The 142,272-nt window shown below is 45.7% G+C and overlaps 5 protein-coding genes across 5 annotated transcripts; 1 reads left to right on the forward strand and 4 right to left on the reverse strand.

The window, feature by feature from the left end:
* The first annotated feature begins 30,780 nt into the window (after positions 1-30,780).
* On the forward strand, positions 30,781-42,236 carry ITM2A (integral membrane protein 2A). Its single transcript, XM_074147123.1, has 6 exons — positions 30,781-30,971; positions 35,369-35,503; positions 35,735-35,923; positions 37,295-37,405; positions 38,521-38,671; positions 41,152-42,236. The coding sequence occupies exons 1-6, from the start codon at positions 30,888-30,890 to the stop codon at positions 41,238-41,240; spliced, it is 759 nt and encodes a 252-aa protein (XP_074003224.1). The 5' UTR covers positions 30,781-30,887; the 3' UTR covers positions 41,241-42,236.
* A 12,509-nt stretch (positions 42,237-54,745) lies between these two features.
* GPR174 (G protein-coupled receptor 174) lies at positions 54,746-65,201 on the reverse strand. Its single transcript, XM_074147124.1, has 3 exons — positions 65,100-65,201; positions 62,172-62,244; positions 54,746-57,527 (listed from the first exon to the last, which is right to left on the reverse strand). Exon 3 carries the CDS (start codon positions 57,113-57,115, stop codon positions 56,132-56,134), a length of 984 nt encoding a protein of 327 aa, XP_074003225.1. The 5' UTR covers positions 57,116-57,527; positions 62,172-62,244; positions 65,100-65,201; the 3' UTR covers positions 54,746-56,131.
* An 8,236-nt stretch (positions 65,202-73,437) lies between these two features.
* LOC141464721 (putative P2Y purinoceptor 10) lies at positions 73,438-78,844 on the reverse strand. The gene is made up of 2 exons (XM_074147794.1): positions 78,665-78,844; positions 73,438-75,134 (listed from the first exon to the last, which is right to left on the reverse strand). Exon 2 carries the CDS (start codon positions 75,082-75,084, stop codon positions 73,969-73,971), a length of 1,116 nt encoding a protein of 371 aa, XP_074003895.1. The 5' UTR covers positions 75,085-75,134; positions 78,665-78,844; the 3' UTR covers positions 73,438-73,968.
* A 6,944-nt stretch (positions 78,845-85,788) lies between these two features.
* Positions 85,789-86,802, reverse strand: P2RY10 (P2Y receptor family member 10). The gene has a single exon (XM_074147868.1). It carries the CDS (start codon positions 86,761-86,763, stop codon positions 85,789-85,791), a length of 975 nt encoding a protein of 324 aa, XP_074003969.1. The 5' UTR covers positions 86,764-86,802.
* Positions 86,803-130,109: 43,307 nt separating this feature from the next.
* On the reverse strand, positions 130,110-131,635 carry LPAR4 (lysophosphatidic acid receptor 4). The gene has a single exon (XM_074147655.1). It carries the CDS (start codon positions 131,633-131,635, stop codon positions 130,589-130,591), a length of 1,047 nt encoding a protein of 348 aa, XP_074003756.1. The 3' UTR covers positions 130,110-130,588.
* Positions 131,636-142,272: the final 10,637 nt, after the last annotated feature.

A 142,272-nucleotide genomic window follows, 5' to 3' on the forward strand; every position in this document is an offset into this window, starting at 1 on the left:
CTGTGAGGGTGGTGAGACCCTGGCCCAGGTTGCCTGGAGAAGCTGTGGCTGCCCCATCCCTGGAGGGGTTCAAGGTTGGACGGGGCTTTGAGCAACCTGGTCTGGTGGGAGGTGTCCCTGCCCATGGCAGTGGGGTTGGAATGGGATGATCTTTAAGATCCCTTCCAACTCTAACCATTCTATGATTCTATGAAATACCTATAATGAGCTGGCAACAATAAACAAAACAATGGAAACACAGAAGAATGCTAAAATGCTGATATAAAGCACCACGCACACGTCCACATGCAATCACCTTTCCATGGGTGGCGTTGAAGGGGCAGAAACTCAGGGGGGAAGTGGTCCTGGAGCCAGTGGTTCTTGGCCACACAGACTAGAGTGGAAACTTGCATTATTGGTAATAAAAATATAAAGCATATATGGTTAAACTGAAGCCAAAGCAGGCAATCTGTGCATGAAATACTGGCCCAGGCTGCTCAGAGAGGTGGTGGATGCCCCATCCCTGGAAGAATTCAAGGTTAAGTTGGACGGGGCTTTGAGCAACCTGGTCTAGTTGAAGATGTCCCTGCTCATGGCAGGGGTTTGGACTGGATGATCTTTTAAGATCCCTTCCAACCCAAACCATTCTATGATTCTTTACCGACATTGGGGTTTGGGGGTGCTAACAGAAGGGTTTGGGGATGTTAAGACAGGGAGTTGGGGATGCTGACACAGGGATGTTGGGTGGTGCCATCACCACGCACATTTTGGGACAGCTGAGGTCTTATCACGCGCCTCGTAAAACATCGCAGCTGAGATCCAAGTCTCCTGTCTGCCATCTTGAGGCAAGACCGTGCTTTTTCTTAAGCCTCCAAATCCTGCAAGAGGACAACTTCCCCGCAGCATCGCAGATGCTGGATCCGAAACTTGGTCTGTGGCCCTGTTTTCCTGTGATGCTCATTACTTGTGAGGTTTAACATGAGTGCTCCCCGGCACAGGCACCCGGGCAGGGGGTTGGAGAGACAGCGCAGTGGGTGTAAATATAAAATACTCTGGTTTACTGTTTTGCAGTAAATACTATTTCCTAGTGAATCCCAAAGACAGCACGTGCAGCCCATCCTGCTCAGCTGAGAGAAAGCAGCGCTGCAGTCGGGTTATTTTTATGATCGGAAAGAAAGATTTCTTTCTCTCTGTTTTCTTTTGCGGGTGCTCTCTAGGGTGATAACATGGAATTTCCTCTGAAACTCGAGCAGGGTGAAGGAAATTAATTTTCCCTCTTTTTTCTTTTTTTTTTTTTTTAATATATATAAATTATTTCGTATGCCAAAATGCCTGTAAGTTTTAAATTTAACCAAAACTATTCTCAGCAGCGCCATTGCCATTGCTGGCACGGGGTCAGGACCGATTCAGTTCTGCAGAGGAGGAGAAGCTCTCGCGGTGACAGGCAGCGGGGACAGACCCTGGGCTGGGCTTCCTTCTTTGCAGTTTCTGCTCTGAAAAGTTTTACTGGAAAATACAGAAAATTAATTAATATTCCTGTAGGATGAAGGTGTAACGTTTGCCTCTAAGAGCTAGCGACCGCTTAGGTTTATTTAACTCCGGTTATTATTTAATTCACATTTTATAAAACAATCATTAAAAAGAACATGTATTTTAAGCCACGTAATAGAAGTCACAGGGAAAATAAAATATTCCCAATTTAATTTCCAAAATGAGTGACTTCGTACTTTTACAAGCAAAGGGAGAAAGGTGTATCAAGAGAACAGTGATAACGGGAGGGTGAGTTAAACCACAGCGACCGGGAGCTGGAGTGTCGCTGCTCTCAGCTCTTACGGCCAGATTTACATCACGGCTCCTGCTGTACGTTAAAACACTCTAATACATTATTTTGCATTCAGTACTATTTACGCTATTTGGTTTAATATAAAACAAAGGGAGGCAATGCGGGGTCCGTGACCAAGAGCCTGATCCGGAACTGGCCAAGGGAGATTGGATGGGGCTGGGAGAGCGGGAGGCTCATTTCTCCCCCTCCTCCTCCCTCATTCCCTCGATCAAAATTCAGTGAGACATTTGTTTTTTTAATCGCCTGTGCTTTTTCTAAACACCAGCAATTTGTATTAGTTTTTATGTTAAACTGGAATATTTGAATAAAATGACTTGTTCACCAAATTATATTAACAATAAATGCTTGGAGCATCAAGTAATAAAAATTATTGTAATTATTTCCCAGATTTTTCCTAAAAATATATTCATGTTATAGGAGCTTTTTGGCCAACTCTTCTCTTTTTAATTAAAATTATTCCTCTTTTCTCCCTCCCCTCATTCATATTTTATGTCTTTTTCTTCCTGATTCTGGGTTTGCCAGTGTAAACTGTAATTAACTCCATCAAATTTAATCACTCAAACAAAAATTTCCATGAAAACACCGGAGGACCAGCCTGAACTTTCTCTGCCTTTTCCTCTAAAGCTGTATTGATTTTTACAACAGGCTGGAGGAGGTGAAGCCACAGCAATTTTGGGTTATATTTGTCCCAAATCAGTCATCTATCCTAATATTACATTTTGAGGCTCTGTCGGAGGTGGCCGCTGACCAGCAAACCCTGTCACTTGCTCCTTGATTTTTTTTGATTTAATGCATTTATTTTCTTTTATTTTCCTTACGCTGCAGCCTGTTCCCCTCCTGCCCTGGGAGGGTTTGCTTCGCCCACTGCAAAAACACTCCAGACCCGACGGGAGCTGGGCAGAGAAAGGCGATATGAGGAACACGGGTTTGTAAACTTATAGTTTCCTCTTTTTTTGTTTTCTTGGTCGATCCAACTCCCCGCGCCGAGGGGCAGGGCTACGGTCCAGGGCAGGAGATGGGAATCTACCTCTGCCCTCTGCGAAGTGTTCAACCCCAAGCTAAACCGACAAAATACAGTATTTCCACCTACTGTTAAAACCCATCGCCTCCCTTTTTTATGTTTTTTTTTCAAAAGCTGGTTCTTATTTCGTAAAGTGGCCACTTCTGAGGAAATTTAAATAATTTTCCTTTTCTCCTATAATTAAAAAAAATTAAACTAACAGAAAATGTTGCAATTTATCAAATCCCTGACATGAACCAGCCTGATTTGGAGGCATCTGTATTACTATTTATTTACTCAACACCCCATGAGCCGCTCGTTCCGGCAGCCTGCACCACCCAGGGGTGCTCCGCCAGCATCTCCCTGGGGTTCACGCCGCAGGAAAAAATCCCAATGGGACCGTTGGAAGATTTCCTCTATGTTTTAATCATAAGCTCATCAAAACCTCAAGCTCTTGACTCCCACATTTGCATCTCTGGAGCTGCGGGGATGGAACGAGTGGGGCACGGGGCAGCTTAATAGCTTAGATAGAAAGAAAATTGTCAAGATGTGCAAGATACGGAACCTGCTAAGCGGCCTTGGCTTTGTGCCCCAGTAAAAAGGTTTTTCCTTTCATGGCCTTTCACAATACCACAGGTTTTTTTCTACTGAATGGAGCCCTGAAAGGAGTAACTCTAGACAGAGTGAAATTTTCCAATCCTGGAGCCCTTTGCCTGCCCTTTAACAGCTTCCCTGTTATTTTTGCCCTACGACGAAATATTTTTGAACTGATGAGAAGAGAACATCCGCTTCTGCCGGGATCTGAAAAATACTGTTTCGCGAAGGGAAGCAGACCCTGGTATTTGAGTTATGGACCCAAAACCAGGGGAGACATGCGAGCGCCGTGCTTCCTCCCTGCGCCAATAAATGGGGGTAAAAATCCATCTGCTGGGAGAGCAAGGATCGCAGCAGGGTCTGCCGATACAAAAAAGTACCAGGTTTTCACTAATTCCTGAGCAGAAACAAATGTTTCAAACACTTGGTATGTGAGTTATTTTACTCTTTGCCGATGTGTGTTTTTGGCAACAGGAAAACAGGAAACCAGCTCGGAAAATAGTAACGAAATGGAAACCGAGATGGCAAAGTATTTCGGTCTGGGGAGCTTTCGTTTTTCCAATATGCGAACGCGGCAGAAGCAGGACTGTAAACCAATTAAAGGCAATCTAATTGGAGAGACTTCTCACGGGGGGAAGAGATCTGGCGCTGCAGCAGCAAGCGGCGAAGACAACACGAGCCCCAGCACCTGCGGAGGTTATTGCTACCAGAGACGGAGCGGGGACTGGATGCAGATGTGCCCCGGCGTCCCCCTCCCTCCCTTCGGCTGCAGATACGGGAGATGGACCCATCGTGTCATGTTCTTCCTCAATTATTAGGGAATTTGAGGCAGGTTTTTAATCGCACTGGTAGGTATTTTGGAAAGGTTTGGGTTTAGGGCTGAATCCTGCTGGACTGAGCTGGGAATTTATGCCATACGTGGTCCTTGCACCAGCCCCCAGCAGCATCCAGCCCGGTATGGGGGGATAGTCTCTTATGGCAAATGGGGATAGAATATAAAAAACACCAAAAAAAACCCCAAACAAACAAACCACAGAACAGAGAAATAAAGTGAGTTTGTGGGTTTTCTTGATTCATATGCACTGGTGAGTCTTCACAGCACAAACCAGCAGGGCTGGACTCTGCTCCCCAGCAAGTGAGCAGCCCCGAAAGTTATTCCTCCTGTGCCTCCTCTCCTTGTTTCTCTGATGACTGAAACACAGTTAAAGCAAAATAAACCCCCTTTCACCACCTCTGCTCTCCATTCGCATGCAGCGGGACGCAGACGGGTTGACTTTGCTCCTGTTTCTGTTCGGCTTCTCAGCAGTTTTATTTCCATGCCACCTCCTGGATGTCTGTAATGCCGGAGGGAGCCGCAGCAGAGCCGGGAGGGTCGGGTTGGGCTTTGCCGTCCCAACCTTCCTACTTGAGCCCTGGTCAGGGCTACCTGTGGGATTTACTGCTCATTCCGCACCCTCAGGAACCTTTCTGGGACCCATTAGTCGCATTTTGCCCATTCTCTTAGAAATTCTTCTGGCTGTAACAACTCCCCACATAAAGCATCTCTCTTGTAAGCATTTTTTCCTACTAAGAGTCCTTGCAGAGACTCCTTTTTCCCCCTCGGCGCACAACCCAGCGAGCACTTACAGCCCACTTTGAATCCTGAGAACTCACCAACAAATTGCTTCCACACTACACCCCAACTTCAAAAATTGTGCAGTACAAGGGTTAACCAACTTAAACGTTTAAAGAGTCATGAAATGGACTGTTTCCGCTTTCCATCTGGCTTTTATCAATTTTAAGTCGGTTTCAGAAATACTGCTACACAATCAAAACACACAATCTCCCTAGTCAGATAATTCAATTTTATAAATGAATTACTTATGTGCCTATAAGTAAATACATTCCTCGGCAGGGAGATATTGACTGCTGTCAATGAAATAATGAAGTCCAGGGGAAGTGGCCGTGGCTGGAGCACTGTCCTCTCGGAGATGTCTTTCTGGGGTGCAGTGGGACCAGTGGAACCCCCAGCACGGTGGGGGACAGGGGCAGAAAGGAGGGGCTGCCCAGCAGGCGGGGACATCTTCAGCCACCACTGAGGACCATAGTGTAGACCACGAGCAATATCATGGACACGAAGGGGTGATGGACTTGACTATGTCTACGATTTGTGGTATCTGGGGGAAATGTGTTGAAAGAGATAGTTGAAAGGCCCAACCCAGAGGGATGAAAACTGTAAAGGTGAAGGATGAGTTGGATAACAGGAACTGCCTGGGGTAGGTACCAGTTGGATTTTATCTTGTCTTTTAACCATCACTTTAATAGGAACCAGGTCATTGCATTAAGTTGCTGGAGGAAAGGCTACCTTGAGCACGAGCTGATGCTGCCAAGACCTCATATAGAGTTTCCTACCCTGGACATGCACCTCCTTGGACTAATCCTTCACTTTTTCAGTTATTTCCTTTTTCTCTTTTTCTTTTTCTTTTTTTTTTTTTTTTTTTTTTTTGACACCATCTGAGCAGTCCTGGCTGATGGGGTCGTTTCATCGGGAGCTTTGTATGGTCTTCTGCTGGTGCTTCGTCCACATCAGCAGCAGAGCACGGGGTTTTTCAAACTCTTCTCAAGCCCCTGCAGCTAAAAGCAGGGTTGCGCTGTGGAGATCCATACCATAAGCTGTAACATATTCCCAAGAAACGTGGAGCTCTGCTGAGCAGCAGGATGCAAGCACATCTCCTGTGAAGCAATGGCAGACAACGACCTGGCAACAAAATTCACATCCTACCCAGAACAGACCGAAATGAACCCCACCACTGGTCCAGCCAGGGTCTGGAGCACATAGGGTGCTGGGGTTTACACCAATGCTCACTTCCAGTAGCAATTTCAGCTATGGAAGTGGGCTCCTGTTGCTTTGTACATGCTTCTCCATTATTTTCTTCTGGTCTCCAAAGCAGCAGGAAGGAGGAGAAGCAACGGGGTCTTGTAGCAAAATCCCCATGGAAAGACGCCGCAGCAGCGTGGAGAGCTCTGCAGAAACAGCTCCCAAAGAGATGGAATAATTTTCTGGTTTGACTTCCTCGGATAGGGAGAGATCCCTAGGCCAGCTGAGAAAAGCAGCTACCGTCCTGCTGCGTCCTCAGCTCTGCTCCACAGGTTGGGAGGACTGTGGCAGGTCTGTCCCTAATCCAAGGGCAAACTGACCTTGAGGTTGCTCCAGCCAGGCACATCCTCTCCCTCCCAGCAAATCCGGCACATTTCTGCATAATAATGCAATAAATCTTCTTTGCTGAGGGGGATTGGGAGCAAGGGTGATGTTTGCTCTCCTACGCTGCGAGTCAATTGCTAAATAAATAGAGTGTTGAAAGCCTGGAGAAATTCGGCGACAACTCTTCAGAAGGACAATTTTGGGGTGTGTGTGTGTGGGTGTGTACAAATTGCAACCACAAAATCTGCATTCACATTCTGCATCTGCAAATAATTGTAAGCATCTGTAGTGCCAGTGGGTGGGGATGGGGTAGGCAAGGGTGAAAATACACGGGCGCGCTCCTCTGGATCGTTGTCCAAGGTGTAAAAGTTTGGACACTAGAGGGAAATGGCACACGCCAGGGAAGAGCCACCATCACACATACTCTGTAAAGTGCCCAGGAAATGGATTCCTCAACGGAAATAAGAAAAATACCTAATTAAAGAAAGTAAGGAGGTGAAATTGATAAAATGAAAATAAAATAAAATAAAATAAAATAAAATAAAATAAAATAAAATAAAAACCAGTTTGTTTTTGAATGCAAACTTTGGGTGTGCTTAAATGTTACGAAGCAGACTTGTAGCACTTCTTATCCCCATCCTCTCTTATCTTAGAGGGCATCGACCCGCCAGAAAACACAGAAAGCAGTACTACGTGCATCTTTTGAAAATAACTTCTGCCTCCTCATCTTAAAAATGCCAAATAAACAGGGGCCATTTTCTCTTTCGCCCCTTCTTTTGGTGCTGGCAAAAAAAAAATCTTTGATGCTCAAGTCCTATTTTTTCATCTGAGAAGCTCTATGGGCGCTGACAGCTGACAGGCATTTTTACAGCCGTTATGCATTTGGAGGGTAATATGCATATTTTGGCACTTTCCCGTAGAAGGGAACTGAAGCACCGTCTTGCCAATAGCCCACTAAATTACACCTCCAAAGGTTATTTTTTTTGCCTTGTGATGGCTAGATTCTTTTATTATAATGTTGCAGGAAAAACTGGCAGAAGTACAGTTCGACATTGCCCGAAGAACAGCTTCCGAGCAATCAGCTCTCTGCAAAGTTCAGGAGGTCCTTATTTTCATGGGGGAAGTGCTTTAATCAAGATTAATTTTTTCCAGTTTTCAGTAATCGGAGCTCTTCCTGAGTTTTCCTCAGCTCTGCTTTAGGATGAAATTATCAAATTTCCATGGCAATTAACGGAGAAAGTTTGAGCATAAGGATAGTTCTGTACAATGGATGGCAGGGAACAAGTGACATTAGGTGGGAAGATCTGCATGAAGGATCTCTATGTGATGTTGTCCCATAAAATGTGTCACTTTGCAACGTGTAATTTTTACCCAAGGTGTTGCTGACCTCCTGATGCTCATGTAAATCTGAGTTCTGCTCTCACGTGGTGCCGTGCTGCTGAAAATCCGAGCCCTGCTCCCAGACGCTGTGGTCCATCAATAAGACTGAGAAGGATTAACAGAAGAAAGCAACTTTGACCCGGATTTAGGCTTTAGCTGAATATCTGCCAAATCTCCTTTACCTTCAAGCCACCTGGTGGCAAAGCCCTGGTGCAAGCCACCAGCGTGGGCTGAGCTTTGCAGGTGATGGGGGAGCAGCCGGGGTGCTCACCCCCACCTTGGCCGCAGCCACCATGGTCTCCCCGAGGTTGGAACGGGTACTGGGAGATGTGGGGCTGCCGGGCACCCTGCTCAGAAAGTCCTCTCTGCTGACACAGTGTCTGAATGTCCCTTCTGGGAGGACTCGACAAGGTGGGTCATCTGCCATGTACCCCCCCCGAGGGAGAGTACCCCGAGCTCTGCAGCAGCGGGGAGAGGGAACGGGGGACTGAGGGAAGTGGGGAAAGGAGTAAAGGAAAGAAAAGCGGTTTAGTAAACGTAGAAATTTGCAGAGGCTTGTACCAAAGCAAAAAAGACTTTCCTGTTCTGAACTTGGCAGTTCCTGGGTGGAATTATTATTTGTAAGAACATGGAGAGCCCTGGGGGCCGTGAAACAGCTCAGGAATCCCAGGAAGCTCATGAGCCACCTGGAAATGGGATCCCCCAAAATGCTATTTATTATCCACTCCATTATTAAAAGTTTTGGTTGCACTGAGGCGGCAGAAGCAACAGCATGATGCAGATAACGACGGACAGCACAGAATAATTTAGCTGAATGATTAAACTGCCATTGGGAGTGGTTGGCTCACGCCTGGAAAAACAGATGCACTTGGGATCCCGCTGCCTGCTCGCATCTTGGCGGTGGTTTTCAGAAAATGTGGGAGAAAAGAGTGGCCGCTCCGTGGTTATACGCCAGAGCCCTCCTGGACATGCAGGAGCAGACAAGGTTGGGCTTCTCCAGGCTTTGCTTTGCCTGGAGGGGAGACAAAGCCAAAGCAGGGCAGGAGAAGGGCAGCTCCAGGCACTGGCCTGAAACCAGAGGCCGTTTGTGGGGTCTGGGCGCAGGAAGGCAGAGGTTTTGTCAGCTGCGCTCCCCGTGATGCATATTAAAATACAGCTGCTGGATCAGCAGGGCTGTTTCCTCCCCCTGCCGGGTTCTGTCGCTGCCAAGCCTGAGGACACCCCAATCATCTTCTCTGCTTCTCTGCCAGCTTTAAAGCAGGACTTAAGCCATCCCCATTCCAGCAAATCCTGTTGAATGGCAGAGGTGTCCACGGGACGGCGGGGAGGGAAAAGGAGGGATGGGGAGGCTTCTCTGGGGCTGCAGCTGCTGCAGCTGATGAAGTGATGGCGGGGAGGCAGTTGCCCATAAATAACGCACACTCAGGTCGGGAAGGAGGACAGGGCAGCCCGAAGAGGTACCTATCACTAAATCAAACATGACAGCCCTTCCCACTCCGCCCTGGGGAGCAGGAGGGGATGTCAGGGGCTTAAAATTGCCAGTGATGGCCCAGGAAAAGCAGCACCACCACACTGACCCGTGCCCAAACGCCATCCCATCAAACCCAATCCCCCTCTGACACTGGCAGGGACTGACCCCTGCCCTGAGCAGCCCTGTCCTGCGTGGCAGCTGGAGATGGGATTTAAAACACACGTGTGCATCCAGAGCCCAGGGAAACACCCCCTAATTCTGTTGCAGGGCTCAGCTACTCATTTCTGAAGCTGATGAAGAAAAACGACCAAAATATTTAGAGGGGGAAGCTACAGGAGCTTGGGTTGGCAAAACACGTGCTGCTTCGGTGGGGCTCGGGTCCTGCTGGTACCCTCCTGTGGTCCACAGCAGGGGCAGAGCTGTCCCAGCTCCACAGCTGCTTATGCAAGAAGCAGGAGGAGACTGCGTGGGTCTCTCCCTCCCTTATGCGATGCAGCATCTGGAAAGGAGGAGAATTGCTGCTACGTGATGCAGCATCTGGAAAGGAGGAGAATTGCTGCTACGTGACCAGTGAGCCACCGAGAGCAGCTCAGGAGCCAAGAGGGAGGGTAAAGAGTAGAACAACTCAGCATCTACTGCGGGATTAGAAAATAGATTCAAGGAGAAAGCTTTGCAGCTGTTTGCTCAGGACTTCAGGCATTTTGTCTCTGAAAGACATTTCGAAATAATCACTTTCCTCTTTTAATGCAAGTTACAGTCGCATTTTGCACGAGGACATCTGCCTTTGCAGCAGTCTTTGGCAAGGCAGGAAGGTGCTCAGGCTGATCGTAGCCTCCGTCCCCTGGGCGATGCTGTTTGCCCCAGGAAATGCCCTGAGTGGGGTTTGGGGAAGCAGGGGGGGGACGGGACTGCAGTCAGGGTCACCATGCCCAACACCACACAGCCCCAGCTTCCCCCTGCGACGTGACCAGCAGTGCTGGGCTCTGGCACACCTCCTTTAAGAAAAAATATTATTTAAATGCCTACAAAAGGCTTCTCGTGTCTTTTTTTTTCTTTTCTCTTGCCTTGAAGGAAACGGTGTCCCCTGCCGCGGAAGCCACCTGTGGATGCAGCCCCAGCCCCAGGCTCAGCCCGTCGTGGGCTCTCCCCGGCCATATGAAAGACATTCAACCCGGGATTGTGTTACCCTGTAGTAATTCACTTACAGTTAGCAAACGATAAATCCTTGCACAGTTGGTTGAGAAATCTGGGCTAAGAAGGTATGGAAGTGTATTATTAAATCCAAATGGCTCTACAGCCCAAGCCTGTCTTATTCATTTCTTAGCAAAATTAACAATATTGCAGGGCATGATAAAGTGCAGGGCTGTAACTGCTGTTCCCCAGGTGCACCTTAAATAAAGTGATAGCTTTTTCGGTGAGGTTTTTAGCCTGATGCTAACTGAAATCTTCAGTATTTTTCTTCCATTTCGGTGTAACTCCTTAAATTCCTGTCCTTTTCTGTTCAGGGTGGCTGGTGGCAGGATGGTGGCTTCAGAGCGAGCCTGTGGCTGCCCTTGACACTGGTACGAATCACAGCTTTGCAAAGCAATTTGGAGCAGGAGGCTTCAACCTCTGTTGCAAAAAGAATCCTTTAAAAGGTGAATTTCAGACAACAGCGCAAGCTTTAAGATACGCTCAACAAGCATCGTGCAGGTGGGACCACGAGTCCCTCAGCTTCCAGATGCGGGATGCTCAGAGGTGTCTCCTCGATTTCTCATGGCCAGGAAGAGATGTGTGAGCCGACCCTTGGTGGGTCCGTTCCTCTCAGCCAGCGTCACGCTCAAGTGAGCTGCTGCCATCAGTGAGTTATAATACAGAGCGGAAAAGAGCAGAAAGCCGCTAAGTCCTGACATTTGCCCCTTATCATCAGACATTTGTGCTGGCTTATGACTTTCTGTTTATCTCCCAGCTGAGCTGCTGGCTGTGTCACTAAGCAGTAACCTTATCTGTTCAGCCTGTCCAAAAATAGTCCGGGTTCAGGTCAGCACAAAGACAATATTTTGGCCTTTGCTTCAGAGGGAGGTAAAGACTGAAGGATGAAAACTCAGGGACTATGTTGGCTCTGACTTGCAGTGAAAACGCCTATTTATCCGACTTGTTCATCCTCATCTATGTCCGCATTTTAGTCATACAGATATAATCAGTTCCCTCGGCCTGGATGACTTCTTTAGAGGCTGAGGGTCTGCCAGGAGCCCAGTGCAGCCCCCCAAAATCATCAGAGCTTCTGACAAGGTACCACCAGCTCGATTTACCCAAGGTGGCAGGGGTGTGAATCCCAGGTCTGAGCACCACGGCTTCGGTAACAACTTTTCTCCACAATGTCAGAGAGAGAAATGAAAGAAGAAGTATGAACTGGCTCTTTGCTTCCATATTTTCATGAAATATTTTTCTAGTTCTGCTGACACATAATGAATGAAAAATATGAATCAAGGTGATCAGTGCTGTAAAACATCAGCTCTCTGCCCAGATCTCAATCCGTGCCCCGTCCAGACTTGTTACGAGGCTTGGAAGGATTCAGGTAACTTTTTAAGGTCTGCTTTTGCCAGCCTCTGTGTCTTTTGGCTTGGCTTAAGTCCAGAAGGAGCCACGATGAAGGCACTGGATGGAGCATGTGTTTCCAAGGATGATGGCAGAAGGATGTGGCCTCAAGTTTTGTTTGCCAGCTTTTGGCATAAGTAGCCCCTATCTACAGGCTGAGGACCTGCACCCTCAGATGGCAAGGTGTCCTTCTGCACACATTTATCATGCAAGGAATTTCACTTGTATCAGAAGTCCTGGGGACTTTTGTGGGTCATCCTGCATGAGCAAAGCTGCCTGAATGAATAAATGATTGCAGATTCGGGATGTCACCAAGGTGGTTGCTGGTATTCTGGGATCTCTGGGAATCGGGTTCAATCCTGATGCGGTGACATTCGTATCGACCAAGTCACATAGTGGCTGATGCCACTCCAGTATGTTTTTCATAGAAAGCATCCATATTATGGCTTGATGCACGTGGTGCTGGGGTTTCTATCTGTAAGCTGTTGCTTTGTGCGGCTCCGTTCTTCAGCGCTGCTGGCCCACACCTGGCCAGCCCCCCGAGCACCTCAGTTATTTTAAACATATGGTAAAGTCCATCTCCCTTCAGCAAAGCACTGAAGCACATGCTTAACTTTTAGCTTAAATTTACAGGGCTGTATCTTAAATCGATGGGACATTCAATCAATGGGATTTTTTCCCTCATATGGACTGTAGAACCAGAATTTAATAGGGAAAGTCAGGGGGGTTTCTCCTAAAGACTTAGTTTATAAAAATGAATATTATAGCATTGTTTTCAAGCTTATTAACTGTGTCATACTGTTATTGCTTTCAGTCATTTTTTTAGAAAACAAATAAACAGCAAGTATTTGTCAGTCTCAGCAATAAACTATAGTGGCAGCAAACTTAATCTGGTGTTAATTAGGCTTGTGGAAAACTAAATCAAGCATCAGAAACCACAGATTATTTTAGGCTTCCTCTAGCATAAACACAAAGGCTTGAGGATCCATAACATATTATTTTTGTTGACAGTTTTCCACTTTTCCCCCAATTTATTTCATGTATCGGATAGGCTGCTCCTTGATTGCTTTTAGCTCTGTCTTCTTTTGGCCTCGGTGTGGCAGTTTGTTAATCCTTCCTATTTTTGTGTATTTAAGCAGGATTACAAACTTCAAATACATTGTAAAAGGAACCTGTATACAATCTTTCAAAATCACTTAAGTGGGCCAATGACAGAAGTACCAGCCTTGCAAGCAAATACAGAACATTTCGGAAATCATCCACAGTGTTTATTTATAAGCCATTTTTAATTACTTAGCAGAAATGAATGAAAGAACTAGAAAATGGAAAACGACAGAGGGTTTTGCATTAAGTTACAGCTCACGGAGAACAAGGGAGTGATCGCTGTGCTTTCAAGTCGAGATGATTTTGCTGTATAATTATGGCCTGCTGGTTTATCGACAAGCTAATAAAATTAAACTGCGACCTACTTTGGAAATAGCACGGGGATCTCTTGAAAGGCTCCATGAGGCACAGAGACATAACAGATGTCTCCACCTAGGGAGCAGCAGGTAAAGAAGATGGGTAAGTCACAGAAAATTCACTGAATGATGAATTTGGGGCCACAGAGGCTGAGAGAGCTCACTCAGACACAAAGCCAAGATGAGGATGCTCATGTTCACCCTCAGCACCCGCATTCAGTAAGGTGGAGCTGAGTCAAGGACATCGCAGGAGGCGAGAGGAGCGTGCAGAGCGCTCCCTAATCTGTACAAAATGGGAACCATGAAGCTTCAGAGTGGGGCTGCAAAGAAAACGGAGCTGGCAGTAACTTGGTCGGTAACCATCAGGCTCCTGAGCCGTAATGTGGTTGGGATTTCTTCAAGCTGCTTCCCAAGCTTCAGCCTCCAACGCGATCCTTGCACCCGTGGGTGGAATTTGTGGCAGGTGCCACTCACTGAAGGGCCATCTTGCCAGCAAGTTTTCTTCTGGGAAGGGTCACTAGTGGGGTACTTTAAAATAAATGCAGACACAGCAGTTATTCAGGGATTTCAGCAGCTCCCAGGTGCTGGCTGTAGGCCCAGGAGCAATTTGGTGATGCTGTGACGCCATACCGAGGACAGGGACAGTTGCAAGAGACAGCCTGAGCAGGGTCGGGGTGGTGGGTTTCCTCCAGATACGGGACTCCCTGTCCTAACAGGAAAGACATCCATTTGGAAAAACTCTGCCCATTCCCAGCATCAAAACAGAGTGTTTTGTGGATTGATCCCAGGGCCAAAGTGACGGAGCAGGCACACAAAGTGTTGGTATTTGTTAAAGTGTCCCTGGAGCTGCATCTCTGGGGCCTCCATTGCTGCAGCATCGCCCGGCGACACACAAAACAGGGCACATGATGTCACAGGAATTCAAGGATCAGTAAACAGGTAAAATGCATATAAAATTCCAGTTTACATGAGACCGATGAATAATTAATCAGTAACAAATAAAAAAAAAAAACCAAACGTGAAAGAAATTCAATCTCGTTTCTAAAATCCTGACTCAGCGGACAAAGATGAAGAGCAGTACGTTCCCACCAAATATGAGATGAGCCCACAAAGATTTGTTCTGACCATTAAGGCACAAGGATGGGAAATCTCTTACAGATGACGGTGGTTTACTCAACAGCTTGAACACATTCCTTGTCTCGTTATTCAGCAGCGAAGCTGGAGGTCAACCTGTCTCAGACGAGCTGACGTGCTGTGCAGACAGACGGAGCAAAGTTCTCCACGAGCTGCTGCGACCGGCTGGGAAAGCGCACTGGTTAGAAACCAAAATTCAATGCTTGCTGTCCTTACACATTTTATTTATCATTTATAAATAAGCGTATGGTTCTGACAAGTGCCATTTAAAGCTTGCTCATTCCCAAAAGTAAGGAGTCAATACTGTGACTCCATGTTCAATGAGTTTTCCTACCAGGCTGGAGGGTGAATGAGATTAGTGCCAACAAATCCAGGAGGAATCCCAAGTTATCACCTCTCAGGAGAGGCAATGGCCACCCTCACACTGCCAGGGCACCATGGTTTCTCTTCTGGCTTCCTCCAAGCCCTCTCCTCTCCCCTCCCCTCCAGCATCACCTGAACCAACTCCAGATGGGATTCACCCAGGTCTCATCTGTTACCAAATACCACGAGAGCAAAGAAACATCAGCATCTGAATTAGGATGTTGGGAATTTAAAAGGTAATTAAGCATCTTTAAAGGTTTTCAAGGCCAGAGGAAAGGTCAGAGGTACCCACATGGCCTTCGCACATGCACACCATGTCAAGTTCATCTCTCCGAGCAGCCACCCCAGAGAGCTGAGCCACTGCCGTGACTGCCTAAAAAGCTGCAAAAAGTGATGCAAACAATATTTTTGGAGGTGTATATGCAGGTGCATGGTATGCTCACCTGTCATCCAGATAAGACAAGTTCTGCTTGGCATATCTGTAGGGAACAAATGTGTGAGTGCGGGAGAATATGCTAACAGGGAAGACAGATGCTGCAATGCCACAGATTTACCTAAAAAGTGTTTTATCCCCAATTCCCACAAGAAAGTACAAGACAGAGCAGGCTGACAGAGCAGGAGAACTCCAAGGGCTGAGGGCTCCGCTCCAAACCCACCACAAAATACTAACATTAAATCTTTTTTAATGGCACCTGAAAGTGAGCTGTTAGAGCAGGGGGGTTTCCTCTCCTGTCCCCCGAGGGTGCAACGCCATCTGCTCGGATGGAGCAAGCCGGGCTCTGAGCACCCCAGGTGTTCCGGGAACACCCGAAAACCACACACCATTTCATCCCTCCCATCCTTTCCAGTCGCACAGCTCTAAAGCTGTTCAGATGACCCTGTAGATACACAAGCTGTTTTTCCTGCTCATGACAGTGTCACGAAGCATGGGAGGGATTTTCTGGCCCCTCAGCTGTTTCTTACTTTGTCACGTCTAACCTTAACCCTGCAGTTTCAAATTCATAGCTATTTGGCTGGAATAATTAAAATATCCCTGCTTTTTAGTTTAGTTTTCTTTACTACGACATTCGCTCCAACATATGTCCACACTAATATAGGTTTTTTGCATAAGGATTTCCTTGGTTTTTTTAAAAAAAGTAATTAAACATTTATGCACAAATGCTGAGCAACAACACAAACAGAACAGCATGTGCAGTATTTCCAGGGTAAAAAAGACAAGGTTTATCCTCACATTGCCAAAAACTGTGTTTCTTGTTGATGGCAGCTGAGCCAGGAGAGGTGCTGTGCTCTGGCTGATTGTGCAAATGTGTGTGTGTGGTGTGTGACAGCGGGATGGGCTCTAGAGGGAAGACCTGGGGGCCTGGGCAAAGGGTCCAAAAGAAGTTAAAAAAAAAAAAACAAACCAGTGAGAAAACCCCCAAACCCATATATTTTCAGATGAGCAGCCCCATGCCACCCCCTCCCTGCCCACGCCAGGACAACTGGGCAAGGCCAGCAGACCTGGAGAGTGGTGCCAGCAGAACTGTGTCAGTAATGCGAGCTGTGCATTCCTCTTATTAGACCTTCAAAAGTGACATTTTTTAATGGGAAAAAGTCATTTTAGCTCATTTCTAAGAGATTTCTTATGGCAACCCCTGTTCTTGCACATTTGACTTAGGGGTTTAGGGTTACAGAATCACAGAATGACATGGGGTTGGAAGGGACCTCTGGAGATCATCTAGTCCAACCCCACTGACAAAGCAGGTCCGCCCACAGCAGGTTGCACAGGAACGTGTCCAGGCAGGGTTCGAATGTCTCCAGAGACGGAGACTCCACCACCTCTCCGGGCAGCCTGTTCCAGGGCTCTGCCGCCCTCACAGGAAAGAAGTTCCTTCTCATGTTTAGATGGAGCTTCTTATGTTCAAGTTTGTGCCCGTTACCTCTTGTCCTGTCGCTGGGCACCACTGAAAAAAGATTTGGCCCCATCTTCTTGACACCCACTCTTTAATTATTTATAGACGTTGATCAGATCCACCCTCAGTCTTCTCTTCTCCAGACTAAAAAGACCCAAATCCCTCAGCCTTTCCTCATCAGAGAGCTGCTCCAGGCCCCTCATCATCTTTGTAGCCCTAAATCATCTTTGTAGCCCTGTAGTTACCAAGGTATTCAACTTAATAAACCAAGACCTGCAAAGAAAAAACATCCCAATAAAGTAACAGAAAATTGTCCGAGCATTTCTAACATTGTTTAGCCCCAGACCGATGACCGATGACTGATGACCGATGAGGGTGATGAAGGAGTCATCCTTGTGGCCCAGGCCACGCTTCATCAAGGATTTGCAATGGGTAGAAATTTCTAGCCTGACAAAATCACATTCCTTCGGCCTCTACGGAACATGAAGAGGCTACATCACATAGCAATGTAAATATGTATTATGCATACACCTCCACGTGGGCACAGGTTTCTTTGCAATTCAGTCTGCAAGAAATTTGTGTGAAGCAACAGAAGTAATAACAAGTGGTGGGGCAATTTTTCACCTTAAGCAATGTCCAATTTCTGAGGTTGCTGCTCCCTCACTTATTTAAAAAGACTTGAGGGTATTAAACCTGGGGACTGCACTGAGGAGAAATCTCAGCAGAGATAGTTATTTCCCCTTTCTCAGTGCCAAAACCCCAGTTTCAGGATAGCCCGAAATGGGCAGTTAGAAGGATATATCTACAACAGCCCTATGTACTCTATACATTAACACTTGCATTCAGACACCACCAGCACTACCATTGCAGACCCCACTTTCCCCCAGTGTTGATCCTTCCTTGAGTTTCTATTCCCATAAAAGTTAATATTAGATTGCCTGAGAAAGAACGGAGCGTTCATTTATCGGGACAAGATGGTTTTCAAGCTGATTTGCATTAATTTTGAAAGTAAGATTTTTTTTCTTTTTGTTCCCGTTTCTTTCCAGGAAAAACTGAAGTCATATGAGAGCAAACCCTGCCTTGCCTGGTTTTGATCACTTGGCATACTTAGAATCAAACTCCTCAAAGTAAATATTTCCTATGAAGATCATTAAGGGTGCGACCAACATGTAAGGAGCAGCGACATGAAAATACTGCTTTAAACCTAATACCACATCATGTTGCATTCATTAGTTCCTTGACATTGTAGCTGGAACAGGAAAAAATAAAAAGGCACGGAGCAGAACGATATTTCAATTTGTTAAATGCTTCTGAATCAGTACAATTGCCCCCTTCCCCCCCCCCAAAAAAAAATTGCAATAGTTTTCCATGTGTTTAGCAAAGGCAGGAGCTGCCTGTGCACTCAGGGATACACTTTTCTGGGTGGGTGCAGGAAGGCAGGAGGGTCCGAGAGGTCGTGCTCAGCTCCTCACCATGCCAGAAGCTGCGACCAGCGAGATATCCAACGTGGGTACCCGAGATGCCATTTAGGGGATGATGCCTTGCTCCCTGCATCACACAAGAGAAATAATAACTTTACCAGGATAAAATTAGGAGCTGGGACAGCCCAATCCCGGAGCTGCACCATCAACTCCCGGGCGGCAGAGTCAGGAGGTCCCGGGGCTCCCCGGCTGGCTGGGGTGGATGAGCGGGCAGGGAGCACCCAGGGATGCCAGCCACTGCTGCCCAGGACGTGCTCCGGGAAGCTTGCCAGCTCCCACATGCTAAAAACCAGCCTTATTTTATATTTAGCAAATAAAAACAAAAAAAAAAAAAAAGAAGATGACGCATTCCCACATGGTGCTGGAGGAAGGAAGATAAGGCAGATGTCCCCCCTCCTCCCCGCAGCCCAAGGAAAGCCTGTGCTTTATCTGGAGGAGGCAGGGCTGCCCAACTCCTGCTCCCAGGAGGCACGGTGCCAGGGATGGGGTTTTTTAGGAAATAACGCAGCAGTTTAACAGCAGAGAGAGTGGCCAAATGGCCCTGGGCGTGAGCAAGGTGATGGCCACCCTGGCCGGGCTTCAGCGCTTCGCTGGCTGGTTACGCCTTCCCACTCGTAAACCAGCTTTTTAATTAGAATTTCTGCTAACTGATCAAAAATAATTCATAGTAATAATAATAATAATAACAATTTTGCCATGCTTTGTACCGTGGATACAATTCTAAATGAAGGACTTAAGGAGGCTAGAAGAGAGACGCTGGCCAAAACCGAATGCCAAATCCCACATTTTTGCTAGAGGGTTTTCATACAAATGCGCTCAAGCACTACCCTATTAGGTGGAAATATTCAGGAGGTCAGGATACCCGGGATATGTCATAACTATCACAGCTCTGTCTACTGCTCTAGGCTTTCCAGTGTATTAAATCGAGCTTAGGCTGCACGTGAGTGAGACGACTCCTTGGGCATCACTGGTTATGGGGGCTGGTTAGAAAATGCACGTTTTTAATTAATTAATTAATTTCACGAGGAGTGAGTTTGCTTTACTTTGCCACAAGATGGAGCCTTGAGATTAAACCATTTGTTTGAAGTCTGATTGTTATTAAAAAAAAAAAAAATTAAGCCATATTTAAAGATGCGTGTTTAATTTTCTCAGATGATTATCTGTGTTTTTTTTTTTTTTTTAATGAATCATATTTTTCATCATCTCTTATTAGTCAGGTATGAGGAAACTCTGAAGACTCTGCCAAAATAGGTGCCACTCTGCCATAACTCTGTAGAGGAAGATGTTGAACAATGCAGCTTTTCTTCTTCAATAAGAAATCATGCTCCACTATCATGCAATATTCTGGGAGGGGATGAGCTGGAAGAAGAAAGAGCACTTTGTGGAAAAGCTGAGGCACCAATGAGGGATAAAAGGAAGATATTTGGGAGGCAGAAGGCTTTTTTATTTTTTTCTCCTTTACCTTGTGGTTCAATTTTACTTCTGCAAAATCCCCTAGTTTTCTCTGTCATAGTTATTTCTGAAGAACAACAGAAAATTTTCAATGCAAGTATTTTACTGAGTTTCGGCATTTGATATCAGCAGCAGAATTTAAAAGAGAGAGCCATCCCAGCAGCATGTTCCTCCCTGACCTTTGTCAACAGGCACTTTCGCAAAATATAAAGCCTATGTGTATAAATTTCATTTCCCTTTTGATTTTGCTTCCCTTCAGCCTGGGGGAATTGAGCTTTTTGTTTTGTCCGTGCTTTTCTGGTGGGTTGTTTTCTTTTTTCTATTTGAAGTTTCCGTGGAAAAACTGGGAAAAGGAGTGAGGTTTGGATTTTTCTCTGAGGGCATCGGAGCTTGAGAAAAGTCTGAAAGTGGTTTTTACAGGAAAGAAAACCAAAAACCTTCTGCATTTGGGCGTCACTCCTGAGAGTGATAGTTGCAGGGCTCCAGCGGTCCCCACCCCTGCAGGGACTTGGGCCAGCAAGGAGAAGAGTTGGAGGAGAAAGGAATTTTGAATCCAACTCAGAGTTCAGCAGAAGGCAGGGTCCAATACGGCTCGTTGTGCTCTCTGCATGGTTTTTTTTGTGTTCGGGAGTGACAAGGAAATGTCTAAATTCAGTGAGGGGAAGGCAGATTGACAAATGCCGTTAAGTAGATAATAAGCTGATGAATAGCCCCCCCGCTCTGGTCGTCACTGGGAGCCAGGGCTTGCCTGGGTCACTGCGAGGACCATCCTCAAGGTACGCAGGATCAGGGCATGGCTGTCCACAGTCTCAAAGAGCTTATCCAGCAGCCCCCAGGCAACAGTAGACAATATTGAAGTGTCTGTGGACCTCCTGTCCTCCTCACACCTCTCCCTGGTCTCCTATCTCCCCCTGTGCGTGGATCCCAAAGGAACGGGATGGATCAATGGTCTCTCTTTTGAAATCCACCCTTAGCATCGCTATGTCTAGATCAGGGCAGAGCAGCAAAGGCCTGAACCCCAGATGCTTGCGATGGGCTGAGTGGACAGAATGAGGTGCCGGACCAGCACATCCATTGCTGTGGGCAACACCATGCTGGGTTTCACTCCTCCAAGCTTCCCAGTACTCTGCAAGCCAGCCTGCTGCCATCCCTTCCACGGAGCTGTGGGGTGACCGCTGCCTGTCGCCTTGTCGAGGAGCAGGCACATTTACCTGGCTGGTTTTTCACGTGGAGTATGCCCCATTCCCCTGCCTGTTGCAAGCTGAGGAGCGTGGTTCCACTGGGAGAGGCTGGGAAGAGAACGGGGACCTTGCTGTGGCCACCACAGAGGCAGGACCAGGCAGGCGTCCTGCAGGCAGCTGGAGGACGCCGCAGGTCCAGGCGTTGGGTAATCCCAACCAAGCAGCTCCACCCTTGGAGAGGCCTGTGTCTTTTATAGATAAAATGCCAACGCCCTTCCGTGTGGTTTCTTGTACCAGCTCCTTTTTATGAAAAAAGAAAAAAAAAAAAACAACCCACAAAAAACCCAGTTGAAAATAATGACTCAGTTGTACCTGTACACAACCCTTCACTTTCAGGCCTTGTAAATAATTTCTTTGCCTTTATCTGTTTTCTAATGGCAAATGTCAGTACTTCCTCAGTAAATCGGGGACTCAAGGAGACAGTGATGTGCTCAACTTGCGGACGCTGAGGATACTTCCTTATCATAAACGAGGCTCCGAAACCGCCCTCAGTCCAACGCTGCCTGGTGGCTGCAATAGCTTGCACAAAGGGTCAGAACGGATATCTGAAGGGCAGAATATTTTTAGAGAGCACTGGATTTTACGTTACAGCAATCCTTCCTTCCCTCTTTCCCCTTCCCCTAAGTGCTGCCCTGCACCAGTTTCCCTCTTGTGCCACTTGTTCTTCTCGCCTCCCCAGCTCTTTCCCGTGGCCAGCAATTTCCCAGCCCCTCCTGCCTTGCTCTTCAGACCGATTAAAACATAGAGAACAACTTCATTACAGAAACAACCTGTGCGGTATCTTTGGTGGAATGACCATTTATAACGTCTGCCTGATGGAAACCAGGACTGGGGCTGCACCTTATCCTCTCAGTACAGTAATTGAACAGAAACTGGCCTCAGTTAATATTATTTTTCAATAAGTCTTGAAATGAACCAGACACAGTTCTGCTAATTAAGGTGAAAAAGCAGCTCATCCAAGAAATGGAAGCAATGCTCTCAGCAAGCAATTCCAAAGATGTATCTATTTGTTATACTCCGCGTGTTTATTATTCCCAGGAGGTTATACAGGATATAAGTGGAAGAACTTCTAATCCTGTCATTAATTTCCGTGGCATCTTTTCATATCAGCAAACTCCACCCAACTCTGTTGAACGACAGTAGCTAAATTTCAGGAGAGCGGTGATGCACACATGTCACAGGGTTAAATCTGGATTCAAGACGGCATCATCTCCAGGCCTCCAGCATATGGGACAGAGTAAAGGGGACACAGTAGGGGAGATCGTGCCCTTCACTAATGGGAATATTCACTTGGGAAGGAGGAGAAGAAAATAACCTAGAAATAAGGTCATTGTTCTCCTGACGGCCCCATGGGAAACTCAAGTAGTGCTAAGACTGAACTAATTTTCCTGCTGAGCATGACAGGCATGTGGACCCCTCTTCACATGGAAGCAAAAGCAGAAGGCTGCCAATAGTGGAAGCAGCTCAAATCTCTTTGGAAAACACTAGAAATCCCAAGAGAATAGTCTGTGAAAAGTCTTGAGCCCTTTGGGCAAATGGTCCTGTGTGAATTCCCAACACACGCATTTCGAGATTATCGTTGCGTGAAGCTGGGACATAATTTGCTTCCTAGTTTATCCCAGCATTACCAAAAGATGAAACGTTGCACCATAACTGTCGAGAACTGTATTTCTCTGTGATGCAATCCTTAGAGAAGTGGAAATAAATACACTGCTGCCTCGGCATGGGTCCTTCTTTAGGGCGACTGCATCATCACCTCCAAGAAATGGGCCCGAGCACTGAAACAATTGACACTAGAAAGAGCTACTAAAATTTGCAGAAGAACTGAGATTTGTTTACTCAGATAAAAGGGTCACTTTCCTGGAAACACTTCACCCTATACGCTCAGTTGCATAGCAAAGGAACAGCCCAGAGTTAGAACTAGGGCAGTGGGAACATGATCTCCTCCACACCATCGGAGTTAAGAGACCTGAAGGTATGAAAGGAATGGAAATGGTGCCAAGGAGTAGAGCCAACACATTCCAACACAGGACTTTGGGTGTAAATATTCCAATCAGCCCATAATACAGTTGATTTATTATGGTTTTTAAAATACTAATTAAATGAATCAGAAACTCAGAACATTTTACCTAATCACTGTGTCCACTGTGGTGGCCTTGCAGAGTGGCTGATGGAAAGAGCAGCCGAGCCTCAGCCCAGAGGTACGTGAGTAACCTCTGGGCCAGCAGAAAGCCCTGAGGTACAGGTGGGAAAAGTGGCAGATCCTGCATGTGGGTCAGGAAAAGCCCCTGCCCTTGTACAGGCTGGGAAGCTGCTGGGTGAGGAACAGCCCTGCTGGAAAGAACCTGGGGATTACAGCAGATGCCAGGTTGAACATGAGCCAACAGCGTGCTCTTGTCTTCAGGAAGGCAAACCACAGCCTGGGCTACGTTAGGATGAGGGAAACTATTACCTCCTTCTTCTTATGAGACCTGGAGGCTGCCATAAGTGCAGGGCCTTCCTGCACCTCAAGAAGGACATAGAGACACCAGAGAGGACCCAGTGAAAAGATACCAAAATAGTCAGGGGTCTAGAGTGAGACCTGACCTACAGCAAGACCTGGTGGAGCTTGGTTTGTTAGTCTGAAGAAGGAGAGGCCAAAAGGTGACCTAAGAGCTGTCCACAACTACCTGAAGGGCAGTTACAGAGATGCCAGAACCAAACTCTTGTCAGCAGTGCCAGAAGATGGAAACAAGGTGCAAAGGCCACAAGTTGTGGCTTGGGAGACACAGGTTGGACATTAGGGAAAAAAAATCAGTAGGAAGGTAGTGTAGTACTGGACTAGGTTACTCAAGCAGGTTGAGGAGTCTCCATCCTTACTGTTTTTCAGGATTCAGCAACACAAAATCCAATCTAATGTTGGTCATAGTCCTACTTTGGAGGATGGACTAAAAGACAACAGAATTCACTTCCACCAAACATTCCCGTGTTTCTGTGAACTAAAATTCAGGGTAATGCATGTCTTTAACATTAACTTGGTGAGATTTCAGTATATCCTGAATTTTTTCAGGATATATTGCAATCCTGAAAGTTTGCTTTCCTTAAAAAGACTTTCTAAACTGGGGGGCTTCATACAAAAGTGCAATAGAAGAAAACTCTAATCTTTTAGGGACTTCATAATTCCACTCCTTCAAAACGCAAATGCTGTTCATTCTGCTGTCTGCTGGAGACCTGACACATTCAAAAATAGCATCACATGGGGTCCCATCAAAGACTTCTAATATAACCAGGTGTCTCCTCAGTATGAAAAGATTTCTTGGAACAGCAAAATAAAGTACCGCAAGTTATTTCACGTATCACGATGTGGTATCTACCATATGAACAGAAAATACGTTCTGCAGTAAATTCTGTAGTGTGTAAAAATGGTGTAGACAGTAGATTTGTCTTCCCTTAAAAAAGGGGGGGGAAAAAGCCATCTTCTCAAAACCAATACATTTTTAAAAATTAACAATTTTCTTAGGATCTGTTTTGACAACATAATATTTCGCATATGGATTAAACTCAGTCTGTTTATGTATGTGCTTGTGTCTGTAGGAGCCCTGGGGTGTCTGATCACGCTTCTTCCTCTCTGCACCGTGAAGAGGAAACTCGTGTGTGTGTGTGTTTGTGTGTGGACCATCACAGGCTTCTTCCGCTCTGCATCGCAAAGAGGAAACGCAAGCTGGGCTCGACAGACCTGCGTCCTACAGAGCCAGCTTCCATCGTCACCCAGGGGCAAACTTTGTTGGGGCTTTGCCTCTCGGAGCTGTCGGTGCCTTTGCTCACAGATAAACACCGCCAGCGGATACCGCTGTCACCTGCTCCTTAACAGCAAATCTCAACCCTCTCGCGCAACTTCTCTGACAATCTGCAGAAAAAAAAAAGCAACAAATCTCTTTAACTGACAATATTTGAACTCCGGGCTGCTGTTAGGACAGGTGTTCTGCGGTATTTCTATTTTTGACAGTGTAGGCTTCACGCAGATGAAAAGGAACACCTGTATTCTAAAAAAAATGCCCAGAAGAGTAGAGGAGGGTGAAGGCTGGTTCATTTTCCATAAGTCCTTCTTTTTTTGAAGGTTCACATTATTTCATAAGGTAAAAGAAGCAAAAGGGCAGTGTAACTGGTGGCAAAAAATGGTAATCTTTCTCATAGCAAGTACGGGGGTGATTTTTGTTAGCATTAATGGGCTAAAGTTCAGTAAGTAAGGTGATACAGTAGAATATTTTGTTCTTTAAAGTTCTTAGAAATTATTTATATTGTTATGATATCTAAAATACACACCTGCTCTTATTTAGATAGAAAACTGACAGAAAGTAGGGAGTTATTTGCAGGAAAGGTGCCTCTATAATTTTCTTACAGCTTTTTTGCTAACTAGTTACTACCAGTTCCAATTCTGATATACCTCTGCGTGATTAACAAAACTCTGCTAAAGCCCTTGAAAGATTCCCCTGTGATTTTTTAATCCCAGCTCCAAAACCTTCTATAGCCTCTTACCGCAGTGCTCAGACTGGGTGCCCAATTAACATCATCCTGTGAACAAGAAAACTCTCCAGCTGGAAGGTTGTCTCGCTATAAATCCTTTATTAATGTCATATTAACAGGTAGAGCTACTCGATATGCAAGTGCATGCAACACACACGGATGTAAACAGCCAGACCAAACCAGAGCTCTCGTTTCCTTGACTTCTTTCAGAACTGTGTCTTCACTGGAAGCCTTAGTCGATGTTTTAACCGATGATGTGCCCACGCAGCAAACGTTTTCATAGTTCAGGCGTTATTTTGATGAGGCCAGAACAGAGCTGCCCTTGTGTGCACAGCCGTATCGACACGTTGCGAAGTAAAAACCCCACATAACAAGTCAAACAAGCTACACCAGTCACCGCACAGTTCTGACAGCACATTGGGAGAACTCTGCCAACCCAGCTCTGTGGGTCTGGGAACATCTTCCCACAGCCACGGCTTGGGCTTGGCTCTATTGGTAGGCAAGCACATGCCGAGTTCAGCACAGTTTGGGGCAGAAGAGCCAAAAAAGGATGTACCTATGTCCATGCTCATCATTAAACTAAGTTCAAACAATGACTGTGGCCAACATGGGGTTGTCTGGCTGCCATTGAGAAGAGGTTGGCCATGACAGCGATGCCCGCCAAGTCCCAGGTGCAGGTGGGGGCTCTGCGTTTCTCTGAGAGACGCCCACCCCGCAGCTCTCACCCGCAAGCAGAGATTAGGACACAGAGAAGATGCCAAGGATGGAGGGGTGGGGTTAACCCCAGCACTTTCCCATGTAGGGTTTCTAACAAATACCAGCCCCTCATCAGCCCCGTGGCTCTTGCTGAGTCCGGGGGTCCGTGGCCCAGCAGCACGGTGCCACCGAGCAGGGCAGCGAGCAGAGCCCACCGTGCCGGAGGGAGAATGGCCGCCACATGCCACCCATAAGGGTGGGTCTGGGGGGAAGTGTGCCCAAAAGGAAAAAGGGGGAACCCGAGATGACACCCCTCAATGCCAAGGTAAACATGAATCTGCATCCAAAAATGCCTATTTGGTCAGTTCAGTAGGAGACAGCTTGAGCTTTGAGTGTTTATTGGTTTTCCTCTAATTTTGTGTTGAGCAATGCTTTTTTAGACCTGCCAAGGCTCTGGGTTCCTAATTCTCTGGTGTAATTCTGCTTTGCCTCACTGCAGTTACACCGGAGGTGGATTTGGCCCTTTAATTGTTTGGGGATTGCTGATCGCTCTTGGGCGTGCTGCTTGCTCGGCAGATTTTCTGGAGGACTGGAATTTCTTGTGGAATTCTGTTCTGTGAGGCAATGGCTGTGTGGGCAGGGAGTCCTCTTCACCATCGGTCTGAGCACAGCCACTAGAGGATGTGCTTTTGATGTCCTTGCTTAATTGGCAATCACCTCTTCGTCTCTGCCTCCTTCAGGCTCACTTTTTGGCTCATCGCTTCCATGGCTTATCACTACAGAGAAAACAGACTCGTGACTTTCCCCTGAATGGAAACAGGCTATTTTCCATTTAATTAATATTCCTATTTTGTAACAAGGCAATCAGTAGCGGTGAGTAATGTATGCTTTTTTTTTTTTTTTGGCCACAGATATTAATCTGATACCGCTGCAGCGAAGGAAAGCACAGCAGGCAGTGAGGGAAGTCAGTGGAGCAAACACAGCACTTGCTGTCCACAAACAGAGAATCCTCAGTCAAGGGCCTGAATTCATCTCAACCCAGTGGGAAAAACTTGCTGTTACAAAGGTTTACATTGGCAGCTCTCAGCATGACAGTTCCGTGGTCTGAAACACAGATAGATTCCTGATGAAACAAGAGTGAGGTAGAAATGCAAAGGAGGTCTGAGGGTCACCGAGCAGAGAAGGAACGGAGACCGTGAGTATCAGAGGCAGAGAGTGAGAGAAAGAGGGGCTGAGGAGTGGTGAAGGAGGGATTCTTAGCAAGAGAGCTGGAAAAGGACTGGAGGCAAAAAGTAGAACTTCAGACATCTGGATAATCATAAAACACCAAACTTGGAGAAGGTCTCCTTTCGGAAATGAGAAAGCTTGTAGTTTCTCTTTCATTTTTAACAGTCCTACCTGACGTACTTACTGTTTACCTTTCGTTGGCCTTCTTTCAGTAATTCTGCCACTCAGAAGAAAATTCAATTGATAGATGTAGTGTGTATTTAAAACTATCATGAGTTGCATGTATTAATTATTGTCTCCTTAGGTGTGCCCCCTTGATTCTGGGCTGGGGCTCCGCTGTGCCATGCCCCGTGTGTGTACAACGCTCCGCGCAGGGGACAGCCCTGTCCCCTGTCAACTCCTGCGATGCGCAGCGAGAGCACGAAGTGCACGCGGATTCAGGGCTAACAAAAAAAAATTGCTGAACGCCGAGCTGCGTGCGAGTGACCCTTGAAATGTAAAACGTGCCCTTACACGTCTTGCCAGAGTGATCACAGCTCTGTTTGAGCTAGAACAATATACACCCGGCTGAGGATTATGCACAAACGTAGGAGCATCTCCTGCTTCAAAGTCGGAGAACACTTTGCAAACTAGGACAAATATAATATCATATTATTCCCAAAAGGCAAGGAAGTATTCTGCTGGCACACATGAGAAGGAGAGAGAATAAATGTGAATGCAGTCTGTGTTTTTTAAAAAGTACATTACAATAGTTAAGAAATTCATAACGTAGTAAAAATTAAGCTTAGCGCTATGCACAATTGCTCAAAAAGATGCTTCAGGTGGCATTATCTACCGAATCGGTGAGTGGTCCAGTAAAAGATATTACCTCACCTTATAAACCTTGCTCTGTAATATTCTCAGGCTGTCTGAGCTACTTACATCATCACTGCCGCTAAAAAGGGAGGTGTCAGTATTTAATGTCACTTTTAAGAAATACAGTTCGGCTTCTCTTTGTGAGCAAGCTTAAAGGTAACAGAATCATAGCCACTATGGCACACCATTTCACCCTTCTTTTGGGGCAAATTCCTCCAGTCTCTAAGACAATCTAGTCTGTATATTTGTTAAATTTTTAAGCAGTGTTGCTTTAACATTACAAACACCAGAAGGATTAAAAGGATAACTAAGGATAATGGGATAATCTCTTGTCTTTCAAGGTGATAAAGATGATCTCGGAATAAATACCAGTGAACTAAACCCAGGGTATTTTAGTAGAAAGAAAAATCAGAATTTCAGAAGAAATTCTTAATCAAAAGAATAAGTGATATTATTTATTTAGATCTCTTGGGATTTCCAGGCCTAAAGTGCAGCCAACAGATGGCAAGTCTGAAAGAAAACTGGGCCAGTACTGGGAGGCTGATGCAACAGCATTTTACAGGTGATGTGGAGGAGTCACCCATGGAGATCTCTAATATTTATTCAGTCTAACAGCTTGATGATTTCAGGATGGCAAAAACCCCCAAATTTTCTTATGCCTACGCATCTCAGGCTGGAATTTGTCCTTCCCAGACAAATCTGGTATTGTAACTGCTCTACAAAATACAGTCTTTGCAGGAGGAGCTTTATTTGGAAGGAGTTGTTACTGACTGGATTGACAGTTATTATCAGGTGTGTAAGGATAGGAAGAATTGTTTGATGATGCCGGCATTACTTTCTCCTGGACTCTCACGAGTTGTGAACACATTAAGATTGTCACAGATGCTACAAATAGAAATGCGTCAAAAAAACCCATGACAAATCTTAGGAGAGTTCCGGTTTTGCAAATTCAGCAAGTGCAAACAAATGTCAAAAAAACATATATTTTTAAATTTTTGTCAGAGCACAGCATTTCAAGGTGTGTCCACCTCTTGCAACAGCTCATAGAACACAGGCAGTGAGCAAGCCGGGATGTACAGATGCTAATCCTGATAAATAGCCAGGGTCTATTTCAGTTTTATTTCTGTGTTCTTGTTCAAGTAAAGGTGTTAGGTAACTGGAAGATAAAGTAAATTTGTTTAAACACGAAGTAATTATACTAGATTAAGGTACTGAAAATTATTCATACAATTTTTAAACTGCCAGGTTGTAGAGTACAGATATTGCATCGGCAATACAGGAAACTTACTTAATATGGTTTTAAATCTGTGTTTTAGGGACTTTGAGGAGAATATGGCTTAGCTTATTCCTAATATGCTAAAGCTAGGAAGTATCAAAATTAATTTTTCGCTGGTTTCTTGGTAAAATGAAGAAAAAGTGTTTTCTGTTACTAGACAAAGTCAGGTTAAATAGACATAAAAGACTTTGGTCTTCTCTGACTTCAGTCAAAATTCTTATTAACATGAAAGGCAGCAATATCAAATCTATGATCTTGAAAGGAAGTAACAGTGGTGCTGCATCTGTAGAATAACAGGAACATGCTTTGAATGCTGGAATACACGCTGCGTTTTGTTTACACTTAGAAGAATTACTTATTGCTATATTTGCATAGTGCTCAGTTCTGTTTAATTACAGCTGTCTGCGAGGAAGAGTTCAATGGTGTAGGCACCAGATTCAAACCAGATTTCTTTCTAGAGCCATAAAGTCAAATTCTAGTGAGACGGACACAGTCTTTCATCTGTATGAGGGCCAGGATCGTTTCAGACAGTCTAATACATAGAGCCTTTTCTTCTTCTCCCCCTTTGGAGACATTAAATGAACGGTGATGCCTCGTCTGTCTCCTTGGCTGTTAAATATCCCTTAGGCCGTAATTTACAAGAGAAGGGAGGCTCCTTGACTGAAAATATCCCCATCCCTGTCCCTGTGCCATACTGAATGTGGCCCAGAGATGCCTCCTTTTCACCAGCGATGCGCTCCCCGGTGTGAAATACAGAATATTAGACGTATGTAGGACTGTCTGCACAAATGGTGCACAAAGCTACAAGGAAATAAAACGACTGATGTGAAGGCGGACTAGAGAAGCATGCAACGAAAGCCGCTTGCTGCTGTCCCCTCGCGGCCTCGCCCTCCCCACACCACTGCCAGCCCTCCCACCCCCCAGATTTCAGGCTGATTTTAGGGTGCAGGTCTTTTAAGGCAGGAGTTTACTCCCTGCCCTTGCCTGGGAAGCTCCCTGTGCAGCCACGGAGCTGCTCGGCCTCTAACAAGGACAGCCGTGCTGCTTCTAGAAAGCTCCAGGGGACTAAAGGCCGCCCCAGGCCCGCCTGAGGGGCCGCCATGACGGGCTGCGCCTCAGGGCCGAGGCAGCGCGCCCGGCCTGCAGGGGGCGCTCTTCCCTCTCGCCCGGGAGGCGGGGCTTGGCGGCGGGGCGTGCCCTGGGGCGTGGCCAGCTGGTCCCGCCCCGCCCCGCCGCCCGCAGGCAGTTCATCGGGGAGGCGGCGGTGCGCAGCAGCGGAGCCATGGTGAAGATTGCCTTTAACTCCCCCTTCGCTCAGAAGGATGAGCCCAAGAAGGAAGGGGCCGAGGCGCTGGTGGCCGATAAGGTGCGGGGAGACGGGTCTCTCCGCTGCCGGGTCGCGGCAGGGGGGGAGCGGGGCCGAGGGACGGCGGTGTTGGGGGGGGCGGTCAGGAGGAGGTGGAAGCCGCCGCCATCTTCTCACGGAGGCAGCGGGTCGGGGGAAGGCAACCGGCAGCCCGCAGAGCCCCCGGCTGCCGCTCCGCCGCTCCCTTTGGCGCTTCCCGGCGTTGGGGCAGCTTTCTAGCTGGGGGGCGGCTGCTCTGCCATCAGCCCCGGGGTGTGCTTGGGGGGGTCGCTCCCCTCAGGGCCGCCGCCGTGAGGGGCCGTCGGGCGGGCGGTGCGGGTCTGAGGGGGCTCGAGCGCCCCGCGCTGCCGCAGCCCTTTTGCCGTGCCCTCGCCACAGCCATTTTGGTAGCCCTGCTGCCGGTCGGGAGGCCCCGGGCGGTGCCGAACTGACATGCCCGGGGCAGGCCCGGCTGTTTATCAGGCAGCTGGGCCCCTGCCAGGGCCCTGCTTCCTGACGGGGCTTTAAACCAGGGCCCTGCTTCCTGACGGGGTTTTAAACCTTCGCAGCCCGCAAGGAGGGTGAGTCCTGCGCCCTGGCGAGCTCCGGGGCTCGGCTCTGGCCGGGGAAAGTGCTGTGCCCTCGGTGGCAGGCTGGCTTCTCCCCCAGGGAAGAGCTGGTTTGTGTCTTCCCAGCAAATAAAGTGGGTTAGGGCTCATCTTCCGCTCGCTGCTGCTGCTCTGAAACCTTCGTAGGCAGCGAGTTGGGAGAGCGGCGCTGCGGTGAGGTGTCTGGGCTTCTGGTATGTCTGGCTTAAATGGAGAAACCTGCTATAAAGGGTTTTAAATAGAAACTCAGGCAAGTACTCTGTGGTTGGCTTTTCCTTCCTAACGAGTTGCCGCGTCGCTGGCTTGAATTGAACTTTCCAAATCTGTGGGAGACTTTATTTTGAAGATGTCTTGCTTAGCTGCTGACGTTTTTAGTCAGATGAGGAAGATCAGCGTATAGGTAAATAAATCAGTAGCTCTAGAGGAGGAATATGGGATGGACTGAGTTTATTCGTATGAGAGAGTAGGATTAATAAAAAAAAAAACCCAAAAAACAGAACACAACACTTGTGGACTTGGACTCTAGTGTCTTTATTTCCCCTCCTGCGCACTTCTGTAATCGGGAAAGCAGCTTGTCTTCCAGACTACAGAGCCTCTGCCTCTCTTTAAGTAACCCCCTTGTAAAAGGGGAAGGGGTGCAGAGTGGTGTTACTGCTCAGTGGACTCTTCTGAGCTCTAGGAGTTGTATGTGTGCACAGTTAATACAGTAGCACTGAATTACTAGATCAAGAGGAGAGGGAGAAAGTAGTGAAACAGTGTCAATAAAGGAGTAATTTAAATTTTGAAAGTGTCAGTAGTCTGGCCAATTTTATGTAGAACAGGCTCATCAGCTACTCCTGGGGCAACTTGTTACGTATATTCTTGCTGGCCCTGTACCAGGCACGTTCTGAGCATAATAGCTCATAGAATGATTAGAGTTGGAGGGGACCTTGAGGATCATCCAGTTCTAGCGCCCCTGCCATGGGCAGGGACACCTCCCACTAGACCAGGTTGCTCAAAGCCCCCTCCAACCTGGTCTTGAACCCCTCCAGGGATGGGGCAGCCACAGCTTCTCTGGGCAGCCTGGGCCAGGGTCTCACCACCCTCACAGCAAAGAATTTCTTCCTAATACCTAACCTAAATCTTCCCTCTTTCAGTTTAAAACTGTTAGCCGTCATCCTGTGGGTCCCCCCTGATTGAGAGTCCCTCCCCAGCTTTCCTGTAGCCCCTTTAGGGGACTGGAAGAGGCTCTGAGGTCTCCTCGGAGCCTTCTCTTTTCCAGGCTGAACCCCCCCAACTCTCAGCCTGTTCTCACAGCAGAGGGGCTCCAGCCCTCGTAGCATCTTCGTGGCCTCCTCTGAACTCTCTCCAACAGGTCCAGGTCCTTAACCTTATTAGAACTAATATGCACCTAGACCCTTTCTTCTCTTCTCATGATAGCTACTCATGCTGCTTTTTTATATCTGTCACAATATTCTATGTGTTTGCAAAAGTGTACGTGATTTTTTTTAACAACTCCTCACTCTGACTTAAGGGCTTAGAGTTGCCTGTAAACATCAAGTTCACAGTTTTACTCCAAGACAAACTTGTTCTAGTGCTTGTTCATGTCTCCTTTTTCTGGAATATTTGTGCAGAGCAAACAAGCTTAATGGCTAATGTTGGCTGAAGCAGCATGATAAAAGTCCCCTAGAATATCTGCACAAAACACTTGAGCTTGCAGAATACTCTCCCTGCAGATTCTTTGGAGCTGACTGTGTCAACAGTGTCTCTTGAGCTAGCTGCAGATGTTAACTCAAGTGATTTTTCTTCTTCTGCTCTCTTAGTCCTAGTTTGCTTTGCTGGTTACTGTGCAACTTAGAACTGCGTTTTCTTTGCAGGCTTTTTATGACTTTTATTATTTTTGAGCAGAGGCTTTGTAACCTACTGGAGCAAAGTCTTCATGTTGTGTTCTCTTATCAGCTGTCAACTCTTTCTTCTCAGGTTCAGGCTGCCTACATAGCTTCTTAATATGATAAATGCCTTTGCTTTGTTTGAAATACGTGTAGTGCAAGTGTAGCTAATCACGTCGACATCATTCAAGCACTGGGGCGTCAGTATTGCCAAAACCTGCTGCAGACTGTTGTGTTCAAGTAATGATAGGCTAGATGAGTAAGGTACGGAAGGGTGAAGGCGGCAGATTATGAAGAGAACAGCATTAACCTTGATCTTAAAAGCCAGTTAACTCTGAAAGACGGTTTTCACATAATGGCATATAAATGTGGCATAATTCTGACTTGAAACTAGTTTGGGGTTTTTGTTTTTGACAAATGCTTAACTAGCCAATTGTAGTGGCTTATGTCTCGCTGAACCAACATTTTTCCGTTTGGAGGATGCGAGAGTGGAATGTAGGAGTATTGACTTTCGCAAAACAGCTTGTTTTTTTGTTTCAGTAATTGCATAGCTGATGCATTTGACTTTTACACTGCTATATCTTGCTGAGCAGGGAAATATGTGCAGCCTTTGTAATAATACTGTGGCTTGTTGTGATCGCAGGTTTTTTAAATATGTTTGTTTCTACAGCAGTGCAAATAGTGGGATTCAAAGAAAGGCCGTGGAAGCTGCTGTGCTAAATCTATCTACTGACTCTAGGAACAACACAAAGAAAAAGATCTTTTGCTGTGAAATCCAGTTTTTCTTCCTGACCAGTAGAAAGAGCAGGTCTTGAAAGTGACCTGCTAAATACCAGAGTCATGAATCATTAAAGAGACATACTTGACCAAATATATCGATTATCTAAACATTTGGGGTTTGTTCCTGTGTGTTTGTTTTTTAAAGACACAAAACCAGTGTGTGTTTGCCCAAACGGAGTGTCATTTTGGATTGTTTGGTATTTGACAGTACTTTTGCAGTTCTTCTCTCAACTCGGCTTGTGTGAGCCTTTCACCTGGAAGTCTGGAAAGGCACTGAAAGAGCTCTTGTCATTGCAGAGCTACTAGTGGTGTCTGAATGGCAATCATTATTACACAACTTACCACCATGTTGCGTGATAGTGATAGTGGTTTCCTCTGGAAGCAGTAATCTTCCCTTTGAGAGAGCTCTTGGCGGGGGGGAAAACAAATCACCAGACTAAAGAGATAAGTTTCAGGCTGCTAGAAACAAAACTTCCTTGGGGGTTGGGTGGAAGGAGGAGTATTTTGAAGCTGCAAGGTAGGATGCGACACAGGGACTTATTTTTGTTTGGCATAATTTGAAGCTGCATTTAATCTGATGAGTCCACTCTTTCATAGTGGACTTCACTTGTGCATATTACAAGTTCTAAAACTTAAATGTTTGTGTCCGATGTTCCTCAGCTAATAGACAAAGTTGCATCTTAGCTTTTTCTGTTAGTCCTGCTTTGTAAGGAAAAGTAATGTTATCTTATTCCGTCTGATAGCAAGAGGAAGATAGGAAATAGGCTATTGGGAAGAGGCCTGAAAACACTGTGTCCCTTCAAACGACCTTGCGCTACAAATCTTGCTTTCCTTGTACTGTATTGCGGCTGCAGCGCTGTCTCTTTTGTTACAGTGATTTAAATTTCTTACACCTCAAATAGTTTCTTGATAAAGGTTTGTCTAGAAAGCATCCTCTAACTGAGAAAATATCCTCTTTCAGTGCTGTTTGAAAACTGATCTTAGTATGATGCAGTATTATTTCATGTACATGTTTTCTTATTATATGATGCTTGACTTAAAATTCTCACTGCACACCTAGAAGAAATAGAAGATGATAGGTCAAGGTGAAGCAGCAGAGAACGGCTTACTTTCAGTTCTGAGAAGCTACGCTTTCTAAGGTCTCATCCCCCTTTATTTAAAGGATCCAGAAGTTGCCACCACACGCGGAGGTGAAAACTCATCTGGAAGATGTCTGTTGACTCTACTGGGTCTAGCATTCATCTTGGCAGGTGTTGTTGTTGGCGGAGCCTGCATCTACAAGTACTTCATGCCTAAGGTAATGTGAAAGTTCTCTTTTCTTTAAGCATCGCTGAATAATAAAAGTGTAATTATAAATGGATTACAACTATAATAGAAAACCTCCAATAACTGGGACATGAGGACTGCTGTGTCCTTTATAAAACCTCCAGGTGTGACAGATGTGTACTTTGTCATGGCATAAGTGTTAGAAATGCAGTTGTAAAGCAACATTCACTGTAAAAATAACTAGCCTTGCTCTTACTTTCAGCATAAGGTGTACCGTGGTGAAATGTGTTACTTTGAAAATGAAAATCGTGATCGTGCAGTGGAACCATATTTCCTCCCTATTGCTGAGGAAGCCGACATTCGAGAAGATGACAACATTGCCATCATTGATGTGCCCGTTCCAAAGTTCTCGGACAGTGATCCAGCAGCGATTGTTCATGACTTTGATAGGGTGAGTATGTGTGAAGCGATAAGAAATAACTATTCTTGTCTCTCACTGGGAGACTGTGGAGCAGATGGTAATCAGAACAGCTCCAGGGTTTGCATTCTTGGGACTTTTAAAGCTTACTGTCAGTCCACGTTTCTCTTTGGGGATGGGTTTAAGTGTGGGAAATCTGACCCTTTTAACTGTATAATCGTAGACTTCTGCAAGGGAGGAGTGTTACAAGAATGTTAGACGAGTTCATACCGACAGTGACTCTAACTGTATCGTTTCTCAGCACAAGGCATCTCAGTGCTATGCAGCTTTAGATGTTGTTGCCCATAGGATATCTGGAAGTGACACTTGCTATTTGGTTAAGAATCCTATGTAAATGAAAGTGAGGATAGAACAGTGTAAATGTGAGTTACGAAACAGGGAAACTGAGGATTCGGTCAGAGATTGCTGTAACGCAGTTTTGCACAAGTGTGGGCTGCTTCTCCTTGGATAAGTGAACTAAAAAAATCACTTCAAGTGGCTGAAACCTAGAACTTGAAAATGCCGTGTTAGTTGTATGAAGTTTCTCTAAAGTCAAGACGAGAGAATGGTTTTAATTTGACTTTTTTATTAAAGTTGTGTGGATAGTATTAACAGTTACCCTTAGTCAGCTGTAAAAGCTCTTGTAGGTTGGTTGTGAGGCAAACCTTGGCAATGCAGATACAATCATGGTAAAGACACCAGAACTGGCCTCTGTACGTGCTGTCTTTTAACAGTAGCATGGAATGCCACGCAGCCAGGCCATGCTGCCTGTGTTCACGGTATTTGCAGCTTTTATCTGTGTTGTCTTGATAGAACCTTGGCTATAACTTTAAGGATTCAGGCAACTTAAGAACTTCAGTTTCTTCTACCTAAGAGCTGTGCAAAGTCATAGTAAAACAAGTAGATGCATTCATAATTTTAGTCCCTGCAGTTCTTGCACTCAGTGGTAAATCTGGTGGGGCTTTCTAGAGACTAATACTTTTTCTGAAGAACTATTTACAGGGAGTTATTGCTTATCCACAGTTGGATACCTTTTGTTTGCACTGTCCTTAATTGGCCTTCTTCAGCTATGACAGCATACTCCCAAATACTTTCTCTGTATTAATACAAACTGTACTCATTTAGAATTATGATAGAAACCGCTCTCCCTTCTGTACAAAAGTCCTGTTGTGAACCATAAGTTATAACCACTTTGTTTGCAAAAGTGGTAATAGCTAAATTCTTACACTGGATAGTTCATGAATGCATTGCTTTGATACCAGCTGTGCGCCGTCTCCAGCTTTTTGAGCTTCCTTCTTAGTCCTTGTAGAATTGTGTTCTAATAATCAAAGGCTGCAATTAATTGAAAACTTCTTTTCAAAATAGCTTTTGACAGCATATCTTGACTTGCAACTGGGTAACTGCTACGTGATTCCACTGAACACGTCCATAGTTATGCCACCAAGAAATCTGATGGATCTCTTCGCAAAACTGGCGGTACGTGGAAACTTTACTGTTTTGTTATGCTGACAAGATCCCTTTTGATAAGAATTCTGGGTGTTGCTCCTGAACTACTGTCTCTTGCTAGAACAGTCCTCTTGCCATCAAAGTACATAATCCCCCTGGCTCAGTCACTGTACTGAAGTTAAGGCCAGCTGTCAGTGTATATTATGTTGAGTAGATTCATGCTTAATGCTCTTATTAATACCTAGCTTTATGAAAGCTGAAAGCAACTAGCAAATAGGTTAAATTTAGCTATTATAAAAGAATTTGATAAAGCTCCAAATATCATTGAAAGCCTAAACCTGAAAGTTACTACCGGAAAGCTGACTTGCCCCGTGAGAGTTTTAATGAAAAGAACAATGTGAACTTGTTCTTCTGTTCTTTTGGCACTGTAGTTATGGGTTCATCGCCAGCACTTTGACTCTTCAGTGACTAAAACTTATTTTTTCCCAGAAGACTTGCTTGTCTTACGGGTCAGGTTGATAGAGCTTGCTGCTACTTTCAAATTAAATGCAATAGTGAGCTATCGTGTACCAAATGTGCTTTTCAAAAAAGTTATTGACTCCCCTGCACCTAGAGCTGGAGGCCACCTGATATAGATTAGCTTGTATGATTTTCATGAAGACAAGCTTTAAGTGTGTCTCCATGCCTCCATTTTTAGGAGTTGGTCCTGAGGGGTGGGAAGTTTCAGTTGTGCTGTGATTATGTGGTGAAGACTTAACTTCTGTAGGTCACACTGCTTTTACTTATTGTATTCAAAATATATTGCCTCAAACACAGTAACTTTAGCAATACTTTTTCTCCTTTTAACTGCAGACTTTGTTGCATACAAATAAACTCCAACAGGTTGTATTTATGTTTGCTTCATGTGAGGCAAGTAGTGTTATGGTTAACTGTGCTTTGGATGTAACTGCAACTGTTTGAAATAACCTTTGTCAGTTTTTAACTTCCCTGGTATGCAGCTGGTTCAAGACTGGCATATCTTAGTATTAAAAAGAAGGAAAGCTGGAATCTAGTGCTTGAAGCCCTTCCAAAGCAAAGAGTAAAATGTAGTGATGTGTATCCGTTGTTAACAGAATATTGTTTCTCAAGGTTTTTTTCTCTTTTAGACTGGCTCTTACCTGCCTCAGACCTACCTAGTCCGTGAAGAAATGGTGGTTACAGAGGAGATAGATAATGTGTCTGATTTGGGTATCTTCATCTACCAACTCTGTGTTGGAAAAGAGACGTTCAGACTTCAGCGCAGAGACCAGATAACGGGTAAGTCCCTTTCAGAAAAAAAATAATCTGTTGTTTGAGTAGGGAAAGGGTAAATACGTAAACTTCTGGATTTTTTAGACTTGGAAATGTATGACTGCTCATCATGAGCTGAAACTAACCATAGAACTCAAGGGTATTTTCCCCTACTTTCAAATATGTATCTGAAGTTTCAACTGAACATGACGAGAGAGAGTTTCAGTTATGGTATTAGAGGTTGCCTGCCCAAACCAAATTTGAACTTAAGCTTATTTCTGTTCCATTTTTTTGGTTGAAGCTGTAAGTTAGGTTGGCCCCAAATTCATATAATCCATCTGATAATGTGAGTCTGTGTAGGTGCAGTTTAGTCTGTCACTGTCATATCTAAAACTGGGTTACAGGAGCACAGAGCTAAAGCATTATCTTCTGGTTCATTTGCTCTGGGGGGAAAAAAAAAAAAATTGAACATCTAGCTCCGGACATCCCAGACTTCCTCTCTAAAAGAGGAAGAACACCTCATAGGAACTTCTGAGCTCAGTTTCTTTATTGCCTATCTCCTTGTGCCACCCCCTGCTGTTCTGTGGAAAGGATCGAATTTGAGGTGTCAGTGGTTTTGACACACTGGGAGGAGGCCTGGAGTACAGAAATCTGCTGCTATGAATTTTAGTTCACTGTAGTTCTCAAAATATTTCATAGTTTACTGCTCTCACCAAACACATAGCAAAGTAATCCTTTGTCAGTTACAGCCTTTCAGAATGCAAATGTTTGGTTTGTCAGAATTCTCTACTCTGGTTTTCCTGCCAACCTCTTAGGCAAGAGTTTCCTCAGCTCGGTTACAGCTTGCAGCATCAGGAGCCGCATCTGCTGTTTGGTAGAGACTACAGCCTCTTACTGGATGGAAGGCTCTGTATGTGCGAGCATAAAACTGGTCCTGTGTAGCTAACGGTGTAGGGCACAGGAAGCAACAGTAAATGTTGCCTTTATGGGAGGGAACTTGTGTGTCTCTTAGACTTGTTCACAAAAGCGTCTTCACAACAGCTAAATTGACTGCTGCTGTGACTGAAAGACTATCTACAGACAATACTGCGAAGAGCGTTCATGATGTTTCCTTAAATCATCTTGCTATAGCATCTTGTTGACATCTTCACTGCATAGTAAGAGGCTTGTACAGAATACTTGCCCAAAAGGGTTCTAGTAAATGAATAATGGCTCTTGGTACAGTTTCTGTTCTGTAACTAACCTTGTTTGCCCTTGGAGGAGGAAGGGAGGCAGGAAATCTAGTCAAATAAAAGACTTCTGCTGAGGAGAAAACTGTTCAGGGGCAAGACTTGTCTTGCCTTCCAGATCAAATTTCTAGAACGCCTTTCTTCTAGTGTGTACAAGCCATGCACATGTAAACAGTTAGACTGAAATGGATAAAATCATGTAAGTTCTGTGGAGAAATATTCTCATGTAGCTGCTGCTGCGTTGGCTCTCCGATTTTTGTAGAATTTGTGGGTTCATCTGTAAGATCAAACTGACCTCTGGTTCTGCAGCAGTTCCCTGGAGTTGTAAATGAAGGCATGTGAGAAACTGGACAGGTTTTCCTGACTGTTCAATTATGAACCCATTTAGATAGTCACTGGGAACTTGTAGAGGCATTAAGACTGAGATGAATTGAAGGGCAGTCTATAGTTTAAGTTTATAAAAACTAAAGCAGTGCCCTGCTGGGTTTGATTTAAGCGGTAGTGCTCCTGCTTACTCTGAACAATTCTCTGCTTATTAAACAATCCATAAATCTTTCTTCTCTGATTTTTATATATTGAAGTATTTCTGTTGAGCAGCTTGTCTCTGATGGCAGGACTGCTATATTCTTGTCTCCTAACACAGATTCACAGCTGATACAGGTGAACCGCCTATGTCAGATCCGATGCTGGCATGTCCCAAAACAGAGAAAATAACTTAAATAGTGTTAGGAAAAACTTCAGTAAGATCATCAGCTGAGTGGCAAATCCTTACAGGGCTCTTGTCAAATTGTAGGCTGCACTATAGTTGTTCTGTGTTAATACATATTGGGTGTGGGGAAACACTGATAAAGAACTATTTTATTTTTTTTTCCTGCATCCTCTCTAAGTTTTTGAACTCATTCCCTGTAACTTCAGTCTGTTTTGCTTTTTCTTTGTGGTTAGGAAGAGCTATGAGAAACTTTGCCAAAAACAATCTATTTAGTGTTGTGTCTTCTATCACTAAACTGGTGGCAGGATACTGGAAAAAAGTGTGTGCTTGCTGTGTCCCCTGTGCTGTATGTGGTCCCCTCTTCTGCTGTTACCATACTGAAAATGAGGGAGGCTTTCTCATAGAAAACAAAACTGTTATCAAGCTCTGGTGGCAATTCATGGCTTTAGAAACATTATGTACTGAATGGTTGTGTCTTGCTGCTGTTCATAATGATACAAAACTTGTAAATACTTGCTGCTGGATTCCAGATCTGCTTCATTCAGGCTCTTGTCTTCTCTCGTCCCCAGGTCTGCAGAAACGTTCAGTGGAGAACTGTCACTCAATCAGACACTTTGAAAACTCTTTCGTTGTTGAAACAAAGATCTGTCAACAGTGAAAGGTGTCGGATGGGAGGTGACTAGTTCACACCTTCATTGAGAAGTCTGAGCATTAGACGTCGACTTCTTAAATTAAAATGTGCAGTGATAATCAAAAGCCTTATGCATTTTCTGTGTATTGCTTGTATTTCAAAAGACAAAGTCACCATTTCAGCTTTCTTTGATCCTTGGTATAACTTTTTAGTTGTCTCATGTAAAACTTAAATTTGAGTAAGGTTTTTTTAGAAGGTTAATATCAGTTTATCTGTTGAATGTGTTTGATTTAGTGTAATCTGGGAATGGCAGAAAAATATATATATATATAAAAAATGTTAACCAATTCCTTGGCTGGAACCAATTCTCTTCACCTTTCACAGAATGATTAATATTAATAATCTGTGGTTTGCACATCTTGTGTAGTTCTGTAGAATAGCTCTGCACTCCGTATCCTGGCTAAAAAAACCTTCTGATGAGTATCACTAAAGGTTTATTTTAACTACCATGTGAAGCATGTAAAATCCAACCTCAGTGATCACAAACCTCTAGCACCTAACACTACCCTCTTTCATTTTGTGCAATTACTGTATTGATTTCATATGTATATTTGGAACCTTCCCCGAGCTTACGTTTAATTCTTCTACCTTGGTTTGGTTTTGTGGTATTTAGTTGTTAGATTCAGATAGAGTTGCTCTTAAAGCTTGTCAGTATTTTTGGTTATGAATTGGTTTATCCTGTAACTTCCTATTTCAAGAATCTGTTCTGGTATAGCTCACTTGTGAATGTGACTGTAGTTGTAAACTTAAACTACTCTGGCTTATATAAACTTTTTAGATCAACTTTTTATGAGCAAGTAGCATTACTACTGCAGTCAGAGCATTGTTCTTTTTTTTGAAAGCTGCAGTATAAAGATAATGAAGAGTTAGCCTCCTGCAGTTGATGAACTTGAGAGTTTTATTAAGGGACTTTATATTGGCATAAATTCTGCAACCCTATAATAAATGTTTCTCTAAAATGTTGGTGTTTGTGTGATTTCATGGCGCAGAGGCAAGTACATGGTACTCTGGTATATGGCCCAGGTGGGGGAAGTGGTGGTTTTGGGCCTGGGCCAGCATGTGGTGCTCTTACTCCTCTTACCCTCACCTCTTTTTCAGCTTGTGAAGCCAAATTTCCTCTTCCTGTTGCTGTGGAAATGCTTTGTGGTGCGAAATGAACTTGGGGAGCAGAGGGAGGAAGAGACATCTCGCTTCAAACTTGATGCCCCAGTGGTCAATTCTCGGTGCTGTTCAGGGCTGTAAGTGGCATCCACTGAGCATGGGGGTAGTAACTGTCAGGTGTGCTATAGAAAAGGAAGGATGTACTCCATAATTCATCCATTTGGGTATTGGTGTTGATGAGGCTGGTGATTAAAGGTTTGCTTGTCTCTGTGTATTTGTGGCAGTGTTAATGAGAAGTCTTTTCAGCATACTATAATACACCAAGACAGCAGAGGGCTAATCAACAGCTTATTGTAGCACCTCTCAGTGTTCACCCCTGAGCTTTGTTGTGCTTTAAGTTCAGAGCTATGAGAGTGCTGCGGTGAGATTCCTGTGACTGGTTGCTCAAAGAGCCAAAGTGTGTCTTTGAACCCTTCTGGCTTTCCTGGAAAGTAACTTGGATTATACAAGTGGTAGTACAAGAATGGGCAGGCTTTCTCTGCTGAGAAAGAGGGAGTGAGAGGTGACTATAGGAGTAGCTGCTCTCAGTCATTGTGAAGCTGTGCAGGGTAAAGAGAGCACAGCTCCCGGGCAGCAGGGAATTCTGCTGCCATGTCTTGGAAAGTTAATGCAGCTCTTCTCCTGAGGAGCATGATGAGGCAGAGGATGTGCCCCAAAACTGGAGCTTTGGTCTGCTTGGCTCTGAAACAGTAAGTGTAGGGACAGTATTTCATTATGTACTTAACTTTACTGGAGTAGAATGCTGTGGAAAGCCCTAATTATTGTCACTGGGAGTCAGGTATGCCTTTCTGAAATGGGTATGTGTCACTGGGGAAAGTAGCTGCGCTGACAGGTTTCTGCTGCAGGCTTGCTGTGTGCTTGGGTGTGAGAACCCAAGTAAGTTACTGTTGTGGTGATTTCCTCCTCCTCCTCCAGATTGTCTGAGAGGATAGCGAGGGTGGGCTGGCTGTCTGCTCTTGGTAGCCTTGAGTAGAATGGTTTGGAAATGTGTTAGTTGCAGAGAGCAAGAAACATCTTGAGGTTTGACTTTATTGAAAACAGAAAAAATTGAAGTTCTTCCTTCCAGCTTTGAGCGACTGTGCAGCGGATGGCTCTCTGGGAGCCACGTAACAGGAATGCCAGCCGTGTTTCCAGATAGGCCTGAAACAGTTCGTCTTACCTTTGTCTGGTAAAGATTTTAAAAGTAATTAAGTCAGTTCCTTAAGAGCTTATTAGATGTTCTAGGCAATAAGCCAGCATACTCAAAGGGACAGATTGTTCTTACCTGCTTGGTGCTCTTGCGTTGAGAAAGTAGCTGGAGTTTCGATCGTGCATGGGATGAGCGAGGCTTATTACCTGGCCCTAAGCATTTTATGCTGGGGGTGGGCAGTCAAATTGAAGCACTGCCGTTTTAAGGTTGCTTCTATGAAAACATCCAATATTCCTGGGATCTTCTAAATGCTGTCTCAGTTTGAGGAGCTCCTGTGCTCAGCTGGTCTGTAGGAAGCAGGAGTCATCCTTTGCACCAGTAGATGGCAGAGTCAGCAAGCACTTGGGCATAAAGTGTGCCTAACTGATAAAAACTTGGTATATTTATTCTAACGTACAGACTTTCAGGTATTTTGCTAAAATTAAACCTAAAAATGGTTTGATGAAAACTTCCTCTAGGTGGTCTTTGCTTAGTTTTTAACTATAGTAAAGAACATTTGAATAATACAGCTGTAACCTGGGTAAAACCCTATTAAATAGCTGAGTCAGACTGTGCTGTAGATGTGGGTGTGGTAACTGAAGGGATTGCATGACCAAGATGCAAATGCAAACTTATTTACTGTAGTACCTTCTGTTTACAAGTGTGTTTACTGAAAAAGCAACCCGTGTGCACAGGACAATCAGCAATATCTCTGCGCTTGCTTATTGACAAGTTACCTTTATGCTTGTTTGTATGTAATTTTTCTGATGCAGTTTATTTAGATGTAAGCTTTAAACACCTTTATGAATGTTGAGCTGACAGTCCAGTGCTTTGGAGATTCTTCTTCCAGCATTACACGTGAGGGTGTGTTTTTTTTTTTTTCAATTTTAAGTACTCCAATCAAAGAGAGAACTCACAATTAAGAACAAATTTCAATTTGTTACTTGGAGGAGATGCCATTGACCTTTTTAGAAGGCTGATAGCTTTCTGTCTGAGTGTGACTGGTAAGACGTGGGGGGGTGGTGGTATATGTGACAGACACTTCCATTAGAGTAGGTGGTAATCTACACCAGAACTGCAGAGTTTCCTCCAGCCTGACTTGGTAAAAATTCATAGGATTTAAACTGTTTTTTTGCATAGAAAAGTACCTTGCAATGAAGATCCAGGGAAGAAAAAATGGGGGCAGCATTGGAGACCTTTGAAAGACGTACCAAGGCTTCAACCTGGTATGAATCGAGCTTTAGTACCTCAGACTTGATAAACATGTTGTCTAAAAGTGAGATGTTTTTCACAATAAGCTCAACTCTATCCTGTGGACTGTTGCAGTACAGCTATGCTTAGTATGGTAGTGAAAAACTCACCTCGCAGCCAAAGTCACAGTGTGTGTGCAGATGCCTGGAGGACTTCAGCAAGACTGGACAGACTTCTGTGGACTTCATTAGTTCTTGGCATCGCAGGGGAAAGCTACCAAAAATTCAGATGCGCTCAGCAGAGTTTATGGTGAGTGATGGCAGAAATATGAGAGCGCTGAAATCAGCTCTGAATTTCCCTGAGAAAAATTCTGGTTCACTGTTTTTAAATCATCCCTCCTGTGTCTGGGGTTGGTTCTTCCCCAGCTGCTTCAGCTCTGCCCTCAGCAGGGGGGGATGAATTGCATGGTCCTCTTGTTAATGATCGAGCAGCTGCCAGCTTTAGATTTTGTAGGTGGATGATTTTGCTTCTTGGTCTCCTCTGAAGTATTCAGGAAGGCTAGAATGAAAGAAAATACTACGGTGTTTAACTAAAGTCAGCTTCCTCTGCCCAACCCCTTGCCCAATCTGTTGCATTTCATCTCACTGCCTTCTAACATGCCCCGAACTAAAAATCTAGAATAGGGGAACGTTTGTGGGGCCAGATAAATGCAGTGCACGCAAAGCCTCTGCGGTGGCACGGGAGCCGGCCATGTGGCTGAATTGCTGCTCCGGGAAAGACTGAGCTCGAGGTCAGGCCTGGAAGGATTAAAGCTGCTTTGACTGTTCTAATTTTGAGCCGCGTGGGGGATGGCTTGGCTGCCAGCTGTGGTGCAGAGCCCAAATGCTAGCACTGATTGAAGCTTCGAGACTGCAACCAAAATAATTATGATATGTGTAATTACAGTTGAATTATTTCATTAAAATTATTTCTTCATTATGTGTATATATTTGTGGTATTACCTAGGCAATATGAATGGGTGTATTGCCTGCCTTGAGAATAATTAAGGACTCTCCACCTAGCACTCCACATCCAAAGGGAATTATTTCTTATAGTTCAACTATTTTGTTTACTTCAGCCTATTTTCTCTCTTTCTGTACTGTGACACCTCGGAGTTCCACATTGACAAATGTGAAAGTGAATTTACTGTCTTAAATCATTCTGATAGTGGATGTAGACATTGCGTGTTACGGAAGCGTTCAGGTTCTCACAAGCTGTTCCATTTTAGGCCTTGTTGATGTTTGAAGCTGTTCTGGGTTAAGCCCGTGTGTGGACACCTGATTCTGGAACAAGGAACTTCCTTCCTCCAAACCTAATCCTTTGTTGGAGTGAAACCAGGTGCTTTTATTCTGGAGTGAGAGCGCCGGCATGTGGGATTCATCGGGAATAGATCCATGATCAAAAATTCCATGGGAGGGAAGGGAAGTGTAGGGCTTTTTGGTTCCGTGGGGTGGTGGTATCAATGGTAACTGCACGCTCTCACTTGACGGTAAGTAATGTAGTACTTTGGTCTCTCTGCACTTGGTGGTCGTAGCTTCTTTGTCATCTCATGTTCTTAGCCCCTTTCACTGGTTAATCCTTAATGCTTAGAAAAATGAGAGGGATGTAGAAGCCACAATTTGGGCTACCCTACCCTTACTGATGTGTCTTATTGCCCAGTGTCAAGTTGGAAGCAGTTACGGCTTTCCCTCCTCAACTCTTTTTTTTTTTTTTTTTTTTAAAAAAAAAAAAAGTTTAAAAAACAAGAAGGGGAGGGTGGGATCAGACTTTCATACGAAGTAAACCATAGCACATTCCTGCTCGTGAGCTGAGCTACAACTGCTGGCTTCTCACTTAAGGTTCTAGTCTGAAAAGAGATGAGAGCATTTCTGCTTATCTTGTACATCTGTGCTGCAGAGCGAGCTGCTTTCCTGGATGTCTGAGTCCTTTCTGCTCCCCTCAAAGCTCCAGCGTTACTCCTCTTGACGATTCACAGCCACCCCAGAGTCAGGTGGACACCTGGATGGCTGCGAAGCAGCAAAGACACCCCGAAGACACAATCTCCTCACGTTGCTGACTGACTGAAAGTGTTTTCTATGGGAGAAGTTTGCTTGGGTGGAGGTGGTTCAGAAGTAGATGTGTGTATGGGTTGGGGAGAGCGTGCACCTAGAACTGCTGACTGCTGGGGTATTTCTGAGGCCCTGTTTTCACCATAGATTAAGACCCTTGATTTTTCAGTAGAGAAATGACTCATACTAACTGGAGGGAAAACAAGGTTTTTGGCTGAGTTCCTTGATTGTAAGAGAAAGAAGTGAACTCCAGATCTCAACAACTTCTGTGTTTATTCTATAAATATCCTATTTGTAGATATACTTGATATCTGCAGTATCTATTTGCAGGCTCACAGTATTTGTTATTTTTTAATGGAGGTAGTAGTTTCCCTCTACAAAACTCTTCTTTTTGCTTTCTCAGCATCGCTTAATTTTTTTCCTCTGCTCTGTTTTCGTTGTTTTCATTTACTTTTAAAATTTTTTTCCTAAAAAAACAACGAAACAAAAAACACTAGCCCAAAAACTCTGGTGCTACAAAGAAAAGATGGGTCCTCGCTGCAGAGCTGGGATCTACAGCAGGACAGTGATGTTCAGGTGAGTTGGTGCCTGTGCTCTGAGGCTGGGCCTTGATCTTCTGCAGAAAGGCATCACCCCCTCATAGGGGAGATGGTTGGAGGGGACCTGGTTTGTCCTGTTGCTCTCTGTTCCTCACAGAAGAGGTTGTGCTGAGGAACACGGATATGTTCTTCAAACCTGTAAAATCTCAGCCTTGTGGCGTTGCTTTTGCATTCATCCTTTGCTTTTGAGCTCACAATGTTGTGGTCCCCCATCTGGTACTTTTACCAGGGGCTACTTACTTTGTTCAATGTGAATGGAGACAAACTCACCCTCATGAGGCCCTTGCAAATGCTGACCACCAACCCCCGAGGGCTTGGCACTGAGCTGTGGAGAGCCTACACGTGGTATGGCCCAGCGTTAGTCTTAGACCTGGCCTTGAGCCAGTATAGGATTACCTTCCAGTTGCCAAATACGATTCAGAGTAAGCTTCAGAAGCGCGTGTCTGTTGCATTTTAGTGCAACAGACATCTGAGGGCAAAACCCATCCGTAGCAAAGTCATCAGTGGGGCTTGAATCTGGGGTTTCTTCTGTGTTTAGTTCAGTGCTTGTGTGTTGTATTCCACCTGCTTATGTCTATTGTTTGCAGTCAAGTTTTTTTTGTTTCTTTTCGGTCTGGTGTGAAGTTGGCTTTAGTGCTGCGCCGTTGGGTGCTGGCAGTGCTGCCTGGGCAGCAGCTGTATCTCCAAAGGGATTTTTGTGTCCAGGATCAATCTTCCCTTATGCGTTGTGGCATATCCCTTCCCTTATGAACTTGTGGGTTCTGACCAATTGCCAAATAAAAAGCTCTTGGGTGATGGGAGAAGATCTTAAAAAGAAGCACTTTGCAGCATTGCCCACGTTACATGGCTGCAAAGGGTTGCAGATCCATGGGAAGCCAGGCGGTTGTTCGGAGCTGTCTTGTATCCCAGTGAGCAGTGGGATTATTTGCCCAGCACCAAACCATCCAGCTTCCCCGTCTGTGGCAGCTCTGCAGGTTTCATCCCCCTCTATGTGATGGGCAGAAATACAGCGTGGTGCCTCTGGCCCCGGCAGGAACAGCACCCAGGGGCCGAGATGTGGAGGGGTGATCTGCTCCCTGGGGACACTGTGCCACATCCCTTTTACTGGTCAAAGGGAACTGCTTAGCTTGCTCGGTTGTGAGAGATTTCCTGGGATTTGTAGCAATATTTTCTAAGGACAGCCCCATCCTGCAGCCAATGTGTCCCCTGGAGCCTCTCATAGCCTGTGGCTTTCTTTGAGTGTAACATAATGGGGGGCTGGAGGGTAAATACCTTCTTTGGTGTCCTGTAGGGAGAATGTGGCCCTGTCCCTAGCTGGTGGCTGCTGTAGAAGATCCCACCGAACCAGGAAACAACCAAAGAGCTTTTGAGCTAGATGCCACCAGGGGTTTCATGTCCCATGGGAGACACCGGGGCTGGGTCAGTCAGGGACAAATGAACCCAAAGGGAGAAACTTTGGGTGAAGGAACTCACAGAACAGCATTACACTGGTGTATTTGGGCTTGTGATGGTGCTGTTCTGGGTTTTATAGACTGTTAACCAACAGGAACAGGCTGGGATGTGGGGCTTTGATGGTTAGCGTTAACTCACTTAAATGAGAAACCTCTCATTAAACTAGAAACTCAAAGCCGTATGAGTTTTAGCTTCTGTTTTACGTAGGTCTCCTGGGAACTTTCTCTTGAGCTGCGTAGACCTCTGTCTGACCACAAGGAGTTACCATTTCTTTAAATAACAATTATGTCATGTAATAGTGGAGTTTGTGCAAGATAATGGCACTGAATCACAGGACTGATAAACTTGCTGACAGCAGATTAGAGTAACTACTCAGCCAAGACAGGAGTTTGGGTGGATTTGCGACTTTAAAAGAGTTTTTTCCCTTGGGATTCCTGGGAGGGCAAGTAGGGAGGTGGAGCTGGCTGTGGGTTGCTTGGAGCAGACCCCTGGCGGCTGCACGTTGGAGTTGGTAAAAGCCATGACCTCTGCTTAGCTGGAGCCCCACCAGGATATTCCCTTCCTACATCACTGTTGAGCCCACTGGGAAAATGAGTTCAGAGAATTGTTAATTCTCACATATGTTATGACAATCTTTATGTCATTTGTGTTCATCCTACCTTTGTTGGTTGTTCTGGTTCTTTTGTGGTTTTCTTTTTTTCCCCTGAATTCTAGGTTTAGGGTGGGGGGGAAACAGAGGTGGAAGGAAACTTGAGCAGACTGGTATCAAAAAATACAATCTTGATGATTGCACCTCAGCCACTTGCTGACTGTGGAGGTACCTAACCTCTGAGAGGCTTCGTTTTCCCCCTCTTTTTATACTGGGACCTCTGTGTATGCTCAGAGCGAGCACTGGCTCTAACTTGAGCTGAGGACTTTTTTTTGAGGTCTAACTCATGCTGAAACAGGCTCTGGGCACATCTGGGCATGTTGCTGGACCCACTTTCTTAGAGGTAGCTGTTGATGACACTCTGTCATCAGCCAGACATGGACAGGATGGAGATCCCTTAAAATGGAGCTCTTAACTGCCACCAAAAAAAACCCACCTAAACCCTGCCAGCAGCTGGTGATGTTTATGGAGCGTATCCCGTGTTGGTTTGACGTAAGGTACAGAAATAGAGCTGGAAGCAGGAACAAGCCCCCAGGTCTTCCCCTTTGAGGAGACAACACCAACCACCAAAAGTCATGTTTGTGTTTGTTCCCCGTACCCAGGACCAGGCTACTGGGCTGCGATCTTTTCTGTTTTCTCCTACTGCTTTGGTGCAGGAGCAGAAACTGTCCTCGTACAGACTAGCTAAAGGCATTTTCCTAGTGAGGGGAAACAGGGTTTCAAATTCCCTCTTAAATTAAGGAGGAATTTTAACCATTTTCTTTCCTTTTTAGGCAAGGACTGTACTCCAAGGAGGGGCAGTGACAGCATTATTGCTTCCCCACGTTTTAAGACCAGGGTATGCTCCGCCTGGAGAGATTCAGGTGATGCTGAGTCATTAGAAACAATTAATCTAGCCCTTAACATATCAGATGGATGTGCCTGACCCTGTGTCAGGTTTCTGGCTGAAAGTTTCTCTCTGAGGAAGAGGATGATGACAGTCCTGAAAGAAGATATATTGATGCTCAAAAGCAGTCTCTGTTACAGCTGGAGATTATTCCTGAAAGCTGTGCAAGGTTTAGGAGCCTGTTGGGCCAACAAGCCATGCGGTCATTCCCCTTGTAGCTACTGGAGGAACCATGAGAAGAGAGAAACAATAGAAATCTCCTCTGTGCTTGCCCTGGCTCTGGTGGATCAGACCCTCGGAGAAGGGTTGAGCCTTCAGGAGGCTGCACCGAGGCCACCTCTTCACATCAGCTGAGCTAATCCAAAAATCGGATGGTGTCCATCCCTGTTTCTTCCTGAGAAGGTCAGTGTTTTCATTAATGGAAATTAAGGAGGAGTCCTTGTATGGAGTTCAATCTCAGGAGATAAGGAATGATGGAAAAAGTATGAGAAAGATAAAAACGTTTTGGGGTAGCTTGTCACATCGAGAGACTATGGATGAGTCTGTAGTAGAGCAGAAAGCATTAAAGAAACACTGGAGGGAAGAACTGGTGAGAAGCAAAACAAAGATCCCTGTGCCTTTGACTACTTGTTTCAACTGGAATGTCTTGTTTTCACCCCGAGTTTCCCAAATACTGTCCTTTGTGGCATACTTTTCTTTTAATTTGAAGAAATTGAGAGTCTTCCTGTATTTACTTATTTCAGCAGCGTTATCCGTGTGGGTAAATTCTGAAGTGCGAATCACTGCGATAGAGAGAAGGGTGAGTGAAACAGGTTGATCCATTCTGTTCCCAACAAACTCATTACAACAGTGAGCAGTGGTGCCAAAACAGCTGTTGCAGAAGTTTTGGGTTTTTATTACTGTTCTTGTGCTCTTGATGGCCTCAAGTAACTGGATCAAAGTCAGATCTTCTGACCACTAACGTATATCGTATTGATCACATTTACGCAGAGCTCCGTTTATCAGCCCAAATGCTGGGTGGAGCTCCTTTCACTGAATTGAATTTCACTGAATTTATTTTAGAGTTGGAGGGGACCATAGAGATCATCTAGTCCAACTCCCCTGCTGAAGTAGGATTGCCTAGAACATGTTAGAGCCTTTGCCCTGACTTACCTGGTAGCATGAACCAGGCACTGTCCAAACAGGCCCAGCTTATCTGCTCTGTTTTTGTCAGGGTATTTATCATCTGACAAGACAGTATCTCTTTTTTTTTTTTTTTTTTTTTGTCTTTGTACAAAAAAAGAGATGAGGTTGACTTGTATCTGGGTCACTCGCTGTGGTTGTATTTATTTTTAGTTATTGATGTCTGGGGAGTGGTGTCCAGCAGCGCTGTGTTTGATGCTGTGTGCCTTTACGGCCAACAAGCTGTTTTTTTGGTGCTGGGATGATATTATTTCTTAGCCTTTAACAACAAAGTAAAAAAGGAAGTAAACGCTGAAGTTAAAAGTGCGAAAGTTTGCTGCTGGTGCAGCCTTAACCAGAGCAGGGAAATCTAACAGTGGCTACAGAGAAATGGGGAGTTTTCTCAGGATATTGAGCAACCAGATGACAAAATAGCAGATAAAATCTAGTGCTGATAAAAGGAAAGACATGTACAAGGGAACAAAGACTGTGCTTAGGTAAGAGGAGCTGTAAAACAGCTCTTTTCATGAAGAAAAGAGATCCTTTGAGTTATGTGGACAGCTGATGGACAATGGCTGGTGATGGCAGAGGAGATGAAGAGGACATTGGAAAGCTTGGAAGGATCTGCATTGTGGCCATCACCACGTAGCCCTGTTCCACACCCGGGAGGTAGCTGAGGGTCCTGAGCATGCGTGAGACCTCGCCTCCGACGAGGCATGAGTTGTGCAGAGGAGGTGAAAAGGGAACCGGTGGCTCATGGTGCAAGAGGAAGGGACACCTAGAGATGTTGTCAGGTGGCCGGCTCACAGCAACAGCCATATGATTCTGAGCAATGTGATTAAAAGAGGGAATTCATTGCTAGCGGGCTTAAGGGATTGGTGGGTGTTGGTGTATGTTGGTCAAGCGGGTTGGAAAAGAGCTTTTTGTGACTGCTTTGGTGGTCTCTGGCCTGGCCCAACGCAAGCATCTTGTGAAGGTGTAAAGAGAAGAACAGGAAGAGGGGCAGGCGCTCGTTCCCACTTCTGCAGAAACCTTCACTTGCGAGTACGGTTTTAAGTCTGAACGTGCCAAAAAAAAAAAACCCAAAACCAACCCCCCATCATGCCTCTTCTCATAGTGACAATGACACAAAGGAAGCTGTGAGAAGCGGGGCCTGGGGTGTGATGAAATTGACTGCAGCTGCTGCAAGCGGTGCTGGCGCTTTCCGTGGCGCGTGGGTTCAGAGGCGCGCGGATGTGTGGGAGTCGATGGAAACGGGGGGCTGCTGTGATGTGCGGCTGTCGGAAAAATGCCGAGAGCTCTGCTTCCACCCAAAACTGTGTCATCCTCATTCGCCTCGTGTCATGTACAAATAAGACTTCCCGAAAAACCTTGATGCTGCTTCTCAACAGCTTAAGGTCCCCAAGCATCCCCAGGGACCTTCCCCGGATCTGCGCTGTTGCCACAATACCTTTTCTTTTGGCCTAGCACAAATTAAACCTAACTCTGTGTTAAAAAGCCACTTTTCACTTCAGCACGGAGTCCGCCTGGTGATGTTTTTGGCTGAGACCTCTGTGCTTTGCTTCTCGGCAATAACAACCTTTTCAGGGAAGAGCTGCTTCTTGAGCAACCAGAGGAAATACTTCATGCAGAACAAAGGGGATGTTTTGGGGTGTTTTTTTGCTCTGTTACATTTGCATTCAGGTTCCGAGTCCAGTGCTGCAGAGGGGATTTATTACTCGGAAGGCTTTCTGGAGAAAAGATTTCTGTGGGAATATTGGTTTCTGCTGGCTTTGACCAGGCTAGTGGAGAACTGCAGCCAAAGCTGGATAATGTCCAGCTGAAGAGTGGGGTCTTGCCTAGCACAGAGCTTAAGCTGGGCAAGAAAAGGGATCAAACAGTAATTGCTCTCTGCTGATGCAGTGGCTGGGCATTATTTGTCTTTTCCAAACCTCCTGTGTGCCACGCGCCATCCCCACTTGAGGCTTTCTTGGGTGGCAGAAATGCAGCAGAGCATCTCTCTGCTGGTGTGCGATTGCTCCAGGGCTCCAGCATGGGCTGCTATCATGGATCCCAAGCCATCAACAGGCCATGAAAATACACCTTCTGTTAATCTAAGTAATATCTTGATTCTCCAGAGGTCTGTGGCAACAAGACCTGTCTTCAAGACCAGGTTGGATGGGGCTTTGAGCAACCTGGTCTGGTGAGAGGTGTCCCTGCCCATGACAGGGAGTTGGAACTGGATGATCTTTAAGCTCCCTTTCAACCCAAACCATTCTGTGATTCTATGATCAGCCAAGGACTTGTGAAACCTCTGTGATGGAGAATGTGGCCCAAGCAAATCCCACCTGGAGCTGAGTTGCTCCTGAATTCGGCTCATGTGAGCTACCGCCACAATTACACCCAACTTCCTGTAAAAAGAGACCGTTAATACTGATATGAATAAACCCTGTTGCTGTGGCAGCGGGGGAAACGGCTCGTGTCGCACCCACACTGTTTTCTAGGGGGGAAAACTGAAGCTTCCTGAGGTTTTTCTCATTGAACAATTTCTGAACTTCTGACACTGCTTTGTGTAACATCTTTTCCCCTCAGAAGCTAAAAGTAGCTCTGGGGGGAGGGGGGTTGTATGGGGCCATCCTGCTCCCCTCCCACGTGCCCAGAGATGGGGACCAGCGGCCAGAAAGGACGGTGATGGGCTTGTGCTGGCCTCTGGCTATAGGAATTCATGTTGTCTTGGGGGCAGAGGAGCTGCGGCAGTTTGCAGCAGTGTGTTTTGTCCCTTGGCAAGCCAGCGTTTTGCTTTTCTCCCCAGTGCAATAAGGAGGTTAAAATAATTTTGAAAAGACATCTAAAATATTCTATAGGTGCTTGAGAGGTGTCGGGGATCCAAGTGCTGCCACATGTTGGTCCCCACAAGCATGTACTGGGGATACAAGCAGATACAAAGGGGAGAGTGGGCCAAGAATTACTTTAAATTATTTTTTTTAAGGATTTTTTTATCATATACACCAGGAAATAATTTATTTTTTTTCCTTGCTATTAACCAATTACAGCGTGCTTCATGGTTTCCATGAATTAGCAGCGCTTACTCAGCCACCACGCTTGGGTACAGACACACTGGCTCAGACTCCATAGGGATGAGGTGATGGAGTTTTGTTTTATTATATAGAAGGGCTCTTAAAAAGATAAAAAGTCTTTCTGTGTTCCAACAGTCTCTGGGATTCACATAATTTTTCTACAAAATATATATAATTCTTTATAAATTAAATCTATAAAACAACATTTGCATTAAATAAAACCTAATACTGTCACGATTTTTTTACACTTTGAAATGTAACATTTCAAATTTTCACAGAAAAATAAATTTTGCAAGAAGGTGCAAATGAAATACCAGTCAAGCTCAAAGCTTCTGTTGTTTGATTTCAAAGAAATTATTCTTAAAAATACACCCACATTTGAGCCTTTCTTTAAAATCTCTTGTAGCCTGTTGGGTGGCACCTTTGACTCTGCTTACAGTGAGTTCAGTTCCCAATACAGTAAACTTTAGAAAGGTTTGGTTCCTCTGGCTCTGTTTTAATCACACTGCTGTTAACTAAGAGTAGATGTGGTGGCGCAGGGTCAGTTATAAGTGAAAGGGAAATAATTTGCTCCATCTTTGGTGAAAAGAGGACCCGAAAGGCTTGAGGGAAATCCAGCCTGAATAAATACCCTCAAAGCAGAGCCCCGTGGTTAAAGCTTATCTGAGGCAACGATATGGCTTTGAGCCATATGGATTTCGAGCCAGAAATGGGAACTGGTAGCAGAAAAATAGTGTCTGGACACTTCAATGACTTTGTGATTCGGGGTTATGGCATTTGCTCCACCCCGAAACAGAGGTTTGGTTAATTATTTAAATGGCAGGTCCTTTGGGGCCACCTTACGCTCCTTGATTTGTTGTCAACATGGCTTGAGGCAAGCTCTTGGTGCTCTCCACAGAAATTAGTCACTGCTGGATTGTCTTTTGCTTCAGAAATATATAATACTATGTCATCTACTAATTTTTATGATCAAATTCTTTCTGTATAGCCAGACTTGAAAATCTTTGCTGCCTCTTGCTGAAGCCCAGGTGCTTCAGGACATGGTCAAGGTGATCAGGACATGGCCAAGTTGATCAGGACATGGCCAGGAAACGGCCCCACCAGTGACAACGGGGCACAGCATCACTTCTCGCCATGGGTCTGTGTCCTCCTCCTACTGCCAAAGCTACCTGCTCCTGGCTGCCCAGCTTAGAAATAGGGCCTGTGGGAATTACACGGTGTTATTTGTGTTCAGAGAAAATTTGCAACCGAAGTATTAAATCAAAATATTTTCAGTCAGGTTTGGGTTTTGGAGGTTTTTGTTTGGTTTTTCTCCAACCCTCACTAAAATCAGCAGAAGCTTGTTTGAGTCGTTGCTCTCAGTGTCCTGAGGGGGGAAAAATAATGGGCCAAAACTCCAAATATAGTGAACATTTGAAGTCTTGGCAACCATTGGGGGAAGTTCAGTGCTAGTAGTCCGTGGCGTCCTCCCTGAGCACGTCTCTGGAGTGTTTCCTCATGTAACTGAGGTTGTGAAGCTGGATGCTGTCCTGCAAATCCTGCCTGGAAAGGCGTCTCCTGAACTCCTCTGTAGTAAAGTAGTAGATGACTGGGTCCACGCAGGAGTTCAAGCTGGCAAGGCACAAAGCTACAACGTGAAACACCGAGATCACCTTCTGGACGCACCTGTTTTTAATCGTATTGGTTTTGACAAAGAAATCCAGTGGAAAGCTGATGTGATAAGGTGCAAAGCAAATCAGAAATACCAAAGCGCAGGTGAGGATCATCTTTAAAGCCTTTTTTTTCTCTCCGAGGTCATGTGAAGCAGAGTTTTTTTCTTTTAGTGATAAGATAGTCTTCCAGGAGCAGTATAGGATGATAAGTAGGGGTGTTACAAACCCCACCAATTCACCTATCGTCATCATCACAATGGAGGTGGGAAGGCCAATGTTCTCTACGGGGAGATCCACAAAACACGTGATGTTATCATTGTCCTTGTGAAGTCTGAGAAGTGCGAAAGGCAAACAGCCAATGCAGACCACGATCCACCCAACGATGCTGATATACACATCGCAGATGCGTTTGCAGTCGCTGAATTTGAAGGGGTGTATAAGAAACAAATAGCGTCTTACGCTGATGCAAACCAAGAAGTAAATGCTTGCGTACATATTGACGTACTTCAGGTAGAAGCAGAACATGCAGAGACCTCTTCCGAATTTCCACGTCCTGGTCAAGTAGTAGAAAATCCTCAGGGGCAAGGACAAAACCTGTGATAAGTCGGCAATGGCTAAATTGATCATAAATATTACGGCCCTTTTAGTCTCTTTCATGTACCCGTAAAAGACCCACAAAGCTAATGTGTTTCCTATTAGTCCAGGGATCAGGATGAAAGTGTAAGTGATCGCATAGTAGGGTTTGAGGTCTGTTTCGGTGCAGGTCGAACTGTTCATCATGGTTGTGCTCCAGATCCGAGCTCAGCCCTGGCATGATAACATGTTCCTCACTCGTGTCCTGCAGCCACGTTCTCCTCGGGGGGTTGGTGCTTAAATTAAAAGGTTCAGCCCTGGCATCCGTGTGGGAGGCTTTCGTTACCAGATTGTCGTGTCCACTCTGGGGAGGAACTTCGTTATGTGGTGTGCGGGTTAACTAAAGTCCTGCTCGTGTGCTTTGCTCATGCTCTTTGTCAGAAGTTACCGGACCTCACTCTAGTGGCTTGTAGGATTGATGGGGAGGGGATCTGCACCTAGAAGTGCATTGTTGTGTGCCGAAGCAGTCGATGGTTCGTCACTGGAGCTGCACCTCTGTCACCTTTCGGGTGGCATTTTAGCAACTTCTCTCAGTACAGGAGTTTGACAACTGATGTGGCTGAAAGACAGAGAGGTGCAGTTACAACACTGCAGGGAGACACGGGTCTTACAAAGCAAAAGGTGTGGGCAAACTTGCTCGGTAGGAGCATCTCTAGCAGAAACCTATTGGCATCTGCGGTGGTCAGCTCTTCTCCCACCTAACAAGTGCTATCCCTCGCCCAGTGGAGGTGAAAAACCACTAAGGAATGAATAGAAAATGTGTTTAATTGCTGCCACAAACCAGCAGCATTGCTGCCATGCTCTACCACCAAGCAGAAGTCACCCCTAGTTGCAAGGTGTATTTAACTTGCTGCCACGTTTCTGACAGAATCACAGAATCGTCATGGTTGGAAAGGACCTCTGAGATCACCGAGTCCAACCATACACACACAAAAGAAGACCCCCGCAATCTCAGCCACTAGAGCATGCCCTGAAGTGCCACATCTACATGTTTCTTGAATACCTCCAGGGATGGTGACTCCACCACCTCCCTGGGCAGGCTGTTCCAGCGCCTGACCACTCTCTCAGTAAAGTAATTCTTCCTAATATCTAATCTAAACCTCCCCTGCCACAACTTCAGACCATTTCCTCTGGTCCTGTCATTATTCCCTTGGGAGAAGAGGCCAACACTCACCTCTCTACAACCTCCTTTCAGGCAGTTGTAGAGGGCAATGAGGTCTCCCCTCAGCCTCCTCTTCTCCAAACTAAACATGCCCAGTTCCCTCAGCCTCTCCTCATGTGACTTGTTCTCTAGATCCCTCACCAGCTTGGTAGTTCCCTCTTTCCCAGCTCCAGCTTTTCCAGCCGCAGCTCCCTTTGGCCACGGTTGCGTTGGTCTCCCCGTGCCCAGCCCAGGGATGCTCTCTGGAGTGCCGTGCCTGCATCCCTCCTTGCTGCGGCCAGAGGGATGCTCTCGCCTCACACAGCACTCATGAGTTTAATGCTCCCCTTGTCTTCTCAGGAAAGCCCTTCAGAAACTTCCCACCCACACCACGGCTATAGGTGGCCGAGGAGACAGAGCAAAATCAGCTCCTTATGTAAATGAGCCTGACACACACGCCTGAGAAATGAATATTTTTCCACCAGCGCAGCCACTGCTGCTGCATTACGGAGTGGAAGTCCCAAGTCGGTGGCTTTCACCAAACTGAGGTCAACTTTTTCATTTATCTTTCATAAATAGAACATAAAGCACCCTTGCGTGCAAACAGGGACAAACAGCCCACTTGTTAAATGCTTTTTTTGCTGAAGAACTACCTGCATTATATTAAATTTGACTTCCTCACAGCTGCTTTTTCTAAGCTTTTCTCTTACCCGTCTTGCACGTGTGACTGCTCTGGCTGTTGGAAATACCAGGTATCATCACTAAGGTGACTGTAGGTGGACTTTATTTTAAAATTGTTTGCATGGTAAGCATCTGGTATTCTCTGACAAAATGTTTTTGTCTCTCAGACAAAAAAACCAACCAACCAACCAAACAAAACCAACCCCAGATCTGATAAATACAGAAGAAATTCAGATATCTGTCCAAACTCTCTCTCTTTTGCTTCAGCATGAGGAATTAACCTACAGGTCTAAGTGGGAAAAGTTTGTAGGTACCAAGCAAGATGCCAACGGCACATGTATAAAGGTAAAATTCTATCCTGATGCAATCCCTGATGTTTTTTCCTGCGCTTTGAGGTATAGGCATTAAAATGTGAGTATTTATTAATGAAGCCAATGTTCAACGCTTGCCAGTGTGATTGCAGCGAAACTTTGAAGTTGCTTTGGGTGGAAACTGAAAATCTTCTACAAAAGGAAACATTTCAGGGGAGTTGGGGAGCTTTTCTGTGTCTATTTGTGTAGTTTCTCTTGCATACCATTGAGTAACAAGTCCAATGAGACTGAGATGTCTTCCTTTCTTCCAGGGAGCCAGCTTCTAACATAACCAGTTGAGCAAAACGGCTCGTGAAATAATCCCGTTAAACTTCAGAAGCTACGATTAATAAGCCATAGAGTTAATTAACCTGCTCTTCAAAAACTCTCCAATTCTTTTATTAATTCTCCACCCGACTTCCGATGCACAAACCTGCACGACCAATTCTAGAAACGTGAGTAATCTCTTCGTCATGCAGGAAAACTAATGGGTGCTCACCTACTCGTTAGGTTTTATCACTGGTGGGTAACTTGGGCCCAGGGCTTCAGTTTCTATTTGCTGGAGCTTGACTGGCACAAGTAACTGGGAGGGGGCTGTGAATGGGGTTGGTTTTTGGCAGTACCTGTCATTCCCTGGGGTTCCTTGGGGCTTCAGAGCTCGCCCTTGACAGCCGATTAACCCCTCTGGGACTTCCTGTCAGTGGCACCCATTTTGGGTGGGCTCCCCCCTTCTCCTCTGTACTGGGATCAGGCCAAACCAATTGGCCAAAACCAGTACATCCTCCCTGAGCGGTCGGAAATTGCTTTGCTGGGCTTGAAAAAATGCTGAGTATCAGTACAGGCAGAGCGCACTGTGCTGGGAAAGCATCCAGAGGTGCTTAGTGGGGACCGGTACTTATAGAGGATGGGAGGGATGCTCTCTTTCATGTTGGTTTTCCATGGTGATGCTGAGGCCCTGTGAAGATGTTCCCATCCTTACTGTTACAGCAAACTCCTCTGGGCTTCCCGTCCAGCTCCTGCTCCTGCCGAGGTGTCTGAGCAAAACCACCACGTTGTAGGTCGCTGGGCTGTGCCCAGGCAGCAGGACTGGGCCACCAGTGACCTGCTGCATCCTCTCACTCCCAGAGAGCTCCTCTACTCCTCTTGGCTTCCCAGATATCAGCACCATGCCCTACAACATGGGCTACGGGCCTGGCGGAGTGAGGATGGCTTGTGAGGAGCTGTACAGCTTTGCCTTGGGTTGATTTTCACTTTTTTTCACCCAGCATGTCTCAACTTTGTGCCTGAAGTTTGCTCTGAAGTGCCAGCAGTGTGGAGCTTGGGTGACTTTGTGGTGCCATCGCTCACTGCCCACACAGGTGTCCCCATCCTGCAGACGTACACGTACACGTGCCTGGCTGGCACCACTCCTGTGGACACTGGTGGGGCAGGGGACCATCTATGGGACATTTGCAAGATAAAGCCCTAAATCCGCATCTCCCAGCTCTTCCTTCCAGTCATTTAAAAAAAAAATAATAATTTTTTTGAACAAGCTTGTCTTTCCTCTCATCTCTTGCCCAGGGGCTCCTATCACCCAGTCAGGGAGGCTGAATCATGCTCCTTTTCCTCTGGCTGCATTCCTGGGGTGGGTAAACCCCCCCTGCCTCCATTGCTGGGCCATGAGACACACAAAGGGAAGGACAAGGTATGGTCTGTTCACAGCACAGGGCACATACATTTGCTCACAAGTGTTTTTCCTGCTGCCCCCCTAAGTTTCCCCATCCCCACTACCCAGCAACTTTCCTGCAATGTCATTCCCTGCTCCCCCCAGCCCGGTCCTGGGGCAGGGATGTGCTTGAAGCACCTTCTGCCTCTCCAGGGGGCTGCAAACCCCCAGCACAAGGGGTCCCAGACAGCCCAGCCAAAGCCAGGGAGCAGCGAGGGTGCTTGCCCAGGGCACCCAGAAATGCCACGGCAAGAACAGCCGCCCTCGGAGCAGGGGTTAAAACACAGCGATGTGAGAAACTGCACTTTGGAAATCCCAAGCAGTAACATTACAAAGTTCAGCCAAATGTGCTATGTAAAAAACCAACAGGATGCTAAAAAAAGCTCCAGAAAGAGGAAATTTTGTTTTGCCTGCTCTGCGCTCGCTTCCCCTCAGCACAGGGGAGCTGGCTGCGGTGGTAGGTGTGAGACTCTCCCCCGGCATGGCTTCCTTCTTCCCCCAAGCAGTTTTTTTCCCCCTGTATTTTGCCAAGGAGACCCCACGGTTGGCCAGGTCAGGGCACTGGGTGAAGATTTCTCATGTGTACTTAATGAGTCAGAAACACCAGGTAAGTTTTGTTGCCAGCTTTACAACCAGGGCTCATTAACACTTGTTAAAGCTGGGCAGATATTGTGAAAACACAAAGTATTTTCTATATGCTGAAGGGCAGCCATAAATCCATACGCTCCATATGAACAAGTGCGGGAGCTGGGGATGTGGAAGCAGCCACTAACAACCACAACACTCATGGGTCTGAGAGAGAGCAGGGCTCTGCCCCAAACCAACATCACAGCCCGTCACCCCTTCCATGAGTAATCAGGCTCCTCACCTGAGGATGGTTATAACTGCCCGGGTCAAGCAGGACCCTCATTAGCAAATCCTGTGAGTTTTACCCCAGGAAGCAAAGCCACAGCAGCTCTTAAAACCCAGCTGGATAGAGGAAAGGGTCTTAAACCAGATTGGGGGGAAAGCAGCCCATGGCTGGGCGCTGTTTGTATGTGCTGCCTCTGCTGCTGCATCATGCCTGGTTTCCCTCTTAGAGCTCAGCTCCTTAAGGAACCCAGGATGCTGCCCAACGCCTCCTGCTCCCTCCCAGAACCAGCCTGCCCTAATCCTGCCACCAAGGACCATTCTTGCTGACTCAGGTGAGCAGTGGGTGCGTAGGCACCCTGTGTTTGGTGTGGGGCTGCTATTTACGCTGTAAAAAACACCTAAAGCCTGTGGCAGGGGTGACATGGGCAGAGCAGCTGCTGGTGCTGGCCACCCCGGTGTCATCTACTGACTTACCCTCCTGGGGGGAGGCTTGGTTGCGCTGCTGGCTGGGACCTCTCTTCTATTTTTCCTCCTTCTCCTCTGTGGCCTAAAATAAAAAGAGAAGGTGCATAGGGGTAACTTCAAATAGAAAAATCGTTTCCTGCTGAAGTTACGCAAATATAGGCGGTGCGGAGGTGGCTCTGTCCCTCCCTGTGCTGGGGACGTGGGGACAGGGGAGCCAACCCAGGGACCAGAGCAAGGGCAGCGGTGCCCTGTGCCAGGCTCTCCCAGTAACCACTTGTTTTCTGTGTCACCTGAAGTGCTGCTGTCCCATTTTGGCAGAGATAACTACTAGTAGTAATAACTAAAAGTATGAACTGAAAATAGAAATAGTAGAAATGGTAGAAATATAAATGATCATTGCATAGAATTGCTTTTTAGTTATTTTTTAAAATGTCAGGGGAGGAGAAAGGCTTTTCTCCCTTGAAGCATTTATCTGGTAGATACTAGGTTTTGTATCCTCTTCCATAGGGGTGATGTTGCCTCTTGCTGTGCGAATTGTGGTGATTCCTCTCTATTTCTCTTTGGTAGTACCTGCCCACAGAGGCCACAGTGCTTTTGTCAGGGATCCTCGGGCCCTCCTGTGTTTTTCTGTTCTCATCCTGACACAGCATGAACCCTGAGCCCCTGCCTTTACCCCTGCCCGGGCACCTCTGGGGTCCCAGCCTGGGTACCAGTGGCCTCTGGCGCATCCCTCCCCTGACGCATCTGTTCTGTGTCAGCATCTGTTCTGCACCACGCACCCGAGGTACCCTGGGTTGCCGGAATATATTTGCTAGCACTGTGTCGGAGAAGGCAATATGGATGAGAGCGGCTCTTTCACTTTGACTCTGTTGCAGCATATCTGAGCAGGTGCCCGTTCATCCCGTCCGATTTCTGTGGTTACGTGAAGTGTGAGATACCAAAGGTGGTGAATGTTTGTTCTGGGGAGGGGGGGAGGAAGGGAGCAGTGAAAGAGCCAAGACTTTACAGGTTAGGACTGTGGGGCATTGGCACAACAGAACGAAAAGGTTTCTTTCTGTTGGGTTTTTTTTTCCCCACTAATTTCTCATTTGCTCATTATTAAGGTAACTGAGTCTTTCCATGACATGCCTACCCTCTGCCCTGCCTGTGCTCCCTGTCTTTCCGCTGCCATCCCTGCTGGGGAGGAGCAGTGGAGCTGCAGCATCTGCTTGAAGGAGACTCCCTGTCTGGCACTGGAATTTTGGGAAGGGGCTGTGGGGCTGGAGCCCTGGGGGGGGCTCACTGGGAAGAGTACTGCATCCAGCTTTGGAGTCCTCAGCACAAGAAGGGCATGGACCTGTTGGAGCAGGGCCAGAGGTGGCCACAGAGATGCTCAGAGGGGTGGAACACCTCTGCTGTGAGGACAGGCTGAGAGAGTTGGGGTTGTTCAGCCCGGAGAAGAGGAGGCTCCGGGGAGACCTCAGAGCCCCTTCCAGTCCCTAAAGGGGCTCCAGGAGAGATGGGGAGGGACTCTTGATCAGGGAGGGGAGACATAGGATAAGGGAGAACGGTTTTGAACTGAAAGAGGGAAGATCTAGATTAGATATTAGGAAGAAATTCTTTGCTGTGAGGCTGGTGAGACCCTGGCCCAGGTTGCCCAGAGAAGCTGTGGCTGCCCCATCCCTGGAGGGGTTCAAGGCCAGGATGGATGGGGCTTTGAGCAACCTGGTCTGGTGGGAGGTGTCCCTGCCCAGGGCAGGGGGTGGCACTGGATGATCTTTAAGGTCCCTTCCCACCCAAACCATTCTGTGATTCTCTAAGAGGGGCTGGGGGGAGGAGGGGGGACGGCTGTGTGCTGGTGGGCGGTGAGTCAGGCAGCCAGGGACAGCAGGGGGATTTTGACTGGGTGAATTCCAACAATATGCAAAAAAATAAACACTCCGGTTTATTGCCATGTGTAATAGGCTGCTTTTGCCTTTTAATCCTTTGCAAAAGCTCTCGTCCCCTGCCTTGGTAATATTTATCATGGTTTTAAAGGGGAAATAAAACCTGGAGCAGCAGTGTTGTGTATTAGCCCAATCCCCCACCCCTCCTTCTCCCTTCCTGGCACACCCTGATGTCCCTGGTAGATATGCCTGGTAGTAAGTACCAAAGATATGAGTTTTCCACCCAAACTGTCAGCGCACACCCCCAGGGACATGTGGCGGTGTGCCTGTGCTCGCCAGGCTGTGCTATCAGTGGTGGCACAGATACCCCTACCTCTTCCCTCCCCTGGCTCTTGTAATTAAGTGGAAAATTGCCAGTGGAAAGTCAGCGTCCTGCCTCTCGTGAGGAACGGACCGTTTAAGAAAATCCGTTGGACAAATACAGTGAGAGGAACCCAAGTGAGACCCGGAGTAATGAGTAAATCAGACCAGTCACTCCCGTGCTTGTGGAGACGGGGCTGTACGGCCTCAAAAAGTCCACTTACAGACAAGTGCCTCCACAAGCAGCTGTGGGTTTTGCAAAGACTAAGAATCTCCACAATTGGTATTGTTCTTAAACACAGCTTCTTGATGCTCATGCAACAGTAATAGAAAATATGGCTTGAAACTTCCTGGCCACAGGAAGCTATTTTGGCTTATACCGTAGCCCTTCTCTCCCTGGGATATACAGAGCATCTCCTGAGCGCTAAAGGGAGCTCGCTCTTCTGGTAAATGGAGATATTGGCTCCTTACCCACACCTGGGCTTAGCCGGCATCTCCTCGCTTCTACTCCTTTACTTTTGGAGATTCATGGGGGTCGGTGGTTACTGCTGCACCCTCCTGCCTCTGGGTGGAGTGTCCCCATCCCTTCTCAGCACTTCTCGCGCGGATAAGAAAAGGCAACAAGTCTATGTTGCAACAATCAAAAAAAGTACCATTTAAACCCGTTAGCCTGAACCAAAGATAACTGTGGATAAAAGAACATCAGTCCTACCTTTGCCGTCCCGGTGGGCTGCTCCGGTGGGACCCTGTGGGCCCCGATCTGTGGGCGCCAGCAGCGGGTCCCCACCTCTCTTGACGTGCAAAGCAAAAGTGCAACTGCCGGCAGCAGCAGCGCGGGAGGAGAGCGGGGCCCTCCCCGGCTCTGCCACTCCTCCTGCCCTCCTCTGAGCCCGACTCGACCCCTCTTCCTTCTTTTTTTTATGGTTATTTTTATACATATATATATGTAGAGGCGCTGCTGGTTTTGGGGTGTTTTGGAAACTGCCGCCGTGGCACGGCAGTTGCTGTTTGCTGGGAGGCTGCTGTCACCCCAGCAGCTTCCCCGGTGGTGGGGGGCACTGGGGTCTCAATGCCCTGGCTGAAGCAGGGCAGGGTCCCATGGGCCAACACCTGCTCGCAGAGCCCCCTTCTGCTCAGGACACAGAGCTAATGAGGCTGGTGAAGCTGGATGCTTCATCAATTCTTTTCCTCTCCCTTCCCCAGCTTTTTGGGAAAGGTTCCTTCCCTCTCATCTGGATGGTTTTTTACCCCTGCGCTGTGGGTCGTGGCACCCAGCACTTTGGGGGGGGCTTCACAAAGTTACACTGAAGCTGATCATGGTCCGGTTCGGGCTTCCCCAAAAGCAGGTGTTCTCCACAGTCATTATTTTCTAATTTAGTGGATTTCTGCACCTTGGCAGAGCAATCCAGGGCCAGAGCCGAGGATGCTTCCCTTCCATATGAATGCTTGTGCCATAAAGGGGTGTCACCCATCACCACGTTCCCCAGCCACCGTGGGCCACCCAGCTCTGTCCCCACTGGGTGCTCGGCTGTCGGCAGAGGGTGGTGCTGGCCATGGCACAGGCTGCTTGCCTGCCCGTGTGATTTTACCACTTTAAAAAGCAGCACTTCTGCAGTTATCCATCTGGGGGACTCTAGCTCAAGAAGTATTAGAAACACTTATTTTTTTATTTTTTTTTTTTTAAGATTAGGAAGGATTGAGGATTCTTAATTCAATTGGTTATTTTGAGAAAGTGACTTTTTTTTTAACTATTTGTGTAGGAATTCAACCTAAAATTACTTGCAACTTTTAAATTTGCTTCTATTAATCTCTTGCATATTCATATTTCATTGGTCAGGAGAATAGGACTTATTTTCATAGAATCATTCAGGTTGGAAAAGACCCTTGGGATCATCGAGTCCAACCATCTACCCTACACTACAAAGTTCTCCCCTACACCATATCCCCCAACACCACATCTAAACGGCTCTTAAACACATCCAGGGATGGTGACCCAACCACCTCCCTGGGCAGCCTGTTCCAGTGTCTGATCACTCTTTCTGTGAAAAATTCTTTCCTAATGTTCAGTCTAAACCTACCCTGTTGGAGCTTGAAGCCGTTCCCTCTCGTTCTGTCATTAATTACCTGTGCGAAGAGACCAGCACCAACCTCTCTACAGTGTCCTTTCAAGTAGTTGTAGAGAGTGATGAGGTCTCCCCTCAGCCTCCTCTTCCTCATACTAAACAGTCCCAATGTTTTGCAGCATACCTTGTGGAGAGGGTTGCAGCTCTGTAGAAGGGTCGCACGGGTGCCCAGGGACCAGGCTGTGCCCTCCACTGCGGTGTCCCCACCACACCGTCACCTGCTCCAGCAGCTACCAGGGACTCGGTGACACCTACCCCTTTAAAGCACTATTGATTTACTCGTATAACAATTCCAGCTTGTAGCAGGGGTTTGCAGCTCTCTGTACTTCTTTTTATTGTGGTTAATAGGAAATTAATCCCTTGGGCACCTCGTGGGTTTTTATAGCCTCACGGGGTGCCAGGTTTGTCGTCCCTGCGGTGGCACAGCGCCTCGCTGGGGCTTTGCAGCTTGTGCCTCCCAAAACACGCAGGCGCTTGCCTGTTTCAGCTGCTAATAATCCTACTAGTTAAAGCTTCTAGCCATTTTTTTTTTTTTTTGAAGCCTGTTGATTACTTAATGTGCCTTAATTAATCTTGTGTGGGAGCTAGAGCTTTCAGCACTGTGGGATCTCTGCCGCAGAGTTGTCCCCTTGGGTGCGGGGATGGATTAATCTGCTGATGCTTTTGGACTAGAAGCTGCGGAGGTTTGGGGTTTATTGCTTAAACAAGGCTTGTTGGTGTGGCGGAGTCTCCTGGGAGATGTGCTGAGACCTCAGTGGAGGCTGCCAGCTCGGTTCACATTAGTCCTGGAGCGTTTCCGTAATTGCAGTGGGATCTGGGATGCAAAGTTTTCCTGGTGCCTGCCAGCGCCTCCCGGCAGCTGCCTCTGCTGTGCGCTCTCATGCTTTGCAAGGTATTTTCACCGTAGTGATTTAAGGAAAAACCTTTTATTACCCACCCACCTCCTCCAAAATGATGTGATGTGAAACCCAGCTGCCTCCAGGCTCTGCCCCTGCCCCACCAGCCTTCCCTTGTGTGACCCTGGCACCCCCCTGCCTCCGCAAAGGGGACTGTGGGGGACTGTCCGGACACCGCTTCAATAGACAGCAGAGTTGAGAACGGTCCCAAGAATAAAAGTGATACCAACCCCTCTATGGCTGAACAGCACCTGGGCTCTGAAGGTGATCTCTTGTTTTCTTCTCCTGCTTGAATGTGTGTGATGGATGCTCAGTTTTGCACTTTCATTTCTGCAGAAGCCAGCCTATTTAGAAGAAAGCATAGCCTGTGCTTCAGGCAGCGAGTGTATTTACTGTACGGATAGACTTTTTGTATCAAAAACACCTTTCAGAGCATAACCATATCCTGTTTTGCTGGTGCCACGCTCTGCGTGCAGCCGGCGTGCATCGCCGCCAGCATCCATCCTGCTTCCCGTCACTCCAGGAGCCCTTGCGTGCCATGGCTCAGCCCCTTCTTAGGGTGCGTGGGTGGGAACCCAAGGGTGCCTTCCCCAGCTCGCCTTTAGCGGCAGCTGAATGTTGGTCTCCGAACCGTGCTGTTCCCTGGTACAGGGTGCACAGCAGCAGCGTTGGCCGGACCATCCCCAAACCTGCCATAGTTGAGGCCATCAAAAATCAGGAGAACTTGGAACTGGGACCAACTCAAAAAGCAATTATTTTACAGATAAAGTTTTATCTTATATTTTTATTTTACATTAATTATATTTTACCTTATACTTCCAATTTTTATAAAATAAAAATGTAAATTTCCAGTTCATTTAAGCTTCATGACCTTGTAGGAGATCCTCAGACAGAAACAGCTAAGGTATTTCTGGTCTGCACTGACAGTCTTTAACAGAAATAATTCCGAAGAATAGGTTGTTTGTCTGTCTGCTCTCCACGTGGCTGGTGATGTTTTGCTCGGTGATGACCCAGGAGGAGCCTGGGGAAGGGTGGGAGCAGGCACAGGACCCTAGCCCCACTGCCCGTGGGTGTGATGGGCTCTCACCCACAGCTCCCAGCTTCATAGAATTGTCTGGGTTGGAGGGGACCTTTCAGATCATTGAGTCCAACCATCAACCCAGCACTGACAAAACCCATCACTAACCCTTGTCCCTCAGCACCATGTCTGCTTGGCTTTTAAATACCTCCAGAGATGATGATTCCATCATGTCCCTGTTCCAATGCTTGACAACTCTTTCAGTGTAAAAAAATTTTCCTAATATCCAATCTAAACCTCCCCTGGTGCAACTAGAGGCCGTTTCCTCTTGTCCTATCACCTTGGGAGAAGAGACCGATCCCCCCCTGGCTATAACCTCCTTTCAGGGAGTTGTAGAGAGTGAGGAGGTCTCCCCTCAGCCTCCTTTTCTTCAGGCTGAACACCCCCAGCTCCTTCAGCCGCTCCTTATCAGACTTGTTCTCCAAAGAACAAGGCTCTCATGGAGCCAGGGGTGCAGACGTGCTGCTGTCACCGCACCAGGGGCCAAAAAGTTCTGGGTTTTTCTCCCCAGCCCCCATGCCTGCCCTATCCGCCTACAGCAGGGAAAGTTTCTTTAAAAAAAAAAAAAAAAAATCAACCACAAAACCAAAAAACCAGCAAAAAAGCCCCATTAAGAGGAGCGAGACTGAGTGATTAGTGTGGCTATTCCTGCTGGAAAGGACTTGCTGGCTGCTGCAAGGTTGAGGGCTGTTTCTTGGAGGAGAGCTAACCCCTACAGTGCTGAACGTGGCCGTGGCGTTAACGTAGAGTTCCCCAAACCCTCTCCCTTGTGCCATGTAGAGGACTCTGCAGCACGGGAGGGACTGATGGACGTCCCTGGGTCTCTAAAACGGGGCTGTCACATTGAGCACCAGTGACTTGGCCTTCACAGGGTGTTGCTGGCTGAGCCACTGGATCAAAAAATTGGACTCGGGTCTGATGAAATCATGACTGTCTGGAAAATCGCTCCCTGGCTCGGCTTGGTTTGCAGCAGCAAAATTTGCTTTCTGTGGGTTTAGGTAGCGCTCAGAATTGAAGCTGTCGGTGTGTTTGTTCCTCTTCCAGGTGCAGCCCTTTCCCCTCTCTCTGCCGTGAGGTGGGTGGATGGAGCAGCAGCTCGTTGCCAGCAGTGGTGGCCACCAGCCCTGTGCCAAAAACCAGCAGAGTCCAAGTCTCGCTACCGGGTGGGTGGTGCGAGCTCTGCCGAGGGCTGAGTGGTTTTCCAGAGGCAAAGTCACTTTGCTGGGGCTGGGCTGGAAGCATGTGGTCATGGAGGGAGGAAAAAGGTATTTTTAGCAAAGAGAAAAGTGATCTTCTCTCTTTCTTGTGGGGCCCTAGAAAGTGTTGTGCACAAGAGATGAGTTCTTGGATATTCCTAAATATTGCGTAATTTTAGGTATGTAAGTGTAGTGTGTGTGCAGGGGTGTATCTGCATATGGATGGACGCACATACATAGAAGCAACTAAGCAGTTGTAGTCAAAGCCAGTTGTAGAGAATTAAGCCCTGTAGAACAATTAATTGCAGCCCCTCACCTTTCCCATGAGGGTGTTTCTGGAGCCCTCCTGGTGGCATGTCTTGCTGGGGAGGAGACTACCACAGCCAAAATCCTCACCAGCAGCTTATGGGTGTGAGCTCTTGGGCTGGCTGAAGATGCCTGGCATCCGATCCCAGAGCATCCTGCTGTGGATTCATCCGTATGAAGAGGTGAGGATGGCACGGGGACCGAGGGTGCCCGGGGTAAGGCTGCTGTTGCAACTGGCCCCACTCGTGAGAGCGTGGCCAGGGTCTGGAGTTACCTGGAAATTTCCTTTGCCTGAAAATGAATGAGGCTAAAGCACAGCCCTCGGGTTGTTACTGGCTGATTTTTTTGCCATGTGGATAAAAGATGTAATGCCCACAGGTAATAGCTGTGAGAGAAATCCTGAAAAATTCACCCTACCTTCTCCTTCCCCACACGTCAGCTCCCAGTCCCTTGTTCTCCCTTGTCTTCAACCTTGAGCTTTTCCCTTGTAAGACGTTAGCTCACACCTTGTGTCGTGGTTTCGGCTGAATTTACCAAAACCGGACTGACAGATGGCCCTTCCTCCCCTTCCCCTCCCTAAAAGAGGAGAGAGGAGGAGAAAGAGATAAGGAGATTCAGAAGTTTAGAATGAACTAAACTACTTTAATGAAGAATTAATATTAAAATAAAAATAAAGAAGAAAATAATGAAATAGATACAATATATACAAAACCGTATCAAGCTCCCAGGATGACAGTCACGTCACCGGCAGGCACTGGGGCAGTCCCAGACTGGACTCAGTGACGAATGGGAACTGGATTCTAGCTCTGGAGTCAAGAACACATGGATCGGGATCAAAGGCAGATGAACACACAGAGTCCTCTCTGGATGTCGGCCATCGCAGGAAGAGGGTTGACCCTTTGATCCCTCAGCCTTTATACTGAGCATGGGGCAGATGGGATGGAATACCCCAGTTGGTCAGGTTTGGGTCACCTCTCCTGTCCACTCCTCCCCACCGATGTGACCCCTCTACGTTTTTTCCGTTTCCGACCCTCTAAGGGGGCAAATAAGGAAATTGGCTGCCCTTGGTTGTTATAGCAGTAAGTATAAGCAAGGGCCTCCCTGCACACCATCCCTTGGCATGGAGCACAAACATTGGGCTGATCATTCTGAGAACGAGCAGTTTTCTCCACAATATGCCGTTAATTTCAGAGAGTTAGAGGAGTCCTAGCTGGGATGTAAAGTTACAGAACAGAAAATTGGTTCGGTTTTACTTCAAACCGGGACACCTTGGCCTCGGCAAAGAAAATCCTCAACATCACAGCTTTTTACCTAAATCTTTCTAGGGACGCTGTAGAGCCAGACATCCCCCAGCCTGCTCTGACCTGCTGCCCCCCACAGCCCCCTCAGCTCTTGCATCTCTGTACTGGGGACCAGCAGCATCCCCGTCTGTCGCCCCTCCTCCATGCAGCATCCAGGTTGCAGAGCTCCCGTTGACCCCCAAATCCCCACGGTTTGGGTCCTGGTGCCCAGCCAGGGAGTTTGTGGTGGTGGAACCTGGTGAACTGTGATAAAACGGGAGGGCTGGCAAGCGTCTTGTGGCCTCTGAAGGGCGGAAAGCACTGGTCTGCACTGGAAAAGGATGTTTCCTCAGGGTTTGGTTTGTGTAAAACCCAGCAAAATCCTTGCTATTCGGCACATCTCACCCAGAAAGGGATTTTTTTCTGCTGTATTTCCAATGCAACCCGTGGCGCAGGCAGGCCTGCGGGGCGGCAGGGGCAGCCCGAGTCAGGGTTGCTGTTGTGTTTCCAAGTGACAGATTAGTGAGAGTTTCTGGTTTGCTTTCTTTTTCCTGTTTTCCTTTTTGGAAGGGGAAAGCTGCGTTGCAGAAGCTTCAGAAAAGCTGTGCAATCTGAAAACAAGCTGACAAAGTCCCAGCGGTAACTGGAGTTACTGGGAAACCTGGAGCTGGGGCTGCCGGTAAGGTCGGAGCTGCAGTACGGGCTTTGCGGTCGGTCAGCAGGACTTATAAATATCTAGCTGTGGTTATTGAGGGCTGTCTACACGTCCACCCCAGCTCCTCGGGGTTGTGCTGTTCCCAAAAGACACTTACAGGTTAAAAACACGCTCCCAGTTAAGGTGCTGGTGGTGTCACTTGTCCTCTCTGTGGCAGCTGCCCGGAGCTGGGTTTTGCCAGCCACGGCATCAGTGAGCTTTTGCTTGGGTTTCCTGTTTTTCCTGCACACGCTGCTGGATTTGTGCCATCTGAAGCAGCTTTTTTTTCAGCCCTGAAAACTCTTTTCCCTCCCTCCCCCCCCCCCCCCCACCCCCCAGCCTTCTCCAGGCAAATAAGGAACACATGTCCTTTTGTTATTCTTATTTATTCTTATTTATTATTTTTTTTTTTTGTGAGAGGAGATTTAGGACAGAGCGAGCTGCAGGGCAGCATGTTTTCTGCCCGTCTCAGTGTTTTCTGCCAGTCTCTGGCACGCTGTAAGTACCAAAGCAAATTCCTCCAGGTTGTCTGCGTCTCCCCTCATCGTTCTGTGACCAGCCTTGGCAACGTGGGGGTAAACCACCGCCTGCTTTTCCCAGAAACGCTGCACGGGTTGGAAATGTGCATCCAAACATCGGCAAAGCTGTTTTCTATCAAACCTCCTCTGCCTACATTTACTTTTTGGCAGGGTTTTTTGGCGTTGCAGTCATCGATGCCGTAGCCCACAAGGAGGAAACCTTTTAGCCCTGGCGCTGGCCGCTGCGGTGGCCACGGGGCCTCTCTGAGCCCCAAACTGGGGTGACCCCCCTGCAAATTGTACCATTGCTCTGAGAGCAGACGTGGTGCATAATGAGACTATTTACAAGCACTTATAAAATAATACCCACGATGCTAAAATACGTGTTGAGATCATTTTATTTCCTCCCAAGTTTGAAGCCTTAAGGATGCGCTTGGGTCAGTTTTGTAAACTTTTCTCAGTACCCAGTGAGGGCTGGGACCTTTTCTGATTTTTAGAGCAAAACTGAGAGGCTTGGGTAACATCTTATTCTACGACCACAGGCTTTAGCAGAATGCCAAATAACACAAGACTCTGAACAACAACACAAGACACAGCAATGCCAGCTATTAGTCCTCCCTTCTGCAACTCGCCCTGGGCTCTCTGTGAGCAAACATGCCCTGGGAGATGTCCCTCATCCTTCATCCTTTTTGCTCGTGGTATATCCAGTCACAGTCTGTCTTCCAAGTATTCATTCCCCCCATCATCAGCTGAGCATCCCGTAGCTCCTGGGAGCCAGGCGCCCTCCCTTGCTCAGCTCTGGGTGCCTTTTTCAATAGCAGGATCTGTTTGAGAACTCCCTTTAACACTGATGTGGCTATAGGTTAATACTCTTTGCTTGACATAAGCTTGGTATAGGTACTCTTGCAGTCCAGATTAGGCTAGATTAGGTCCAGATGATTTATATTATTTTTTTTTTTGCAATGGAAAGAGGTTCAGTTTACATGGAGAGAATTAACTGTCCTGATGTAGAGCCTCACGCAAGTGTGGTGGATGCTGCAAGTCGTCATGGGCTGCAGGTACCTGCAGCTGGGGCTGAAACTCCCCTGGTGCTACCTCCCTGAGCTGCGCTGAGGCTGAGCTGCCTGCTCACAACACAGGATTCAGGAGGATTTTCAAAAATGACAAATATGTAGAAGCACTGAAACAACGGGAGTGAGAGGGACCCGAACCTGGCTGCAGTTCAGCACAGGAGAAATACTGGCATCAGTGATGGCTGTTTCGGGTATTTTAACAATACAAAGTTCTCCATCATGATAAGGCAAAGAGTCCCCAGCAGCAACAACACAAACAGCAAACCTTGGTTGTTTTTTTTCTTCATTAAAATGTCCTTCTAGGTCAGATCCTGGCATCTGTTGCACACAAGTGTAATTCATGACGTGTTTGGAGACCTAACGCAATCTTCACTCAAGCTATGAGAAGCACCTACACGGACAGAAATGGCTTATGTTTCAAGAGATGGATTCCAGCAGGAGCTCATCGGGTGGCATCGGGGGGATTTCCATGCTGTTTATTCGGCCAAAGAACTTAGGAAGGGACCAAAACTTAAAGCGTGGAAGATTTCTCTTCTTCATGCGAATGTCATGGCCGGTTTCGGTGATGGAGAGGTTGCTCCCGCGGCGTGTGAACCGAGCCCGCAGGGCGGCACAGCTGTGGCGCAGCAGCTGGTCCTGGAACTCGGAGGTCATGAAGTAGTAGAGGACAGGATCCAGGCAGCAGTTGAGGCTCGCCAGGCAGAGGGAGATGGGGTGGAAGCGGAGCGTGCTCCTGTGGACGGCGCAGTCCTGGATGATGTTCTCTATCACCATCATGAAGAAAGGGAAGTTGATGTGGTAGGGGGTGAAGCAGATGAAGAAGACGGCCGCGCACATCAAGACCATGCGCAGAGCCTTCTGCTTCTCGCTGGTGTTTTGCAGTTGGGTTGGACACTCCCGCAGGGACTGCCACATCTTCCAAGTGCAGCAAGCAATGACGCCGAAGGGGATGCCGAACCCAAACAGCTCGGCCACCGTCACCATCGCAATGGAGGCTCCCGGGCTCAGCTGCTTCACCCCCAGGTCTGAGAAGCATGTGTTTGTGCTTTTGGACAAGGCTGGGCTCCTCACCACGAGCAGGGGGAAGCACGCTGCCCCCACAAAGAGCCAGATGGCAGCGCTGATGGCCGCATCGTACCGCCGCTTCCAGTCCTTGGCTTTGAAGGGATGGAGGAGGAAGAGGTACCTCTGGATGCTGATGCAGGTGAGGAAGCAAATGCTGGCATACATGTTGAGATACTTCAGGTAGAAGCACACCTGACAAAGAAAGTTTCCAAATGGCCAGGTGTGGTTTATGTAGTAATACATCCGTAAGGGCAGTGAGAGGACGTGAGCCAGGTCGGCCACGGCCAGGTTGATCATGAAGATGATGGCTTTGCTCTTCTTGCTGATGAAGCGGCACAGGACCCACAGGGCAGCGCTGTTTGCCAGGAGGCCGGGGATGAAAATGATGGTGTAGGTGGTTGCATACAGGGTGGACTGGAAGGACATCTGGGGATCGGTACAGTTCCCAGAGGACACGTTGGTCTCCATCTCAGCTGAGTCTCTTTGCTCATGGGGCAACTAAGGTGGGCAGAGGGTTTCTGTCAGGAGTAAAACCAGATGATGTAAAGCCAAAAACTTCCCAGTATTTCCCCACATGGAGTAAAAGTGCTTCAGTACAGAAGAATAAGTTGCGTGTAGGTGTGTGTACAGTGTGTGTGTGCAGGTGTGTGTCCAAGGTGGGATGTGTGTGTGTTGGGGAGGGTGCAGAGGTGCAGATCCAGACCCCGCTTACAGGCAGTGATCCTGGGCATCTTCCACCCAGCTCCTTTCAGATGTGCTCTGCAGGATTTCAGACCCTGCCACCCCCTAAAGTGATGCCACAATTACAGTGACATCGCAGTTGAGCTCCGTAGCGTTAATCTCTTTATTGCCAATGCCAAAGAGCTGCTTCGACTCCTCAGGGTTTTTCAAGACCACTTTTATTGCTTATAGTTTTCTGTCAAACCCCCATCAAATTAGCGCTCTCTGATATGTCTACAAGCTATTTCGGTCGGACTGTAAATAAATAGGGACTTTAAATGGGTCTAGACGCAGTCCTTTTGAATCTGTGCAGTGGTCTGATGTGAATCGGCAGCGAGGGCAATAATTAGCATCAGCAAACGATGGTGCTGGCAGGCAGCCGACCCGAGCGGAGCCCAGAGGGAGAGGTGCAGACAGATCTATCAGGGCTCTGGCTCCAGATTTAAGGCTGGATTTATAAGCTAATAGCTGGCCGAACACACGCCAGTTGCTCTGCTGGTCCTGCTAACCCAATTCCGGCACTCATGGCACATTGTGCAGACATCATGTTGTAGCAACAGAAATTATCCTCCAGCAACAGTTCAGGACGTGAAGGAAGATAAATACATCTACCTTTTAGTTAGGGCAGAAATTCTTTTCATCTATTTACCCATTTCACCTCGGCCAGCCAGCGCTGAGGGTATTAGTGGGTCACGGGGAGTTCACAGGTACTCGTGCAGCTCTCTGAAGAGGTGATGGATTTTGCCATCTGTGAGCACAACACCCAGGGAAATGGTCTGTTTTTTCAGGAAGAAGGGATTCGGCACCAGCAGGTTACAAACCCAGGGCCTGGAGCATCGTTTACAACAAAACAGGGTAATTTTCCCCTTGGAAACGGAGCCTGTAGCTGCCTGCAAGGTGTCGCGCAGCCTGCGCTTCCCGTTTGGGAGAGCAGAGCCTGCTCTGGCAGAGCCCTGAGCACCTCTTGCTGTGGCCACCGAGCCCATTGACAGTGGCATTTAATTAAGAAGCAGCCAGCGGTGCTGTTTCCCGCAAGGACCGGTTTCTAAAAGGTAATCGCTTATGGTGGGGACCGGGCTTCTGTGCAGAGCCTGGTATTGCTTTGAGGCGTGGGATGAAGGCTCCTCTACCCTGCTCCTCCTCACCTAGGCAGCTCTTCAGGGGGGTTGTCACATTTCCAGTTTCAGGAGGAATGTTATATGTATATTTATATAAAATATATAGCCAGCAGCCTGCAATACAGGAAGGGTGGGAGCATTTACCCACATTTCTGTGCCCATGCAGGGCTTATGTCCTGGTTTCTGAACCAAGCCCTTGCCAAATTCTCTTCTCCCATTGCTGATTCTCCAGGGTTTTGGCCACAAAGGAGCGAGGCTGAAGCAGAGCCTGGGCTGTGGGGCTGGGGCACCTTTTGGCTGCTGACTCTCCTTGAGCCAGCAGCCCCGGGTCAGTGGCTTCCGATTTCTCCATCGAGCCAGGACAAGGCAGGGGAGTGGGGACATCTGTCACCTCCCCACGGGGACAGCAGGAAACCAACCCCTTTGGTCCCTGTAGAACCCCCACGTGCTCCTCACCTGCCTGAAAACCCACGAGGGGCTCGTGCTTGGTGCTGGTCCTGCTCTTGGCCGGTGCCGTTTGCACCGAGTCTGTTTAATCTTGGAAAAGCAGTGGTAGGACACCTTGTCTTCACACCCCTGCAGAAAGCAGGGAGGGAAAACTGCCAGGGAGCATGGGGAATACCGCTATTCCCAGCTGTTGTCATGGCCTTCCAGTGACAGAGATCACACTTGCTGGTCTGGGCTTGTGAGAAGGGTTATAGAGTACCCCAGCATCCTTATCCTACCATCTCCTCCCTACCATGCGTCTCAGCCCAAATCCTAAACCTTGTCCCTGCAGATGTGACTGTGGGGAGCCTCCTTGCTGGTTTTTTTTCCATTTTTTTTTTTGGCTTTCCCTGAGAGTACCTATTTCTCGTTGGGGGACCTGGATGTCACTCCTGGTACCTAACACTCAGTTTTTAGGTGACACAGCTTGTCAGGGCACCTGGCAGGAAAGGAGCAGGGAGCTCCCTGCTGAGATGCTGCTGGCCCGGGCTCAGGCCATGGCTTGTTCACTAAAATGCTTCCTGAGAGGGTGGATTTTTTTATTTGTTATTGTTTTTCAGTTTTCACCTTCCCTCCTGCCTGTACCTTGCCCCAAGGTCCTCCAGGTCCCCTTGTGTTTTGCTGTCGGTGATGCTGGTGTCGGGGCAGAAATGCTCCCGTGGGCTTTGGCAGGGGTTTTGTTCAGCGACTTTATAAAGCTTGTACAAAATACTCCCTGCCGTTCCTTGATTGTTTTCCTATGTCATGGATTTATACACAGGTGGGAGTGAGGGGGGCTTCTTTTAAGTGATAAAGCTGAGTTTTACCCAGCTGCATGCTGAAATTACAAAGGGGAGACTGGTGCCGCTGCCAGAGGCGTGAGACCACTGGTTGTGGGTGTAGCACTGCAATTCATTAAACATCAAGTAACTTTACAATTAATTAGGAGGTTAAAACACCCGTGTGTTTTAAAACACATCAGCAGTATGTGCTCCTGGAGGCGTATGCGGCTGTCATTATTGGAAATTGCCTGGCTACTCTGAATCACCCTGCGCCCCACCCAGCCCCACATCGCTGTGGTATTGCATTTACTACTCCCAGACTCGCTGGCAAACTCGCCCTCATCTTTTCCATGGGCTGGTTGGATTAAACCAGGCTAAAGTTGTGCTCCAGGGGTGGCTGGGGAGAGCCCAGATCCCCCAGCTCCGGAGCTGCCTCCCTTCAACCCTGCTGAAGCCTGGGATGCTGGAGGGAAAAGCAATCTTAAAAAAAAAAAAATATATATATATATAAAAAAAAAAGAAATCCACTTTTGGCTTGAAAATAGCTCCGGATTTGAAGTAGTGGAAGCTTTCTGGCATTTGTGTTTTAAGCAATAATGTTGTTTGTTTAATCTAGGCACTAATAGGAAATGCGCAAACAGAGCTGGTCAGTTATGGCAGCTTCTGTCAGTAACAAAAAAAAAATAAATAAATTGAAGTATTTTGGGTAAAACAAGGCTTTCCCCATGTACACAGCAGCCTGCTCGGATGCACTGAGCTCTGCTCACCCACCCCTCAGAGACAAGCGAGACAGAAATACGTGGGCACAGTGAGGAGCTGCTGAGGATGTTGTACCAGCTTCTGCCTGATAAGATCTCTTGAAGAAGAAGGAGGAAAACCAAAAAAAAAAAAAGTGATAATGCTGCTCAAAACTGCAATAGCTTCAATCTACTGAAGAAAACACACAGCAGAAATCAAGCTTACCTTTCTGTGGCTCCCATCCTTCGGGGGGGTGACATCCATGCTAGAGAGCGGGAGGAGCGAGCTTTCTGCTTTTATTTCCTACCGGTTTTCGCAGCAATCCCAGCCCCAGCGGCTCCTCGTTAAACTTCCACATGTTTTCGGAGCGCTGGATTCCTGCCGGCATCTGCAGCCCAGTACAGTGGCTGCAGAACAGGAAATCCTGTATTTTGTTTCTCTTCGCCACACAAAAACGTGTACAGCTAATGACGTTAAAACAACTGGGAAGGCGATGACGTCGTTTGCTCCAACTGCCGGGCGACAGGGACCTCGGGCACGGATTTCTTTCCTCCCCTTTGCACAGAAGTTGGGTTAGGTGACGGTGTCCTCAGGTCGAGCTGCTTCTGCCCCAGTCACTTGTCATTTGCTTCCTTAAAAACTATAAAATACAGAAGCAAGTATCTTCCAATAAGTGCTCGCTGAAGGAAAACTGAAAACGGTGCCAGTGTAAGTTACTGGAAGGCAGTAATTTTCCTTCATTTTCTTGGAAATTTGGTTAGCCTCAGACTATCAAGGCTATAGGCTGAAGCTAAGGGTTTAGACTTTATTTCTGAAATAATATGATGGTTTAAGGTGGAGATTTTCCAAAAATATTGTTGTTTAAAAAAAACCTTAATGTGCATCGTTCCCAGTTTCTTTTTTTTTTTTTTGCCTCCTTTAATTCCTTTCCCATATATATATATATATATAACTTTTAGTTCTTTTACTGCCTGCTAAGCATGACCTTCTTTCTGAATTGCTGAAAACCGGCAGGCAGATATTGTAGTGTAACTTACTGTGAGCTGCCTCATTTCCAGCTGAACGGTTTTATGCGATATACGGTGTCACACCTCACAGCCCAGGGCTTGCGGAGATAATCTGGGTGTTGGCGCCTTTCCCTTCCTTACTGTAGGTAATGTATAAATAGAACTGTTCTTCCTCTATTCATCCATTTTCTGTAATTGACCCCGCAAAATTTACAGAAACATAACTGTGGGAGAGAAATGAAAGAAGGAAGCTATTATAACATTTAATTGCAGAATAAGTCGCCAGTTCAGGGTATGGGATCAAGTGGACATCTTTCCCCATGGCAGCTGAGCCCACCAGCTCTGCTGGCTGTGCAATGGCCGGGGTTTCTCTGTGCTGGCAGCGATGGTGACCACGGGGACCTGAGCATGCTCCCGCGCTGTGAAGTGGTGCTTCACGACAGTGGTGTAGAGGATGAAGAGGATCCTTGACCTGGAGTGTCCTGTGGTCAGTGGAGATGCAGTTACTTAAGTCTGTTGGTCAACATCCTCATGAAGGCACAGGCAAGACCAGTTCATACACCAGCCTTTACAGACATATTTATGGGCTTCTTCGTTATCACTTGCTTATCCATCATGTAAATGTGGCCTACTGGCAAATAAGTACCTGTAAAGCCCCATGCTTCTCATCTCAGCTGAGAGCAAAGTGATTTGGAAGATGCAAGAGCTGTTTATCATTCCAGCTTTTCTTCTTGTGCACCTTTTTCAGCAGCTGCTGCTGATCCCTGGAAGAAAGAACAGCTCTTGTATATTTGCAAAACGTTCCCAGATTCGCAGAAGGGAGGCTGGCACCGCGCCCCATCCCTCTCCGGAGGTTAAAGGTTTATCCCAAAGTGCAGTGGCTGTTTTATCAGGATATCCTGCCTAGGACATCCTACTTCTGTGTCCACCGCACACATCCAGTGCTGTATGCAGCCATCTCTGAGCCTTATTTTTAGGTACGTGTTTCCCGCAGGGCTGCAGGGGAAGGAGAGGTCAGTGAGTGTCAGACGGTAGTGAGAGACTCCCACCTCAGGGCTCCTAACCATGTCGGGTCCTTCGTCTGCTCATCAGCTTTTTATTGTATTTTTGCAGAAGATCTAAGCCTTCCTGGTTGTGAGAAGTTGATGGATTGACAAGCCTCAAGCCTTTGCCTTCAACGTACACCAACCAGCCAACCAACCTCTCCATTCTTCTTCCATGGTGTGCGTATTTTTATTTAGCATTTCTGCTCTTCTGGCTCGTTACCGACACTAAACGTGCAATTTTACACTATACTTTCAAAGGCAGAAGACACAAAGGGATTTTTAACATAAAGGGATTTAAGTGTGAGACTTTATCTAAGGCCTCCAGATAAAGGTCGTCTTCGCCTTTAGCCTGGTATCCTGTGGGCAGGCGGCCAAATGCATACCATCAGCATCTCTTTAAGCGCTCAGCATTTAGAAATATCTGACAGGATGCACCTGAAGGATGTATGAAAAACAGCGGGCCATTCAGGAGGAGGAGGTTTTACTCACACAAAGCAACTCACCCTTGTGCAGAGACTTGCTATGGCTCGAGCGGAGCTGTCGGCACGTGGCCCGTGGGGCTGGGTGAGTCCCTGATGACCCGTGGCACATAGTCCTCCTTCACCACTGTGCAGTGGCCTCTACAGGAGTAACGTTTTGGGAAGCTTTGATTTATTTTACAGCAAATACTTGTCGGTCGCTCCCTACCTTTTCAAGCTAAGCCCTTGTGTAATCCACAGACCCAGCATTTTTGGTCAAAATGCACCAGTCATGGCCCCGAAATCTGTTAAACGCAATGAAGGGGTTTTGTAATTTTGAGCTGGCTCCTGGTTGTTGAGCTGTTATCCTGCATTTACAGCATGTTTTGTTTTTCCTCTGTGTGGAGAGCCGGTAATTCCATTTAAGGAAAGAAAATGAAGCCGAGGTACTCATGAGATCCTGCGGCTCAGAACCTGAGGCTGCAGAAAGGAATTAAATCCCATGGGGGTCTTTCCAAAGACGTTTGCTGTCAAGTGTGGGAGGGCCCTTTCTCAAGCAGGAGAGGAATTACTGGACCTCTGATAGCAGTGATGGGGAGACCCTTTGCTGGCACTGCAAAGAAACACATTTTCTTTTGCTAACAGGTGAATGGCTTGTGTGCAAGAGAAGGAGAATATGTCATGCCATGGTTTTGCCTGGGGATGTGCCATTGGGGACGTGCGCTGCTGTCGGTGTGGGTGGCACGGAGACCTCACCGCACTTCCACCCTGAGCAGTTCCCTTCGGGATGAGGCTTGACATAGAGTTGCTCCAGGACCAGGTGCCAGGGGAGCCCATCAGATCCATCCTTCACCAACCTGCGTAGCTGTACCCAGCCTCTTAATTGGGTTAATTTCTGCCTTTCTGTGGCATCTCTGGTGAAAGACTTATTTTTGTGTCTGCCCAAGAAGGATGGCTTCTTTTTATAGCCACTGAGGCTGGGCAGTGGGACCAGCGCAAGAGATAATCCAGGAGCAACATCGTGACATCGTATTTCCTCTTGTCAAAATAATAAACATGTTTTGTGGTAACAGGAAAGGGGGTGAATTACAGGAACCGGAGCTGGGCACATTGTGCCTTTGAAAGCGTGAGAGTGCTGGAAGGCAAAGCCAACACCTGCAGCGCCGGGTCTTGTGTTGCATCCAGCACCTCCCAGCTGTGAGGGCAACCATAGTACTGTCCTTCTCAACAGTAATTCTGGATTTGACTGTTCTTCTCCTGAGACACACTGCTGAGGTTTTGGAGGACATGAACTAAAATGTTTGAGTTTCACATATAGGCTTGTGGAGGCCAAACTGGCAGCCTTTGACTTTCTACATGCTTTCAGTAGATTACAAGTTTTCCTTGATCTCTTTTTTACTTTGAGTTGTTGCTCTCTGGGCTCACTCGCCATCATGACCATCTTGGCTAACTTTCCGTTGTGGTTCAACCCCATCCGGCAACCAAGCACTGCACAGACGACTTAACTCTATCCCAGCCAAAACCAATACATTCTCCCATGTGCCAGAAGAGACCATTAGACCAGGTTGTCAACCTCCTGCACATCAAAGTGATTTTACTCTCTTTGTCAGGAGATGTAGTGACAGGACAAGGGGTAATGGTTTTAAATTGGAAGAGAGGAGATTTAGATTAGATATTAGGAGGAAATTCTTTGCTGTGAGGGTGGTGAAGCACTGGGACAGGTTGCCCAGGGAAGTTGTGGATGCCCCATCCCTGGAAGTGTTTAAGGCCAGGCTGGATGGGGCTTTGAGCATCCTGGTCTGGTGGGAGGTGTCCCTGCCCAGGGCAGGGGGTTGGAACTCGATGATTTTTAAGGTCCCTTCCAACTCTAAGCATTCTATGATTCTATGACTTGAAAGGCAAAAGTTTTGAGTTTGTGACTTTTCCTCACAGGCTGGGGCTACAATATGTAAAAAGGACTATTCTGTGGGAGGTCTAAGGGAGTTCAGAGGGTGAGTGAGGCAGGAAGATGGGGGGAGGACACGAGCAGCTGAGGTACTTGGGGATGCCATCGTGGTGACAGGGAATGTTATTCCTCATAAAGCCGCCAAATTTTGTTAAAGTTGAGTGGGAGAGCCACCACCGCTCTTTGGACATTCAGATGCTGGAGCAGGTATTCCCATGCTGGGTCCACATTATAACTTTCAGTATGTAGGGGACTATGGTGACCAATTTCTGTTTTTCTAGTCATGTTGTCAATGGTGTGAGGGCTGTTTAAAACTGTGTAGATTTGGATCTGCGAAATGATTGCTGAATGAGATAGAGGTGGTTTCTGCAGTCCTGACTGCATGCAAGGATGATAGCAGTCACGCCTCCTCACCCGGTCAGGGACCACTGGCACCACAGCTATTCCCAGGGAGGACCTTTCTCTCCCCAAAATACTTCCAAATCCAGTGTAAGTGTTGTAGTTTTAAAAAATACAGTAAAAATCAACACCAGTCATACTAGAGTGGGGTGAAAACCTTTCTGTAGACAAGGAAGACATCTGTTTAAGAGTAATAAAAGTTGATGCCCTCCATCACTTGAACCCTTTGATTCAAGGAGCAGCTGATCCCATTCAATTTTCTCGGTATAATTGGTAACTATGAAACTCAACTTATGTTTGCAAAAATGTGTTTATTTTTTAAGCATCAATTTTTTGGAAAGAAAAAAATGTAGGACAAGCTACATAGTTACCATAACAGTGCTTTCAAACTTGTTTTCACCTGACAAATGGAGAATCGTACGAGAAAGAAATCACAGTAAACAGCTTCCAGTCACATTCTAGTTGATCAAGGTCCATAAAAATCCTCAAAATAACCATTGAAATTCTCTTTCACTGACGGTTTTATACAGCATCTAGCTTATGAGAAAACTGCTAATTAACAAACATTTCCTTATGCACGTTTAACAGTGTACCTGAGCATCAGCCTCTGGTCACATTTTTAAAGGGACTGCTTGCAGCGTGTAAACGAGTGTGTGTATCATTGACATAACAAACCGCCAATTAAATTGGAGAAAACATTTCCATTGACTTCAGCGGGATATGAGCTATTTGCTTAGTCTGCAGCTTTCTCAACAGAAAACCAGAGAAACCTGCAATAATACTCTGTCTGTGAAAGTTACTTCCTTCAGATAGGCATAGTTTGGTGTTTTCACTTATCTACATGTAAGATTAAGTTTATTGTACTGTAGCCCATAATCGTCTTCTCACAAATGAGAGAAGAACTGCAAAAGCTCATTGTATTTAATCAGTAAGTTCGCTGCCTTTTAGAGGAACTCCAGTATAATGGTGTTTTAAACCTAGCTATTGTTTGCTTTTTCTCATTTGATTGTAAAATAGTCAAGTGGGAAAACATAATATGCAGAAAATTTTTGGCTGAGCTGGGAGCTGAGTAGTTATATTTAAAATACACTTAGCAAGTGTTGCTGGTATTTCTTCTATTTTTGCAGAAACATGTAAGACCACTGGTCTTACTGCCACTGGTGCTTACTGAGAATTGTACACGTTCTTTTTGAAAAAAACAGAAGATTTTAAAGGCAGTAAATCAGTGCCTGTGTTCAGCCAAAACAACCCCAGCTGTCATGAGGATACCCTTGAAGTTACACAAAGTGGGTGAGCTTGGCCGAAGAGCTGTCACTAATTTAAAATAAGGGGTCAATGGCATCCTTTCCTGTTACTGCTTTTCTTGTCTTCATAGCCAACGAAGGAACAAAAACGTAAACACTAAGATCATGAGAGGAGCTAGTGGAAAAAATCACGATGAATAATTTAGTTAAGAAATTAGCCTACATTCTATTAGTGAAATCACCATGGCGAGCACACCTCTCTTTTTAAAAAGACGTATCAATTGAATCTATTGAGCAGAGATTTCACGGAGTGGATCCATCACAGGTACCTCTGAACTGAAGAAGCCACGCGAGGACCTGAACGGTGCCACCAGCATCATCAAATCCAACGGTGCCGATGCCGAGTCCGGCTGTGCCCAGCCTGCAGTACGCTCCCAGTGGTCCTGCCCCTCGGGGTCCGAAGGCGAAGGCCACCTACTGATGCCCTCTTTGGCCCCAGGGGCAGCTCGGAGGGGAAGAAAGTCAATCAGAGTAAGGGAAGGTCCCACTCTCTGGGGTGTTTGAGGAGCAGAGGGTCTTGCACCAGCTGTAGGCGCAAGTTACGGGATGTGTCAGCAATTAAGGAGCAAAATTAAGGGTGAGAAAGAATTAATGAATGAGAGCGGGATGGACAGTGCAGGAAGGGTGAAGCGGAGGTAAGTTTGGTGACCAATGGGATGCACTCAAAGCCAGGGCTGCTCTGCTGAAGCAAGCTGCCAACCTTCACGTCTGCAGCCCTGAGTCTGGAGACCAAAACTGCCATTTATTGTTACTAGCCGTTTTCAGATTCTTGTATACTTTGCGTGTTTTTAGCAATGACACTTCAGCGGATGTCAGTGGATGGATGTGGGATTGTCTTTGGCTTGATCATAGAGCCATGGAGTAGGGAAAATAGAAGAAAAGCTCCTTAGACTTTTCCACCATCTCCTAGCAAAAGCTTTGTCGCTCCCTCCTATATTTTCTAGTCCAGGGAGGTCAGGCCTGGGTGGCACAGCCGTAGGTGTAGTCACACCAGTTGAGTTGCTCATTAGCTTCCAGCACATCGATCTTAAACAGAGTTTTATCTTCTATGTATCAAAAGATTTCCACTGCCACAAAAATCGCCCAAGTAAACTTGCAGGACCTTCCACAATGGAGCTGGTAATTGAGTATCACAGAACAGTCCCAGATCTCATATGAAATATCTTAATTCTTTTCAGCTGGCTTTCTTGTCACTCCTTAATTGATGAGGCACTCTCTTTGCTCATGAGCCGACTCCTGATGACCATGCTGCTGTGCCTTGATATCTGGTCTTGAAACTCTGAAGTCATAAAGAAATAGAGGATCGGATCCAAACAGCAGTCCAGACTCGCAAGGCATAAGCAAAAGGGCTGGGTGTAGAGCGTGATGGCACTTAGGAAGCAGTCTGTAATGACGTTTTCTTTCACCAACATGTAGAAAAAGAAGTTGATGTGGTACGGTGCAAAACACACGCAGAACACAATGGCACACATGGAAACCATCCTTAAAGCCTTCCGCCTCTCGCTGCTGTTTTGCATCGGTATCTGAAAGCCTCGGAGAGAATCTTTTGTTTTCCAAGTACAGAATAAAATAATGATGAGCGGGCCGATGAACCCAAAGAGCTCTGCTGTGCCTGTCATGAGCACGGTGGCCACCTTGCTGTCGATCTGCCGGACTTCAAGGTCGGCAAAGCACGTATTCGTGTTGTTGGCCATGCCGATGTTGCGCATGATGGGGAACGGCAAGCACGCTGCCCCGACGAAGAGCCACACCACGGCGCTGATGGCTATGTCGTACCGCCGCTTCCAGTCCTTCGCTCTGAACGGCTGATACAGGAAGAAATACCTCTGGATGCTGATGCAGGTGAGGAAACAAATGCTGGCGTACATGTTGAGGTACTTCAGGTAGAAGCACAGTAAGCAAAGGAATCTCTCAAAAGGCCACGTGGAGTTAATGTAGTAGTATATTCGCAGCGGCAGCGAGAGGACGTGAGCCAGGTCGGCCATGGCCAGGTTGATCATGAAGATGACAGCTTTGTTCTTCTTGCTGATGAAACGGCACAGGACCCATAAGGCAGCGCTGTTTGCCAGGAGGCCAGGGATGAATATGATGGTGTAAGTGGTTGCGTACAGGCTGTTTTTGAATGTTATACTGTGACTGGAGCAGGTATGATTGCTCTGCATCATGACTGGGCTGCTGGAAACATCTGCTGTGGTATAGGGTGGATGGGTCGTTCCTGTAGAGAGCAAAAACAGGGGCTGTAAAGGCAAAAGCACTGCAAGAGCTTTTGATATTCACATTTGCATTTCCTATTTGACTGTTCGGTACAAAGTAGAGGTTTGGAAATGTCTTCTGTATAAAACATCCTGCTGTCTTCTTCAGAGGTGCCCTTTTGGAGGTCTCTCACTATTCACACAGGGGTGAAGAACCATCCCTGTTGTGTCAGTCCCCTTGCTGGGCTGTCTGAGTGCCATAAGCATGGGTGACCATGTGCCTTACTGCTAACAGAGGAGCAGGAAAAGCTGCCTATCCTTTTGGCGGCTCAAGGTCATCTGTGATTTGGTCTCTGGGTAGGTGTGCCATAGCCCAGCTTCAGTGGGTGAGCAACCCCATGGCCCAACCATCAAAATGTGGTGCCGACCACCGAACCTGTAGGTTAGGCACTGCAAGGGTGGCATTTCTCCTGACCCCATCAGTGGACCTCATGGATCCACCTTCTCTGGCATGATGGGGACAGGCCATGTGGAAAAGGGCCACAGGGAGCAGGCTCGAGAAGTTTGACTGTTAGAAGCGCAGGCAGTGCTCCTGAAGTCTGCTGCCATGTATTTAAGCTGATGTAATAAGCAGAGACCTAATCAGATCACCAGCTTCCATTTCTCATCACCCTGGCGGCCTCAGTTGAACACTTTTTACCATCATATAATTTTATTTTTAGATGTTTCCAATTTCTGGCTCTCCTTTGATTCAGATAAATAGGAATGGCTAAATGTCACATGTTGAACTGTTGGGCCATCTTTCTTTTGTCAGCTTTTGTAACCAGGACTTGTTTTCACTAAGACAGCACAGGCAGGAGGAGTTTGGTTTTGTCAGGTATTTCCCCATAGGGTCGTAATTCTCATTACAGTGATTCCCTCCTGTGTCTAATACAACAGTTAAAATTGAATATCAGCTTCCTATTTCATGTGGCACTGCAGACACTGATTCATTCCTTCTGACTCATTTCCTGCACCACTGGCAAGGGGCGTTTGCCAGAAAAAGTGTCTCTGTAGGTAGATATTAGTAACTCATACCCTGTTACTAATGTTTTTTTCCTTCAAGTTACAAAAAAAAAAAAAAAAAGAGTAGCGCTTAGAGCTCTCAAGTGACAAAGAACACAAATAGCTGTTTTTTCAGCTTGTTAATCATGGCGGTACTTGGACTTGGCAGTTTGTACCGACACTGTTCAGGGCTGCTATGGAAGGGCTGTAATTCAGGCCCCAGAAACGCCCAGACGTGGCAAGGTCCCAGGATGGGACACAAGCCACCCTCACCCGTGGGTGCAGTAGCTCTGGCTGATGCTGACGGGGAGCAGGGCCACCGAACCACTGCTCCCGCAGGCTCCCCAGACAGATGTTGCTGCAAAGTTTCTTGCGTTTCTTTTTACACTTGTCTTACATTTTCTCACGGTCTTCAAAAAGCAAGGTCTGCATGTTTATCTCCAGCAGCACTCTCAGCTTTAGCAACTGGGCTACATCCTTTAGTTGCACCAAGCATCAAAGAAATGCTGCAGTGGAGAAACCCTCTATCTAATCCCCTTCCTTCACCAAGATGGGACGAACACATGGAGACCAGGTGCCTCAGAGCACACCTCCCAGGCTGGTTTTGTCCCCCCAGGGCAATCCCTCCAGTCTAAATTTCGCTCACAGAAACCCTCACTCCAAGGCAGCTCTGGGATGAGATGCTCTGCTCTGTGGTGGGGTGTCTCCAGCTGCCCCCATCCCAGGACACCACAGCCTTGCTCCTATCACAAGGCCAGAACATGTCCATGAAGAGGGAAGAGGGCTCAAAAGGTGTTGGAAACGAGAGGGAGAGATGCATCTGGCCCAAGGCCTTATCTCCACTGGTCTGAGAGGCAATGTTGGAGGCCTCCTGTTCTCCTTTCTGGTGCTAGGGCACTGGGACAGTGAGTGGACGGGGCATGGAGCTGAGCACTGGGGTGTTCACTCAGGGTGTTGCTTCTCAGAGCAGTAAACTCGGGTTATGTCCCATTTCTTGAGAGTGCTGTGAATTTCTGGCGCTCTGAAGGTTTGTGATCTCTTTCCACCTGGTTCGCCTGCATCTCTAGCTGGACATGCTGTCCTCTGCCCTTGTCTTCAATTAGAGCCCTGCTCACTGTGTCCCATTTCTGTCCCTTCAGGTGATCACCCACTTTGCCATGAAGCCATTAAAGAGCCATTTTCAAAGTTACTAGCTGCCTGGTGTCCCTCGGGTGTCGAGGTTAGGCTGACTGGCTGGTGCTCCCCCAACACCACAAGTGCTAGGTGGCCGTTGAAACCACAGAGGATTAGACACATTTGCAAAATGTTCTATGTTAAGGACAGGCTCATATTTAAATGCTGGGCAGTGGATGGGTGTTCTTCAGTTCAAATGAGTCATAATAGTCAGTTTGCTTATTGAGGTCCCTAGATACAGTTAGCCCTTATTTACATTTCATGTGACAGCTAAGGACCCGACCGCAGTGTCAGCAATCAGAATAATCAAGTTCAGGCTGCTGACTCAAACTGGCCGCTAAATAGAGCCATTTAGGGCAAAGTGGCACGTCCAGGATGTGTCTGCTGTAACGCGAGGGTGATGCTGAGTGCACACGCTTGATGTCAGAATTCAGCCATCCCTTTCCGATTGCGTCAAACTGTGCCCAGCCGTGCAGGTGAGCACAGGGCTGGGCCAACTGAGACCGTGGTGGAGCCCACCTGGAGAGGTTCTCCCTCGGGCTTCCTCTCCATCTGCTAATTGTCCACAAGGTGTCAGAGTTAATCAAGATTTCATTTCTTTGGCCTCCTCTTTAAGGTAGTTTTCTAACCCTCAAGGGACCAGGGCTGTCTGAGTGGCTGGAGGCAGAGGCAGTGGTGTGATTATGTTGTCATGGGTTCATGTTGCCATCTTCTAGGGTGATCCCAAATTGAAAAACCTCGGGTTGCTGAATGACTGTTGTTAGGGAAAAAAAATGTTCCCAGGAGTAGTTCTCATATTGCTCGTATTTACAGGTAGAAGCATCCTGAAAAGCTGGGCTTTGTTGGAGACCAGGGAGCTGCTTTGAACCTTGGAACCAAAAGGTAATACAACCCAACCTGTGGAAATGCAGGTGGTGTCCCATCCCCACCACCCGAGCAGGTGTAACACCAGGGTTGATGAACAGGAGACACATGGCCTGTGGAGTCAGAAAAAGTCTCCCCTTTGCATTCCATGAACTCGGGGCCAGGCCATTTACAACGGAGTGGACTGAGCAGGATGACCTGACCAGAAGCATTAACACAGTTAATATATACATGGGTGATGTCTGCTGGCTCATCAGAACAGGCTGCTTTCTGAGAATGACTGACTTAATTACAGAGTCATAAAAACCTAACGAGATTAAACCATCTCTTTAGACAAAATGCACCCAGGCAGATGCACAGGGGACTTCAAAATGACTGTGTTTCTGCTCTTCCTCCCACGTCTCTTGTTCAGATTGAAGCTTAGTCCTACACTGTCCCCTTATCTTCCCACCTGCGCACAAAAACAGACACGCAGAGGTACCACAGAATGTCTGTCTGAAATCAGGTCTCCAAAGCCATTAAGAAAGCAAAGTAATTTCCTGCATGATGTGTGTACAGCAAAGGTAGAAGGCTGAAAAGCTCCATCAGATTTTATCAGGGCTTATTTACATCTCACAGGGAGGCAGCTCCTACTGCAACGTTGTTTTCAGAATAGGAAATTTTAAGAAAAATTGGTAGTAAATAAATACAGTGTCAGCCAGCTACTGCTTTTTACATTTTAATTGGAATCTGTATTTCTGAGGCTGTCGCAGTAAGGACATAATTAAGGGTGCATGTTATTACTTATAGCCAGGCATTTGGAAACTAAACATGGCAATTCTAGGAAAAAGATGTTCATCTTGATAGGACCGAGAAGTACAGGAATGTCATTCCAGAGTCCTGGATCTTTCTGGCATGCCCATCAGCAGACAGGTTAATTGATTTGATTTCAATGCAAATGCCTCTAAACTCTGCCCCCATTGCATGGATGTGAACATCTCATGCTATTGCACTCACACTTCAGTGTGAAACCTCCGCAGTCAGAATTGGAAAGTTCTACAGTTAAGGGTACTTTTTCTGGTTTTCTTCCACCAAAAAAAAGCAGATCTGGGTTGTCTGATGTGTTGTCAGGAGCTGTTTTCGATTTGCAGCCCTAGTCTAATTCTCACTTCTGCAGCTCTGGCAGCTGAAGGAGCAGGGCACGCAGTCAGCGGGATGCCGGCAGCCTCGCCGGAGCCCCTGCTCCAGCCTGGGCCAGGGCTGTCCCGCGGATGGACTGGCATCAGGCATGCGATTCCCATGGCTGGTGAGGTTTGCCCTGGATCCAAGGTCCCAGCACTTTCACTTGACACCAGAAAACATGCCCTTGGACAAAAACCACACTCTTACTTCACACATCCTACTGCTCCAGCCTGCTGCTGGAGTTCTCTCCTACATAAATACGCGGCAAGCCAAGATCTGACCTACTGACTCACCTTCGGTGAGACTCCCTTTTGATTTACTTTAAGAAATCTCAGATTCAGGGTCCACCCACTCTGAGTCCTGTCTATAATTGCCAAACTGCCTGTGTGCCATTTTGCTGAGCTCCCTGAGCTGCCGCTGCAAGGGAATGCAAGCCTATCCCTAAACCACCTTTTACAAAGCACAGTTTAAAAGCTCCAGGCCATGAAGTAAGTTAAGTTTCAATCCAGACCGGAGACTGCAGTCTGAATTACACATTAAAACTGCCTCAGGATTCTCATTAATGAAAACAAAACCAAGTCCAAGCAATCTTGCTATTTTTGTCATATTGTGTCCCCCTGACTAATATTAATTTCCTACTGTTGCAATTCGGTCAAAGAGCATTGGATGGCACAAAGACAGGCAGCGTGTAGATATTTTTTTTAAGGGCAATATAAATCACCGCTAGAAAAAACAGATTTGCAAGTTTCCCTTACTGTCAAGTCTGATTTTAAAATAAAAGATATTCCCTGAGAAACCAGGCAGAAAAAAAAAAAAGAAATTGTGGCTAGGAATGCCACCGGAGAGCAGTTGGAGAACCGCTAATTGCCCACGCTCTAACGTTTTGCTTTCTCTAGCGACAGCAATTTCACGCGGCCGCTGTTTCCACTCCTCCATGCGTTCGTACAGAGGATTGGCGCGCAAGGAGGGCTGCTGTTTTTTTCAAGCCTCAAAGCACCACAGATCTCCTCCTGGCAAGAGCCAATCCCTAAGAAAAAGCCCGAGGAGCGCAAGGTTTTTGTAGGAACCAGCGCAGGCTGTTTTCCCTGGGTTCTAGATCTCAAAAGAGAGAGCTTAAAAGCAGCCTTACCTTTTCGGGCAGAAACCCAGCCAAGTGCAGCCGTGCTGTCAGGAGGAAGTCGAGTGTCCCGGCTGCACCCCGCCAGCCGTGTTTACATGTGCAGGGTGACCTGAATGACATCACGGGGTGCCGCAAGGTGCTGCTTTGCCTGCAGCTCCGGGCTGGGGGTGCTGGTGGGGCGGGCGACAACCTCGCAGCCTCTACCTGCTCCTCGGGGATGCGCTTGCTGGGCTCCCAGCTCTCCTGAGCTGAGTCCTGGCCAGGGAGACGCACAGTGGTCCCAAAATTGGGCTCATGTGCCTTTGTTCTCGGTGTTTTCTCTTCTGCTGGGATGGCTTGGAATCCCTCAGGCTGCTGTGGGACAAGGTTCCAAGTGGAGCTGGTGCTGCTCAGTGCAGGGCACCCCTTCCTCCTCTCCCACTCTTCCTCTTCTCCAAGCACAGCTCCGAGCTGACCACGGAAACACTCCCAAGGTTTCTGCTTGCTCCTCCCTGGGAAGTTCAGCTTTGCTGGTGCCTCCTGATGGAGGGGCTGTAGAGGGTCATTGCTGTGTGTGAGGCTGGGCTGGTGGTTGCTCTGGGTCACCTAGTGCCAAGTGCTCTTTCTGAAGTCCAACTTCCCAATGGCTTTTTATAGCACCGGTGCGAGCCCTGCATGACATTTCTCCTGAATTAAATCAGCAGGCAGCTCAGTTTACACTTGTTGGAGCTTGCTGCCAACCATGTCAAACAGTGGCACTTCTGAAATTGTTTCAAGCAATGGGGTGAAATCCAGCTTCACCCTTATCCCAGGGGGAAAATGCATTGGCGAGGTTAGGACTTTACCCACTTAGAGGATCTAATTGTTTGGATTTTCAGAAAGCCACCGGGAATCTATCCTGCTTTGTCTCTTGAGCCTCTGGCTCACAGCACACGACTGTCCCTGTAGCTCAGCAGTTAAACTCTCTGCTCTGTGGGGGTTTAAGAGTGTGAAGTGGAATATCACTGCACCCACTACTTGACTTGGGGACAATATAGATGCCGATGTCAAGACTGCTCGGAAACCCAAACCTAATGCCTCTGATTCTCTGTTCCACAATGAACACCCCCGAAAACGCAGTGCTGCCCTTTACAGACAGTCCTGTTTGCATGAATTGTCAAAGGAGGTTGGTAGAAGTTCTATGATTCTATGACTCTAAGTTGGGAAATTGTCAGATGTTTATTTTAAAATTATTTATATGGGCTTTATGAAAAGCAATAGTGAGCTTTTGGCCGATGTCGTGGTGTTTATCAGTACATCCTGTTTAGCTGATTTTTTTAAGTTGTTCATCAGCAATGGGAACATATTTGCTGGAATTTGTCCAATCACAAAGTTGTCTTTAATGTTAAATCACTGCACAGTACTCTGCAGGCCGGCAAAGCCTCGTTTGGGAACAGCAATTCCGAAACAGTTCACTGATTGACCCGACAGGCATTTGTGGAAAACAAACATTATCGACTCTTCTGCAGATGCTCTCTCATCTGCGTGGACTTCCATCTGTCACAAAAGTAAGCTATAAAAATAAAAAAAAAGGTGCTTGTAAAAATACACTCCATACTTAATGTACAGATCTACGTACAGATGAGATGCAGCTATTGTTGCCGCTCTGTACTCACGCACAGAAATTGTTCTGGCAGCCTGGTTTAGGGCAGGTTGTTACACAAGAAATGTAGGACCAAGAAAGAGATTTAAAGGCACAAGTCTCAGCACCTGCAGAATAGTTCTGCTGAATTTCTTCGTGCTTAAATTTATCCAGTTGCAAAGTGGGGATGACATTTTCCTGTCCAAAACTGAAGGATGTTTGCTGTCTGGACTTTTGTCAGACTCAGCTAGAAGATTACATACATTCAAAAAACTTCTAAGTGACCTGTCTAGTACCATGAACACTGGTACTGTAAGAGGACTATGGTATAGCCAGCCTGGAGGGTTTGAACCTTGCTTACCAATATTGCATATCAGTTATCCCGCAGGCATGGAGGGAGGAAGTGGCTTTTTCTGCTGATAAAACTGAATTTACCCTAGGGATTTTGCAGGCAGTTATACTGGTTACACATGTACTTTCCCTATAGGTCTAATTGCCTTCATTTTGTAGGTAAAACTTTGATTTGCATAGCATGCCAAAGAATGTTCTCGCTCTTGGTTATTGTTTACCACGATGACCTTGGTAATGAGCTTGCCAGAAATATTCACTGCCATAATCACCTATATTAGAGGAGAGCTTGGCTCCAGCAAAACAGCATGGCCAATATTTCCTGGAGTTCAGAGAAGGGGCTTGACCTCGGCTCTATTTGCACCACTCTGGGTTGAGTACCTCTGGACCTTCCCCAGGACGGTCTGCAGCATGACTTTTGTCTCCTCCACTTTAGAAACGAGCAGCCTGTGTGGAGCAGCATCCCTGGTAGGAGGATGCCCTGGGCTGCTGCAGTCCCCGGAGCCTCCCGGCCGCTTCGGGAGGTGCGAGGGTTTAAGGGCAGCAGCAGCCGGAAAGTTGTTGCTGCAGCGCGTCGGTGCCAGCGCTGTCACCGTTGTGTAATGAGTAATGGAGCAACACCCGCTCTCATGGCTTTAATGCAAAAAATAACTCCAAATTTGCCTGTTTGTTGCAAAGCTTGTCTCAACGTGCAAGAGTGAACTCATGTAGAAACATGTTACTGGGCCTTTTTTACGCTTCTGCTTCCTTTCTGAGTTCTTTTCCAGAATCCCAAATTACTATGCTACTATGGATCTTACCAGGCAATTAGAGCATCAGCGCATTTTAGTTCGTAGAATATTTGAAGCAGGTTTTTTTTATCCACACTTACAAGGGAAGGAGTCACACGAAGAAAAAATCAATCCCCAGTGGAACAGATTACAGCCTTTTAATGGGAACCAGGGGAAAAATAATTGCGTATCTAAGTTATTATTAGTGTCACTAATATTACATAATAATTAACATTTGCCTGAAATAAAGACTTAGAGTTAGATTTCCTGTCATGGCATGGATAGCAAACTTATTTTACTGTCAACTCAAGCCTTCGTAGTGTGGAAAAGCAGATATTCAGTGAAAGATAACTACCATGAAGTTATATCAGTTTGATCAAAAGTTGTGCTATGACAGTCAGAAAGTAAATATTTCTTTCTTATTATTCTGGAGAATTAGATGGGCTTATTTAAAGGAGTACAAAGACTTACATTCGAAAGTGAAAAGCATATATGCAGATTAAAATACATAAATGTGTTGTTTACTCTAAAATCCTCTTCCAAGCTACAAATCAAATAACAAAAAGAGGAACCCAGAAATGCAAACATTTTGAAATTCTGTACTTTTATTTAAGTATTTGGGCCCCCAGATGGTAGTCTTTTTCCCTTAAAAAAAAAAAAAAAAAAAGAAAAAGCAGGCATATTCGAAAGGTAAAAACTGGGTGTAAAACCTGTGAGAAATAATTTCTAATTACCTGCCTGCATTTTTATGGCAACTGAAATATCATTGCTCGTTAGTGACTCTTTTGCTGTTACAGAGCTACAATGATGTAGCACAGTTAGATCCTGTTGGTAATGATTTCCTCTGGTCCTAGTACAGACGCACATGTTACTTTTGTCCAAAAAGAGAGGCAGATTCTGTTTCAAATAGATAGGTTTTTAATTCAAAACAGGAGCATTTCCTAACAGAGAAGCCTGCTAGTTCTGTCTTAGTTCGTCACTGGCTACATCCCACAACACTCGCTCCCTTCCGTGGGCTCTTGAAACTGTGAAGAGATAATGAACTGAAAACATTCACATCTGACTGTTTCTACGGTAACGAGAATACTCCTCTCTGACAGCAGAAAGAGAAAGGAAATTTTAGAATGCTTTGGAGTCTGGAGTGCCCAAAACCTTGGAAGCTCAGCTCAGGTTTTATTCAGACCAGCTGAGCACCATCTCTGGAACAGGATGAAACTCTGAGAAGATTTTCTCATGGGAGATTTGGGGCTTGGCAATACCAGCCATAAGTACTTACCCATCAGAACCATTGCTCTTTTGTTATCGTTATCTACTTTCAAAGTTCTGTTTTTCAGCAGAAACTGAAAAGGAGGAAATATGCCTTCCAGTCTAGCAGAGTATCTCTGAGAAGTATTTTCCATACAGCTGATACTAAAATTATCTTCATTGGTTGTCTTTGCTAAAACTTCTTCACCCTCCTTTACAGTTCAGAATCCCTTGACACACAGAATCCAGTAACCTACGGCCTTTTGGAGGGGATAAAAGAACATTTTGTGGTGGAGGGACCTGGGTGGGAACATGTGCTTATTTTTGTCGGTGATGATTTTAATTTCTTTGCCCAGTTTGTGTGAGAGGCTTGCAAAAGTTCTCTTTCCAAGGGGGTCTATATAGCCCTGGGTAAACCCTATAGCAGCTCTTGCAAGCCTGCACGTGTGATTCCTTTCTCTTACCTGCACAGCATATTGAACACATACTTTTCATGCCTCTAGGAGCTTTATGCAAACTGCTATTCCTCACTGCCCGGCAGTGTTCCTGGAGGAGAAAAAAATGGCACAATCTGGTGAGATCCAACTAAATGTAAAGGTTATACAACTAACAGGCTTTAGACCTCTCTGCTTAAGGATCCTCTAGTATCAGATCATCATACTAAGGGAACCAAAATCAGATTAGAAGCTGTCTGCGAGAGTTATGTCAGCTCTTACATGCTGGTGACCGGCCCCTCTTGTATTGGCAATCCAATTATAAGAGTAGCGGTAATGAAAGTCTGCGATAGTGGTGTGAACTTGTACCTCCTCAGGTTGTTGCCTTTGGGAACCTACATGAAACAGAATAGCTGGCCTTCAGGAAATGAGGTTTTCAACCTCTGCTGGAACCATTGGGGCATTCCCATGCCCACAGCTCACCCTCCCGCCTAAGCCAGCAGGTATGATAACTGTAAAGTGCAGTGGTGGCTGGGTCAGCAGGGGAAAGCTCATGAAATGGGTGTGGGAAGATCCACGGTTCTGAGCTCAGGTATTTGCATGTTTGCAGTACTTCCTCTCAGCGGAACAAAGGAGTTCCCATCCACTACGTGACATTGCTTACCCGCGTAGGAGAGCACATTGTGATTTAACACAGGTGGAGAGGCAGAGAAGTGGGCACCAGGAAAGCTGGAAGGAATGTGAGGCTGCTTCAAAAGCCATTGGTGTGCCAATATCCCAAATATTGTCTGTGACAGTGCAGGCTGCTGCACCTTGCACACGATGGCTGCGGAGTGAAGGGCAAGCATTTTCGTGTGAACTGGAACACAAAAACCCAATTAACTCCATGGGGGGATTCCCAAGACTGGAAAACACCTTCCTAACAAATATGAGCAATCTCCACTCATGTTCTTCATCACATTTGCTTCATAAGGCTCTGCTTCCCCTTTCACTTCATCTGGGTAGAAAACAGCAAAAGTTTCAGCAAACAGAGTACTTAATTAAATTTAAAAAATTAGGAATAACTTGACAAGAATGAGGCCAGACTGCTAACATACACAAAGGAGACTGGTGCATGGATCAAACCACACGAGAGCAAAAGTCAAAGCAAGTCAACTGAACTCAATATATCAAAGAGCTGGTGGGGGCTTGGCACTAAAGCTAATCCCCTGTAAGCCACTTTCATATCTTCTGCCCTAAACCAAAGCCAACTGCAGCTGAAGGAAGATGAAAACCTTCACATCTTCACTGGCCATCCTTCAAAGCAATAACCAAGTGTGTGCAGCCAGCAGTGCATGGGCTGGGGCCCAAGCAGCCATACACACTGCTGGCAAGCCACAGGGCTAACAGGAATCCAGGCTGGAAAGCTCTGCCCAGTGTCCGGGCAGTAAAGGGGCCAAGAAGGTGCAAAAGGGCTAAGAGATACAGGAGCAGAGAACAGTGGGACTGCAATGGAAACACCTTCTATTCATGCTCTGTGGGCTAGTTCCCCCCGGGAGGTTAGCAGGTGTCTGCATCCCCAGAAATTGTGCAGAGCTGGCAACATCACACTGGGCTGGTGCGGTAAAAAGCCTGTTAAGTTCCATGTAGGACAAGCAAGGTGTCTTACAAGCATGAACACAGTGCTCGGCACGTGCCTAGGTATCAAGATGTAAACCTGTTCAGAGAAAAAAAGAGTGTAATGACATCAGCAACTAACACCAAGAGATCAACAGCAACAGCCGTATTTCAGATCAACATTGGGTAGCTCCTGTCTGATAAAGGACTTCAAGGAGAATGATTCATGGGAGGAAACAGGCCCATGAAACAATCATGTTATCATTTCATTAAGATCAGCAGCAGCAGTGATGGTACCTGCAAATCAAAGCATCTACAACAAGGATTTCACTGGTTGATTGGAATAATGAAAAGACACAAGAAGTTTTTTGTTCCTATCACTACTTTCCATGATTCTAACAGAGCAGGATAAAGTCTTGGGAGCTGATTTAATTTCCCCTGCCCAAAGGCAGAGGTGCAGTGAAGTATGTACATGAAGATAGAGCAGATTTATTTCAGCCCTTCCTGAGAAACATTAGCTAAGCATGATCTATTTGGGGGTTTTTTTTTGGCTTATAAAGATCTTTTGTAAGCTATCATTCTTGCACTAAGTGCTTAATGGTGCTTGGACTCCACGGAAGCTGAACATGGCCAGTTATGAGTGCCAAGTTTGTGCTTTCCTGTGGGTATGGACAGAGCCACAGCTGAAGACCTACAGTACAGCAAGTTCTAGGTAAATAAGCGAAGGAGATCTGGGAAGAGGCACGGAAAGGAGCTGTGGCATCCCACAAGAAGGTGGGTTTGGTCACCTCAAATGGGTGGGAGGGAGAAGAGCAGGAGCCAACGGGACTGCATGTTAGACCTGGGGCCTGCTTCCCATTTTGGAGAGTGCTGTCCTTTGCTTGCATCCCACGAGGACTGTTAAACCCAGCTGTGTGTTGGAAGGAATGAGTAAGTCTTTACTATTACAGTCAGTTCATTTGGATAGAGGAGTCAAGATTTCCTTGGCAATGTTAATTCATTGGCCTTGTCGATTTTTTCAGTCACTATTTCTCCTTTTGATGATTTCTCCAGTATCTCTGTGTTTAGGTTGTCTTCTTTTTTTCTATTTTTGCTTTCAAATTTGTCCTTCATTCATCAGGCACTGTTTTTCTCTGACACGTGGGGAGGAAATGCAAGGCAATAATATCTTAATTACATCTGCAGCATTCTGCAGTTTAGCCACGTTTCGAACAGAAAGCATCCTTCAAATTCTGGGATGACACAATGGTTCAGCTACATACTATTTTTCTTACTTCTTTTCCCTGTTTTAGCTTCTCACCTGTTTCGTTTTCTATCTATAATGTGGATTGTATCAGACTACCGACTCCTTAAATGATGTTTCTGAAGGTGGGTTATTGGTTGCCCTAAGGGATTTGACTCTAAATTGCTGTTTCTAAGCTTATATGAAAGATATAGGATTAATGAGCTAGGGAAGCGGGAAAACACAACTACCAGTTGCACTCCCCCTGAGCCAGTACCACAACTCCTGTCTGTTCATTAGGGCTTAAATCCGAGCTCTAACGGGCAAAACCCCATCCAACTTTCCACGTCATTTTTAGGGCTGCTTAAGTTTTTGCACAGAAATCAGGCCCACTTGAAGCGCGTTTGAGCTGTGTGTGCAAACTTCAGGAGCGTTTACCACAAACATGTCTTGCTGATGACTTCCCACACACAGAGTGCATGTTTAGCTGAAATAGGTAACTAAGGAGGCAGATTGCAACGGTCCTACCCACCTCGAGAAAACAAGTATCCCATAAACTTCTAACGTGTTTCTTATTTGATTTTAACTTTCAAATTTTTCTGCTTTAAAATGAAAACCTTTGAGAACCTGTTTGGGAGATTCAGAAGAAAGCTTTTGAGATGGGGATAATGCCTCTGTCTTTAAAACCTGTTGAGAAACTGAAGAGTATGGTTGAACATCACAACGAATAGTCAAAGAGAGAAAACATCCAGAATTGGCTCCTTAGAAGGTCTAATTACAGACTGAAAGCAAAGTTCCTTATTTCCCCTCCTCACTGAAATCAGTGGAAGAATGCACAACAGTCCTTTGATCCCCTGTAAACCAAGCCGTAGCTAATCCCAGTTTGCACTGGGCTCTGACTGAGAAATTATAATTGCCTTTGGACCAGAACTGGACTCTGCCCTTTCTCATTTCAGGCTGGGTTATTGGGTTTTGGGCTTTTTCGTTGGGGGTTTGGCTGGGGTTTTTTTTTTGCTTGCTGAACTTTCATAAAACACTTTGGGTTTGGTTTTTTTTTAATGTTTACTCTTCATAAGCAGAACACAGATGTTTCCCAAATCTGCTAGCAATTCTCAGGTTCCTCTTCCACATTGATATCAATCTCTACTTTTTCCAGGATATCTCAGCATCTTTGCATCTAGATAAAAAAACATTTTTAGCCACAGTAAAAGACAAAATACATTGTCTTGGATAGCTGCATCTCATAAATTCACGGAGCGATCATTTTTACTGAGAACTGTTGTACAGTTAAAAAAAAAAAAGAAACCACTTGTTTGTGGTCAAGACATGCAATGACGTGAGAGTTTTACTCAACTGAATAATGGTGTCAGGGTGCAAAGATCAGCCATAGTGATTCCTTTTTTCTTTTTTTCTAACTGGAAAGAGAACTAATATCTAGAAGAAGCACTGAATAGTCACTGTGTCAGGGATTTCAAGTTAACTCTATTAACATGTATTTATTAGATTGCCGCAGAGCAGAAGACATCAGGCTTCATCAAAAACAATATCCTGCTTTTTGTCAGCGGCCTCAACAGATGCTTCGGAGGAAGGAAAGATACGTCTTCCACGGCGTGTCTTGCAGTAAGACAGCATATATTAGAGCAGGGGGGAAATTCCAGCGAGAGCACGTGAGGGATGTCGTGAGAGCTGGGCAGCATTTAACGGCTCTTACTCACTGCAGCCGTGCTGTGGCTGCTGCCTGTTTAGACAGCTCTGGCAAGTGAGAAGTGCTTGTGCCCTGAAAGACGCTGCCATGGGAGAAGTGTAGGAAAGAAACAGGGATATGCATATCCCAAGCAGTCCACGGAATAGCTTGCAGGAGGAGGAAGGGATGGTGACCACGTACAGTCTGGCACTGAGACAGTGTCAGGCACAGACACCTTCAAACTGTAGAACAGGCGCTGCAGAGCAATGAGAGAGAAACAGGACTGATTTCCCGTGAAGTCAGGCCAAATCTGCAAGCAAGAACTGTTTGTTATTTTCTGGCAATATGGTTACTTATTAAAAGTGGCAAAAGTAATTAATCCTGTTCTCCTGGGGAGTGAATGAGCGATTGCAAGAAAATATATTTTTGCTTCCTAAAACATAGATTAAAGCCATTGCAGAAGTGAGAGGAGCTTGGGCAGCTGAGGGAACTCCTTGTTTTTCTGTCCTCACTCAAACCTCTCTGTTGAGAAAAGATTGCCAAAAGATGGAGGGAGGGCATTTAAATCCTACTGTGGTGCTGTTTAAACATGACCGTTTTTACATTAAGGTGTGAACTCATCACACATATCTTAGCAGCCTCTTCCATTACAACTGTATTTTTAAAATTACATGTTTAAGCCCAAAACTCAGCCATCTTTCATCTCATAGCTGATTCTTCAGACAAGGCTATATATAACTTTCATCTGAAACTGGCCCAGAGCAGTACATGGCTGCTTTCTGCTTGTATATTTTGGGGCTAGATCCACTGCATCTACATATCCGTGAACAACAGGCACTCCCATGCCTAATGTTTGGACTTAAGCGACTGTAGATGTGGCTCACAGGTTTCTCCTCCAGCCCCAGGGAAGGTAGGATCCTCGAGAGAGCGGGCGCTGCAAGCAGGGAGCTCAGAGGAGAGGCTGAGCCGATGGGGACATGATCTTTCCCTCCCTCTTTTGGCTCAGCGAGCCTTGAATTCTTGGCTGCACAAGTGGAAGAGCTGAGAAAGGCAGGGTGGAAAGGCACCCATCCCTTTTTACAAGGAACAATTGACAGCTGCAATAGTTCGGGCAGTCTCCCTTGAGGTGTGTGCCATGGGTGGGAACCTGCCTTGAACCCACATGGTAATGACAAAGGACAGCAGTAACACCACAACAACTGCCAGGCATTTGGTTTCCGTTCATTTATTTTAAGCCCCACTGCAGCTGCATTTTGCGAAGAGCCTGCTAGTGTAAGCGTGCCTTGAGCACAGGGACTGGGCAACACATAAGTTGTCCAAGAGGCTTGAAGGAATAATTCTTTCCTGGATTCCTGATGGATTGAGGTGGGAGTTTGGTGTTGAACAGCACAGGACAGGGCAGCTCCAGGCGCCTGGCACAAATCCAGGCGCCTTCCATAGCACAAGTGGAAACACGAAGTGTCTAAAGCACTTGGGCACATCCAGTACCTCTGTCTTACCAAAACCACTTTAAAGGACGCCCGAGTCCTTTGTTCAACCTGAGCTTGAGTGTTCGGGAGTGTGCTTGCTGATGGGAAGCTGATCACCAGGGAGGACAATCAAAAGATTTCCCTGTGTAGGTCGCTGAAGAAAGCTTTGAGGAAAAAATGCTTTTTTTTTTTTTCTCAGCCTTTTTCACAGCAAGAGGGTAAACCTGGGCAAAAGGCTTCCAACACTGGAACGCTGGCCATGCAGCTGCATGACATGCAGCACTGACCCGGCTGAATTCACCGAGGTTTCACATTCATTCAGGAAATTTTCACTTTGGAGCGGCACGCTTGGGAACTGTCTGTCCCCTTGTATAAATTTGTCCTGTACTCCCCACTGCTTGTCCTGCTTTATCTGACCGAAGCGTGACTGCCCCGACCAGAATCCAAACCAACCCTGGCCGGCTGGATAATCCCGTGGTGCAGAGATCCCCACCTCTCCCGTGCTGCAGTTGCTGCAGGATGCTTTACCCTCAGCCCGTTGAGCAGTGGGGCTGTAACAGCACAGTTCCTTGCATGAGCTGTCTGGATATTTATGCAGCTTTGTGGGCAGGCTTCATAGCCCACACTGTTTCGTGCAGCTGTGGCTAGACTGTTATTAGTTCCCCAGGCAGCAGGTCTGAAGGCCCCCGAGCTATGAGATGAGGCATAGAACAAATGTTTGTGTATTTATATAACTTCCCTGATTAATTGTTTGAGTGCCTAGTGGCCTTTAATGTGTCCAGCCTAATAGGAAAGGCAGCGGTATTAGCTCTGTTTCACAGAAAGGACTGAGAAACACCAAGGGCTAAGACAAAAAGCTTCTGATTTTTCATGTTCGTCTTGGTCCCCTGATCCATAGCCCTTCGTGTCAGTGTTTATTTGGCTCTGCCTTTATAGCTGCCTGCCCTAATGAAAGATCTCCATGTGCAGAGGTTCGTTTGCACTGCAGCTCTGCTAACAGGTGCCACCAAGCCAAACCAGCTGGCCAGCCTGCAGCCCTCTAAAAAGATCCTCACAGATTTTAGGGGCTTTTAGCCTTCCTAAAGACAAGAATGTGCAGCTGGTTCTCAATCCATTCACTGTTCCACCTAGAGAGGCAGGCCGCTGCTGTGCCATTAGCACACACGCATCTCGTGTTGCAGGACTGATAGTTCTTATTTCTGTGCTTGCTAACCCAAACTTCACAGTCACTGGGGCTGGCTCCCAGGTTGTCCCATCCTTTCTGTTTACTTGCTGGTGTGGCACTTTGTCTAAATCTTTTTTCTAAGCAGTCCTGGAAAAGATTCTGAAAGGAAAGGGGTAACACAGGCAAAGGCAGATGGATGTCGAGTTGCAATGAGCACTCTGTGTACAGCACAGCAGGAGGCTACTCCTGCCTAGTGTGCGTGCCCGCGCACACCCAGGCCCCTGAACTGTATTGGTTTTCATTTATCACATCAGATAAGGCTGCTCCCATCACCTAGGGCCTGACTTTTGGAGCAGTCCGCATAAGAAAGGAGTACAGACGAGGTGGACGAAAGACTTGCACTGAGCACCACTGGACACTCTGGGGAGTTGCTGAGAGCCCAGCCCCAGCGCAGAGCAAGGTGGCCGAGAGGAAGCGGATCAGCCAGGGGAACCACAGCCAGCCACCTCACACGTCCCTCTGTCTCACGCTGTTTAAGCGTTTTAAACCTCGCAGCTGTTTAAGAAGCTGTTTGGGCCTTGGTTCTTGGCCCTTGCCTCTGCCAAAGCCATGGTCAATGGCTCCTGCAGTGGAACTCCATGCTGCTTTCAGCCTCTCTTTGCTTCTGTAAGGACCTCCTATGGAACCATGCAGCAGGTAGAACACACAAGGTCTACAACAGCCTGCAGGCATGATGCCGAGCAGGAGGGATAGGAGGTGAAGACCATCGTCAGGCACATCCTATCTTCATGCTCGGAGAAGGCCAGTAGAGATCTGCTGAGGGAGAAAGATCAGTCCCGGATTCACGAGAGCACATTCCCACACTGTGTTCAGCAGCTGCAGTGGCGGTGAAGAGAGGAAAGAGGCCTCTACTCTGCAGACAGGGCTTTGGTTTTCTGGAAAAGGAAGAAGGTTTTTTAGGGAGCTGCTGAAAGGAAGCTGGTGTGAATGACTCAGTGTCTTATTGTAGAAAAGTCTGGAAGGCTGCAGGGCTCCACACGCAGCAATCTCATAGCAGTGATGTTCGGCAGCTGTTACATCCAGTTACTAAACCTTTGCTGGGGTCAATACCCCTTAATGGCCCTGAGCAGCCTCACCTGGGGCTCCCCACACCCGCCCACGGCTCCATTTAAGCTCAGGGTGGGGCCCTCAGCCCCTTCCTCACCTCTATGCAGATGTGACCACCTCTCTGCTGGACCTGCCTCCAGCATGGTCCTCAGCCGTGCAGGTAACTTGTCCCTGAGGTGGACCCTTGGATGCACATTGTAGTGGGTTTCCAGCCTGAGTTTTAACCTTGGTTCTTGGTGGGGAAGGCTTTGGTTTTTGAGGGGAAAGGCTGAGTGTTGCAGCCTGGTCTCCAGTGCTGCCTTTGGCTCTGCTTGCCTATGCTCCTGTCTGAAACACCTGGATAGACCCTGCGCTTGGCTCTATGTTGGCCCCGGCTTGGATCGTTGATGGGATGAGCTGCTTGTCCTGGAGGGGTTGCACCCTGTGGGTGAGGACGCTGCCTGTGGTGGGCCCATCCTTGGCTCCGAGGTCCCCCATCTTCAGGGAGCAACCACCCTTGTGCTCCCTGACTGTCTCCTGTTCCATCTGAGGTTGTCCTGAGAATACCTGAATAGCTGCTTCCTCTCAAATAAAGTATCTAGAGCAAATGGAGGACTTACAGGCTTCAAGGTCAGTATTAGAATGGCTGATTTTAGGGTTGCAGAACTTCATATGGCATTGGTGCTTCCCCTGCATTCCCAGGGAAAAATAAAGCATCTCAAAATGGGACATGGAGCAGCCAGCATCCTGTGCAGGTAGCAGCCTGAGCTGAGCTCATAAGGAGCACTTAGGCCAGGGACCATTTTTTACTCTTATTTTATTTTTAAAGAAAATGCTGACTGTGTTGGAGATCTGATAGCTCTTGCCATTTGGAAGGTATAAACAGAGGATGTCTGTTGGGTTCAGCCTCTCCAGAAAGTCTCTAAGAACCCCGTTGGGGCACACACGAGCGCTGTGCTGGGAGCTACTGGTGCTGGGCTCCTCCTTCAGTTACCAAGAAGATATGGGTATGGTTAAGGTGTGATTGCTTTAGATACCTGTTGCAGAAGAAGCTAAACTTTACTATTGTAAGTGCCTATCTTTCTCTGGTGACTAAAGGGAAGTCAAGATGACCAATAAGCATCTAAGATTATGCAAGTTGTGTCCCATGCATGGTGTCTGGAGCCACGAAAAGGTTGAGATGGGACATGCCAAAAGAGTTGGGACAGCAGAAGTATGAGAAACTGCAGGATGTCAGCTTGGGATTTAAGCTCCTAAATTTCACTTGGGTGAGCTGCCAAAAATCCCTTTCAGATCACACCTGGCATGAAGGTCAAAGCAGGAGCTGGGTCCTCTTGTCCTTCAACTTGGTGCTTTCCCAGCTGCTGAACTGCTTTTTCTTCCTTTCAACTATGGAACGGCTGGTAATGGGACCATGTCATCCCCCTTCTTCCCCGCCAGCCTCTGTGACCCGTCTCTCGCTCTCTGGCAGACATGGCCGTGGAGTTCATTTCAGTCTCAGACAATTGTATTAACAGGGTAAATGATTTTTTAGCTATGACTTTTATTAGCTTGTTGGGCTTACTTGCTATTTTAAGCTTATTTTTCAGCTTCAAGCTCTGGCTTTCCCTTGCTGAAAATGTGCCTTCAGAGCAGGAAGGAACTTGACTTTGTGAAGATTTATGTTGCTTTTAACCTAATTGTGTGACTCTTTGTAACAATAAGCTTCAGTTCCACTTTAGATAGTAAAATTTCTCTAAGGAGTTATTTGCCACAGGCTATAAGGTATCTGCTACTGAAACACAATGAAATGAAGGAATTTATATGTATAACACATTGAAAATGTGTTACTACAATCTAGACCCTGTCTTGAGTTGTTTGTGCAGAAGCCTGAGGATGTGGAGTTGGAAACACAATGTATGTAGAGCAATACAAGACAATGTTAATTTCTAAAAAACACTTAAGGTAATTTAAAATGAGCTCTAAATGTTTTCTGGCTGAAATGAAAACAAGAGTGAAAAAAATCCTGTAGGTGTAGGGGAAGCAGAAGATTGTCTCGATGTTATTGAGAAAACGTGAAATGAGGAAAAGATGTTTCTTTGCTTCAAAGAACCTTACAAAACTTTGACACAAAGCACTTTAACCGCTTTTGGTCTGACAGACGTTTCCATTAAACTTAACTTTATTTTAACAGTAAATACGTGCCTTAAGGTTTTAAGCAAAAATTCACCTCAGCAAACACTTCATCTCCCTGTTGCTTCATTTCCCCTCTTATTTCTTGCTTTATGCAGCTGCTGGTTTTTTTTCTTTAATTAAAAATATAGCTAGATGGGTACCAATAACCAGATCTCCCCTGTTGCTGGTGCAGTGCAGGGTGTCCCCCTGTCCCTGGGGATGGCCCTCAGGAAATGGCGGTCAAGGAGGGCTGACAGTGCTGTTATCTGAGGGGACAGACAGTGGCAGTGGGGCTGCCTCCAGCTGCGAGGGATGAGCCACCATCTGCTCTCCGTGCACAAGTGCACGTCCAGGAGCAGGAAGCCATCCCGGGAGGATTTGCCCTCAGGCACCTCTTATCCCCGGGGAGTCGCGGCCATGCCAGGGCCTTGAGACCTTTGCAGGGCGTGTGAGGGAACCCGCAGGTTGTTGCCTCACAGGGTGGGTGCTGTGGTAAGCACTCGTTCTTCATCAGATATCCTCAGGGTGTTTCCACTCTCATTATTTTTTTTTTAATATTTTTTTTGCATGCTTTTGTGTTTTTTTTTCCTGTGTAGGGTGGCTTAAAAGAAGTTATAAGAAGGAAGCACAGAGCTGTGTCGCTTGCCCTCCCTGAGGTGCAGGTGGACGAGTGGGCAGCATGTCCCCTCTGGCCCCAGCCGGCCATGCTTCCCCTCAGGTGCTATAAGCACCAGAGCGGAGTGTGTCTGCTTCACGCTGCCATAAGCTGGCATGCTGCCTGCTCCCCTGAGGGGAGCTCTGTCGGGGTGGAATGTGCCAGAAGGGCCTGGCAGCCACCTCAGCAGTGCCATCTTGGCAGACACCTGTGGCAGAGGGGAAGCAGCTGGGTGTCTGTGCTGAGGGCTGCTGGTGGTCCTGTCCCTGCTGGCACCCCCTGCTGCACCTCACCACTGGTTTTTGAGGGAAGGTGCACGTTTCTGTTAAATGAACCCAGAAACGCTCCTGATTTTCATCTGTCTGCACAAGTGTAACAGTCATGTGCATTGCTTTTGCTCTCCGTTCTCCTTCTGTGCATCTCTCCTGACAGTAAAGATGTCCTGCCTTTCTGCCTTCCTCCTCTCACTCTCACATGGCTTTCCCCCCTGACACCTTCCCTCCCACTCTCATAAAATCCCCTCTCTGTTCTGATTTCTTTCTCTTTCTCACCAGTACTTTTGTCTGCTTGTCCTCCTCAGTTCTGGAGATCTTTTTCCTATGCAGGCAGATCACCTTCTTTATCTTCACATCTCCCACGCTTGTTTCTACTACTATTTCTGCCAACCTGGGTCTCAATTAATTTCCTGCTTCACTTTCTTTACCTCTCCCCTACCTTTTTGTTTTCTGTCTCTAGAAAAGTCTTCATCCCCCACAGCCTCCTCAGACGTCGGTCCCCCAGTCACTGCCCCTGCCTTTGAGAGTGTCCATTTTGACCACCCTTGCTTCTGCTTCCCACCCTACCTTCCCACCTTCTCTGCACCCCACACCCTTTCTCTTCTTCGTCCCCTGGTTGTTGGTGGGGATCTTCTCTCAGCCATCTTCTGCAATGTCAGCTCATGTTTCTTTGTCTTATCTTTGCAGCCTCCTCCTCTTTCCCTCCATTAACTCAATGATTCATCTTGTGCTTTTTCTCCTTCCTCACATTGCATGGTCCAGCCCGACAACTCCAGGCTCTGCCTTTCATCCGATACCCTTTTTCTGGTTACATGTACCTGGCATGAATGTTGTTGCCTTTCTCCAATGCATGTATGACTTTTTCTCAGAAATTGTGGTGTTTTGCTTAGCAATTCTCCTTGTCTGAGTTAATCAAATGCAGAGTTCTGTTTTCTTGGCCAGAAGTCTATAATAGTCTCCTTTCACATGCTTCATGTGAACAGCTTTTTACTGTTCGGTTCTTAAGGAATGGAGACACTGTCTCAAAAGAATCCTTAACAATTAGTTGGTGTTAATAAATAATCAAATATCACTGACCGCTGACACCAGTTATCTCCCAGGCTTCTATCTTGAATATCCAGCTTTGTTATCACAAAAGATTTTTGGTTGCTGACCTTTGGCCTCCGCTTCCCTGGAAGGAGTTATATCAGCTGATCTTGTCCTTTAAGTTTTGAATTAATCGCAAAAACACTTGAACATGTGCATGAGTAGAGCAACAGGGTGGAAGTGAGCTGGGTCAGTGCTCAGAGATGCTCAGGACTGTGCCTGTGCTTCATTAGAAAAGGAAAAAGAAAATCTGCCATCTGGCAGGGTGACATTATGGTGGGTCCTATAGCAAAGCACCAGGGCTTTCAATCTGGAATGAAATAACTTTCTAAGAGGTGTGAAAGTGGGGAGCAAAAAAAGCTTTGTTCTTGCAAACCTCAAAGGAGAAATAACTTGGCTTAGGTTTACACTTTAACAGGTGGTTCTTTTTTTTTTTTTTTTTTTTTTTAGTTTTAACCACTTCATCTGTGTCTGCTTTGAAAGTGGGCAGTTTCATATCAGTTTTTCATGGGGTCTTTCAGGTTGTCTCTCCTAGTAATATTCCTGATCAACTCTGCAATTATGAAGACATCAGTAATTTGGCTTCCTTGGGTGACAGTCACTGTTGTCCATCTTTTATGTTTGTATGAAAAATCTCTGATAATGACCGAGTTCCTTTGAGGGCAATGACACTCTGGATCAGGGGATTAATAAGGGAAGTCACCAAAAAGCATACTCATGACTTCTATTTCAAGAGGCTCAAACTGCTAATTCCCTGTATACCACTGTCTGCAGAACTCTGGCTCTGCCATCCAAATCCCAAGGGGTGTTATTGCCAAAGGGTGACTCTGAACTGCAGTTTTGAGAGTAATTTGATAATCTGTGAACAATTTCTCATAGTGTGGAGGGGAGGTGGTGGCAGTGGGAGGAAAGCTGGAAAACAGGCACAGCTGGGGCTTGTTCCCCACCTGAGCCTACTTCCCAGGTCTGGGTGGGGAAGGCAGGAGAGGTTAAACTTGGCTGAGGAGCTGGTTGAATAGTTTGAGACTAGGTCTGCTTTGGGTTTTTTCCTGCCTACTCATCCTTTGTTTAATTATCTCAGTACCTATTTGAGGGGAGTGTTTTGTTGCAGGCCAGTAAGTCCACTGAAGAAGTACACACAGTGTTGTCAGGAAGGATCCTTGTTTCTATGGGGTTATTTTAGAGCTTAGTTGGGAAAATGAGCTTTGCACAGTAAATTGGAACCGAATCCTAACGCCTAAGAGTAACTCATGTTACATGATGGCTTGAAGATCTTGCAGAGCAGAGGTGTTCTCATCCACCCACTGAGCTGCTTAGGTCAGTGCCTCCTCTTAACTTGTGTTTTCCTTTCTGAACACATGATGGCAGTACATGCTTTAAGGACCAGTTACAATATTTAATTTTAAAAATAACAGAATGCAAACTTCTAATACTTTCCTTTACAGTAGCTTTTAAGAAACGAAAGAAGTATTTATTCCCTCATGCCTAAATATCTCATCTCCCTTTCCTTTATAAAAATGTAATCCATTTCTTATTCTTCCCATTTAATTTGGTTGTGCCCCTATTCTTAATATTGCTGAATTTTCTGCGGGTGCTGTGTCCTATTGCTCTGAATTGCAGTGCTTTTTGTGCAAGATGGCGCTTCCTTTGTGTGGATAATGCAGCTTTGGGGATTTCGCTGATATATTAGTCTGTAGCATGGGGTGGTGCAATGGAAAAAGCAATTTCTGGCATTGGAGTAGAAAATGTTTCATTGAAGGAATCTGTCAATCGTGGAATAGGAGGAAGAGGACCTTCAGAAGCAGTTGTAGGGGGAAACATTCTTGCTATGAATATATGGCATGAGGATTTGGACTCTCGGGCTAGCTTGGATGAGAACCTTTTAGATGAGCTGAGTTGTTGAAGGGCCCCTAAGAATTTTTTTCCCTTATCTTTCCTCTACTTATGGGCATCATGTGGGTGGCAACAAAGTTTTTCCTCCAAAGATACCCTCAATTTTCTCTGTCAGTAGATGAATTTATAGAAGGCAGTGCTGCTTGATGTATTTTACCTTTTCCTGTCAGCTTGTAATCACGTCTTCGTTTCGCGTCCCACGGCTGCCCTCTGGTGTTGCTGGGGCTCTGTAATGGGACTGGCCGGTTACCAGGTTTCTGGTTGTAATTAACCACTTCTGAATACAGAATTTGTAGCCTTGATTTACCGTCATGTTGCTTATCTCTTTTGCTGTTACCCCTATTTGAGGGTATCATTCTAGGACCAGACTTAAATTAACAACATTTTATACAGATATCATTTTGTTAGGCATTTTTCCTGTAACTTCTCACAACTACTTGCGTTCTTCATTAAATACTTTACAGTTTCTGCACCCTTTCCGTGATGCACCATCTGATTTGACCTCTCGTTATGCTTGATGTATATAACTTTTTCATCTGTGATACAATGAGACCTTCACATGGGAAAAACACAAGAAATGGTGCTTTTCTCTATTTTTGCAGCAACCAAACCCATCCTATTCCCTTGTGTGAGACAATGTGTTTGGCCCAGCAAGGCAGGCAATCAAATTAAGTCATTTGGGACTGCCTCGTATTTACTCTTTGGAGCTTTCTGGAACGACCAGCATTGCAGGAGGTCTGTAAGGTGTGCTCTGGAGCAGGCTGCTGTGCTGACCAGAGGTTCAAGTTTAACCAGAGACTGGGTAAAACCCTGTCATGGAGCACAAGAGACCCATTGCACTGCTTAGCTCAGAGTGATATCCGAGCAACACAGACCTGCTGTAAACAGGCTTCTTTTAATTTTTTGGAGAAAAAAAGAGCTGCTGTCTGGAACGTAGATGGCTTAATTTGTGAATTAGTATCTAACCAAGGGAGAACAGGGAAAAGAAAATCTTGAGAAACGTGCTATTTCCTTAGACCCTTGCTATCCTTAATAGCTTCATTAGTCTCTTAGTTAACTTGAGCAAGCCACAAAACTGGGCAGTACTGGACTGCACTCCAAAGGAGTGGTTGCTCTGCCCTCGGGAAAGCCAAAGAACACTTGCTTACTGTAAGGAAGATATAAATGCATAAGCCAGATGTGGAGCTAGAAATGAAGCTGACTGAAATAAGAGGCAGTCGGCAGCAAGCATGTGAAATTCAAGGCTTAAAAGTGTGAGCGTTTCCTCACTGAATGCATGTATGTACCTAACTATATGAATAAATAATGCTTTCTAGCAGAAGTGTGGGAAAATAAACTTACTGAATTCAAAATACGTCAAAACCCTAGTCTAATTAAGAGTGCATTCATGAAGGGAAAGTTTGTGGATGTTTTCTGTGGGTTAGGGAAGCTCAAAGCAATTCAGAGGGAACCCATGTATTGCACAGGACTGGTGGACCTCGGGCAGCTTCTCATTTGCAAGGTCAGAGAACAAAAGAAGAGTATTTTCTTGGTTTTCTAAGCATGAGAGAAGAACTGACCATGTGGATGCAATCACTTGTCATTAGAGAATACTCTCCTTGTACACAGAACCCAAATAATTAGATGTGTAAAATTCAGAAGCATCCTTTACTACCTTCAAGAGTCAGACTTTAACAGAGACTAGCTTAAAAAAAAAAAAAAAGAGACAGGCCAGGGGAGTATTGAGAGAGATGCTTTGGGGGAAAAAGGGCAGGGATTTGTGCATGCTCTGTACTGCTTTTGGAAGAGGCAGCCCAAGTCCTGAAAACCTAAAGATGTTGGGAGTAAGTCCTAACAAAGCGCTTTCAACCCTGAAGAGGTTAATTGAAGAGGCCCTTGTCCTAATGACAGTAAGTGCAAAACTACAAGCCATTCCCAGACATTTCCTGTGGAGTGTATTGACACAGCGTCCCTGCAACAGGATGATCGGTGGAGGAGACAAGACACTTGTGCGTTCTGGGAATTAAGACAAACAAAGCGTTAGTGCTCCCACGTAGCTGTACCAAGCATCAGTGCTCTCACGTAGCATTGGCCAGCTTCCAGCTCCCATTGGTGGGAAAGAAGTATTAATTGAAACTTGCCAAAAACTTCTTACTGGTGTTGCTAAAAGGGGTCTCAGAAACAGTCCTACTCCTGATTTCTAAGGCTTGATATTAATTTCTCATCTAACAAATCTACAAATTCAATATGACAGCGGACAGACACAGTTTAGAGAATATGAGTTTGTGATTTGCAGTAAAGCTCAAGGCGCATGCCTGAAAAAATCTCATTTTTTCCAAATCTAGGATTGGTGCATGTGTCATCTGAAGACTGCAGCACCACCCTGGGTGGGAAAAGGTGAAACCAGAATCTGATCTGTCTGCAAATAGTAGCAGTGAAATTACAACTTGTCATCTACTGAAGTTTTGCTGAGCAGAAAGCAGCAAGAAAGCCTTGGAGATACAGGGACTGGCCCTCCCTCCATGCAAACAGCCCCCTGGGTGCTGCAAAGGTCTTGGACAGCTGTAAAGAGGATGCAGTTTGAGTGGGAGCATCAAGTCACCCACCTGTCTTTGGTCATCAGCGGTCTCCAAACAGGTCCAGGATGGAGCCGAGTTTGCAGTTAGGATAGGGGTCGTGCTGCTGCACAGCAAATGAGTTGAAGCAAGTATCCAGAAATAGTCATTTTATGGAAACTGGTGTCAGGTCCTGCTACTCAGAGCTCAGGTGCTGAGTAGAGGAGTTGTGTTGGCCCTGAGTGATTTCTGAGCAACTCACATAGTAAATTAATAGTTGCCTTCCACAGCAGCCTGTAAGCTCTGTGGAGCACCCATCACAGTCTGAGGCCTCAATTGATTTGATGGTGAGGGATGTTGTAATGTAAATTTGTAGTAATAACAGGTCAGTGATGTTCTGCTCAACAGAAAGCTGTTATGGGATCTCAACTGTCTTGTGCTGGGAAAGTATTTAGGAATGATTGTACATGTGCATGTAGTGGTGGGGAGGTGATTGCCTGCCCTCAGTCCAGTATCATTGCGTGTGGTCTCAGGAGAGCCATTGGGCTTGCTGCCCTCCTTGGTACTAGCAATAGTGTGTTTATTCTTTCTGAGTTCTTACAGTCATTTCTGTAGAAGAAAATAGGATGGACTGGTGGTGCAGATCCTTTTTGAGCTGGGAAACTTTGGTGTAGGAGTTGATGACATAAGTGATGTTGGACCTAGACTCTCTGCCCTTTTCTTTGTAGTGCCTGTGAGAGACAGTTTCAGCATGTGACAGATGGGGGGGCTATAAAAAAGTGACTCATGCTGGTTTAACTTGTATTCCTACTTTGTGCTTTGTGTTCTGGGTTTTTCTTTCCTGTCCTATGTCACCTACCTTTGCTGCCCCATTATATCTTCTTTCTAGCTACCTCTCTCCTTCTCTCTAGTTTTCTACAGGTTTCCTTCTGCTTTACCTCTTTTTATTTGCCCAAGCCCATCATGCCCCTTCAAGTCTTTCTCCCAATTGTCTGCATGCCCCCTTTTCATCTCTGTCTGTTGCTCCTTGCATCCTCCATTCCCCTGGGGACATGGAATTACTTTGAGCTCTACCTCCTCTATTTTTTAATTCAGTAGAAACACTCAAGTCTAACCAACCCATGGAAGCTGATCCCAATCTCAGTGCTGACTCTTTAATGCAGAGTGGCACATCTGAGTAAAATCAAGCTAAGGGGTAGGTTGATGAGATGCATTTGGGGAACACCAGGCAATATCCAGGTGGATTTCCAGTTCCAAGGGCAGGTAGAGGGCTGCAAAGCTGGTACCAGGACTGATTTTAACTTCAAAAGTGGCATAAGACCCTGTAAGCAGGACCTGCCTAAGAGTGGGTGACATCTCTGTCCCTGCAATGTGGTAAGTGCACAAATGCAGGCTGCTAACAAGCGCGTTCCTTTTCAGGGTCCCCCTCCAGATGACAAGCAGAAAAGTGTTGGGATGACCCTCATACCTGATCCTGTCTCATCAGTCCTGCAATGTGCAAGGAGCAGCATCTGCCCACAGATAGCAGCTGGTGTCACCCCTGTGATTACATCCTGCTTCTTGCTGAGCATTGTGCCTTTGGATCAAAGGTAAGGAGTCACCGCCCAGCTGCTGACTATGCAAACCTCCCTTTCAGGTATGCTGTGTTTTTATTGTTCATGAAAGCTGAAAGGAAGAGTTGTTTCATGTTCTAGAGTCTTACTTTGAGATGGGACAGTTTGTGGTTTTGCTTGTTAAGGTGTCTAATGAGCCATCCCAGTGACACTTAAGAGAACTGAAGAAGAGACATGGGAATTCGCTTGGAAATGGCCCTGGGCCCTGTATGACCCAGGTGTCCTAACCTCAGCTCTCACCTGAAATTTGGCACCAGAGCTTCAAAGAGTGAAGAGAAATACTGACGTTGCTTATAATCTAAATTCTAGATATTTTTAAATAATTGTGCAGCTGTTGTCTCAAGAGCTCTACCATGAAATCAAACATGTCAACAGTGTTTTAGTGTCATGTGGCCATGCATGTTGATGGCTGTGGTAGGATGACTGGCCATCTGAAGTGAAACCCAGCACACCTGGCTATTCTGAGCCAAATAATGTCCAGCTGCCTCCTTCCCACTACTAGAATTGACTTAAGTGCTGGGTTTTTGGAGGGAAAGAACAATGTTTTCAGCATTCAGCTCTGAAGGTGGAGGCCATGGAAGCACTTGTGCACGAAGTTTCAGTGCTGGTACAGACTGTGGTTTGCTGCTTCAGGTGTCCAAACTGCAGGAGTTCGCAGACTCTGGACATTATGCCTTGTTTTGTTGGTTTGACTGTACAGTTCAGTGTCTGGGGGTTTTGTTGTTGTTTTAAGGAAAAACTGCCTGTCTCATTTCCATGGTTGGGGAAGAATGCCCTATACAAACGGTTCCAATTCTGATACAGAAATATAGTGTGTGGGGAACTGGCATCTCGGTGTGATCTCTGAGCAAGGGTTCACTTCTTCCATGTTTGTAATAGCTCAGGGTCAGCTCAGCAAAGAGCTCTCTAAGGCCAATTTTTTTTTCCCTTCAGTTTTGGGGGATGGCTTTGGGAAGGTCTGGTCATAAGTCTCAGAAGGTTGTGTCTGGGGTCTACACCAGTCCTACCTGTGTCACAGCTATGTCTGAGCTGAAGGCACTGATGAGGGTGTGCTTGTTCAGAAAGAAATAAATGGTGTGCAGCACACTGGACAGGTTTTCTTCTTTTCTGTATGTTTCTAAATAGCATAAATGTCAGTCTTTTAGCTAATGGAGAAGATCTATACTGTTTAAAGGGAGATTACTTTCCGTGTCAGCAATCTGTCCTGCCTCTTCCTCTGTTGATCAGTGTGACTATAAAAAGTAACTGGTTTGAGGTTACAGCAGAGATTGTTGGGACTATAGCAGAGAAAATGAACTAAAGTTTCTGCATGATTCACCAAAGTATACACCCCTGATAATAAAGACTCCTTTGCTCTCCTGCCCTACACCTTCACCAGAAAGCTTGCCTCTTCCATTAGGAAACAGAGCGTTTTAAGTGATGTATAGATATATGGGCCACACAGAGCAGACTAGGAATTTGCAGGTCCTAAAATGAAGGATTTTCACATAGGAGGAGTTTTCATTTTTAAATAGATCAAGCTTAAAAATAAGTCCTGTTGTTCCGTTGTTTGGCATCAGATTTCCCATAGAAGTAATAGTAATAAGGTATTTAAATAATGACCTTTCTCCTTTGCCAGCTTTCTCTGCTATCCCGAAGCTAGCTTAAAAAGAGTTGCTATGGAAATTCAAACTTGCTAGGCCATATGCATAGGATTAGAGTTTGACTATGAATCAAGAAACAAAAGGAACTGGATGCAAAGTCTTTTTATCTGAATACACATCTTCAGCACTGATCACTTGTAATCAAAATTCTTTCCCTGATTTCCTGCTGGAGACACAAGACTGCAAGCCTGGCTGCAGTACAAGAGGAGCTAACACGAGCCTATTTTTCGTCGCTATGGTGCTAGGAATAAATAGCCTTTTTTAGGATGGTCTCCAAAATACCACTGGAGCTTGCTAGCTAACACTCAGTCATTCAACTTCTGAATTATCTGCATCCCTTTGTATTTCGATTTATCCTGTGTTTCCTTAGTTAAAACATTGTTTTCCATATGGGGATGCAGCTTTCTTCCTTACTTGCTTTTCATGTTCCCAGTGTGAACAGAAGAGCATGAATTAGAAACCTTCAAACCTTCTACCTACCACCAGCTTTTTTCCTGAGAAACCTGAGAAAGTGGCAACCTGGCAATGTCCGTGATTACTCGCTTTCAGCCAATTGCTTCTTGAGGTCTGAAACTGTGTCACGTGCTGTGATGTTGAGCTGCTTCATTACACAAACAACTGGGGAGATGGAGGTTTTTGGAAGAATTATTTTTAGTCCTGTGAAATAACTGAGGCAGGAGGACTCTTTCCGTGGTGTGAGGTTACAGTCGGACTGTGTTGTTCTGTGCAAAGTAAGATGTGACCTTGAGCTGCACAATCTGGCTCTATTTGATAAGCACCTTGCAGTTCTGGCTTAGAGTGTTATAAAGCCGAGACCCACAGCTTTCATCAGCTCCGTAAGGTGTCTATAGGCCTCTTGCAGAGCCACTGGTTCTGCATGTGGGGCCAAGCACATTAAAAATTAGCTGGCTGAATTCTTCCTCTGAACGTGTCCTTTAATGTATCTCTGGAACGTTGTGATGTGGCTCAGCACATCCAGTGTGATGTCAATGATACAGACAGATACCAGGCCCTGTCTCTGGTCTTTATCCAGAACGGTCATGCATAGGCTAGTGCAAAAAGATAGGAAGGGGGGGGAGAGAAGAGTAAAAATACGCTTGATAGTTTTCATGCGAGAGCACTGTAGAATATGCTCTTTCACTTTAAACTCTGCAAGAATAGGAAGTAAATTTGATCTCTGCTCCTTGCCTAGAGCCCTTTAGGTTTCTTTCTGTAGCAGTCAAGTGAGACAAAGCCAGTAAAAATATATCCTGTTCTAGCCATTGGTCTCACCCTGCTCCAGCTGCAACTGTCTGTTTAGCCTTACCAGATGAAATTTTACTGCTGGAGCTTGGGCTACGAAACTGAGCAGGTTTTATGAGGAACTGCTTTAAATCTCCTGTGTTACCCATCTCCCCTGGTGAAATATTTAGCAGAAGAGCAAGGGAAAGAGCAGTCCAGGAGAGAGGTGTGAAAACACTACCAGCAGCAGCTGCTGAAAAAGTTGCTGTTTGGTCAGAGAGCCCTGCCTGGTGTTTGCTGAGATTTCCTGTTTGAAGCAAAGAGACGACCGTGATGTTGATCACGGTTACCAGATAAAGATCATTTTAATGGTGAGACAGTATGGCTAAGAAGCACTGCATGAATCAAGGGTGACTGTACTCTTTGTATATAGACTGCTGCTTCTGTAGTGGAAAGCCTTAAGTACATCCATTCGGAGCAGAGGCCACGTCTTTCTTTTCTGTAAAGCATCCAGAGAGCACCTTCCTCTGTGATTTGGACCCTTAATAGCTCTTATTTTCCAAAGAAATCTCCCTTCAGGATGGGGAATCTTACCTTGGATTCTCCCTAAGTACGGATGGAAAGATATAGAGATAGACAGGGCCGACTTCTGAGAGCTCCCACACATAAGACAAGTCATTCTTGAACCAAAGGGTAATTCCAGCTCTAGCCGTTAACTGTGCACACCACAAATTTCTTTGCGTGTAATCAGGAACTTGTTCCATACATCTGCTATATAGATTTGCTTGTAATGTTTCCTTTTTTACTGAGATGTCCTTTTTCGTACCGTGATACTTCAGTATGTACTTTCCTGTAAGTGCTCCCCATTGCTCTGCCTGTACTCCAGCACGTTTTCCCAGTTCTGAGGCCAGGCTTTCGGCTCCCTGAAATCCCTGCCAATTCTAATCTGCAGTTCAAGGGACTTGGCACCCGTTTCTCACAGACCCTTGGTATCCTACACCTCTGTGCACACCCCAGATGCTTATATTTATCTTTGCCTGATTAGGGCTCATCTGCTGTGGAGTTTCTGCAGGTGTTTCTTTATTTAAACCATACTTTATGAAGGGAAGGAAAGGAGAGCCACATGCAGAGGAAGGAGGTGTGTTTCATAGCATCACTTACTCTGAAGTGACACCGATGCCAGGAAAATGTACGCATCGCTTATAATTCTTTTTGTCTCACTTGTCCTTCCCTCCTCCTCCCCCCTCAAAAAAAAAAAAAACCCAACAGGAATTCCTTGCTTCCTCACTAATTAAATCTCTCTGCCTACAATAAACCAAGAAGGTCTATCAATGAGGCAGTATGTGGTCAAATGATGGCTGGAACCGCTCAGCAGGAAATTTGGTAGGAAAATACGACTTCAGCAGCTTAGCAGGCTTTATTTTTAGGGCGCGTGAGCCTGTTTAACTCTCAGATGCAAACTGCCAGATTTCTATTGTTGTCAGATGGCTCCTGTCCCACCAGGCTGAGTCAAACTGGTGACTCACGGGCAAGGGAGGAATGGCTTTGGCAATGGGTTGTGATTTTTTTCCTTCCCTCCTCCAGCCTAAGATGTTGAAGATGATAAAACCTCCAGTCGAAGATGATAAAACTTGTTTGCAAAACTAGTTTCCAGCTTGTTCTGGTTAAAAAATCCTGTTTGTCATAAAAAAAAAAAAAAAGGCGCGTTGCACTGTGAAACTGTTTGAAAAGCACCTGACGTATTGAAGTTGGGTGCTTTTGCAGTTGGCGTGGGCTGCCTCTGCTCTTGCTGTGGGCTGGCCAGGTGCAAGCCAAGACCCAAATGGAAACAACGGGGCCGTGTTAGCTCAGCGTTGTTCCTCAGCCAGCAACCCCTGCTGAGAGCCGGGATTTATTAGACCTGGAGCACAGTGCGGTACTGAAACAGGGGACAGGGATTTCAGGTGTGAGCTGGCTGGCATCTAGCCACCTTGGCAAGTGGATGTAAATCCCGTGGAAGACTCAAGTCCATACGTTATTTTGGGAAATTTGTGTTCTACTTCCAGCATGCAGCCTTGCTCCCTCTGCTGAGCTCCTCCCAAATCCTTACCTTCCTCTGTAGTACAAGCTACTCATCCTAGAAATCACTAAATTAGTTCCTTGAGATATATATAAATGTGGGATGATCTTGGACTCCTTACTGTGCTCGTTTTTTACCCTTCTGTCCTTTTGGCTCTTTTAAAGCATCGTGTGCAGTCGGATACAGACTGGGATACAGCGAGGGTGTGCTTTCAGGCCATTGCCCATAGAGATGAGAGAACCTTACGGCATTTCTGGTGGGTTTGTCTTACTGACTGCTCTGAAGCAGGCTGGGGGGGCTTGTGCCTTGCGGGAGAGCAGCAGCTGAGCAATGTGGGGCGTGCATCGTTGTGAGCGTTCCAGTATCTTACAACTGGGTGTGTAGTTACTCCTGGGTCAGTCTGTGTGTAGCACAGCTAGAAGGCAACAAACCTGACTGTCTGTGTGGGGTTTTAATCACAGAATCACAGAATGATATGGGGTTGGAAGGGACCTCTGGAGATCATCTAGTCCAACCCCCTGCCAAAGCAGGGCCACCCAGAGCAGGTTGCCCAGGAATGTGTCCAGGCGTTCATGTTGCTTATGGTTGTTTCTTTAGGTTTACAGCACCTTGCAAAGATCTTGCTAACTCACTTGGGAGTTATTTAGAAGGAACCACACTTGCGACCTTTTTTCTGTTATCACAGTCACGAGAGGTGTTTGGACCTAATGACTTGTCAGCTTGCCTGGTGGGGCATGTTGTTCAGAGCGCTGGTTCCTCTCTGTGTGAGCTTTCTCCTCTGCATTAGTGTGTGACAAGCACTGCTGTCTGGCAGCTCTTCAGGCGCTGAAGATGTGAACTGGTGCTGTCTGCATTAAATTATGCCCAAGCATGCCCCTTAAAATGAGTAACAAGTCTCTAATACAATATCTTGTTCTGTAGGCCTCATCAACATGGGAAAAAGATGGATGGCCTTAGCAGAAGGTACAATTAAAAACTTAAGTAGCCTGCTACAGTGGGACACTTCTGCTTGTAGCAGGCTTACATTGACTTAATTATCAGTGATTTATGTACTGAAGGGTCTGTTAAAAGTTCATAGTTTGGTAAGTATGTGAGCTTGTTTTCTGTTTATTTTACTCTTAAAGAACTTTACTCATGAGTTTCTTACTGTAGCTTGTCCTTGAGCCCTTCACTAAAGTATTAGGTCACACAAAGTCTGAGGTTTTGGTGTCGGACAAATCCACATGTGATTTTTAACATCCCTAAATAGCCAAAATGTCCAGTCCTGCAGTTTTTACATCAAAGTCTGGCTCAAGGCCATGGCAGTCTGTCACATACAAGGACTCCTCAAGAACTCAGGCAATTGTTCTCACTGCTTGACAGTGGTTATCCTGATTTATTTTTTTTTCCTCTTTGGCCTTGTGACCGATCGGCACACTCAAACTGTCCTGCTTTGTCTAACAGGAATAAAGTGATAACTGGCTCTCCTCAGCTGCAGGCTTCCTCATAACTCCAAAGAATGCTTTTAACAGTATTGTGTAACTTTTTTCCCAAGGGCATGTTGCTCTATCAGCAGAAGGTACGCTGATGTTATGAGAGTTGGAGTGCAAACCCAAACAGATTAAGATAACTAAATAAAAATGGTGCATGAGTCAGGCTCTCTAAGGAAGGTGATTGTTTGCTGGGGGATGTATGCAACCAGCTAGGTTATGCGGTGTAAATGTGTACAATGGGTTCACTTCGACATTGAACCGTGAAATTGTTTGAATCACCCTTGATAATTCTCATCTGAACTACAGGTTTGCTGCCTTTGTTCTGACTTCTAAGGATGGCTTGGTGTGGTGCTGGTCTTAGCATCTAAGGAGTTCAAATGTTCAGGTGTTATATTTAAGACTTGGAAATCATGGAAAATCAAAATCCATGGAAATCAAATGGAAAAATCAAAATCCACTTCCACTACACACCTATCCTTAATTCTGGGAAAGGGGCTCTGTGATGCTTTGACCTGAGCTGCAAAGTTGGCTTTAAAAGCTTCCTTTTTCCTTCCCCCATGGACCCTCTCCCCTCAGTTGTGCCAGCACAACCATTTGTGGGATAGGGCTGTTAACAGGAATCTGGTTAAATGATCCAGGTTAAAAATAAAACCTAATTTTGGGGGGAGGTGGTGGAAATAAGAGTTATATTTAAACCATATTATTGCCAGTGATCTGGTAGACAATGTGACCTCCCAAGCAGTTGTTGCACAGCTCCAGGGCATTGGAAGAGCCAGAGGGTGGTGTAGGGAGAAGAGTGGATGTCAGCTTCCAAAATCAGTTTCATCGTCCTCCACCCCTCAAAAAAAAAAAAAAAAAAAAAGAGGGACAATTGAACTGTGAACCCTGTTTTCAGAGAGCATCAATTAACCAACATCAGTTGTGTTTAAAGGGGGGGTTGTAGAACAAGTAGTTGGGAATATGAGTGACTGATGCATGACAGTGTCATACATCTCCTCCATCCTAATTTCTACCTGAGGTCCCTACCTGCTATGCTAGTCTGTGCTGATGAGATAACATATGGGAAGAAGACAGAAATCTGAACTGCCACAGGGCAACCATATTTATGGCTTTGTGACAAATGGGTGACATCACGACAAATGGATCTTACCAATATTCCCCTTTCTCTTGGGTTGGGATGGCTCTATCACACAGATATGTCGTCTTTCATATGTGCAAGTGGGAATGGGGTTGGAAAACACAAAATAATTCTCACGAGCAATGCCGAGAGAAGATTAATTTCAAATTATATAATTTGCAATGCAAAATCTTTAGGTTAGTGGAGGAATTTTAATCGGAACCCTTGGCCCCTTGCTCTGTGGCCTCCTAGCTGCATGCATGCCAAGTTACCACTGCCAGCAGTGAAAACAGCATAGTCAGGGGCCAGAAACAGAAAATGCCTTCTCCAGATATTACTGAGAAAAGACCATTTAGCAGGATGTGATTGTTGGACTTGACACTGAAATTTGTCCTTTGATAAATCTGAACCGTTTTCCTGCACAAATCTGAAAACGAATCCAGGTCTTTTCCAATGACTTCCTGAGTGTGGTTGCAGTCAGGTAGTTACATGCCTGGCTTTTTACTGGTTTTAAGAAGTCATTTTGCCTGCTTGATATTGCTCATGTGCAGGAACTCTTGTTTCTCTTCTGATAGCTCTACAGCTGAGTGAATGAATTTCAACTCCATTGTTACCTCAAGCTCTGTATGAGGGGTGCTGATCATGCTATTTATACTGGAAAATATTCTCTTGCTAAGATGTCTTTACTGCCATACTAGGAGCAGTGTGGTCAGCATCTGACCTTGCTGAATCATGTTCTGTGCTTATACAAGACTTAATTATGGTGGTTTTTCAGTCCAGGTTGTGAGTGTGTTACTGTACAGGTTCTGCACAAGGCTGTAATGAACAGTGACAGAACATGCTAGAATTTGTAATGTTAATAACGACAGAATTTCACTGTTAGAACCTAGGATAATTTTTTTAACTTATGTGACCTCTGTAAAACTTATAAAAGTGTTCCTAACCCAAGACTTTATGCAGTAGAAAGCAATCCTCCCTGTGGTATTCCAATGTGCTCATCTGATGCTCTGCTGCGGGACGCCTCTGGTTAAAGCACTTTCCCCAACTCCCTAATGCAGTTAATATTGATTTAGCATATGAAATAACATCTCCATTGCCTGTCAGCTGCTAAATCGGTGTTGTTCCAGTGTGCCATATGGTAAGATCTCAATGATTACTTTTGCTGTGGTGGCTTTTCTGCCATCTCACTTCCAGACATAACACAGCTTGATGCCAGCTTTGGAAGCAGCACAGTCCTTCTGGTGGTCAAAAGGTATTTCAAGATTAACTTTATTCTATTAGTGTGAAGGCACAAGCTTTGTACCACAGTTGAGCTTGAAATTAATGTGTAACAGCCAAAACAGCAAGTCTAGAAAGAAGTTTTCCTTTTCCCTTAGAGAAGATATCTACCCTCACTTTCTTTTTCGGTTGGGTGTGCTGTAGTAGTATGTAAACTAAGTATGTAAACTTCTCAGCAAGGCATGAGAAGTAGGAAATGTGAGGGTGAAAAAAGGACCGCAGATGTGCATGGTGAAGGGAGGGCAGCTGTGGGAGGCACATCCAGGGACAGAAGGTATTTTGGCAGCCCAGGCTCTGACTTTGTCATCCTATGCTGGAGGAAGAGACGGGAACTCAGGGAAACAAATTTATTAAAATAGTTTCAGTGGCAACTGCTCTGGTCTTATCTGTCAGTTGTGGTCTGAGGATGCTGACATCCAGAAGTGATCCAGTGAATGAGTTCCAAGGATGAATTCTGTGACTGCAGAGTCGATGGAGATTGATGATGCACTGCTTCAGAAGAAGTTGGGGGGTTTTTATAGAACAACAAAAAAGAATGACCAGTTTCCCATGCTTATGGTTTTCAGGAAATTCTCCATGTGTGCTGGATGTACTCAGAGTTTAAGAGGTCTACAGAAAAACTTAAGTTTAAATATTATTCCAGTTAATACGTATATTTATAGAAGTCAGAGTAAATGAGCACACTCACACATACTGTTTTTCCGGAAAAAACTTTCCTTTTGCATTATGCACACACACGCACACAGATACATAAAAGAGCCAACAGTGCAAAACATGTGCCTTGTTAAGTTCTATACAATATTTACATTGGTCAGAGTCCCCCAGGCAGAGAAAAGCTAGCACAGGCTTTTCTTAGGTACTGGGCAGTTAAGTATTCTGGGAAAACATATGCACAGTGATCCTGAAGAGAAACCACCTGACTCTTTGCTTGTCCCAGTGTTTTAGGTATGTGACTGTCCTGTTGTTTTTCCGTGGAAGTTAAATTTAAGAATTAAAACAGAGAACAGCCAGCAGGGTCAAACATTATTTTAAAGTGAAGTGACAGTTTCCACGAGGAAAAAAAAAACCCATGGGATTAGCACTATGCTATTCTTTGCGGTGAAATTTGCCCATTTTATAGAGGTTAAATCACCGTGTTAAATGACAAACTTAAGTCCATTTTCTGCCCTCCCTTCCCCCACCCCAGCAGGGTCCAAAACTCAACCAGCCCTTTTCTCCAGGAGGAACCTGGCAGACACAGCCTTTCACATGTGGCCTCATCAGCTCTGTCTACAGCTCTGCCTGGCAATCTCACACGCTTCTGTTGGTGCAAGCTCACAACATTGCACTTCTCCAGCAAAAATTACAGCAAGGGGTAGAATGAGCTTTTCAGAATATACCCAGATATTGACAGAACAAACACAAAACAGAGAATTCAGGAGCTGGAACTGGTACCAAGAGAAAAGGGTCTTTGACCACTGCTGTGGGAAGTAAAAAAAGTGTTTTGAGTAGAGCTTCCTCACTTTTTAGGCTCTTTGAGTACATCATCTCGAATCTCCCACAAACTTAGTTTTCTAAACAAGATGTCTCCTTAGCACAGCAACTTGGGGGTGATGTGAGTTATGGTCCTTAGGAGTGTGCCAGGGAGCGAATGCACAGCTCGTACCCAGACAGGACTCTCGGGGTAAGCTTGAGGTCAGCACCCAGAAGCTAAAATTAGAGCTTTTCCGGCATTAGAGGGGAGAACAGGGCTTGGACTTCTAATCTTATGAAGAATAGCTCTGCCTCTTTCTTAAATTAATGCTGAGCAACATAATCTGCTTACTGAAATGAGGACTGTTTTGTTTCTGTTCTTAAATCCTACCCAAAGAACTATTTGCAGTCTGTCCTTTTCAGCAAAGCTTTGGGGTTACCCTGTGCATGGGGTTATGTTTGATCGGCAAGTGCAGTGAGACCCAGCCAGGCTTTTGGTGCCCCACACTAGTGGAGAGGCACGGGGTGGCTCTCCCGACCCTCTCTGCAGGATGGTCACCTTTGTGCCACCAGCTGCTGAGCGGAGCTGTGGACACACAGGAGCCTGGCAGTGCTGCTCCCAGCAGGCATCCCTCTGCTTGCTCTGCTTGGACTTTACAGCCTGGGTTGATGATCATTTGAGCATCTCCAAGCTGTGCTCCATGGTGTGCTGTGGAAACAGCCTTGGCTGTTCCCCCTTGGTTCCCTCATACCTATTTTTGCTTTCTCCAAATAGAGCACTGTGCAGACACACTTTCACAGGGACTGTTGTTGTGTGTTGCTGTCCCTATTCCGAGATGGTAATTTCCTGCCTGTTTAACAGCAAATCCATGCACTGGGAATGACATGGAGTGTTAATGGGGAGCTCTTTAGGGACAACAGCCTTCAAGAAGATCATCAGAAGTGTTGTATAATCTTATAAAAGGGATTGGTCCCCTTTTCCTTCACCAGCTGTTTGTCAGAGGGAAGACTTCTCTTCTTATAGAGCAAATTTTGCTGGATAGAGGGCAAGGAGGGAGAGCAGACAGTGTCACCCCATCACTCCTGCAGCACCACAGGGAGAGTTTCCTACAATTGTCATGGGGGTATTTTTAGAGGGACCTAGAGGCTGAATCCATGCAGCAGGTCTGTGATGAGCAAGCTTAGGAAAGGAACAGAGCCTTGCTCTTTTATGAGCAGCTGTGTACTTGCACATTCAGCACAGCACTCTTCATCCTTCTTACACAGCTCTTATGTGGGACTTGTGCTACCTCCTTGCCCTTGCATTTCATAGACTTGAGCCTGAGAGGTTTGCACTGATTCTGCAAAGCTGGAGAAGTTTTATGCTGTTCCAGGAACACTTGGCACCTTTCATCTGATGTAGAGCCTGTTGAGTTACTAGAAAAGCCTACTGTAAGAGGAGGGGCTTTCATGATGACTGTAGTACAAGGCCCTGCTTCCTCCTGTCATGACATCTACCATGAAAACTCAGCCTGGTGTGGTGTTCTGCGTAGGTGTGCATAATACAAAGGTGGGTTTGGGCAGAGAGGTTTTCATACTGCTTTTCAGAGCTTCAGCTTCCCAGCAGGGCAATGAGTTGCAAAGCATGCGGTGAGCTTATTTATAGTGAATGAATCCCATACGGAGAACCGGGGAATACGAAAAGTAAGCTAGCTGGGAGCAATGAAATCTTTGATTAATGCTATATGTTTAGCATCTGAGAGGACTGCTGGGCCCTGTCTCTCAGCTTCAGCTAGCTAAAGGCATCGACTTATAATTAATTTGATTTTTGTTTTTAAACTCCTAATTCTGGTGTGTGCTGTTTGCTGACAATAGCCCTTTGTCAAGGGGGGAAAAGAAACACTCAGCTGCATCTCAGCCAGAGAAACTGTGAATCTACTTTTCTCTTACCAATGTCGTTCCTTCCAGCTTGGCTTTACCAACATCTGAAAAATTACTTTTCCTCTCTCTGAATGCATAATTGGTTATTTATACACAAACCGTAGAGCATTTACTTGGTATACCTGACCTAGAAAAAAAAAGATTAGTCAAGAACTATCCTACCAGATGTGAGTGTCAGTCAACATACGATCTCCATGTAATTTATAAGGTATTAAATTACAAAATAATGAATCTTTTCAGTTAGCGTTTTGGCACATGATGATAGTATTACATTTTATGTGAGAATATCGACCACAGCTCTTGCCCTATAAAACTGCAAACAGAAATTTGTAAGCATTGGCACTAGTTTCGCTTAGAAAAAGACACCCATTATGCTCAGATTACAGTTAAGCTATGTATGTACAGCCTGGAGGTTGTCCAGTCACACGCAGTTCTTTCCCTTCTCTCTTTTAACATTTCCTTAAGAAGGCTAGACAGTGGTTTCTAGGGTAGATTTATATTATTTTTTTTTTCTTCCCTTTGATTTAACTAGAGGAAGGTCTGTGGAGCAGAGAGCAGAAGGTCTTCCAGGATTCTTACAAACGAGATATTCCTCTTCTGTCAGCTCTGAGGTGCTGGGCCAAATTCTGTTCTTGCTCACCCCGGGGTGACTGAGCAGCCACCATGTGTGAGAACAGCCCTGTCCCATGAAGCTCCCAAACCCCATGTAACTCGGCATTCTCATCCTTCTGCTTCTTCCTGGCAAGTGGAAAGAAGCAGCTTTAAAGTAAGATTTACAAGCCGACAGTTAAAAGGTTGCCCATTGAGAGCAAGCTGGCATAGAAATAAGTTTCTCGTCTCTCTCTGTAAAACTGAAATAATAAGGGGTTTTGCCTTGGAGAAGAGCACTTACTCATTTACCATATATTTTTCTTGTAAAGAGGAAGAGGGTTTGAAATGCACCCTCAGCTTTTTAGTGGATCCTTCCCACTCTCATTCCTCCTCTCTCCCATCCCCGAAAACGGAGCTCTCGTCTCATTAGGTACAATTTTTAACAACCAGTTAATGGTGGGGCAGCGGAACTGGGGTGTCTCACCTCTCTAACATGTCCTAAGCTGTGTGAGTTGTTGATGGTTTCACAACCCCCTCTTCTTCCACTGACAGCGCTGTGGTGTGAAGGATGGTTTGCTGCATGCGGAAAACCCTGCCTGTATCGAAGCCTGTAAAATCCCTTTTGGCTCCCTTTTGCGTTTTGATCTGAAGTTATGGAAACAACTTCTCTGAAATATATACATTTTATAGCAAGTGTTGAAACAGGCTCATCAGCCAAAGGAAATACAAATTTTAAAAAGCCCTCTGAACAGTTTGGTTCAGGCCTGCACGGGAAGGAAAGGGGCATGGCACTGGCTCCCACTTTGCCTATGGTTAACTGGCAAATACTGATGCTTCTTAAAACACAGCTCCTTGCTTCCGTTTAAGGTAAACTTTTCCCAGCTGCTGACAAATTCACTGTAATTGACTGTGCCCTTGTCTTGCCATGTGTGTCTCATTCCACCAACTAGTTTGAGTGATCTGTCCTTGTTTTCATGTTTTGTTTCTGCTCTAAAGTGCTGTTGTCTGAGGGTTTAACAGACAGCAAAAACCTCCCAAGCCAGTCTTGTGTGCAAGTTTCTAGTAAATGTATCTGTAACTGAAAGCTGAGGTATAATAGTTTGGCTGCTCTCATACTCCCTGTGTGTAGTGAGTTGATCACATACTTTTCTGCAGTAAAAGCCAAAACCAGGGGCACTAGACAAGCAACAGTCATTTTAGGGCTAAAACAGAATGATCTATGGGGTCTGTCTTAGCCTTGGTAAGCAACTGACTTTTTTATTCAAAGTGAATGTAGTGCTAAATAAATATTCCCTTCAAAGCATAACATTTTTTTTCAGCTGACTTATTTTCAAAGGTTAAAAACCTCTGATTGCTTTACGTAGTAATCACATTTGATGTGTAGCTCTCAGTATCTCATGAGGCTCAATCTGAGAGACTTAAATAGTTGAGAGGAAAACATCTGTTCAATTAATATTTTGTCTGTCTCCTTTTTGGCAACATGGTCCTAGAAATAGCTTTATACTGTACTGTGGAAAATGTAGATTACTTATCTAACAACTTGTAACTTCATTCTTTTTCAAATTAAATTGTTTTTCTCATTTATGTGTCTAACACTTAAGAATGAATCAGCCTGTTAAGGTCAGTATAGCTTCAAATATGAAGTGATGGCTGGAGTAAAATGCAATGACATACAGATAGTTAACTTTCCATATATTTATATAATCCGTATCTATAAAAGGGAATGCAGCATATGTAATAAATTAAGTGAAAAACAGGAAAACACTGCCATAACTAAGAAAAAAGCGTAGCTAACTGGTTTTGCTTACTATGCTTTTGGAGCTCCTTTAAGACCCTCTAGTCTAATTAGTTGACTGTGTAGCAAAAACCATCAAGCAATCATTTAGAAGATCTTCTGTTAATGCTCTGACGCCAGCTGTCTGTATCTGAACAAGCTCTTTAGAAAGGTCAGCACTCTGTGGTTCTTCAGCCCTTCAGCTCCACACAGTTTTCATATAAGAGATTTGGCCTTGCAAGAACTCTGGGGTTTCAGGCACTTTCTTTCAGTGAACTTTATAATCTAGCCCTTACCAGAAATAATCACGTATAAATAATCTCTGGGGCATAAAAGCTCAGGTGCAACAGAGCAGTAATGTGCTCTTTACTTCTCCCTAGAGGTGGCATTTAAAATAAATTAAAAGAAGCTTAATCTGACAAAAATGAAGCTTCTTATTTCAAAACTGCATTATTAATTATTCTTGTCTCATATTTTCTCTTCTATCACCAAGCAACTCTTTTGCCTTCTTTCAAAACAATTATTTACACTTCCAACCTCTTCATACAATAAATTTAACATGCCTGTATCTAGTAAAACCAGGATGTATGCTCTTGCAGTGAAATAAGGAAAAGCCAAAAGCTTTTATTATGCCTTTTTAAGCAAACATACATATTGTGTGAAGTTATTGAATTAACATATGATGATGCATCTCCAGAAGGCATGAAATATTGGCAGGTATCTCTAAGAAAATTAAATTTTCTATTTCCCAACTGGTCCCATGTCAGCTGCTGGGGAGAAAAAATGCCAAATGTTGGCATCTTCTGATTAAGGAAGCCATCCTTTTCCCTCCTTAGCGCATATGTTGTCACCCATCCATAATCTCCAAAGGGAGATCCATCTGGATTTTTGTATTTCATGTTCGCCTGTTGCATCTGATGGGACCATCCTAATATCCAGATTTTGTTTACCTGTGTAGTTATCCTCCAGCAAGTTTCCTTCATTAACACCATGTGTCAACCCACATATTCTGAAACAACTATTTCACACATGGTGTTAATCAAAAGTTAATGGGGGATAACTCCATGTGTAAACATCTTGCTAGAAATGTGATTCAGATGTTGGGTCTCCTCCATTCGTAATAGCCTGGTCACTTATTTCATCCTGTGGTGCTGGTAGTGCAGTCTTTGTTAGAGGTGTCTCAGTCTTGAAAAGAGAATCCATTTTTATCTGGGTTTTTATGTTGAAAGACTTCTGGAAGGATTCTGATGTAAAATAATAGATGAACGGGTCAAAGCAGCAGTTCATTGTTGCAATGCACAATGTGATTGGGTACATTGTCCTCGCAAACCTCTCCAAGGAGCAATTTGCTATCGCTTGGGACCGCACCAGGGCATACAAGAAGAGTATGGAATTGTAAGGCACAAAGCACACGACAAAAATGGCCACGTGCACAATGATCATTTTCAATACTTTCTCTTTGTTTGTCCCGATCTGAGACAAGGTGGCAGGTTTCCGGAGAGTCCTGAGAACTAGAGAAGAGCATGTAAGGTTGAGTAGCAAAGGAATTATGAATCCTACCACTTCAATAAATATAGTGATCTTAGACAGATAGGTTTTCCAGATACGTTTGGAAAAACCTTCAAAACAGGTTGTGCTGGTGTTGGAAATGTTGGTTGTGGAGAACAATGAAGCTGAAATTCCACCGCTGAGGACCAGTGTCCAAACACCAGCACAGACTATGGCAGAATTTCTCCTGGTCCTAATGGTGCGAGATCGGAATGGATAGACGATAGCAAGGAAACGGTCAACGCTAATGCAGGTGAGGAACAGCATGCTCCCGTAGATGTTAGTGAGAAATGCTGTACCAGAAATCTTGCACAGGCTATCTCCAAAAGGCCAATGCCTGTTGAAATTATAAAAAATTTTAAAAGGCAAAGTGAACACAAACAGTAAATCTGAAACAGCCAGGTTTGTCATGAAAATGGCTGTTTCACTTCGCATTTTCATCCGAAAGCAGAAAACAAAGAGGGAGGCACAGTTAGTAATCAAACCAAGGATGAAGACCACGCTGTAGACTGCTCCATACAAGTTGTACTTAAAGGAATCATCTGTCAAACAGGTATGATTGTTGCTGTGGTTTCCCATGCCAAGTTTGGGATGTGCTTCCAAAGAACTTCAAAGTCTACTTCAGCGACATCCATAAAATAAGGCAGTGCTCTCTTTTCTTCCTGAAGAAACACATTCCAGGAAGGTTGCTTGACACCTTGCTACCACATCTCCATCATGAATCCTTTCATCCTAAGGGAGAGAGAAACAGACACCATCAGTCTTGGCACCTCCTATCACCTAAAGTGGTTGTGCAAGAGAACACATACTCTTTCCTTCCCAAATGAATGGATGTGCAAACAAGACCAGTAATTAGTTTTCAAGGTAGTCCTTATAAATTCCACTATTATTGGGCTTTTTCAAAGTTGAACGGAGCAGTTACTATGAGCTCCATTGCTCCCCAGTCCTCTTATTGGAAGGCGAGTGATTGCTAATTCCAACTTTCTGCTTAGAAAAGTTTTTCTTTAAAATTTGAGATGGAATTGGCCCAGTTCGTTTGGAAAGAAATTAAATCACGAACCCATGATATTGCCCAGGTATAGAATCAAACAGTCTGAAATGTTCACCTGAACTGGTGACAGGAGGAGAGAGAAGTTGAAAGATTTAGTGTTTGCTTTTAACTGTGCAGAAATGAAAGTTCTATGGGTTTTCAACCTTTTTTTTGATGCAAAAGTATTTAAAAAAAACCCCAAACCTTATATTAATAAAAGTACTACTTTGCTTTTTTTCTACTTGAAAATAGGAGCATCCTCACACATTTTCCAAAGTGAAAAACTGAAATGTTGTATTTCAGAAATGGTTTTCCAAAACACTTTCCAAAGTTGTCTGCCACTTTTAGAAAATGTTGCGCTTTTCCTTCCTTAAAAATTTCTGCAAAAATGGTATTATTTTCAAAAGGACTTTTCTTACAAATGCAAAATGCTTTGCAAATAGGACTCCTCTAAGTTGTACTGAGAGTTTCACTTCATGTCTATCTACTCTTTGTCAAGGTTCGGAACCTGAAATTTGGGATATCTCATAAACTACACTCTCATAGATTTTGGCCCAATTCAGCAAGCCTTAGAGAAGCGCAGAGCTGCAGTAATCACGCTGTTTGTTGGAAATCGGTGCTTGGGTGAACTGTCTTGATGTTCTCTTATTGCTAATCTAAGCATGTTTTTAAGGCCTGTGAGAATAAGCCGTTGGAAAGTCTCCCTCGCTGGAGTGAGAAGGGTTTGTGAGTGGGAATGTGGGCACGGCAGTCGGTACATCTTGGAAATGTGGAGCAAAGATGGATAATTAAGAGAAAGACCTTTGACTTGTAAAATACAGCAAACCAAATAAGAAACATAGCTCGTAATCCTCTTGTAATCGAAGAATCATCTTAGTAGCCACAACTGTGGAGTAATTTAGAGAGGTTAAACCCTTGTGAAGAGTAGGATCCTTTCCAGAAAGTGATCCTCTGACAGCATGGTTTCAACAGCAAACATGTAACTGAACAAGCTTGTGTTAAAGGTTGAAATGGCAACGTATAAACAAATAAACTGGGGAAGAAAGCATGGAATCAAGACAATTTGGGATGCAAACCGATCTGATTTTTGAAAATCAAATGTTTTCCATATGTTTTCCTGCTGGAAAAGCTCGTGCTGATAATTGTTTTTGCACGCAGGCTGTCAGGGAGTCTGCTGGTGAAGTGTCAAGTGCTGACCAAGGTAATAGCCACGGCTTTGCCAGATGGAAGGTGCAAGTTCTGCCCTCACCTGGGAGAGCCTGGAGAGCTGCTGGTTTAAAAAAAAACCAATGCTGTGACCCAGAGAGCAGGCAGCACATCCCCTTTGCTCATTACAGAGTAGTTGGATGTAAAACAAAACAGCGGGAAGGGAGGATCCCTAGATCCCACTTCTCAGAAAGATGACTTTCAAATGACTCGACTCTTTTGACATCCAAAAAGATGACTTGGAGCTATGAGGTCTCTCCTGTCGGGGAGGGGTCATGCTCTCTGCAGGCTGGGGCAGTGCAGGGGTGCTTTGTGCGGGGTTTGCTGTGCATGCCTTCACCTACCAGAATTCCCTGTGATTTTCACATGCAGCTTCACCCAATTTAGTACATTCTTCCTTCATTTTAGTTGCATTTTGAGTTACGCATTTGTGATGATGTCCTGCGTTAGCAAATGTTCAAACCAGAAGCGCATACACCCTTATCTGATCGCTGTTGATTGTGTGGCAATGACAAAGGAGACCCAGCCCACACTGGGGGCTTTCTCTGGGGCACATGTAAGCAGACACTTCATTATGCCAGCTGTACAGGGCTTTGGGGACAGACGGACAGAGGAGGGAATGGGCTGTGCAGGAGAGCAAAATGTTCCTTGCACCCCTTTGTGCTCTTGCACTCATCTCTGTTTCACCTACTAAATTCATGGCGAAATGAACTTTATTGTGAATCGCCCTAAAAAAAGATACCAAACATTAAAATTTATGAAAAGGGTAATAGTAAAATCTCAAAGGTGCACTTTCTTTGAATACATGGTAATCTAAATGAGCGAAGGTCTTACATACAAGTTGAAACACCCTTAAGCAAGAAAGTTGGATTCAAAAGCGCACATGAGCTCCAACAAGAATAGCTGTGTCTTTTAGCTTAACCCTCAACCTCATGCATTAAATTCTTGGCTTTTAACTGCCTTTCAGTAAAGAAAGAGACTGCATGTTATCTCCATCTGGACCAATTTTTGTTTATACTGAAATGTAACCTCCATAAGTAGTTCTTTTCTTCTGCACTGTGTAAAAACCAGGTGTGCCAGTTTCTCTGGGTCCAGGCTTCATGTCTGGGTCCTAACTGGGGATGTTTGGAAGGGATTGGGTGTCCTTTGAAACCTTACATAGCCATGTGTCTGGAAGGTCGATGGAAACCCCTCTTTTCAATCTGTACATGTAGTCCAGGATTTTGGCTGTTCCTCAAAACACAGCCTGACGCAGCAGGTTTGAAAGGCGGCTTTGAAACGCTTACCTTTAGTCCTGACATAAGTGGTGGTTGCCAGCAGCCTGACCCAGATCCTTGTTACACAGGAGAAAAGATGCTCAATCATTTGATTCTTTTTTCCCCCTGCTCTGCATTAGGCAGCCGTAAGGTCAAATACCAGTTTTTCTGGTGTATAAGTCTATGGGAATTGCCTGCCAGCAATTGTCTAGCTAATGAAGGGTCTTTAAAATATAGGCCTGTGTTGTTTACCTATCTAACACTGCGGTGTTTAAACAAGCTGACAAGTTGCTTTGAAACTCAGCCATGTGCTTTAAATTCTGCAGATTTAGTCTTCTGAATGTAAAACTCACTTTCCTTCCCTTTCACTAAGGATTAAAGCAGTAGGATGCTCTTCGTGTACACCACGTTCACCACTGTTATTGCCTTGGTAGGAAAAAAACCCCTAGCAATACATTTTAAAATGCTGAGTTAAGTAACTATAAAGAAAACCACTTTATGGTTCTGTTTTTCAGGCAAGCCAAAGCTTTACATCCTGTATTTGAAATGGGCAGCAGGAGACAAGGGGAGGAATGTATCTAGATGTTGTCAGAAATGGTACCTTAACAGAATATACAGTCTGTTTAATGTGGTAATATTGAGAATATTCTCTCGCGTAGCAGGGATGGTACAAGCAAACCTACTGTAGCTGTCACTTGTGTGACTGTTATTCTCAGAAGGATGAGGTGGGGTTCAGCAGAGCAGCTGACAGAGTTTGCTCCAATTTGCCTGTTATTGTAGAGATATCCCCTGTCCTATGTGTTCTGAAAATAAAGGAAAGCTTCTACGTATTACTTCCTATGGTGTACAAATATCCTGTTTACAATTATTTTATCTCCTCCTCCTGGCACCCCAAGAAATCTTCAAAACAGCCAGCTTGCAGCTTGATTCAGACCCACCATTTGTTAGTAGAGAAAATTACTGCAGGTAAAAAGCACACTTTAAAATTTAAAATAAAACAGATTCTGTAATTCCATTAAGCCCATTCTTTCTGCTTCATTCATGTCTCATTCTCCATGAGTCCATCAAACAGGTAAAAAAAAAAAAAAGTGAAGTTTGGGACTGATATTTTTGCATTTTCACCTTTGCTTTTTCTCATATGAGATGTAAGATACACTTTATCAGTCTGAGTATGTAGGACATCCTCTGTGTGTGTTCATTTAAACAACTAAACATTATAAAGCTATTTCTTGTGAGGTCTGATGCAGACCAAAGGTGAAAACCTTTCAAATCTGAAGGATCTCTTTTTATGTTACCACTATGTGTACTCGGGTTATCTCTACATCTTGAGACACAAAGGTTTTACGAGTACAGAAGCCAAAAACTGATGGATCCAAAAGTGGGAACACTGGGTTTGGGGGGGTTCTCTGTGGTTTGTCCAGAAATGTCTCTAGGTTATGACAGCACTTGTTGTGTTTTGATATGGTCTCAGACCCTGACCTTGGAAATAAATAAGTATTTTCCTTGGGCACAGCATGCGCTTTATGCCTTCTCTTGACAAGAACTACATTCATTAGAGAGTTTTCGCTTCCCTGTTACTCACCCAGTTGGTACAACGATCGTGTGATGTGTAACTCGCTCCCACCGCTGAGCCTAGGGTTACGGCTTTACAACCACAAACTATCATTTCTTCAATTTCTTGGGGTTTATTTCCCTCTTTCATTCCACTTTAATTATGCAGAAGGTTCAAAAAAGGTTTTGTTGGGGTGGAGGGGGAGTTGTTTGGTATTTTTGGAAGATCTTTGCGTGGATGATAATTCTGCATAAGGCTATAGGACTTGAGTTCTTCCAGACTGGTGTGAGTACTATAGGTAAGGTGAGATATACTGCAACTGTTTGAAAAACAAGAAGCTTTTTCTACCTGAAAAAAACACTTCTGACGATTCTATGGTAATGCTAATTAAGGAATCATAACACCATCAAACTCTCATTTCTAAAGGCTTACGAATGTTCACTTGAAAACCACAAAATGTGAATTCAAAGAAAGCAAAGCAGCAGTGGAAAAGGCAGCAAAACCGTCTCACCGCTGAGCTCCCCGCTGCTCTGCCACTCCTGCAATACCTCAGTGCCTGCAGCGGGACCTCCGCTTACTTTCTCTTTTCAGTAAATATTTCACTAGTTATTTTTGGTTGCAAAGAACTTTGAGGGCATTAACTGAAAGCAGTTGTAAGAACAAGTCTCCAGTTTGGAGGAATCTGGTTGCTGGCTTTTCCCTTTTTTGAGGCTGACAGGGCAGTAACTGTGTTGCACGGTGATGCTGGCTCCCGTTTTCCCAGTGCCAGGGGTGAGAGTTTATGGAAAGCCGTACCTGCGACAGCGGGAATTATTGGACCCGGCTGCTGCTGCTGGGAAACGGCTAGGGACAGGGAATGGCTTGAGGGGCACCAAGTTTGAGGTTGGCTTTCAAACCGACCAGCTCGACCGAGTTGCTGTGAGCTCTCCATCCTCCCCAAAGCTTCCTGTAATTTCACAGTAAGCTTCATCTATGTTTCTTCCCTGGTGTGGTAGGAGCAGGAGAAAGGGTAGGATTAGACAGTGGGAAACGAAGCAGCTGCCTGTAAACAAAGCACTATTGACTATATGAAGCGATGGAAAGTAGAAATGCTTTAATCTCTTTCATTTACTAATCCTAAGTGATGTATTTGAGAACAGGAGGAAAGAAGTAGACAGAAGTGTGACTTTGAAGTCCAGCAAAGTTTTCTGTAGCTTCAAAGAGCCATTCTTCCCTGCGTTTTATCAGAGTGAATGCCTAGCCGGTATGCTGGGCAAAACGGGGACATTTTCTGATGATTAGCATAAAAGACAAGGCAGGAAGGCGCTTATTCATGGCTTTGACACTTATTGTGGAAGGGTCTTCAATACCATCCCTACCTTCATTCCCCAGTATTTGCTGTGGGTGTAATAATGTCTTCTGCACCTGGTGAGAAGGTGAAATCCTGATTTACTTGTGATCGTTTCAGGTTTCACTGTCTGCTTCTCAAATCCACTTTGATAGAAGAATAACAAAACATGGGAGCTAGTGGGGCATTGCCCTTTGCTCAGCCACCAAGAGTGATCCTGGGGACCCATGGGGACTAGGTGGGAGAGTGCTGGCGGCTCCTTTCCTCCCTGCCTGGGATGGCTTTGCCTCTCCAGGAATCTCACAGACCCTCCAAGTGCAACAGCTCCTTTCTGTTGCCTAGAAGTCAGTGAATGAATTGCAGCAGGATCCCAATGTAATTCTTCTCCAAGATGGAGCTGGGAAGTGGAAACCTGAGCCTATCAGACCTAATCCTAAAGGAGCTCTCCTTTTTTCTTGCCTTTTTTTTTTTTTCTTTTTTTAATTGGTCAGCACTGCTGTTGTCTCCTAACTGTCCTTTGAGACTTACAAAGCATTTCCTGCTCATGGTGACTTCTCTGTGCTGTATCTGTTTTGTATTGAGCTAATTAAAATGTTTCCTTCTGAAGAGAATAGTGAACTGACTTACCCCATATTCAGACACTGATCCTCAGGGCATGACTCTCTTTTTGTTTTCACTGAGAATGTCTCTCTCCATTTACATCACCCCTTTAACCCTTGACGTGCTTCGGCCTTCCCCATCCACTACTGCCTTCAGAGGGTCTGGTCCACAGTCCAGAAATGATGGAATTCACCCCAAACTTCCCAGCAGTTACATTACTTTAGTAAGAGGGACACTTTGCTTGCAAAGGAACCTCAATCTGATGATGGAGGGCTGTAGGAATGCTGCTTTTTTTGACCCTCAGGTCTCTCACTAAGGGGACATCGCTTTATAATAGAATTGCCAGATTCACGATAAGAGAAGATTTAGATGCAAATTAAAAACCGATGAAAAGCAGAGTTACGCTGTTTGACCCAATACTTGAAGATTTACAAGTTGTTTTCACTCAAGACTAGAAGTTGGTGGTGGAGGTAGCTGCGTCTTTGATGTAGCCCTGTTTATTTACAAAGCGCGGTTAAGAAAAAAAATAAAAAATAAGAGAGTCCTGTATCCCTGAACCACCGGGGAATCCAACAACAGGACTCGGTTTATTTGCTTACAGTTCCAAAACGCTTTCCAGTCAGCGTCCTGCCCAGAAAGCTTCCTTTCTTTGCTTTCCCTGACACAATTTCCAGTGGTTCCTTGGTGATTGCTTGGCTTTTTGGTTCCTTGTTGCCTTTACTCGGCTCCTTGCAAGGCGCCTGCAGCTGCATGAAGCCCTTCTTTCACCCCAGCTCCTTTGACTGCTCTCGCCCAGGGCCATGGCTCTGGGCTGGTTCCTCCACCCAGGAGGAACCTTTGCTGAAGCAGGAGAGCTGAACTTTCACCTCTGCTTATCCAAAAATTATAGGCTTTTTTTTTTTTTCCTTGCGTGCATTAGCACCAACAAGCTTCCACCCAGCTGCCAGCACCACAGCAAACACCTATTTCAGCTTTTGCAAGCTAAACTGGGTGCAAGGAGGTGCGACTGGTTTCCTTGGGGGTGCTGAGCACAGCGGGGCAGAAGGCAGCCCGTGGTCTGCTCCGGTGCTGAGGACTTTGAAGGAGGGAGTTGATAAACCAGGGCTTTGTTATCACAAATTGCTTTATTCTAGGGAGGGGGAAAGAGGAAGGTTTGAGAACTCTGACAGCAGCCAGTGGTCCATAGTGGCCTTAGTTTCATTTGCTCCAGCGGGAGCGCTGGAGATGCGTGGTTCCCTCCCGGAGCTGCTGGGCTCCCTATTCTCCTTGGTGCACATTTCTCAGCAAGAAATTTGGGGTTTTCATGTCATCTCTCTCGCCTCCCTTCTGGGGAAAAACATTAAGGTCTTCAAAAATAAGTATTCAGTGGTGCATAATGAAAGCGTGAGGAAGCCCAGCACACAGCTACGCTATTTCTCAGTAAGAACTATAGAGGGTAAATTTGCACTAATGTGTTAAATAAGAAATTACTTCACAAAGGTGAAAATAACAAATCTCAGGCGGTGAGTGATGTTTCTGTAGTGAAGTTTCTTAGAAATCAGATTTCTAATAATGAGATGAGAAAAGGGGGAACGATATTTTGGCATTGTATAAGGGATGCTGCTTTTACTGCTAAATATGGTAATTCCCGTTTACCATGTAGAAGCAAATGCCTGCTGGGGTAGAAGATAGTGGCTTATCTGGAGGTTCAAAAAATCAAAATGGGAATATTATTAGATGAAAATGAGAGCTTTCGTTGTGACTGTCTATCTGCAGGCATAAGAGCTACTCAAAATATGAGATCATGTTATGTACAGAGAACGCAATCTGCTCTGTTGCTACAGTGCACCTTTGTCTTGGGGCTTAGGGACTGATCAATGTCCCTCAATTTCACTTGCCAAGATCAAGAGACTTTCCTTTTTCTACAAAACAAAACCAAACCATTATAAATAATTCAGAAAACTTTCCTTTCAGCTGGGGGTCAGCTAAGGCTAGTTTGGCTCTGAAGCGGTGTGGATCTTTCCCCCTCTTATGGGACTGAGCTGAGAAGATGGTGCATTAGAGGAAGTCTCGCGGAGCCACTGTCTGTTCTCACGAATAAAGAGCTCCTCTTTTCAAGGAGAGAATTTGCCTTTTGTGAAACGTGGTGGCTCCCCTTCCCTGAGACTAAATCGGATCCTTATTTACGGAGGAGGAGCAACGTGTGAAGGAGCAGAGTGCGTCTCTGCACGCACGCTTGACCTGGAAAGACCTATTGAGGCTGGATGTGTGCTCCAAGAGCCCTCCTAACTCAGCCCAGCCGGCAGACGGGATGGCTCACTGGTGTCTCACTTGTGATCCTGGAGTACTGTGTGAGCCATCAGGCTGGGACCACCGTGTCATCCGTGTACACCTGGCCAGCAACACTCAGCTATTGGTACAGAGAGCCCCCATACTCAAATATGCGTTAGTCAGAGTTAGCTGCAGCCTGCACAGATGCATCCCAAATATTGGCATAAACACATAGGGCTGCAAGTAGCCACGCTGTAAGTGACAAGGCAGTACTATGGTAACTTGGTAACTGAGTCTCACACTGTTTTGCCACGTACTGGTCTCCCTAGGGAGCAATCTTCTCTCAACCTTGGTTCTAGAAGTAACATACTCTCCTACAGTGCACCCTTTCCCCAGGATCTGGCCCAAGGTTTAGGTAAAATTGCCTTAATCCCTGCTCTTGTGCTCCAGCCACAAGGTCACAGGCTGGAGGAGGGCAACCATCTTACAGCTGGGAGTGCATCCTCTCTCTGGCACAAGCTGCAGCTCAGACACAGTCACTGCTTCCATTGCTGTTTCTCAGAAAACTGCCAGGTTTACGCATATTTTTTTTGTCTCATTACAATACTCTGAATGAAAGTGAATGGATAGTTGTGTTCAGGCATTAGTTCTGAGTATGAGCTGAGCTCTCAACTCTAGAATTTGAAAGACACTGATTTTTATCAATTGACCTAACCCCAGTTAAGGAGGAGTCTCATTTTTAGTCTCAAAGGATTAAAGTGAAATGTATGCTCAGCTTCCCCCTCCCTTCCTCCCTCTCTCCCATGTTTTTCAGGACTCTTTCAAAAATCAGAGGCTTTGAACCCCCTACAGTACCAAGGTTAGTTTCCTTCCTGTTTTATTTTAGCATTCAGAATGCTAGTAAAGGAAAGAAGATGGAAAAGTGCTATGAGGGGGAAATACCCTTATCACCGACCTGTGAACTTTGCACTTCCCATCCTCTGGGTTTTACTGTTCTGTTCGTATGGGGGAGCAATATAAAACCACACAATTGTCTTCTCTGAAACAAAGATTAAGGAGTGTCATTAAAAAAACCAAAACTTTTCTCGCAAATTCTTCTGCAGTGGGCTTATATTGTGTTAAATCCTATTTCTTCCAAACAGCTGCATCTTTAGATTGTGTTGTTCGTCATTCATTTTACTTCTGACACCAGGTTTCCTATCTGCTTAAAGCTGTATTTGAATTTTTCTCATGGAATTTTTTACACCAAGCTTAAAAGGAGTAGATTTTAGCCATAAATGAAAGGCAAAGTGATAAATAAAATTTTTAAGTTTTGCAGTATAAAATATATAACTTATTTCCTAATTATTAATATAGTTTGTAGGAACCAGATCTCGCATTACATGGGGCTGAAAGCATGTATCATTGTAAGCTGAAAGTCTAAGTTTATGCCACATTTATATACAACCCTTTCTTAAGCTTATATTAAAGTGTCTTTACGATACTGACTTAAAGTATAAAAAAGAAAAGCCCTAACCAAGGGCTATTTTTCACAAATCTGAACCAAACAACAGGGATAGAAAAGTCCTTAACTTGTCATCTGCCATGACACAATAAGAATTACAATGTGAATTATAATGATATCTGCCATGACACAATGAGAATTACAATGTGAATTATAACGATTTCCACTGCAACAGTTTGGAGGAGTTGCTCATATAGTAATTACTTTCCAAAAACTTGGAGATCATTTTTCTCACTTTAAACAGAACCATTTGCCTCTCCCATCCCCACCATAGCACAGCTCAAGTAAGAGGAATGAGATCTGCCTGTATAGAAAAAACATTGCTAATCTCCATTGAAACATACAACTCCAGCCCATCCCTGGCTAGTTTTATCCCACAGATTTATCTGAGCCTTCAGATTTCAGAAAGCACTACAGTCCCTTTTTTACAGAGCTGACATTAAATCTGGACGTTTTTCTGCTGAGTTAGAAAGCGAGGAAATAGAAACTTA

The sequence above is a fragment of the Numenius arquata genome, chromosome 5 (assembly GCF_964106895.1).
Source record: "Numenius arquata chromosome 5, bNumArq3.hap1.1, whole genome shotgun sequence".
NCBI lineage: Eukaryota > Metazoa > Chordata > Aves > Charadriiformes > Scolopacidae > Numenius > Numenius arquata.

Coding starts and splice junctions, on each gene's coding strand:
- ITM2A (XM_074147123.1), top strand. CDS start 30,888: ATGGTGAAGATTGCCTTTAACTCCCCCTTCGCTCAGAAGGATGAGCCC. Junction 35,504..35,734: donor ACAAGTACTTCATGCCTAAG/GTAATGTGAAAG, acceptor TCTTACTTTCAG/CATAAGGTGTACCGTGGTGA. Junction 38,672..41,151: donor GCGCAGAGACCAGATAACGG/GTAAGTCCCTTT, acceptor TCTCGTCCCCAG/GTCTGCAGAAACGTTCAGTG.
- GPR174 (XM_074147124.1), bottom strand. CDS start 57,115: ATGATGAACAGTTCGACCTGCACCGAAACAGACCTCAAACCCTACTAT.
- LOC141464721 (XM_074147794.1), bottom strand. CDS start 75,084: ATGGAGACCAACGTGTCCTCTGGGAACTGTACCGATCCCCAGATGTCC.
- P2RY10 (XM_074147868.1), bottom strand. CDS start 86,763: ATGATGCAGAGCAATCATACCTGCTCCAGTCACAGTATAACATTCAAA.
- LPAR4 (XM_074147655.1), bottom strand. CDS start 131,635: ATGGGAAACCACAGCAACAATCATACCTGTTTGACAGATGATTCCTTT.